General features: G+C 48.1%; 4 protein-coding genes across 7 annotated transcripts; all 4 read left to right on the top strand.

Annotated features, from left to right (window-relative positions):
- The first annotated feature begins 71,880 nt into the window (after positions 1 to 71,880).
- Positions 71,881 to 87,990, top strand: HMGXB4 (HMG-box containing 4). Of its 4 annotated transcripts, XM_054826542.1 has the most exons (11): positions 72,041 to 72,189; positions 74,336 to 74,441; positions 75,016 to 75,134; positions 76,457 to 76,532; positions 77,477 to 78,639; positions 79,856 to 79,937; positions 80,419 to 80,483; positions 80,779 to 80,884; positions 81,439 to 81,608; positions 83,486 to 83,608; positions 85,576 to 87,981. In XM_054826542.1, the coding sequence occupies exons 2-11, from the start codon at positions 74,411 to 74,413 to the stop codon at positions 85,618 to 85,620; spliced, it is 1,980 nt and encodes a 659-aa protein (XP_054682517.1). In that variant the 5' UTR covers positions 72,041 to 72,189; positions 74,336 to 74,410; the 3' UTR covers positions 85,621 to 87,981. The 4 variants fall into 4 exon arrangements, with proteins under 4 accessions (XP_054682499.1, XP_054682517.1, XP_054682527.1 ...); XM_054826524.1 differs by lacking the exon at positions 74,336 to 74,441 and having other exon boundaries at positions 71,881 to 72,189; positions 85,576 to 87,990; XM_054826532.1 differs by lacking the exons at positions 72,041 to 72,189; positions 74,336 to 74,441 and adding an exon at positions 75,515 to 75,541 and having other exon boundaries at positions 75,014 to 75,134.
- Positions 87,991 to 88,260: 270 nt separating this feature from the next.
- TOM1 (target of myb1 membrane trafficking protein) lies at positions 88,261 to 109,723 on the top strand. Its single transcript, XM_054826562.1, has 15 exons — positions 88,261 to 88,627; positions 95,979 to 96,063; positions 97,748 to 97,826; positions 97,972 to 98,121; positions 98,234 to 98,368; positions 98,624 to 98,770; positions 99,798 to 99,914; positions 100,372 to 100,505; positions 101,168 to 101,201; positions 101,746 to 101,851; positions 102,869 to 102,989; positions 105,508 to 105,583; positions 107,747 to 107,806; positions 108,150 to 108,186; positions 108,290 to 109,723. The coding sequence occupies exons 1-15, from the start codon at positions 88,576 to 88,578 to the stop codon at positions 108,436 to 108,438; spliced, it is 1,482 nt and encodes a 493-aa protein (XP_054682537.1). The 5' UTR covers positions 88,261 to 88,575; the 3' UTR covers positions 108,439 to 109,723.
- Positions 109,724 to 120,691: 10,968 nt separating this feature from the next.
- Positions 120,692 to 127,093, top strand: HMOX1 (heme oxygenase 1). The gene is made up of 5 exons (XM_054812053.1): positions 120,692 to 120,848; positions 121,172 to 121,292; positions 123,666 to 124,157; positions 124,766 to 124,874; positions 126,363 to 127,093. The coding sequence occupies exons 1-5, from the start codon at positions 120,817 to 120,819 to the stop codon at positions 126,491 to 126,493; spliced, it is 885 nt and encodes a 294-aa protein (XP_054668028.1). The 5' UTR covers positions 120,692 to 120,816; the 3' UTR covers positions 126,494 to 127,093.
- A 2,134-nt stretch (positions 127,094 to 129,227) lies between these two features.
- On the top strand, positions 129,228 to 139,226 carry MCM5 (minichromosome maintenance complex component 5). The gene is made up of 17 exons (XM_054840533.1): positions 129,228 to 129,309; positions 129,475 to 129,657; positions 130,560 to 130,686; positions 130,788 to 130,916; positions 131,373 to 131,545; positions 132,822 to 132,977; positions 133,078 to 133,244; positions 133,855 to 134,026; positions 134,208 to 134,319; positions 135,035 to 135,178; positions 135,512 to 135,577; positions 136,506 to 136,682; positions 136,788 to 136,900; positions 137,151 to 137,279; positions 137,523 to 137,665; positions 138,269 to 138,396; positions 138,843 to 139,226. Exons 2-17 carry the CDS (start codon positions 129,491 to 129,493, stop codon positions 138,942 to 138,944), a joined length of 2,205 nt encoding a protein of 734 aa, XP_054696508.1. The 5' UTR covers positions 129,228 to 129,309; positions 129,475 to 129,490; the 3' UTR covers positions 138,945 to 139,226.
- Positions 139,227 to 141,494: the final 2,268 nt, after the last annotated feature.

The raw sequence follows: 141,494 nt of genomic DNA, 5'->3' as shown, positions 1-141,494 counted from the left end.
GTGGAGTTTATGATGTAATTATATCTCACACAGCTGAAATTGTCCCCTTATCACCAGACTGATTACACTTAACAAGGCATAAACTCCCTCTCTCGTTCTCTGCCAGGAGTCCAATTTTAAGCTCTAATTGTTTTATAGGCCTTTTGCACTCAGGAGAAAGAAAAAAAAAAGAAAAATTGGTTGCCATTTACATATGTTGTGTAAGGCACATTTCTCACCCTCCCATCCACACAAATGCCTCTTGGGGACTGCCCAAATGACCAACAACCCCACAGCTTCTATGCCTCAGTGCTTTCCTAATGATTGCTAGAAGCCTCAGCTTTTCTCCATCTCAAGTACAAACTATTTCTTAGAGGTGAGCAGCAAAGGCCCCTTTTCCAGGGCAAGAGTTTCTGCTCAGGGTCACGCCAACAGCACACTGGGCTGGTGGCAAGCGGGAGAGCACCGAGCTCTGCTCAGACCTCGGTGTGCAAGGGCTCAGCAAGCACGCTTTGTCCCAAGCTAAGGGAAGGCGTGCGGTGAGTTACTGTGGCTCAGCTAGGACGACCTGAATGATGATACCTGGATCTCTAGGAGAGTGGCCGCGGGATTTCACAAACGGCAGCTGGGTTATGCACTGGGCAGCCCTGACATCTTCTCAGAGCATTTCCCCTTTTCCTGCTTCCCATTTTCCTTCCCAAAAAAAGGGGAGACAAAGTGATAGCCACAGATGCAAGGCACGCTTATTACCATCTTCCTTTGTAACTAACCTTAAAAGAATAAACAAAGTCTGGCCAGCCCTTTGGAAACACCTTGATTAAAGGTGATGACAAGTCATGGAAGAGTGCCATTGCCATGCAGCCTCACCTTCCAGAGGTGTTAAAATACGCTGACTCTTTTTCACTTGCTTATTCAGTTTGGGGCTTGTTTAATTACGGCTTATATGTATTCCAGCAGCACCTATGAGCCAGTCAAGAAGTGAGTTGTTCTCTTGGTAGGTGCTCTACAAATCCAAAGTAGAAGATAATTCATGCTGCACGTGGTTCACCCAGAGCATCCGTAGGTACCACTTCTGCCTACAGATCCCAGCAGAGCAGGCAGGTGAAGGGCAGGGCTAATCAGGGGGAACACACGCACAGGCAGGGAGCAAGCTGGTTGCAGCAAATATCAGATGGGCTTCACAAGTATTATTTTTACTGTATCAATCTGAGCAATAAATCCCAGCAGATTTGTTGTTTTCAGGAGGAGATTCACTAAAAGAAAAGGGGCAACATGAAAAGATGTGGCCAGAGGAAGGGAGGGAAGCGGGCAAAGGAAGGAGGAGCACACAGAGGCAAGTTTCCCAGTGTTTAGGGGCCAGGATCACAGCCTATCAAGCTGCACATGCTCTTTTTTGATAGTAGTATTCTGCTCCCAGCCTGCATCCACCTGTGGCAGGTGGTGTGCAGGTTTCTAGGGTAAGTTTTTGGTCTTTTTGTGCATGTACAGCACCTTGCACAGTACGAGTATGCTACCTGAGCAGAGATACTGCTGCAATACAAGCGAATGGGAGGTGACCCAATACTAAGAAAAACATCTTGTGTAAGGTCTAGGTGGACCATCAGAATGAGAGGGAGAGAGACCTCTTTAGGGAGGACACTGGTGGCATTTTCAGAGTACAGAAGTCCACGCTGATGGTTTTCTCCATCTTGTCTGGCCCTCCTCCCGGTCCTTTGGCTGCTAGAGCTGGCCTAGTCTGCAATATCTTTTTTTTTTTTTTTTTCCTCCTTCATTCCCCAAGCTCACTTGGGCCTAGGGATGTTTAGTGCCCTATTTGCAGTCCAGGCAAATGGCCTTTCATAAAATCCAAGCCAGATGCCCAGCCGGTGAACAAATCACATAGCTCAATTGATTTCTGTGGCACTATGACAATTTATAGCAGCTGAGGCTCTGGTCCTATAAACTGCAGTGAGCTTGGAGGGGAACCTGGAAGGGCTGTGCACACCACAGGTTAAGGATGTGTATTGGTGCGTGGGGAATTGGGAAAGGTTTTGGAGATAAACGCTGTGAAGCAAAGCTGAGGAGCACAAGCAAAGCAGGTGGGCTGCCAAGCGAGGAATACAGAGGAGCACTGTGGGTTAGGGGTGATGGGAAATGATTAAGCACACCAGAGCATGCTGGCTTGCTTTCCTGACACGCTTGCTAAAATTATGACAATGGCGAAAGGAAATGCACCAGATGCAGTTCTGCCCACCTGGTAAGGAGGGCATTTTGTAGAGCAGTTTGTGAATTCTTACAGTGGCAAAGCAAATTCACGAGGGCATAGATGTGGACATGATAGAGCATGAATGCTGGCTGCAGTCCATGCCTGGTGGTACGTGCCCAGTAAGGGGAGCGTCAGGAGGGGTGCTGCAGCAAGCCCATTCAGTTGTTTATTCTGGTTTCATTAATATCTTCATTAAAGATCTGGAACAGTTTGGAGGAATGAGCAGAAAGGATGTGAGAGCCTGCTTTCAAAGGCAGCCAAGGAGGAGAAATAACAAACTGGGAGCTGGAGAAATTGAAACAACAGGAAGAAATTACCCAAATGAAACATTAGGCTTGGGGGAAAAAAATTATCTGAGATCAGGGAGGGAGGATGAAAATAACCCAAACCACAGGTGCTTAATGGGAAAGAGAGACCTGCAGCACTGGAACACTAAGGGTTATAATAGAGGCCAAACTGCATATTACTTTGGCAAGGCAACGAAACACCCTTGTCCATGCACAGAAGCACTGCATACATTATGCAGCAGCAAGCACTGCTCTTCTTTCTCTACGGATGCCACACCTAAACTATTGTTTTCTGTTCTGGGCACTTCAATACCAAAAAGCTATTGATAGAGCAATATACATCGATTACCAGAAGAGAGACATCTAATTACAAGGAAAGGTGGAAAGAGCAAAGTTTGTATCAGTTCATTAAGCAATGACTAAAAATAAGGAGGATAATTGCTGACAAGTAGGCAGATATAAAAGAGGGATAGCAAAATTACTGGAAGGAAGAGAAGCATAACAAGGGATAAAGAAATAAATTAATGTATAAAGTCTCAGAAAACTTTACTAGGCAATGATAGTGTGTTACTTTAATATATTTCCCCAAGGGAAGGCAGTGCACCCTCACAACCTGGGATATTGAAAGGTGCCATAAATCACTAAAAGTCTTTTGTAGGGAGCAGAGAATAGGGAAACTGACAGTTGCTTTTGCCAAGTTTTCCTGATGTTTTGCATACCTTTCTCTAGGCTTGTTGGGTTTTTTGCTTGATGCAGACCATCCACACTTTCTTCAAATGCTTCTCAGAAGGAGGCATGAGCTTATTCTTCTCAGCCCTGCTGCAAGTGGCGTCTTCCAAACCCCAAACCCAGACCCGCCAGGCCTGCCTCTTCTCCACCATCAGCCTTGCAGCTGCTGAACTGCCCTTATTTCAGCAGCATTACAGTTTCCCGACCCATAAACTAGAGGAAGAGAGGAAGGACATCCCATTTTACTCTCAGTAGGGTTAATCTGAAAGTGGAGTGAATGAGAGCAGAAGCTGGCTTTATTCTTCCCTTCATCCTTCCTGATGTCCTCATCATTTTGCTATTACAGGAGGCCAGAAGGACAGAAAAGCCTATATATTTCTTCCACTTCACTTGATATGATCTGCCCCCAAGGGATTCCTCCCCCTTGTATTACCACAATTCCCAGGCCCTTCTTCCTCTGGGCTCTCCTTTTCCATTATTCCTCAATTATTGCATCTGATAAAAAAATCAATTATTCCATTCAGTCTTCCCCAGACAGCTCCAATTCTGAAAGGAAAGGACATGCCTAACCTGTTACCAACCTGTGCTAAGCACTGCAGCTAAAAAGAAATCTCTTAAACGAACCCAGGAATCTGCAGCCACACAACCCTCCTTCCACCTCCCCCCCCCCCCTCAATTTTGCAGGGGATTGCACATTTTTGTAGCAGGTAGATTTATTTTTCCAAGTGCAGTGATCTGAACTGTTGTGCAGTAAATATGAGCTACATTTCGTTTTCTCTTGGTCTTTTCTTTTTTCCCCTCCCCTTTTTTTTCATCTTTGTCTGGAAATTCAGTGATAACAGGGTGCTCTGTCACAGACAGAGGGGGGAACTCAGCATTCACTGAGCATTAACTCTAGCACTCTTAAGGTAGCTCTGATTTACTGCAAAGAGAAACAAATTCAGCCCCATTCTGCTAATAGGACTGTGGGTACAGCACATGATCTAATATCCAAAAGCATTACCAAATAAATGGGACAATCCTCGGGGCCATTTTAAGGACGTGCTGGTGCTTTGATGGCTGGGTCCCATCTTTGATGCTGTCTTTGAAGAATATCTGGGACAATAGCGAGCATATCCCCGGCCAGCATTGCAAATAAGTAGCAAATAATTAGTGTATACCTGCAAAACACAAAATGTACCTCTGTCTGGATTCTATAAAGCACTAATAATTGCTTTGATTGAATCTTAAAGTCTTATTTCACCTTTTTAAAAATGCACAGAAAACTTGGAGCACCTGAAGCTGTAACATACGTCGTCGTGCACAGGCTCTGCAGCCCAGATCCATCTTCCCACAAAGCCTGACCTGCACTCTGTCACTCACCGAGGCAAGCGACTTACGTGACGTGAATCCTTGAGGTCACAGAAGATTATCAGGTCACCCAAGTATTTCAGACACCTCTTTGCTGTGTCATGGAAATAGAGGGACAGAAACCTCTACTTTCTATGAACAAACTGGTTAGTCAGCGTGCCTCGCATGCGAGCATATGCGGCTTGTAATTTTGCACGTGTGTAATTTTCAATGCACACCTGTGCACATGTGTGCATTGACATTGCCAGTGAGGGCCCGTCAAGGGATTGAGAGACCTGCAAGAGGACACCAGTTAGAAGACAAACCACCTCATACTTCAGCGGTAGCCTGGTGTATGCAGCTCGGTCCTGTGTATGACAGTAACAGCTGCTGTGACAGTCAACAAGCACCTCTTCCTGCTTTCCTCATTATACCGCTGGTTTTTAGGCACTGTTTATCTTATATCCCATCACCCTGTTGACCACGGCACCGGCTTGGAGACATCCTGGTTGCAGAGGCAGCTGTACTGTCCCCTCTCCTGGGGACAGCCACCCGCCGCGTCTCAGGCACGGTGTCGCCTGCCGGGGGGGTACAACCGAAACCCTCTCAGGCAGCATGCGCGACGGCTGGCGGGGAGACCTCCGGCCTAGGAGGCGCCGGGGGGGGGGGTTGCTGGTGTTCGCAGGAATGTAGCTGGAATGCGAGATTGGAAGCTTAGCAGAAGGCTCAGGGACAAACATTTGGACTACAAAATGAATCGTTTCAAATTGCCGGGGAGAAAGACTTAAAAGAGCCCCACCTACCCACCACTTTTTATCAGGGGCATGAGTTTCACAAATCAGCAATCATTTGCAAACATAACCTGCAGGGAATATTTCCTTAAGCCACAGCCATCCATAAAGCTTTTGGATTATGAGACATGGATATTTGCAAATGCCATCTTATTTTGAAAGCTGCCAAAACATCGGTGGCAGATGCATTTAGTCAGAAAACCAAGCTTTCAAATAGCTGCCCAGCATCTCCAGCTTCTGCAGCTGGATTTTTCTAAAGATATGGTTCAAACTGTGCAGCCGTAGGCCTGACCTTGTGGACTTTGTATGTCCTCTCACAACGGCCTTTAACTAGAAACATTTATTTTATGAAGAAAAACATTTCACAGAGCTTAAGCAGACAAGCCGCAGTTGAGCAGGCCCACAGAAAGACACATCATTACAATTACATCATCAACAGACCGTGATGGTACCTCGGGAGCCGAGGCTGTGCGCTGTGCTAATGCCGCTTGGTATACAACACAGCCAACCTTTTAGCTTCATTACTTTGGCCGCGTCTTACTGCTGTCCTGGGGATTCTCCCTTACTTATTTATGTTTCTGCCCTTTAGGTCCTGAAGTCACGGCTGCTGCAAGTACCAGAAAGGAAGGAGAGGGAAGAAAGACTAGCAGACCTGTAGAGACTGTGATCTGGAATGAAAAAGAAATTAGTTCCCTCTCAGATAAAAAATGCAAGGGAAATGTGGAAGGCGGGGAGGGGGGAAAGCGATCTGCAACAGATATGCAAAGGGAAGGAGGAAAAATCAGAAAAGAATAAAACTGAAGGAAGCTTGGCAGTGACAGATAATAAATTCATATACAAGCAGGCCATGAAATGCAACATGACAAAAAGCTAGAGGAACTTTGCCTCCGCAGCCAGGCCGTGGCTGTCGCAAAGGCAAAGAGCCGCTGCTAGCAAACGCAGGCTCGTCCTCCTCTCCTCCAGCCTCCCCTGCCAGCGCTGGCAGCGGCACGGGGCTGAGCACTACTGCTGGGACGGGCTGGGGTGAAAACCTTGCGCGGCTAGGCGGTTTTGCTCTGCCCGCGGTAAAAGGAGACCTCTTAGGATGAGAGCACCGGCTAGCTCGGGAGAAAGAAGTTAGCTGCCTGGTTTGCAGCAGCCGGAGCTGAGGAGCAGCAGTTTACAGCTCCTGCAGCAATAGGTCACTTTCTTACTGTCCCTGAGGCGCTGCAGGAGGTAATAGCCCTTTCCAGCCAGGCAACACCCGGAGCTGAGGGGTTATATTCTACTTTTAGCATCTAACAGCCAGAAACGTGTGCCTGAAGTGAACAGAGTTCGGAGGACAGCAGTAAAAAATGATGAAAGGGGCAGACAAGTTGATTTACAAGGGAAAAATAAAGGAGCATATGTTTAGCTTGGCTCAACATTTACTGCTGGGAGATTAGCAGATAACCAAAAGAGGTTTGAAGGATGTAGTCAACAAAGAGGGATCTGGGGGGTGGAGAGGAAGGTTTGTAGGGAGGGGAAGGGACATCATCGCTTGACCAAGGGGCTTGCATTAGTAGTAGCAGGCTGAGAATCTCCACCAGAGATGTCTACAAAGCCAGAGAAGGCAACCACTGGTGCCGCCTGACACACAGATGTGCTGCTGTAGTCCCCATCGGGTGTGGACACGCTGCCATGCTTCCCTGCCCGCGCTGCTTCTGAACAAGGGTGCAACCTCCCAAAAGAGGAAGAGGGTCTTTCCTCCTCTGAACTGACGCTATGGGCAATTCCAGTAAAGCCACTGACTTCACCAGAACTGGGATTCAGCCTGCGTGGTGAAGGCAACTACATAATATAGCAGCAGTAAAATGCATCTCTCTTCTGACTGTGCCAGTACTAGGAACCTCCCAGTTATCATCCCACTGCAGAAATGGCCTGTTCATACTCCTGGACTCCAGGGGAAATTGCCCAGAACATGTTTCAGGAAGAGCATGTGGCATCCTGGGTTACCTCCCCCAGGTGCAAGGTGCTACAGCTGATGCCCTATGTCTACAAACCTGCTCTTACCATATGATAAAGTAGCTTGCCCAGGTGCAAGAACAATGATGCAAAAGCTGTTACCTGGATTTGGTTAGTCTCCTGCATATTCAACTGTTGTGTATGCCAGAGGACATGGAGATGTATTGTGTTTTTTCCCAATCATCTCTATCGCTGGACCTGCTTACTGGCAATGAGCAGCGATTCAGACTGCAGATATTGCTCATTTCAGCTTGCTGCTTGTTGGCAAGAGCAAGCAGGCAAATGCATGCTGGAAACCACTTCCCACAGGTGCTCCTCCATGAGCTGAGGCCCAGCAGGGTGTGGAAGTCACTTCTGTGACACCTCCGCCTTCCTCGGCTTGACGATGTTCCCAGATTTCCGTCCAGCTGAACAACAAACAAAAACTTAACAGCAGGAGAGGGCTGTGATACTCACTTTGAACATGCTTTTCAGTCATATCACAGCTCTCACGGAACAGCAGTGATATTTGTGATTTTACCCATTGAGTTATATATCCTCTCTCCTTTTGAAAACGCACGTGGTTGGTTGAGAACACTGAGCTGGAAACAGGGTGTTATGGATACTGGGGCCAATATATAATAGGTAGAACCTGGGTTAGCCTTCACCCATAGCACCCAGCACCCTGCTCTGGTTTCTGCCACTGCAGACATCCAGCTCTGGATGCAGGAGGACATTTTGGCAGACCCCTCCTGTTGCACATGGAGAAATCTCTAGGCTGCTGTAGCTGGCAACGTGCTTTCCCAGCCCAAGCACCGGGGCACCATTCACTGCTGAGGGAAGTGGAGAGGTTAACCAGAGCAATGTCTGTGAACAGCCATGACTTTGGAAGCAGTTCAGAAGGCCATAAGAGGCAAGAGCTAATGGTTCACTAAAATTATTGGATCTATCCATCTATCCAAAGGGCTATAAGAAGCAAGAACACCTTCCCAGGAAATACAGCATATGTACAGTACAAAGCACATAATGTATATGAGACTCTCAGGAATACTAGCAGCTAGTCCCATACTCAGGAAAAGTATTAGTACTTATTCACTGAACAGGGGCACAGAGGGAGAAAGAATGAGCACCAAAAGATTAGACAAGGTTTTTTCCACATAATATATCCCCAAAACACTGTGCATCAAAGCACTTGAAAAAGTCTCTTCTCCGGATATATGACTGATTCGTTCCTCCAGAGAACAACAGAAAATCCAGAGAACATATACTTCCATGAAAGACAAGGGCATCTCTTCCCAAAACCTCTAGTATCCATCCAGCTCAAGCATAGTCCAAAAGTATTAATCAAGCATACCACTACATGACTGGCCATGGTATATAACCAGATGATATATGGGACTGGTCAGAAGTCTTGCAACACCCTGAGATCAAGTGCTCCTCAGGGGCTGGGAAATGTCTTATTCTGTATCTATGTCATTCCCAGAGCAAATCTGATGTTCAGTCCATCTCTGGACATGTCCCCTATCTTAGTGTGTTGATAACAGCAAGCAAAGTTACAGATTTTGCTGAACTCCGCACTCTTTCTCCCACCTGTGGGAGCCTGGCATGAAAACTCGTTCCTGCACCTTCATTTGGAAGGCTGGATGGTGCAGGGGGAGGACATCTCCTCCTCCCAGGCTGAGCTCCAGCCAGAGCCCCTGGAGAGGCGGTGGCGAGCATCACCAGCAGCCTGGCCCTGTGAAGCTCAGCACGAGCAAATCCCCGCGCTGGGAGAGAGCAAAGCAGCCACTCAGAATCGCCTGCAGACAGCAGGGCTTTGCCTAACATCCAGAGAGCAAACAGAGCTCAGCACGAGGGAACAAGATTTTAAAATAACAGAATGGCCATCTGCCTGCCCGCGTAATCAGTAAGCCTAAGCAGGTCTCTCTTAGCCCAGGCCCTTCACCTGTCTCCCAGTCCTAAGCAAAGGTGTGCCCTGAAAACCGAGCCCATGCTCCATGGTCCCTTAGCCCCTGTACTTTGCCCTGCTGCCTAAAATCCCTGGGTGGGCTCTGCGGGGGGGGCTGGAGCCAGATGCTGAAATGCTGCCGTGCCATGAGCACGCCTGCCTCTGCTTCGCCTCACCTCTCCGGGCAGTGTGGGATCCAAAGGGGCTTGGTGTGATCGCGCTGTAAAACAGCCCCACAGCCAGGTCAACTCACGGCAGCCACCAAAAACCACTTGCAGCTCCAAACCCAGCCCACACAGCTCCCTACCACCCAGCAGCACTAAGCAAAGACGGTTATGTTTTAATCTGATTTGAGGCTTAGAAAGAGCGCTGCGGGGAGAGGGAGCCCTCAGCCGGTGCCTCCCTGGGGCAGGTGATTTGAGAGGTCTGGGTTTCAGTGCTGGGAGCGGTTCTGTCCGGAGCGGTGAGCAGGGGGCAGGTGGACTGCAGAGCACAGCGGGGAGCAGCGTCTTCCCTGTCGCGTTGCAGGGGTCTCGCTGTATCCAAGGCAAAGCCAGGGAGGGGGCCCACAGCATTCACCCTTCAGTGTCTGCACCGAGTTACCTATCCCCAGGTATGAGAAATCTCAGCAGCATCGGAGTCGCAGGGGAACCACGAGGTGAGCAAACCTTTGGCAAGCTCCCCTCCTCCACCAGCTCAGGATCTCCCCAGGGAAGAGCTGAGCCACATTGCTAGAGCTTGTATTTCCCTTCCCATACTGTGCCTACTCACTGGGAACAAAAAAAGGTCAAAACAGGGAAAAGAGGGATCCCACGGCACCAGCCACGCAGGAGGAGGAGAGCTGCTCCCTAAAGCCAGGCAGAAGCAAGGGAATTTGCACTTTCATTTTTAGCAGAAGAGGAGCAGCTGTCTTCCCACCTGTTCCTCTTAAGCATAACTCCTGGATTTCAGTTTCTGAGGCTGTCAGCCTGCTATCAGTTTAAAATGCATTCCCATTGCAACTGCACAAAATACCCAACACTTTAAGTCAGCACTGGTTTAAGGGAGTCATTTTAGCTACATTAATTTATACCTGGAAGGAAAGCAGTCAGCTTCTAAAACATTCATTTTTTTGGAAGTAAGGCTTTGATAATAAGGGAAATTAAACTGATGCAAACTCCCAGAGATGGCTGCACTAAGAGGGGTCAGATCAGTTTTCATCACCTGTGAATCCAGCACATCACATTCTTTTTTCATTTATTTTTTCATAATTATTCCTGTATTTGCCAATTACCAGTAAAACAGCATCATGTGTTCAAACAAACTCACATCTTCCCAGCCTGTCTTTGCATCTTATTAGATCCGGCAGTGAAGTCATCATGCTAAATTTGTGCCTTCCTGTTTATTTCCACCATGCCAGATTGCAAGGAGCTGTAGACTGTGTGTTCCTTATAAATAATGATAGCGCTTTGCATTTATATAACCCTCCATCTGTGGATCAAAGAACTCCACAAAACAAGGTTTGATGTTCACATTTTATTATCATCTTCACTTCTAGCATGGGGAGAGAGGAAGCACAGAGTGAAAAGCCCCCATTTACAAGCCAGCTTCATTGGCTAGAGAACAGCTCCTTTTGAGTGCCCGATTTTATAAGCCCAGGATGATTTTAAAGATCCTAAGGCCACACCTGAGATGAAGGGGAAGCTGTAGGTACCCAGGACCCTCTTGACTCCAGGCTTACCAAAAGCCCAACATGCTGCTGTGGGTTATCCTACCTGGAGAAGATGAGGGGAGTCTACATTGCTTCTGTGGGCAGACACTGGGTCGTGTCCAGCAAAGGTTGTGGATGCCCCATCCCTGGAAGTGTTCAAGGCCAGGGTGGATGGGGATTTGGGCAACCTGGTCTAGTGGAAGGTGTCCCTGCCCATGGCAGGGGGGTTGGAACTAGATGATCTTTGAGGTCCCTTCCAACCCAAACCATTCTACGGTTCTATGATTCTATGAAAGCAGGAGCAAGGTAACTGTGCTAGCCAGGATGCTGGCCTCAGTGGATACGCTGCCTCTCAGAGGGGCTTGGTGAAGTGGGTAACTTCTCAGTTTTGGTCCACTCAGCGTGTGAACCCAGTGAGACATTTTCTGAGAGAACAGAGCAAAGCAGCCAAGGCAGAAGCTCATTAAATGGCTTTACTCCAGGAAGACTTTCAGTTAGAGTAAGCAGTGTATGAGTCTCTATAGAATTAGGTGCTTGAAGCCAAATACCAAGAATGAGGACAGACAGACAGACACAGCACAAACACCCTCCTCAAGAGCAGGCCTGGAGTGACCACTCAGCCAAGTCCATTGAGCGTTTCTGGCTGTCACCTCTGTGACTGCACACACAAAATAATTTCTGAGTCAGCAATCACCCCCTATTCCAATGCTTTTCATCGCTGCCTCGTTGTTTCCTCCCTCCAGTACACACAGCTTAAAGTCACTGTGTCAGGATACAGCACCTCAAGTGCCTGGAAACTGCTCAAGGTACTATTTTTTTGTGACAGTTTAATGCTTACATGTCCTAATGCACAAGGGAGGACCAGGGCAGGAGAGAAGGGGAGTGGAAATGTCCTGCGAAATATCAGCAGCGACTTTTAAGTCTCTGAATGGAATTTCAAGGAGAAAAGAGCAAACCGGCTGGCAGAGGAAACTGCTTTTAGTCTAAGTACTTGCTTTCATGCTGGTTTCTTTAAGTCCTCTTTAAAGAAAGTTTGTGTTGCTCTCTCTCCCTGCACTTTTAGACGTTGCTTTTCCCTTTGAAAACCTGCAACACAGTGATTCTGAGCAGCTCTTCCTTTATCTACTGGCTGGAGATACATGCCAAATAAATACTCTGTATCCCCTGATGTGCTCTTATCCATCAAAGAACAAGCATGGCTCTAGGCAGCATGAAATTGACTCTGCATTTTGTATTGTTTCCTCCTTCTCCCCTTCTTACTGCCTGGCCTCTGAGCAGCCCCACTCTCGTACACATGCACGCTGAGGCACAGACTTTGTCTTCGTGGCATGAAGTCAGCGCGTAAGAGTCAGAGTTTAAATATGGCTGAGGGAAACGCAGAAATTAAGAGCTCGCAGGCAGCTAATCTGTGCGTGGAAGCTCAATGCAATATCCTTAAATAAGGAAAACGGCACTTCTGGGCAATGGCTGTATTAAGTCAAGAATATATTTTAAATTAACTTTGCCAGAATATGTAAAACCACCAGATATGTTACATATGTACCAGCATACTGATCCATATTGTCTCCATATGACCCATTATCCTACACTCCATAGGTGGGATGACAAGTCCCATATGCTCCTAAACCCGCCAATCCCGGCCAGGGGTTTCAAAGGACATGCCCAGTTATTAATTTTCCAGAAAAATTTGGTCCAGCTGTTTTGATTTTTAATGTATTTTTTTAAAACATCAAATATTCTTGCTGTTCAATAAAAAACAATCATTAATCCTCTTTTACCCAGCTAAACCAAAATGCATTTGTGACTGTGTTCTAGTATTCTCCACTTGATAAACACTCATCTTTTTGTGATCTTTTACAAAGGTATTGAATTATTATTCTTTTAAACCAGAGGAAATTTACTTTCCGTGGCCTATCCAGACGTTACTAAGGTCCAGCACTAGACACAAATGTGGGGCCCTTCATCTCTCTCTGCATCGCCCTACCGCTTTCACCACCCTGACACCTCGCACACCAGCCATCTCCAAAAGCGCCCTGATGTCGAGCACACTGGCCTCAGCAGTCCAGAAAAGGGCTGAGGACGCCACGTCAGCACAGGGCAAGCTGCTTTTCTCTCCTCCCCACCAAGCATTTCCCTAAAATGCTTCAATTCCACCTGCAAGGTGGGTGCCAAAAACCCAGTGAGAGAGCACACGCTGCTAGCCTGCGTGACAGACCTTAGCACACTTGGGCGTCACAAATCCTTCTTACTACCCATTATTTTTGTTATTGATTTTGTTCTTATGAACTGAAACCTTGGCTGCAGAAATGCAGGTGTTTGTTAGGTACCGTAATAAACAAAAAATGACAAGAAATACCCTAAAGGCCGTAGCTAAACCACTCTTCAGGAGTGGTTGTGGGACTGGCCAGAAGCCACCCACGCAGGGGGACCCCACAAGCAGCACTAGATGACTATGCAGGCTGCCCGTCCTTCCCCTTCCATGCACCACCATCAGTCCCGGGACATATTCTCTCTGCTTGGAAAATCCCCCTGTCCTAATCCAAGGCAGCAGCCAGGATGAGATGCAATGCCAATGCTGATGGAGGCTGGGCGCCTCCACGCCGCTCTCGGCCACGCGGGGACCATGCCAGCAGCACGAGGGAGCAGCAGCACATCGCACCCCGGGGGCCTCGCCAGATACACTGACAGGAAGGCGACAAAACCTTTATGAAGAACAACAAAGAAAAGGCACACGCACAGAAAGAGGGAGAGGGGAGAACTGGCAAGCAGCTCCCCGAGGACAATGTGATTCTGTAAGTCTCAACAACACCAATCAAGCACCGCAGATTTTAATCTTCGCTGTAATTAACTTTATCCAAATGAGCAGCAGGCTGACTGGCTTTGTTTGGGAGTCTTCTGACAATTTAATGTGTCTTTAAAATGACTTGGCACTCCTAGAGGAAGAGGAGAGAGAGAAGAAGATTGATGCAGTGCCAAGCATTTACTCCGACTAATGAAAAGGAATTGCTAAGGCTGTTTGATCATATATTGTACCCTATTCACTAGGTGCTACTCAAATGGGAGCATTGTTGTAACCACAGCGTTCTCAAAACTGCCAGCACAATAACCTACTTCCCAACACGCGTGTAGCATGTAGCGCAAAGTGAATGGCACAGGTATTTAAAATTACATCTGCAGTGTGTAAAAAGGTAATGTGGCATGAAATCGGTCTCGCTTAGACTGAGGCAATGGAAATGACAGTCCCTGCATTTCCAGGCCGCCTTTGGCTCCGAGACTTGCATGATGCCTTGACGAGCCGTGCGTGTTGACACAGAGGCCGGTGCAAGGAAGGCCTCTGTTCATTCAGCCTTTTTGCCTGAGAAAGGGGTGGTGTTGCATCCCTTGCGCAATGACTTGCTGTGACTGCCTCGGCCATCTCAGAGGCCATCTCAGAGCTTGGGGGGGAGCTGAGAGCTCTGGGATAGGCTGTGAATTGCTGGCTAGGAGATACTTTATGGCAACACTTGGCCATAGGCAGATGGCTTAAATGGTACATACTTCCCTGCAGTTAGTGCTTCATGTTGGCTGGTTCTGACTATGGTCTCATTCCACACCTTATTTAAACCCACAGAATAATTTCTTAGGGGTCTTCAGGGGTACCTAACTCTCCCCTGTGAGTAGCACAGGAACTTCGATGAAATCTAGACCACCCAAATGTGATCAATTTTTTTAAGTTATTTATAAAAACTGCTTTTCTTTCTGCACGTTTCTCTACTGCTGTAGCAGACTTCTTGTGTTCCTGAGAAAAAAGACATGAGGAATACCTGCGGACAGCCATGTTTCTTTATGCTGGGACCTCTGCATGGGGCCAGCAGGCCAGGGTTAGGTTTGTACTGCCATCAGCTGTGTAGGTGCTACCAGCGTGGTGTCATGATGTTGCGTATCTCAACAGCGACATGGGTGGAGCAGTACTGGCAGTTCAGGAAGGACAAGCATGGGGTGGCCAAGAAGAAGTAAGCAGCAGTGCCTTGGTGTGCAATAACAACCTCTCAGCGTAGTTAAGATTTGTTTTGTAACACTCTTCCCAGCCTGTTAAATCACTTATGGCTAATGGATCATACAGTCCATTACTGTCTGATGCCTTCCTTCCCTGGAGACACCACGGTGTTGCCTGCTCTAGTAAAGGGGGCTACATAATGGAAGATGCTGCTTTTTGGATGGGACTTTATGAGGTTAGGATCTCAATGAAGATCCTGCAGTACCTCCTTCAAATATCGACACATCATCCCCAGCATAATGGCCATGCGCCAGCTGCCTGGGCTCTTCTTGCTGTTTCTGATGAACCTGCATATTCTCTGATGATGAAGGTCAGGTCAGCCCCCACGGCATTTGAGCCCAGGCAAGCCCGGTGTCCGTGCATGACCTGACTACAGCAAGCCACTCCCTCAGGGGCAAGTGTTGTGTTGGAAACATAAGCCACTCTTTTTTCAGGGCTGGAGCAAGACTTTCCACAAACGTGGTGCTTTCCTGCAATGGTCCAAAAAGAAGGGAGATAGGGTGACCAGGAGAGTGAAGGGGTCACTGGTACAGCTATACCAGCAAATCACGGTGTGGGAATATCCCTCTGCCAAGGGCCATGGAGCAGCCTGCAGATGCCTAACGCTCTGCCCGCATCCAGAGCAGGGCGGCTGTGTGCAAACTGCCTCTGGGGAATGATGTGTGAAACAATCCAGTCCCCAAACCATGCCCAGCAATCCCATGGGCAAGCGTGAGCTGGCACAGGCCAGCAGTGTGCCTAAGAAGTCTCTAACAGGACAGACAATTTTATTTTGAAGAGTGTTCCTGGGCATTGTTTGGTTTACTACTGTAAATGTAGCCATTCTGTCCCACCCTGCTAAAACCATATTTCCTCGCAAATATATTTAGCGATACTTCTACCTTCTCCCAAAGCTTTAGCAATAAACTAACCAATTCACCACCTGTTATGAGGACTGCTAGACCTGCAAGGATTAACATTTAAAAAAATAATGGCATGTGGCTGAGATGAAATAATGCATATCCAATATGCAAGAAAATAATCCAATATGCAAGAAAAGCCAAAATTGAGGAGGAGAGAGAAGCTACCAGCACTTTAAATGCACCGTGTACTAGGCATTGCTGCATCAATCATGATACAGTTAGATGGGGGGTGCTGCATTCCCATGTTTCACTGCAAATTGCTTAGTAGCAAGAGTGATGCTGAGCACCAGGGGAGAAAAATCTCAACCCCCCCCTGAAGTCAGTGGCAAACCTCTCTGGGTGCATTGTGTCTGGTGTCTCTGCGTGCCCCGTTCGGCTCCTTCCTTCCAGCCAGCTGCCCATAAGACGACTCTCAGCAACCCCTGCACCGGGCTGCTTCAATTACTTGAAGAGAGTTTCTAGGATGCTCGAATTGCTTAGCCCTGGACTAATGACCTTTGAAGCCAAAGGGAACCTGAGAGTCCTGGGCTTTAAGGGGAGAGTATTCCTTTGGAGGGACCAACATACCACTCACTCTTTCTAAATCTGCATTCCTCATTCCTTAATACTGAGCGTCCAAGGGACACGTATGCTCATCTGCACCAAGAGCTTCATAGTGGGAAGTCAGACCTCTTTATTGTTCAATAGCATCTTATTTAGCAGCAAGCTCTGCTGAGTTCAGGGGCTTTATCCCAGGGTAAATCAGTAATTAACAACAACATGAATATAGGGAAATCTCGCTGCATTGCTCCACTCTATTTTACAGTTTATTAAGTTAGCTTTGTTTTGTTGTCAAATCTAAGGATTAACTCTTTTTGTTTTTCTGCTTTGTTGTTTTTGGTTTTTTTGTTTTTGTTTAAAAATAGAGCATTTATTGAGAAATCATTGACTGAACATAGCCTTGTGCTCCCTGTGAGAATCTGATAACAAGATGAATGCCTGGACTGCTTTGAAATAGACAGATCAATATTACAATATGAAAGTGAGAAAATGATTTAGGGGTAGAGGTGGCATGCTTGGTTCTGATCTCACACAGGACATAAATCAGGTATTATACCACTGGAGTCAATGCCAGTGCCCTGGGGTAAATCCATTAACACAGTCCTGAATCAAACCAAATAATTTTCAGGGTTGTGGAAAGTGACGAATGATGGTTCAGTGGGACAAAATAGCAAATGAAATAATGTATGGGGCAATTAGGGACTGTTGAAAGAAAAAGTCCAGCTTACAGTTGCTTAAAATGGAGATGCTCTGGATTTCTGCTGGGGGGAGTGGAGAGAGCGATGGAATGGATTTGTGCATTTATTCATGAAATGAGCTGAAGTGCAACACTACTGTAAGCGCATGCAATACAACCAAAGCTCCATGGGGCAAAAAATGTAAGTTCTATTTCAGCAGAAATCCTCCAATTCACCCCAGTGGTATAAGGAGCAGGTTTCAAAGTCTAGCTAGCCTAAAGAAGTACTTTTGATGCAGCCTATCTTTGGCCTGAGGAGCTAATTCATGTCTGGCAGACTGCCTTGGGCAGCAGCTTCTCTTGTCTCTAAATATCTCTCTCCGTAACAGCCTTAATTGTTCTTCCAGAAGGAAAAGGCTGGTGACCCCTCAATATTACCCAAGACTGCAATTGCTACCAGCCATTGAGCTCGCCCACTGTGGCAGCAGTGACATGCTCCCTGCTTTCCAAAGCACTTGTCCAGTCCATCCTACTTATACTATGGCTTTCTTTTAGCTCCCTTGCAGCAGATTTTTACCTAGCATCACTGCCCTCCCTTGCTTATTATCTTTGTACCGTCTACCATGCAACACGCGCTTCAGTGCCGCAGCATCTGGAAGGCTGTCTGTAAAGACAATCTCCTTCCTTCTGTAGACAAGCAACAGCCGTGCCAGGATTAAACTGTTCATTTAAGAGCGATCAAGTTTACATGTGTTGTGTTTTCTTTTATTTTACTAAAGGAAACACATGAGTGAGTGATTAAAGGAGACACTTGGGTTGGTGCAATTCATTGAGATTGCTGTTGTTTGCTTTGATGAGATTCCAGTCCGCAGCAAATTTCCTCCCCATGATTAGCCTGGTGTGGAATACACAATGCTCACTCCGACGGAATAAGACCTGAGGAGAGCGCAGGCAGCATGTTTATGCACTGATGTGCTTGATTATTTATTGCAGTATCATCTCAGTGGGATAGCACAGGTTAACAGAGGGGTTGCAACTAATGCACGCTGGAGCTACTATCATGTCCTTCATTAGGCATTACAGGATGATCCTGAGTGAGGAAACAATGCCGGCCTTAACCAAACTGATCACCTCTCTGCACCCTACAAACAGCCTGTGGCAATTTTTAACCCTATTTGGTAGCCACAAATTCTCACCAGAGAAAAACTACCAGGGATTAAGTGCAATAATATGTGGCTGCCCACTATGCTTCTCTCCCTCAGTCGGGGTTTTTTTTTTCTGCTGTCACAGTTTCATAATCGTGCAGAGCTTTTGTTGGGGAGGGAGGGGGCACCCAGGGAGAAAGCCCACAGCCCAGGTGAGAGAGAGGACATAGCCCTCCTCTTTGTGTCTTTGTGTCTGCAGACTCGAGTGGCATCTCTTCCCTGTACAAGCATTATTTCCCCATTATCCCCGGGCAACAACAGAAACTCACCTCCTGCAAGACACTAGCATGAACAGTTGTGCTTCTGCTGCAGAATTAAGGATGGGCTCAAATCATCTTAAATGCAGCAAGTTCATGACTTTTACATGCTTTCTGCCTGCGCCACTCATCCAGCTGGTGCTCCAGCTGTGTCTACAGTACATCTGGAGGACCACCTCCAGGTTACTGCTGCGTACAGATCGACTGCTCACACGCAGCCTGCAATCACAGCCCCTCGCATAGCTGGAGGGTGCCTGAGCTCAGACTCCCTCCCTGCCATGCTGTGCAACAGTGTGGGTTACTAGGAAGCCACACAAAGATGTTAGCAGAGTGCCTGGAGGTACATGTGAGACGGCTGGGCGGGCAGGGGACCAGTGCTAGCTGTGCATGGGAAGGGCTGAGCACAGATCTGTGCAGCTGGGCTGGATGGACACGAGCACGGAGCTACCCTTGTGTGGCCTGTTGAGGTTGGTGTGAGCTCAGGGTCTGCTATGGGGCCAGCAGCCCTCAGCTCTCCTCTTGGTGGCTCCCAGCTGGGTCCCAGCTGAACAGTTCAAGTGAATGATGTGGCCAGTAGCTTTCATAGCCTGGTTTACAGTCTATGAAAAAGGTGCTCGAAGCGGCGCTAAACATGCCCAATGTACCCCTCCTGCAGAAAATGTCCTGCCACAGGGTTTGCACCAGCGCCTGTGCTGTCCACCGGTCCATGGGCAGCAGAGACAGAAATGCCCTGGTGGCATCTCCTCAGGATGCTGTGTGCCAGGGACAGTGTCTGATGTGCCTGACAGGGCAGGGGCAGAAGCACAGCCCAGCGGTACTGTGGCTCTCCTGGCCAGCCCTGCAAACTGCAGGAACAATCATCAAAGCAGCACTGGCAGCCTGGTCCAGAAGAGAGGGACGCCTTCCCAGTTTCAGCACTGTGGTCCAGTGGGGCTTAAAAACTGGCAGAAAGAGACCTCACAGTTTCAGTTGCCTCCTAGCCAGCTGGACCTTGCCTAAAGGCTGTCTGCTGGCCTCCATCTGAGAGAAGCATGCAGCATGAGGCCACCATGGGTCATGGGGACAGTCTCTACTGGGCAGCCCTCTTTCACCAGTAACAGGACCTCTGCATGGACCTAGACTAAAAGAAGCAAAGTGGAGGGCAGAGGCAGCCCCTGCACAAAGGAGAGAGGGCAGCCATGCAGTTGACGGCTGTGGTGGCATCACACAATCCATTTAGTCTTCCTGGGAGACCACGAATGAAACCAAAGTTGCTTAAAACTACCTTTGCCAACTGGAAGCCAGTCCTTTAGAAACTGAAGCCTGAGAAATGAGGGGAGAGAAGGGGCCCACAGAAGCTAGTCTAGCAGATTACTAGCCAGCACCAGCTCTCCAGAGAAGAGCAGCACTTTGCTCTTCATCCTTTTCTCCCACTGTCATCCTTTCAGGAAAGGTCTGGGTGAATCTGAGTGTGACCCAGCCTTTTAAGCTCTCCCATGTAACCAGCCAGATGTGTTCAGGATTGCCGTATTCCCCAGGGGTGCCCACACTTTGCCTGATAGAACAGCTCAGCAGTCACTTGCCCAGACCACAATATTTTATTATTTATGCATATAATCTGTTTCAAAAAGTCAGGGTAAGAATCTGCCTGAACTCACAGGGCACAGAATGCAGCTGCTCTCACTGGCAGCCTCAGCCGGTTTTCTCTCTGCTGTCACTTTTGCTGCAGAGCGGTCATTTGGTGAGGGGCACCCACTGTCCCTGGAAACCACACCACTTCCTAGAAAGCAACGGGAGCAACTCCAGTGCTCCAGGAGGTGTGAGAGGCTTGCATTTGACTAGCAGGTCACACAAAAGCCAACTCAGATATTAATGGTTAAATGCAAATTTAGAAAAAAACCCAAACCTGCCAGGGATAACAAAAGCTTCGCCAGCACTAATCCACTGCAGAACAGGCATGCTAAAATGCTGAGTGGTTTATGGACTTCCTTCCTAGACAAAGGGAGAGAAATTTGGATTCAGCATCTTGGATAGCACCACAAGCACCTTCACCCCTTTCTACGCCTCCCAGGAGCATTGCCACTGTGTCTTCATTAGCACAGCGGGAAACCTAACCAAAACTAAGGCACGTGGAAATATCCAAGCCCTGAATGGGGCTTGGTCAAGTCCTAGCAGCAGGGTGGCTGCACTAGCGTAGGCTCCTTACTGAGCTACTCTCACTCTGGTTCTCTGAAAGCAACGCTGGGATGCAGCTGGACCTCTTCTGGTTATGGACCAGATCCATTGGCACCGCCTCCTGCTGCCTGCACCATCCATGCCCGGAGTGCCCCAGGGACCAGGGCTGACCATCACCCTCAGCATCCTCTTTATTTTCCATGGTGGAACTTTTCCTCTAATAACATTACTGTCATAGACTGAATTAGTCTAGTTGCCCTTCTACAAGCACCTGTGTCCTTCTTCCACCTCTGTAGCTAACTTTGCCTACCATGTGCCTGATCCGCCACTGCACCTTTTTGGCCACCACAAAACAGCTTCCAACACAGAGTCGCAGGTCACTAAAAGCTCTACCAAGTGGAAGTCACGCCACTCCTCAGCATTGCAGAAACCCCTGGCTCTCTTGGGAGCACTGGATATTTGGAGCATGGCAGAGCAGCTTTCTGGCTATCCAGATGGTGGTCTGGAGCCAGATACTCCCTTCCTTGTGTATCGTGCTGAGCAGAGACTGGCCACACTGGCCTCGTGGGACTGCTTTATTTGCAAGGAGCCCCTAGTTTTCCTGCCCCAGTGAAATGAGCTTGCAGCCCGTCCCTGTATTTCAAACGCAGGTCACCTCAGAGCAAATATCCTGCACCGGCAACAGCAATTTGGCCCCACCTGCTCTGTGCCAACAGAGCAATCCTTGTGTCCTAAGGGGAGCTTCAGAAGAGCTTTATCCCTGGCAAACAAGGCAGGAGAGATAAGGGAGGAAGGCATTCCCTTTGGAAAGCAGTTTCATATAAATAACCCCTCAGAGTCAAATGTTCTCTTTACGACAGCATGTAACACGGAGGAGGCTGTAGGAGGGTGATCCTGTGTTACAATAACAGCCCTTCCTTTCCTCTCCCGCACCGTCTTCGCTCCCTCTCTCACAGCTTGCTCATCGCCCCAGCCTGGGGATCAGCAGGCAGGAGGGTGTCTGCAAACACGGGCGCTGCTTCGGCCACCTCGCGTGGGTGGGTGCTGTGAGGGGCTGCCACCAGACCACCCCACACACAGCACCTCGGGTAGCTGGGTGCCCTGCTCCACACTTCCCTGGATCAAACTCCTGGCATTCAGCTTTCCAGGGCTGCTATCAGGCCAGGGAGCGCGGGAGCCGCAGGGACAGGTCCTGCAGAGGCACATACCCCATGGGGGGTCCTGGAGGGAGGGCAGTGGGCTGTCCGACACATAGGAATGTGAACAGGGAGCCAAGGAGGATGTATGCTGGGGTGGATCTGTGCTCTCCTTGGTATTACTCAGCAAACTCTTATCCTCAGGGGACAGAGTCGAGGACGGAGTACACTTTGCTGTCTGCGTTTAGTTTTGGCTCTGTCAGAGAGCAATGGGTGAGACAGGCTGGACTGGGCTCAGACCAGTGTTTATGTCTCAGGCACTTGGGAAAAGGCCAGCATTGAAAAGACCCTCTAAAAAAAACCCCAGTCATCACAGGGTTTGGATCTGCTCTTCTTCTGAACTAATTTGCTCACAAGTCCTGGCCTTCAGAAAACTGTACTGGATTCTCCAGTCATCTTGGATATAAGGAAGGGAAAAAAAAGAAACAATAAAACTGTCAATTGTTCTCACTCTTAGATCTATCGTTTAATTTATTTGGCTTTTTTTTCCTATCTTTGTAATTACTGTACAAAGTGTAAGATAACATTCAATCACTGTAAAATAAGATTTAATTATGTCATGATGAGATTCATTAGTTAATATTTGTATAGCACACTGAACATGTAAAGTGGTTAGCAAATGCTAAGTATTAATCTTGCTGTTTCAGAAAACGAGGGAATTCACTTTTGGGGAGCAGAAAAAGCACACTAAACACATGCATTTGGGGTGGATCTTCAGCTGGAATAAATCAGTGCTGGCTCTTTGGCTGGGCCACCTTTGTACATTTGGTAGGAGCCTTGCCCTCCTCTTGGACCATAGTTATACCAACAAGGCCCTCAGTGATGAGGCTCTGATGAAACCACCACAGAGGCAGGACATTTTTCCTGCCATAATGGTCTGTTGTATTATTTAGTGTGTCCAGTGTTGAGATGCCTTAACCTCAGTACCTTCCACCTTCCAGGATCTCCACAGCTCCAAAGATATTGTGCAACTATATGGTCTCAACTCCTAACCCAATGGCTGCGGTAGCTGGAATTTCATTTAATCTGTAGAAGGCTGGAGCATCACAAACCTAATCGTGCCCTTATGGCGAGGCTCATGGATACAAACTCTCAGCTTTTCAAATTTTTCACTAATTCTGCTCACACTGAGGCATATTTTTCAAGAAAGGGCACTTCTCCATAGAGAAAAGGAAAGACAGAAGGTCTAAGAGTTGATGGTCTTTCATTGTGCTCTGAAGCTGTTCCTCACTTATGGCAGTTGCTGCTCAACTGGTAGCAGCTGTCACTTTCTCAATGACTACAGCACCATGCAAAATAAAGCCAACCCTAAGGATGTATTGCAGGCCACCAATTCTGGCACACCAGCAACCTTCTTTCTAGTCACTCTGAGACATATGGAGGGGAAAAACAATTACCTTGCTCTGCCATCATGAACCAGACCATCACTCGACTTCAGCAAGGCTTTTCATGCTGTCTCCCATAACAACCTCATAAGCAAGCTCAGGAAGTATGCATTAGATGAGTTGGCAGTGAGGTGGGTTGAGAACTGGCTGAATGGCAGAGCTCAGAGAGTTGTGATAAGCAGTGCAGAGTCTAGTTGGAAGCCTGTAGGTAGTGGTGGTCCCCAGGGGTCAGTACTGGGTCCAGTCTTGTTCAACGTCTCCATCAATGACCTGGATGAAGGGACAGAGTGTACCCTCAGCACGTTTGCTGATGATACAAAACTGGGAGTGACTGATACACCAGAAGGCTGAGCTGCCATTCAGTGAGACCTGGACAGGCTAGAGAGTTGGGTGGAGAGGAACTTAATGAAGTTCAACAAAGACGAGTGTAGGGTCCTGCACCTAGGGAGGAATAACCCCAGGCACCAGTACAGGTGAGGGGTTGACCTACTGGGAAGCAGCACTGCAGAGAAGGACCTGGGAGTCCTGGTGGACAGCAAGGTATCTGTGAGCCAGCAATGTGTCTTAGTGGCCAAGACAACCAAAGGTATCCTAGAGTGCATTAAGAAGAGTGTGGCCGGCAGGTCAAGGGAGGTTATTCTCCCCCTCTACTCTGCCCTGGTGAGGCCACATCTGGAGTTCTGTGTCTGGTTCTGGGCTCCCCAGTTCAAGAAAGGCAGGGAACTACTGGAGAGAGTCCAGCGGAAGGCTACGAGGAGGATTAGGGGACTGGAGCATCTCTCGTATGAGGAAAGGCTGAGAGAGCTGGGTCTGTTTAGCCTGGCGAAGAGGAGACTGAGAGGGGATCTCGTCAACACTTATAAATATATAAAGGGCCAGTGTCAAGAGGATGGGGCCAGAGTCTTTTTAGTGGTGCCCAGTGACAGGACAAGAGGCAATGGGCACAAACTGGAATACAGGAAGGTCCATCTGAACATGAGGAAAAACTTCTTCACTGTGAGGGTGACTGAGCACTGGAACAGGCTGCCCAGAGAGGTTATGGAGTCTCCTTCTCTGGAGATATTCAAAACCCGCCTGGACGTGATTCTGTGCAACCTGCTGTAGGTGATCCTGCTTTAGCAGGGGGGTTGGACTAGGTGATCTCCAGAGGACCCTTCCAACTCCTACCATTCTGAGATTCTGTGATCACGGCCCCAGGAGAAACGTCTTGCAATGTGCAAGGAAAGCAGTAGGTATGGTACCTGACTTTTTGCTTCAACAGACAGTCCATGGAGAAGCATAGAATATGGTGTGGAGAGTCAGGCATTTCTTTAGTGTTCCCTCCAACAATTTCCCTTTGGCTGCTACATGTGGCCCCTAAGAAGTAATGTTATAATATCCACCAAGGGCCATGCTATGAAAATGTAAAGGGCATGGGGAAAATAAATTTTTGGGAAGCGATATATTAATATGCAATAATGAGCGCCTCATAATGTGTACACTTAAGGGACTAACCTAAGGTTGCACAGCTTTGACTTACAGAAGCGTGTAGAAAAACAAGCACCAATCCAAAATGCTACACGGCTGTGGCACTATTAGCTGGCTAGCTGCCTCCCAACCCATCACCTCTCTGTTGTATGAAATAGCACAGTTCATCTGCTCTGAGAAGCAGCCCAGAGGCTGCAATCTCCTAAACCCGGCTGCCCTGACCTCCTGGCTTAGCTTCAGTGCCTGGGAGGCTGGGACATTGCAGCAACAGGGCCAGCCAGTCCCCTGAAAGGCTCTCTTGAAAGAGCTACCCAAAAGACAACAACCCTTAAGGCAATAAATCCAGCGGGGTTGTCCCTGTCTGTCACAGGGGAACATGGTCAGGTCCTACTTTCATGAGTCCTTCTGAGGTTTATATGATTGAGTCTGCATAGTTTGTCCCCTTAACTCACAGTTCTTCCTTACAGCTCCAAGAAGAGTGCTGTTAAAAGGCATTCACTTATTTTCATCATCCCCATCTCTCAGGCATGCAACGAGGTGCTCTTGCCAGAAAGCCAGTGTTTAACTCTCAGCATCCAGTCCCCCACCTTAGCTGGGTTGCATGGGGGGGTTTACAGAGCTATCACACTGCAGTATCCATACCTGTGTACACCGAGATGTGCCACGTTCTCCAAATTAATCCCCCATCCTTTCAAAATTCACTTATGCCCCCTTTAGGTACAAGCTCATCATGCTCAGGCAGACTAAAAAGGCAGTAAACAGAAGCAGTAGGTATGGTGAGTGCCACACAGCCACCACAGAGCACAGAAGTGCAGCAGCCCTGTGAACCCTGCTATGTAAGGCAACTAATGAGCAAGACTGCATACCGAAGTATTTATTGTTGCTGGAGCACTTTAATTAAGTTGGAACTGTTGGGACAGTAAATACAGAAGTAAAGCAGCAGCTTCCCATGCAGGAACACCTCCCTCCACTGGTAAACTTGCCCTCTCTGGCTGCAAAGAAACTCCCACTGCCCCCCTCCATCACACTTTAAGAGAAGCAAGAAGCCTCAGTCATCCTCGGAGTCATCCTGGAGGAGGAAATCTTCATGGCACACAGGTTTAACGGCACTGTCCAGTGTCTGAGGTGGGAGCAGCCAAGCTGTCCCATTGCCTGTGAGTCCCCACCTCTGCGTGCAACAAGCCCACATCACTCACACAGGACGGGCAGACTGTGGTCGCGGTGCTCAGCCTCCCTGGTGTCATCAATTTTCCTCGCGCCACAGAAGGCAGCGTGCACCTCGAGGTCACCCCCATCATCTCAGCAAAGCTGGGGGTTTGGGGAGGCGCCGCATCTCTGCGGTTCTTCTGATCACTGTGCCAGCTCTTCTCCAGCCAAAACTGTCTGATCATTGGACAAAAGCTCATTTTCCCCAGAATTTTTGACTTGCAGCAAAATACGGCATAAGAAGGTACCAGGACAACATAGCAGGCCATGATTGTCACAGGCTGGTCCCTAAAGCCAAGGGGGTCGGGTTGGTTGTTTTTGTATTTTTTAAGGCACTTGAATGAACAGCTGTATTTTTCAGAACTGCTGAGCTCAGCAGGAACCCTCCGGTTTCCAGCGTTTCTTGGAATCAGCTTCCTTATTATGGGGCTGCCTCAATTTAAGTTGTAATTTCTCTATTTATTTTAATCAACAGCAAGTCGTAAAACAATGCACCAGCAAAATGACGGAGCACCTTCTCCAATGGTGCTTTCCATGAACAAACCGAGTCAGAGTCCAGGCTGCTGGCACAGATGTTCCTAAAGGAAGAGCAAGCCAGGAACCCAGGACTTTCTCCTCTCTGACTTAGCTTGTCATCTCCTGAGCTTCCTCAGCCAACACTTCCACCTAGCGGCTTGCTCCATGCATGTTGGCATGAGGGATGTCCTCGGGTGTAACAGGGGATCTGAACTTTCTGCAGAGGAAAAACGATAATCTTATGGAATAATCAGATTATTTCTTGCTGATGGGGGGGTGTAGATTGTGTTGGGGCAGTTAGTGTTCCCCTCCAAAGTGTAGGGCTGATTATCATGTAATGCTGTGCAGCTGCATACGACTAGCATGCACATTATAAAAGTAATCAGTAGTAAATTACTTCTGAGACATTACTCGGTTGCATGTAAATGATTACTTTGGGTAGTCATTTGGAATAGATGAGTTTTGCAAAGTAAGTTTAAACAATCCTAGCAGGGGATTCTGCTCTCCTTAAGGGGACAAACTGCACTGCCAAATAGCCGACGCAGAGGAGCGCACACACAGAGGTCCATCTGAGCGCTGCCCTGCTCTGCTCCTGGCCCACGTGCTTTCTGGGATAAATTGCTGAAGCTCTTTGCCTCACTTTCCCCAGCTGAACCATGCAGATACTATTCAGGGTGGAGGGGTGGGGGAAGTCTGTGAGCTAACTACCATGTTTCTGGTTTGGATTACTCTTTATACCAGCACAGAATTTCCTTAAGGATAATCTTTGTGCTTGCTCTGTGATGCCTCACCTGGATCTTGGCATTACAGGACAGTGAGGGAGAAGACTGCCCTCAGGTACTCTCTCCCTCTCAGGGCATACCTGAGCAGGTCTGAGACCGCAGGTAACAGACATTGATATTGTTACTTTTAGAGCTAGGGTTTTATTTTTATGACAACATTCGGACATTGCCTTAAGGACTGGTGACAGCCAGCATCACCTAAAAAATGTCTAGAAAACCCCCACGAGGCAGTTACATCTGTTTCCCAGACCCTCTCCCAATCAGCATCAACACTCCCTACATTACTATATGTATTTCAACAGCAGTTAAATTCCCCCATGTGACACCAATCCCCTGGACCACTGTCCCCTCTGCAGAGTAAGAAGGAAGAAAATTAAAGCCTCAAAAAAAAGCACATGCCAGGGAAATACATCTTGTTCTGCACCACAGTTAGGCAGTGAGGGAATAGAGGTGACATTGGACACACATGGCACAGTCAAGAACAGAAGCGAGGCTCCTAAAGTCTCTATCCAATACTTTATTTGTTAGGTTATTCTTTCTCCTTCAAACATCTTGCTCTGGGATAAAGCCTCCAGGCAGCTACAAGACAAAGTTTTACTATTATTCTTTCTTTCAGGGCAGAACAGCTCTGCTTAATACATTTTTAAAGACTATATTCATCTAGGAAGACTATCAATAATTAAGAGAAGAAAACAATATTATTATGGAAATTAAGGCACCTCTGGATCTGTGAGAACATAGTATTTCCTGATGACTTACTGGCATCCCTCCCAGCTCCCAGACAAACAGCACAGAGAGCAAGAGACATTTGTACCCCAGAGGAACCACCCTGCTCAGTCCAGGTCGATGCACAGGGCTGATGCTCTGTAATTAAACACAAGCTGTCAAAGGATTTTTCATAATTTTTCAGTTTTTCTTTGCTATTTGCATTAGCGCGGTAAGAAATCCTTCCTCCCTCCTTGCCCTGTCATCACCAGGCCACTAAAGAGGTGCTGGCAGTGACGGACCAGCAGGAATCAGTCCTGCTCTCACATGGTGGGGCAGCAAGACCTACCAGGGCTCTGCATACCTCAACACACCCTCAACAGGGTTACAAGTGAATATCCTGCTGGACTTCATGTTTTCATAGAATCATAGAATCATAGAATGGTTTGGGTTGGAAGGGACCTCAAAGATCATCTAGTTCCAACCCCCCTGCCATGGGCAGGGACACCCTCCACTAGAACAGGTTGCCCAAAGCCCCATCCATCCTGGCCTTGAACACCTCCAAGGATGTGACTGCCACAACTTCTCTGGGCAACCTGTTCCAGTGCCTCACCAATCTCACACTAAAGAATTTCTTCCTAATTTCTAATGTAAATCTACCCACTTTTAGTTTAAACCCATTACCCCTTGTCCTATCACTACACTCCCTGATAAACAGTCCCTCTCCAGCTTTCCTGTAGGCCCCTTTAGGTACCAGAAGGCCACAATTAGGTCTTCCCAGAGCCTTCTCTTCTCCAGATTGAACAACTCCAACTGTCTCAGCCTGTCTTCACAGGAGAGGTGCTCCAGCCCCCTGATCATCTTCATGGCCCTCCTCTGGACTCACTCCAACAGCTCCATGTCTTTCTTGTACTGGGGACCCCAGAGTTGGACGCAGTACTCCAGGTGGGGTCTCACGAGAGCAGAGTAGAGGGGCAGAATCACCTCCCTTGACCTGCTGGCCACACTGTTTTTGATGCAGCCCAGGATACAGCTGGCTTTCTGGGCTGCAAGCACACATTGCCGGCTCATGTTGAGCTTTTACATCAATCAACACCCCCAAGTCCTTCTCCTCAGGGCTGCTCTCAACACACTCTGCTTTCAACACACTCTGAAAGTGTTAAATGGCCTATGCTGGACCTGAGAAATAGAGGACTGGCCCTTGACTGTGCATTTTACAAGAACCACTTGTACAATTAGGGTCACACGCAGTCACGCATGCAGATACTGTAGCATATGTGAATATTACTCCAACAGGAGTTAACCCTGACCTAAAGAAGTCCCTGCCATAAAATTACCATGGGCAAAATGGGCCCTATCCTTCTGGAGATGCCTGTGCTGCAGGCACCACTGCCTAGCAGACAGACTTCAGCTATTTTGGACACCAATAGCTGCGTAGCCTTGGCAACATGCGAGTTTTCCAGGGCCTGCCTGGAGTGTACTTAGAGCTGACTTCACTTCCATTGAGGGCCAAAGTAGTCCCTGGACATGCTGGGATGTGCTAGTGACAGAAAAAGGCCATTGCTGCTTTGATGCCCGTAAGTGGAGGTTAAATATAGGGAATGGAGCAATGCCATAGGAGGAAATGGCTTGCATCTCCAAATTTCTTAAAATCAGATCATTTTATGTGGACTAAGCAGTACTCATCTAATTTGAGCAGGAACAAGCTGCTCCCTTTCTCAGTGAAAAACCACCAATGAGCCAGCACCCCACTGCCTGCATGGATAGAGGACACCAACGAACACTGCTTCTTCCCTTCTTTCTTTTGCATGTCCTGATTCTCTCTCCTTTAAAGTAGTGCAGGGATGAGAAGTTATCTGCAGTGTGTCTGTGGCAGAGTGGTGACCAGAAATGGAATTACCACTCCTCAGCCAAGCTGCCATTGACAACTGAGCTCAGGTGTTCCTGGCTCAGTCCGGAAGGGAAATAAAATTTCTTGTCTCAGGTGACCTCCATAAAGCCACTGAGCTACCTGAACTCACTTGCCTGTGCCCTTGGAGTCTGCATGGATAAAAGATTTCAGATTTTCATACCAGCTCTGCACCTACAGAAACTTCTCCTGGAGCCTGCTATACACTGGGAGCCACAAATAAGCTTGACAAGTTTTTGGTTGAGCTCTAAGTACGGCTCCTTTCTCTCTAAGTAACACTCATAAGGACAGGTGTGTCAGGTCTTAAGACTTCGCTGCCTTCCAGTGTCTCCAGTAAATACCAGCTCCCTCAGCTCAGGCTGGGAGTTCAGTTACTAAGTGACTCCAGTTTCAGCTCAGGCTTGTTTTCCCGCGGGCAAGAAAGAGTTAATGATGCCACATGCCACCTTCCCTGGGGTGCACTGCTTCATCGTCCCAGTGCTCTGCGCTGTATGCTAGGGTGGGTGCTTTATGGTCAATGAGCGGCTTCAGTGATACTCTCAGTGCCGCTTCATTTATTTGCTATCAGAAAGACCGAGAAACAAATTGTGTGTCAGTGCCTACCTATTCTTTAGGGTTCATCCCAGAGAGGGAAATCAATGACTCAGCCTCTTCTTGAAGCATCTGTGTTAAAACATGGGGAGTGAAGTCTGACACTTTGTGTGTGTGTGTGTGGTTCAGCATTGCCATTCATCTTCGCTCTCCAAATCAACAATTATCTGGAGTCCCCCAGGAGGGAAATGTGCTCCTCTCATAAGCTTGGAGTAATGACTCAGAAGCAGTGGTGTGTAACAGGATCCCCAGTGCTAGGCTTTGCCTGATAACCACATACACTAATAAAATAACCCTGAGTTGGTTCCAGTCCTTAACGTTCCCTTATTACTATTCTGTGGGGTCTGTGTTGGGAAGAGAAACATCACTTGCCTGCAAACTAATATCCAAATGCAAGCCGTGCTTAGCATCTTACATGGGTCCTCATAAATTCGAGCGAGTTCTCTGTCTCTTCCATCTCATTGACCTGACAGGATGATCACTCCTTGCTACTGCGCTGGCTATGTCCCTTGTCAATAGCCCATGAGGAAATATTCTACATTGACATATTTCCTTCCTAATTTCTTAGTCTATAACTTTTTTTTTTTTACCCTTTCTCCCTGCCTAACTCCGACCACTTTTGGAAGCAAAGACCAGTAACCCTTGAGAATTTTTTCTGTAAACACCAGATCTCTTTTTTCTCAGAAGGCCAGAGAAAAAGTCAAAGGAGATCAGCGTAAGGGGTCCATGAAGAACCTTGCAATAAAAATTTCTTGGCTTTGGATGAGACTGTGTAGTGCACCCAAAGGCACAGATCAAAAGACGATGCTGAAATACATACCTAAAAAGAATCAGCTATTAAAATATGGGTTACATCTAACCTGGCTTGACATGGGCACTCCCTTCCAGTACCTTCATGCTCTGTGTGCATGTACTGACTCTTGTTTGTGCTTACATGAATGGGGAGAGTAGGAGCTTGTGTATTTGCTCTGTGATGTTATTGATATTATTGATTATGAACTCTTTCCTATCCATAAATCTGCTTGCCTCCTTACAGAAGTTATAGCTATTTGTGCCAATTTTTAGTTATATATTAAAAGATGTCTGTCTCTCACCCAGGGGACCTTGACATCAGTTAAAATCACAGCCTACACGTACAAGAACAGCTCCAGAGCATGAAAGCCACAGCACTCATCTTGTGGTCCAATGCGCTGTGGATTCTTGTGCCTACATGCATATGCATTTGTTTTAGTCAGACCCTGCCTGGGTATGATAACAGCAGCAGAAGCCCAGACAAAGACAACGGTTAAGAAGCAGGCAGAAGCAGAGAAAAGATTGTGGACAAGGGGGGGGGAAAGAAGGGAAAACAGAAAAAAGACGAAGAATATATTAACATTTACCTCCTTGCATGTACAGACCACAAAGCTCCCTACCAAGAAACAGTCACCCTTACTTTTCCTGCCAGGAGACTCAGCATTGAAAGGAGAACCGCTTGTTCAGGGTTGCTGCCCAGGCAGGAGGCAGAGCTGCCAGACACACCATCACCTCTCGGGCCCCAGCAGCTCAGTGCTCCAGCAGCCCAGCCACCGCAACGGGGAAGTCCTTATCTTCTGCCACCCACAACAGAGGTGTGCTCCCCATGGGGCACAGCTCCACCAGAGATCCCATCTCTGGTCCCAAAAGCCCACACTGTGGAAGCCAGGACCATGCTATGGAGCAAAAGAAAGGCATTGTGTAGTGGTGCTGGGAGGTAAGGGGGACCTGTGCTTATGGAAACAGGGCAAGTGGTCAAAGTCCAACTTTCCTGATGATGTTTAACAATACCAGGGAGGCTGGGGTCACCTTCTGAGTATGGCAAGTGACGGGGAGTGAGAGAAGACAGCCTTGTCCTGCCCTGTGCTGCTTTGGCTACAGCTCTCTGTATTATGAAGGTTAATTTTCCATAACTCATGGACCAGCAGGGAATTTCCACAGGACTGACAGAAAGCTTGTGTTGAGCTAATATTTTAAAAGGGTAAAGGAGATGACCCAGGTAATTATAGGCCTGTCAGGCTGACATCGATCCCAGGTAAAATAATGGAGCAGCTAATAGGGGGAATATAATTCATGCCCATCAGCAGGGGTTTATGGAAAACAGACCCTGTCAAATGAACTTAATATCTTTCTTTGCCTTGATTACAAGTTTAGTTGATGAAGTCAATGGTGTTGATGAAAAAAACACTAAGATTTTCCAAAGCATTCCACTTGGTAGCACACACCAGCTGGATTTAAATCCTAGAACAATACAAAGCCAACACAGTATGTAGTAAATGGATTAAAGTGACTGATGACTCTGAAAATATGGTTGAACACGGAAAACTGTCATCCTGCAGTTGTCTTATGGGTTGAGTCCCACAAGGTTAGGTGAGTGGCGTGATGGTATTCTACACTTATACCTGTGATCTACTAGAATCTGTTACTAAAATTTGTCATACTAAGATTGGAAGGGTGGAAAATTGTAAGGAGAGGTCACTGATACAAACAACTTTGTAATTTCTTGGTGAACTTGGCAGAAACAAGTATGGCAGAACTTGTTCAGTTCAGTTTCAGTTCAGTCATGTGTGAAGTAAACATATCTAGGAACAGAAAATATAGGTGGTACCTACAGACAGGGAACAGGCAGGAATGTCTTCAAAAATGAGTTATGGACCCAAATTAGTCAAGCACAAATATCCAGGGTGATACTGTCACCAAAATATCTGATAAAACACCTGCTCAGGGCCACCTCTGAGGGCAGTGAGGAGATAATTTCACCTTTTCTTTGAAAGTGGTGCAACCACACCAGGAACCCAGACTGCTCAGCTCAAAAAACAGATTGAGGAGCTGGAGATGGTCCGGAGAAGATCTGGGAGAACAGTCCCGGGATTTGCAAACCTGCTTTCCAAGGCATGACTCCAAGAGCCAAACTGCTCAGTTTACCAGTGTAATGGCTGCGGGGGTGATCTGACCACCAGCTTTTGGCATCCAACAGAGAGGAAGGCATCAATAGCAAAAGTACCACTGATTTCAGTGGAGTACCTACTTTCTGAGTGATACGTGCCTCTGAAGCTGGTCCTTGATGCATAACTCTACTCCCAGTATTTATCTCCTGTGTCTGTTGGAAAGGGACATTTACTTGTCCGCTGTGTCAGGACATTGCAACAACTAAGATAAAAGTTGAAAAGCAATGTCTCAGTGCCAACTCACTATATAGTTATGTATTTTATTATTGTGTCCACTCAGCACTGAGCTGACTGCAAAGTTTCCCTTTTGCCCCAAATGGCTTCTTTTGCCTCAAAGGCACCAGGTAGGGCTCAAGATAGCTGGAGATGCTCTCACCAAACCTTCCTGCTGGGAATACTAAAATGCACCATGGACTGCATAAGTACACACCCTTTACTGTGGTTTAAGCCATGATACCAAGTTGACATGTACAGATGGCTGTACATTATTAATTGATTGTTAATAGTAATAAATGTCTCCATAGTGTGGACTTGTAATCTTATAAATAAAATTCCTAGCATCTGCATTGACGGTAGGCAGCATGGGGAAATGTTCTGGAGAGAGGTGAGCTTCCAGCCCCTGTGGAACGCAAGCTGCCACCCTGCATCTTAGCCGAGCAACTATTTATTTTGTGTTTCAATTAGCAAAGAGCTCATCAGATCCTTTAGGAAAAAAAGTTAAAAATAAGACTGACCTCTAAGCCCACTCTAGGGGCTGGATTTTCTTATTTGCTTAACATTTCCCAGGTCCAGAAATAGAAAAGGTGGGTGACTAATAGACTTAAGATCTCCAAGGTGAGATGAAGCTAGTGACTGAAGAATATGCATTAGCTGGCATCAGCACAGCCAGAAAAAGGAGAAATCCACTTAGAGCTGCTTCTCCTGTAAGATAAGCCCCAGGTTCACAGAGTGAGATGCCTCCTCCCTGCTGCAGCAGTGAATTAAGTTTGTCATTTGTTATTGTGTCTTGCCAGCGCGCAAAATAGAAGCCCTGGGCTGTAATCTCCACTCATCTGAGTCTGCACAGTAATTGCTGGCAGCCATGGAAACCAAACTTCCCACAGTCATTTATAAACTTGACCCTCCTTGCTTCCTTATTGCTGTATTCAGCCGAGCCCTTGATGGGGGTAAGTGAAGAGAGAGGAAATCGTAAACTGCATTTGCAAACTAACGTTTGATGGCAGAGCAGAGAGAACTGGCCAAAAGCCCATCGTGTGAGTAGGAGCCTTTCCAACGCCACCGCTAAGCTTTGCAGCAGGCTCCTGGTGAAGAAGATGGAGCAGTGCCATCAGCTGTGATAAGCCCCAGTTAATGACTAACAAGCCTTTATCTGCATCACATGGGATGTGAAGATGGCCTCCTTGCCTCCAAATCCCACCACCAGCTTCCTGGGGACCCTTGGCCATGCCACCTGACTTGCCCTCTCCCTGAGATCCCCCAGTTATAAAATGAGGATAGCCTTTTTCACAGCGTCATGATGAAGGTGAAACTATGAAGGCCTCCGAGTAGCTCTAAGATTTGGGCCACAGAAGGCCAAAGAACTCATGGTGTTATTTTCCTCAAGAGTACAATAAAAATTCTAAAAATATTTCCAGCCCCACTGAGGCTGGGGGAGCATGCCTAGTTTACATCAATTGGAGAATTCAATCCCTCTGTTAAGTCCTAAAAAGAGAGCCAGGAAAAGCAGTGTCCGAGGGAACCCTCCCACCATGCCTGCCTCTGCCCCCCAAGCACCTCCTGGGGCTGTTTCTAGCAGTGAGACTGAGTCTTTTCATCCCCATCTGGTCACAGTCCACTATGAGAAGTGCAGGAGCAATGCAGGGCTTTGCAGGCAGTGAAAGCAGCACAGGTAACTTCCAAGCTTGCTCATGGCCAGCTCAGGAAGATCTGCAGCCAAACCCTGACACAGGATACCCCAAATTCAGTGCCTCCATGCCTTCATTGCTCTGCTGTGGACACTTGGCCACCACTGTGCCTTGGACTGAGACTGCCAACCTGATCCACATCAACCACCAGATACTCACCACATGTACAACCTTTAAATGTCTGAAGCCAGGCGAGACCTCTGGTATGACTGTTAATTTCACAACTTTGTGGCCATTCAAAGACCTGATTGTTTTATAATCACTATGAAATACCTACTGCACCAACAAAAAGCAAAGAATTAGTTGTGTGGAGTTTTGAAAGTTGCTAAATTTTGTCTAGTTCAGTTATACAAGCATGCTAACCTCTCACGCTTCAGGAACAGTAATGACTGAAGACTGACAGGAGTTTCATCACTACTGAAAAACACAACATCATTGACCATTGGGACCACCAGATTACACTACCTGACAAAGAACTCACCTAATACATCTCATTCTTACAATCCACTTGTAAGGGTTTCTTTTTTTTTTTCCCCCCAGTATTTTTTCTATATTAATATTATTGGATCTAAAGACCAGTTCAAAAGAATGAGTATTTCTTCTTAACATGCTGCACCAGGTTATTATATCCTGTCAAGACCTGTTAAGCCAGGCTGAGTTATGTTAAAAAGTGACACATCGGTAACAGGTCAGGCATTCAAAGATGGTCCTTTCTGGCAAGGTGAACTAAGGAGATGGAAGCTAATTAAGATATGCTAAGCTGGGTCAATTTTTCTCAAAGACAGACCTCCATAATTATTTGGACCTTATTTAAAAGGAAAATAATATGCTTTGGTATCATTATTTACCCAAGAGCTGTGTGCTAGCTGTAAAGTTTGGCTTTAGTGGTTAAATTCTCTTGTGTTCAGATTTGTTTTGAGCCAAGGTTTTCAGCTTGAGCCTAATGAGAAGTGTTACACCTCTGGGAAGGATTTAGTCTCTTTCTTCCTCTTTAAGTACTGCCTGATGCAACACACTACTCCTGGTCACAGGAAAGAACAGCAGCTGCACAACACTCCCTTTCCCCAAATCCATGTAGCCATTTCATCAATGTCTCCCCACAATCTCCTCATTTAAATTTCCCTTCTCTCTCCATTACTAAAAAGCCTCCATGGGGCTTGTAGGAGCTTTTGCACTTCTGTACTGTACATCACACACTGGAAATGTTGCAGGAGGGGAGTTCAAGCAGCAACATTTGCTGTGCCCAGTTGCTTCTGCTCAAATATGGCCTATTAAAACCAGTTGAGTATCAACCTTTCCCATCTGTCATGGTTTAACCCCAGCCAGCAACTAAGCACCACACAGCCACTCACTCCCCCCTCTCCCCAGTGGGATGGGGGAAAGAATCAGAAGAGTAAAAGTGAGAAAACCTGTGGGTTGAGATAAAGACAGTTTAATAGGTAAAGCAAAAGCCACACATACAAGCAAAGCAAAACAAGGAACTCATTCTCCACTTCCCATGGGCAGGCAGGTGTTCAGCCATCCCCAGGAAAGCAGGGCTCTGTCACGCGTAACGGTTACTTGGGAAGACAAACGCCATCACTCCAAATGTCTCCCCCTTCCTTCTTCTTCCCCCAGTTTTATATGCTGAACATGATGCCATATGGTATGGAATATCCCTTTGGTCAGTTGGGGTCAGCTGTCCCGGCTGTGTCCCCTCCCAACTCCTTGTGCACCTCCAGCCATCCCACTGGTGGGGTGGTGTGAGAAGCAGAAAAGGCCTTGGCTCTGTGTAGGCACTGCTCAGCAGTAACTAAAACATCTCTCTGTTATCAACCCTGTTTTCAGCACAAATCCAAAACAGCCCCATACTAGCTACTATGAAGAAAATTAATTCTAACCCAGCCAGAACCAGCACACCATTTGTGTTTTCCTCTGTAGAACTTGCTAGCGGGTAGTTACTAAACTTAGTCAAGAGAAATGATGCACAGGGGCATCTGGAAAAAATAACATGTGATCACATAATCAATGAGTGTACCATAATGAACTGGCATGAAGGGTCAGGATTAAGCTCAGAGGAAGATCTTTAATTCTTGTATTTTCAGCATTCGGGGTGTTTGGCTTAACATGCTGAGCATGTCTTTGGCATGCTTTGTTTTATAGAGGGGCAGAGATCTTATCAGGCAAGTCCACTACCCCTGAAGCTCTTGGCAGTCTAGAGTCCACACATGAGCTAACCTGCTTTAAAGCTGCACACGTGCAAGTGCACCAGAAGGACTTCCCCACTGCCTGGATAGGCACCACCACCAGTGATTTACCCTAACGAATTTACCTGGGCTTCAGGTGCAACACTGACTGGAACAGAATAAACCTACAGCTCTCTCAGCACCCACTTAATTCAGTTGCTGTGATTCTGTGTATTGACTTGACCTAAATTATTTAACAAGGGAAGTTTATTAGAAGTAGCAGCACATATGCTTGCCCTGTTCTTATTCTTCCCCAGGCATCTGCTTATTGCCACAGTTTGTTGGGGGGTGGGGGTGAAGGAAAGCTGCTGCTTTTTTGGGTTTGGGGTATTTTTTTTTCAGGCTGACATATTTCCTGATAACTACAAAGGTATTTTACGGGTGAGGTGGAAAAAGACCCACTGAAACGTCCCATTGGCCGCAGGGCCAGCTGGCAGGGTGGGACCTCGGCAGGATTGACCCCACTCTTTCCCCCCTTCCCAGCCAGGCCCATGAAAGTGCTGTCTTGCTGCTGGCCGTGCCGGGGCACAGGATGGGTGGCACCACAGCGTGGGAGCTACGGCTGCACCGGTGCTCTGGGGCACAGCAGCTGGGTGCAGGTGGGAGGGGGGCTGCTGGAACTGAAGGGCAGCAATATCTCCTCCAGACAGGAAGAGGGGAGCTGAGGGTCAGCACTAGTGTTGTAGGGTCTCAGCCCTGATGATCTGGAGGAACACCATCAGGCACAGACCCTCACAACCACAGGCAGCAAGTGCGAGATTTGCAATCCTGAAATTTGCCCCCAAAACCTCTTCTAGTGGTCCTTTCACACATCCCAAACCACCACTCCCTTCCCCCAGAGTGCTAGCCAAGGTAGGATCCTTGTCCACTGGGCTTAGCATAGCATTTGTTAGCTTTATTGCAACTCTGAAGGATTAGACGTTTTACAGCCAGTCTTTATGTTGTCAGCTGCTTTATCTAAACACGGTGCCTGGGATTTGACTTTTAAAAGCTGTTTCTGGGGGCGCACAGCGCTCTGGTGGCAATGCCTCCATGAGGGTTTGTACTTTTGCTGCTTCTGGAGCCCATCTGTTCCCCTCAGTGTAGCGGGGCTGGGCTGGGCTCCACTGCTCTTCACCCCAAAGGATCAAGAGAAATGAGGGAAGATATGATGACTCGTGTGGACCTGTTCGTCAGCAGGAGGTAGGAAAGATGCAAGTGGGAAACTGCTAGGTATGCTTACTCCAAAATCTAACTGTGTACAGGAAAATGGGCAGGCAGAGTATGGATTGTTATGTCCTGTAGGACTAACAGGACTAACAGCCCTGGTGCTAACCAAACACAGAATTACAGAAAACAGGGCTGGAAGGGCTCAACAACGCCTTGTCCACTCCATTTCCACAAGGCACGGTCTACTGTTTGTCTAGTCAGCTCTTCAAAGCCTCCCACGATGGAGATGTCACTGCCTTCCCAAACAACCTACTCCACTGCTTTATCTGCCATTACTATCAGGAAGTTTTGTCCTAATGCCAAACCTAAATCTCTCTACAACATAAGGCCATTTTTTTCTTTCCCTCACCACAGCATGCGGGGGGGGGGGGGAAGTGTATTCCTGTTGTCCTTACTGTGGCTCTTTATGTGTTTAGAGATCATTGTCATGTCTGCCTTCAGCCACCTCTTCTCTCGATTAAGCCCAGTTCTTTCATTCTTTCCTCACCCGTCGTGTTTTCCAGCCTCTCTGCTCTCTATCTGACTGTCACCAGTTGGTTCAGACTTCTCTTGAAGTGTGGTGGAACCATGTCCAAAAGAGGACCCAGCAATCTTCCAACTGGTGGTTGTCCTTGAACCATATACTATTTTCCAGGGCCACTTTTCCCATTAGCCGCTTCAAATCCTGCTTTCCAGACTTGTGTAGAGACCCTTCCAGCTCACTCTCATCTGTAGATTTTATAATTCCCTAGCCCGTCCACCAAGCTGGTAATGAAAACATGGTATTATACAAGACCCAGAGTACCCACTCAATAAATCGTTACAGTCTGACAGCAAATCATTGAAAACTTATCTTTAGATCTGTTTATCCCTTTTTAGCTAGGCTATTTTCTAGTTTGTGTGGCTCGATGGCTATAGTAGACAGACATCCTGCCGTTGCTGCAGTTTGTACAGTCGAAGCAGTAGCAGTGGAGCAGCATGAGAGTAACCCTTTCCAAGGGGATTACTCTAGGTGCACCCTCCAAAGAGGTGGATTTTTCCCTTACAGGAGCTCTTGGCACAGGAACATGGCTATAGATGGTTGAGCTCCACTTCTGGTAACCGCAGTAAATGAAAGACCAGACTCCACAGTGTATTTAAGAAGGGAAAGCTTTCTGGAGCCATTAAGTTACTAACGTCCATGTACGCAAGACCTGAAAGAAAGGTGCTGAATTGATGGATGTACTTGTCATATTTATGGTTTGTAGCAGAGTGATGAATGTGCTTTGTGGTTTATAATGCGATGCTCATTTAACTCTCCTTTTTAAGATCAGGTTGATTTATAGAAGCCAGCATTACTATTGCGTTTCAGTGGGGTGACAGGGGTAATATTACAGCGCAGAGGTTTGTCAATTAGTCTTGTATGACAAAGCCAGGCTCCAAATGGAGGCCTCTGATTGGGAAGATTTAACCCTGGCAAAAACAAATCTCTGGTGCTGGACTGACCCACTGATTTATATTCTTATCCAGCATTTTGTGGAAACCCTAATTTACAGGGCTAAAACTTCAGCTGTCTCATTGAGTCAATCCACAAAGGTGTGCTCCAGCACACAGCGCATCCCTGGCTGCTGCTGGCCGGTGTAACAGATGTCAGGTATCGCAACCCAGCTGTAAACGGCACACTCCAGAACAGTTCCTGCCCTACTTTTCCAATTATGACTAATGGTTTGGAGTACATTTGTTTTTATTACCTATGGAGAAGCACTTGATTTTCTGAAGTCAGGGGTTCAGCATGCACCAGAAAGGGAGGGATGCAAAATCTCTAATCATGTAAGTCAGTGCAGGCATATAGTATTAATGAGAGCTTTGATTTACCAGACTTAGCACACATCAGCATCTGGGGTTTCAACCTCTGTTCAGCCATGGACTCTCTTCTGACTTTTTTAGCAAGTGTCTTCCTCCATCAGCTGCATCTTTCCCCTCTTTTTAAAGCTAACAGAGTACTTACCTCACACAAATAATTAGCAATTAGACAGCACTCTAAAACCACCAGGCAGATATGTGTTTTAAGCTTTTTCATGCCGGTAGGGAAAATGGCAGAAAAAGCAGCCTACATGTAGCACAAAATAACACGATACTATTTCTGGTAGAATTTTCCATATTCATTTAGCTCAAAATGCTTTGCAAGGTAACTGGAAATGCAGTTAGTTATCAAGCTAAATATAGCAAAACATCAGAGGTGGAGGCAAGAAATTTAGAAAAGTGAAAATGCGTGCAGACAGAGAAGCCATGATGGCCCATTTAAATCAGCCGACACACCAAGTTATTCTTCATTCACTTCCTCGGACTCTTTGGACGATGTTTATTGCTGTCGCTTTTACGATGGCTTCCCCTTGGGAGTCCATCCCACACTCGATTTAGTCCCTGGGACAGAGACATTTTTAGTGGCTGGACATCATGAGAAACAAAAAGCTGGGTGCACAACTGCTCAGTGCTGGATGGGCACCCAGAGGTCGGGCTGCAGGAGTGCGTGGTTGGGGGCAGCTGTGTTTTGGGAGGGGAGGGAGCAGACCTGGCTGGAGATGCTGTCAGGGATGGGGATGGAGAGGCACCCGCTGATGGAGGGGTCCTGGGGGCACAGCTGGTACGGGGCTGGTGGCATAAAGATGTGGTCAGGTTTGGGAAGGAACCTCATCTGTTGGCTCAAACAAAACCAAACCCTCATTATTTGGGATGTTTTTGAAGGCTGGTGAGAGCACCCCAAGATAGCCCTGGAAAAATGCCTCCCTGTCAGTGGAAAATGCTCACAATAAACCATCTGTTAGCGGTGATGTGGCAGTCAGGCTCTGTCACAAGAAAGGCCACAGACAGCCTACACATTGCTCTGATGTGGGTCTCCTGCTGGTTAGTTCTCACTGCTATTTTTAGGCCGAGGCACTTTATGCCTTCAACTTTCCCCTTTTTCTATTTTTTTTTTTCACCATCAAATGGCCATGAACTCTCTCACAGTAGGCAGAAATCTGTCCCCTTCAGCAGTAATAGATCCATCAAGAACAGGCTGAGGTAACTGAATGCAGAAATGCATATTTGAGATGCTGTTCATTTTAATAAACCACACTGCATGAATGGAATAGATATTGAATTTAACACATACTGGCATGAAATAATTCTTACTAAGTGGTGTCTGGAGTCAGTTTTCAATCTAATTTCCCCTTTGTAGATTTTGTTATAAATAGATTTTATAAAGATCAGCAAATTAATTTTTTTAGCATGTAGCAGGTTTTCCCTATGATGAAGAGGACAAGTCTGGTTAAGCATCCACCTGTACATTTCAGGGACTGAGATTGTTTGTTGGCCCCGATAAGCTGAAACTCATCTGAATGCACCTCATCAGAGAAAAAATTGAATTTTTCAGAGGTCCAGCAGGTTTTTGGAAAGCTAAGGCTTGTGTCAAGGTTAATTAGGAGATAACTTTGGAACAGCACCAAGGTAGCTGGCCTGACAACGAAGACAGAGCCATCAGGCTGGCCCTCACCCAGCCCTGCGAGGAAGGCTCGGCAGCTGGGGAGGCTCCTTCACATGCCCCGTGATGCGAGCTGATGGGAGGGATGGCTTGGCTAAGGTGAAAGGCAGCTGTCTCCACTACTCCCCTCAAAATGGGGATCCAGCAGGAAGGTAAGAGCCACACACAGACATGGTTTCTTTCTCCAGATCTTGTTGTTCTTGTCTTTTTATTATTCTTCTTCAAGCCATGAAGTTTACAGTTCCAAAGCCAAGAGGAACATCATGACAGCGACAGGCAGTGGGAACAGAGGTGGTGGTCATCCTCATCACCAGCCTTTGGAGAGGACAGGAGAGATGCTGCCCTCAGGCACGCAGACTGTGCACAGAGCAGATGAATATGTTTGGTGGATATTTCCTATTAAAACAAATACGGGGAGGACAATATAATATGTTGCAGTCATTAAAAAGAGAATCATGCTGATTTCCCCAAAGGTTTTGCTACAGGGATTCAGCCCAAAGCAGCTTGCACCATATGCCGCATGGCCATCATCCAGTACACTATCGTTTTTGCCCCCTCAGGCAGGAGAGACCTGCCTGAGAAAACTCCCCTTCCTGGCTGCTGGTTTCACAATGAAATCTGAGCCAGCCTTTCCCTCCTCGACAACGTGCTGAATCCAGCCCAGCCTCTTAGCAGCTACTGCTGCTGGTATTTGATGGGTGGTTGGGCTCGGTCCAGTTCCTTGTTGGGGGAAAAACCAAGCATGCCTCACCAGAAGGGTCCACAGCTTTTGGCAGAGCCCCCAAGATGTGATAGCATGGGGAGCACCCCATCATTCCCTGAAGGTCCAGGCTACTGCAGGGACACATCACTCCACTCACCTCCCTGGTTCTGTCAGTGGTTTTCTTAATAGTGCTTGTGTGTAGTGATCATGCAGCTGGGAACCTCATATCTGCCCACCTTCAGCAAGCAGCTGATTTAAAGATTCCTGCTGCCACCACCACGAGACTTTGTGTAAGATACACTCTCTGTGAAGCATGTGCCCAGGATCAGTCTTGAACCTAGGAGCCCAAACTCAGGAGTTCACTTGAAGAGCTGGGTCCAGACAAATATTACACTGTAGCCCAGACCAAAACCCTCATTCAGAAGGTTGGGATTGACAGGGGAGAGAGCCAAGCACACTCCAGCCCTGTCCACTAGCAGATACCTCCAGCTGATTCTTCCAGTGAAGAATATGGACACATTGGGCTGAATCTACGGGTCATAGGACTTGGAGCACACTTAACCTTTCAGTCAAGGCATAGCCTTGGCAGGTCTAACCAGACTTGAGTGGAAAAAGGACTCTCCACTGCTCCAAATTCTTGCAGCTCCAAACCAACCACATAGCTGTGGTGAGTAGCAGAGACCAAGCTGCAGGCATGTTATCAAATAACTGCTGTACACACTTTATTGTCCACTCGATGCCAGTCCTTGTCAGCATCAATATCCCAATTTCTCTTGCTACAAACAAAGGTTAAGTGAGTCCAATTACTCTAGTAAGGTAATATCAATAATGCTACTAATTACAGCAATTGCATTATGGATCATTAGTTAGTGATTATGACTTTGTCAAGTGCTTGGCAATTTTATGCAAGAATCACTCACGATGTGTCATGGAAAAGAAATATCATTTTGGCATTGCTAGTTTCCAGTCTGTATAAATGATCTTAAAAGTTCGGGTGAAGACTGCCAGAAGCTTCTTAGGAAAAGAGATGTCTGCCTACTATTTGCAGTTCCACAGCACAAAAGAGCAAGAGGGTGATGATAAGAGATGGGTGGAGGGCTCCTACCATATGCAAATAAAAATTCATTATTTTGAGTCCTGAAGAGTTTAAGAAAACAGGATCCCATACAAATAAAATGGCCCCAGTTTGTGTGAGGTGTTGACATGTTTTTCTAATAAGAGGCATTATTATCCTTACAGCCTCCCTGGAGAGTCTTGGCATGTCTTATTTTATTTGAATAAATAATTAATTTAATTTAATTAAGATTATCCAACAGCCTGGAGACAGATTTTACTAATTCAAGATTCATGGGGGGGGTCTAACTATGTAGATGATAACCATGGAGACCAATTTTTTTCTTTAAATTAAATTGGAGGTGGTTGAAAGCTCTCTCTGTCCTGTAAATTTTGTTCTGCCTGTAGCTCTGCTGTCAGAGCAGTGGTGACCAAAGGCACTATGTTCCAAAAGACAAGCGCTGGGGACCTTCTCTGTGACCCCTTCCTTGGTCACAAACAAGTGATCTCCAAGTGTCTAGACTGCATTGAGGAACTTTTTAGTGATTAAACAGCTTTTTCAGGGCTTTTCCCAAGACCTGGTCCTAACCCACATTTTCAACCCCTTGCTTAGGTGAGTACTAAAATCATTCCAACACAACTTTCATAATAAAAGGAAAATTGAATTTAAAGCCAGAGAAGAGACCATTAAGATTCACTAATCTCACTCACGCGCATGATAGACCGTAAATTTCACCCTCCACTTCTTTTACCAATATGCAGTAGGATTAAAATCCTCTTCTAGAAAAGGTCCTTGTCTGGAAGATGATGAGCTTTCTCAGCTCATCATCCCATTTACAATTTCAAGGACTCTTTAGCATTTTGAAGGATCATATGAAGATCTGGAAACCTTATGAAGCTAGAGCAAACAGCTGGAGACTAGATTCATTCACAGACAACCTCGGGGTGCTGGAATATTCCTGGAACATGTAAGCATCTTGTCTGTGCAAGTCTTGACCTCTATATTGTGCTCTTCACTGGCTCTCTGGATGTGCTGCAGGAGTCGAACTGGCAAAATAACCAAGGTGGAAGTCCAACGCACGAGAATGCCATAACTGACCATCATTCATCATATTTTCAGAAAAGGGGAAAAACCTCTCTTGACACTTCCAGCCTTAACAGTGAAATTCATGGCTGAATATTTGCAAAGCTGTGTGGCTGGGCAAGTGGTGCAAAAGCAAGTAAAATCAAGGGACCTCAAAGAGCATGAGATGGTAAATCTGAGATGAACACGACTGTAGAAAAATAGTACCCAGAAAATGCAAACTCCCAGACCAATTTCTGCAATTTTCTGTCAAAACAAATCTCAATAGACACGAGCACTCTCTTCGCCATGAAGCTGCAATACAAGCAATGATATATTTGCACTGCTTCTGTCAGGGTTAGAGCAAGCCAAAGCAGTAGGAGGAAAATCCAGCTTCTCACACATGTTGTATATACCACAATGAAAACTGAGAAGACAAGGGCAAGACTTCATTTACCCCCACATAACCCCTCAGACTTAGGAAGATGGCTCAGGCAGAGCTGAAAGTGATGTTTGGTCCATAGTTATGTGAGATATTTAACAGACAAAGCAGATGCTTAGTAAGATTTTAAATGACTCATTGGAGGAAACCTTAAGAAAGAGACAATATACACAAGCACATTAAACAGGACAGCATCATGTTTTTTCCTATTCCCTTTTCAATGTACAAGTAAGCAACCAAAGAGAAAAAAAAATCCTTAAACTATTGTAATAATGCAGCTCCTGTCCACATCATAAGAATACCAGCTGGAAAAAGATAATTCACCTCCATTTTCATTTGACAAGATCAGATTAATTGTGATGGTGTGCAGCTTTGGGTCACAAGAGTAAAATCTGCACTGTTTGTTCTCTGCGGTCAGCATTGATTTACCCTCACTTGAACTGAGAGGTTATTTAAGCAGTAATTTCAGCTTCCTGCAACTCAGAAGCAATAAATGGATTCTCTCGTGCATTTGAGATATTTTTACAAAGCACATTCATGGGCAGACAACTGTTGATTATACTCCAAAGGCATCTGAAATAATAATTACGATAACAAAATGTCACAAGAAAAGCATGCCTTCTAATGGCTTTCTAGCATGCCTGCTACTTGTTTCTCTTTTATCTCCCTGATGCGCTCATAAATATCTACCTTCCTCCTCTTCCTTCTTAGGGCTCCAGGAAGAGAGGTGGCAGTGTGGGAAGAAGGGAGTGAGATACAGGCAGCGAGGCCACTTGTGACATCCCTGGTGACTGGGGCAACTGGCCCTTGTCATTCGTTAGTATGTGTTGAGCAGCTTCATGGCAATGGGAAGTGCTGTTGTAGAAAGGCATTGGGAATTCATTCCTTTTTCCCCATGGGACCATTTGCCCTGTCCTGAAGACCCTGCGTTCAGTAGTATATGGCTCGGTCGTGCTTCAAGTGGACCAAGAAGCTCAGTCCAGACTTGAAGTCAGTGTTTTCCCCTACCTTCAAGGGTACAGCAGGGACCACAGCCTAGTCCTATGCATCAGCGTGCCCAAGTCAATGATGGAGACCACTGTCACCCTGTCAGTTCCTTTGTTGTTCATGCAGCCTGACTTCTACCAGTCCCATTGCCAGGGGACATGGGAGGGTTCATCTACATGGTCCATGAGAGTGCACCAAGGAGACATCAGCACCAACAACTCCTATCCAAGCAATAGGGATGTGGTTGGACTTGGTAGTGTTAAGGTAACGGCTGGACTCGATGATCTTAAGGGACTTTTCCAACCTAAATGATTCTATGATTCTATAATACAGCCCGAGGCACAAGGAGCAGCCCTTGTGCAGGCAGGCACAGACCCTTGCTAGCTGGGCTGCACCGCTTCCACGACCTAACCCCCTGGAGACACTTGGTGCTACGTGGATGTAGGGAGCTCAAGTAAATGCTGGCTCTGAGAGAAGAAAAGAGACTTTTCACTCCACTGCACCCTGCATGCACACCTCATTACCACTGTCAGGTACAAGACAACAGTGTCTGACCACTGCACAAGTGTAGAACCACCTTCCATCTACTCCTCATAGTCCAAAAGTTATGCCCTTCACCAGGAAAGTCAAAATGTCCCTCATGGAGCTGAGATAGGGCTGTGAAAAGTCACAGAGTTGCCACTCTGTCCTTAGCATTGGGACTATGCGCCACACTGCTAAAAGAGAAGATGCAGCTGTTTGATTCCTGCTTCCTCTGTGCATCCATTCCTGAGCGAGGCATCCCTTGCTAATACTGTGCTAGGACTAGTTCCCTGGCTGAATAAAACACTGCAGGCTGCAGAGCTGTCATTTTGGCACCACTCACCAGCACTAAATTCAATTTTGAAAAGGAGAAAACAAAAGGGAAGAACATATCTGTTGGTTCTTGGCATTAATCAGTGAAAATGACTTCACTTCAGTGGCACCAAATGAATGTAAAAGTAATTGAAATGCAATGGCCAGCAGGCTGACCACCTCAGACTCAATAGCAGTATAGCCTTTGTGCCAATTTAAGAATTATTTGGATTTTTCTCGGGGGGGGTTTCATATGTATAATTACATTTGCATATAGGACCCCCATAATATGCCAAGCTGACCAACCTAAAGACCATAGTCCTCTTTTTATACAAAACAGATTCAACCCAGGGAACAGATACTGCTCTCTCAGGGCGTCTCATCCTGATCATCAGAGATGCAGCTACTCTAGATTGTTGTATAGTTACTGACCAGCACTGGTACCAGTGCTAGAGTAGTTTGAGCAAAGATATTTATCCCCGTGTCTGTATTTTAGCACCTCTGACCTTTAATCAGAAACAACCAGCCTGTGCTTCTTGAGCCAAAACTCCCAAGCAATTCAAGTGCAGCTCAAATGCAGGATCTGTCCCACAACGGAGGAATGCCAGTGCAGGATCTGCAGGTAATCCACATTCCCAGCTGTGATAGGAAGTGGATCAAACCACCACAGCCCCATGTCTGAGTTAGACCGGTCCCCTCTCACCACGGAGAAATAGGACTCCTGGCCAGCCTCTGTCAATCCCTGCCTGTAAACCTCTCCTAGCATTTCTCTCAGGCTTGGCTTCAGGAAGTATGTGTTGTCTGCTGACTCTTGGCCAGAGAAAGATGTTGACATGATTTTGTAGGGTCAGGAAAATTGGACACATATATATCATAGATAGTATTAAGTGGTTATTAGTATTCCTAAAGAAGGAGGTCTCTTGGAGGCAAGGGAACTGACCCGTCACCTGTCCCGCCTGGATCTTGGCCACAATGACCAAACTGCTCGTACATGAGATGCTAGTGTTTCTTTCCATGACTGAAGAGTCCACAGGGCACAGATCCCAAACACAGAGGCTCATGGATTGCAGGGGTTTTGCTGTCTGTCATCACGTAGCCCAGCCTGTGACGAGCAGCAGTGCCGACCTCACGCGGGTCGCTGGTTCCTCTCCTTCGCACACGAGCGGATGCAGCCTTTGGGGATTTGAACCAGCACGGCTCACTGGTTCACACAAAGCCAGACCGGGCCAAGTCACCTCTTCTCAGAACAGAATGCTGTGTGTAAAATCAGGAAACAAGGACCCAAGCAAGGGCTGACCGACATGACTACTGAGGCTCTCGTTTCATAAAAACTTACCAACGAGTGCGACTGGCACTTGGTCACCTCCAGTCTCCTCTGAATCTGAGCCATAAGAGTGTTTTGGTTTTCATTCTTAATTCCCCAAACTCAGCCTATCTTGCAGTGAGTCTGCTTTTGAGATTTCTTGCTTGGCAGAATGAGAAACCTGACTTGTTAAAACGTCCAGACAGGGAGGGCTAACTGCACTGAGCATCTCCTGTATCTGTAATTCAGGCACAGAACAGAGGGTGCAACCGCAGGGCACAACAGAGCATGCTGATTACTCTGTCAGGAACAACTTAAGCTGGCAAATTTTAAGCTCTTATTTCTGATCATGAAATGCCTGCAAACACATCAAGATTTTAGCACCTGCACTCATTATTCAGAATTATTTGATGAGCGTTTTGTGCAAACATGTTTAACCGCACGTGGATCATCCACAAATCATTTGGTGTGACCTTCATTCAAGAGTTCGACATTCACAGGCTGCCAAGAGACCTGTCAACCACACCGCTCTTTTCAGCCTTGATTTCTTCAGGCTGAAAGGGGAACCGTTCCCAGAAAGAAGGATCAGAGGAGAAGACAAGTGTAAAAGATCACGGGACATTTTGCTTTTCCAGGGCATAAAGTATGCCCTCAGACTGTGAAGGCAGGGTTCAAATTTAGAAATATTTTCATCCTTTCCTGACTAAAGGATCAAGAAAGGCATCAATCTGATCAAAGGACTGTTTGGAAAACTTTGCCTGCCATTTTCTCCTCATGGTCTCAAAAAGTAATCACACTTGCATACATGAGGGTGATCCTCTGCAGTCAAATACGTCTGTCTCCCTGCCTTTCACATCAACTAATTGCTTTGCCACTGGGGGTCTGGCTAGAGTTATTTAAAGGCCTGCAGTGCCGCGCAGTGCCGCGCAGTCCCCTTTGTGACACAGCTCCCACAGAGGCACCCACTCTCCTCCTCTCTATTTGCCTGTTTCAATTTTGCTCTTTTTCTCCTGGAACCAGAAAAGGAGGAAAGGGGAAAGAACCTCCTGTGACAGACACCAGTGATATTGCTTGATAAAAGGTGCTCCTACACCACAGTGATGGGTGAGAGGAACCTAGAGAAAATCAAATCTGACTGACAGCATCAGTGCTGTATCTCTCACCTGGGGTACTGGCATTATAGTGCTAAAGGTCCCATCTCTAACACAATAATATTTCATATACCTGCCAAGCACGCTGATTTGAATGTATTCATCTCCCACTTTCTGTCACCACCTATCATGGTTCATCACAGTCACTGTTGCATTATTAATATCCTTCCTCTGTGTGTATGTGTATGTTTGTAGCCCAGATGGAAAAGAGATCCACCTGATCAACAGCAGTCTCAGTGAAGGGCGCCGTCTGGGGATTTGGAAAAAAATCATAAGAAGTCTGCCCTGCTATGTCAGTTTGAGGAACAGTCCACCGCTAGTTAAAGCATCCTCTCCAGCTGGCCATGCACAATACAGGTGAAGGACTTGGTGACAGGGAAGAGAATAAGGGTTTACACATTTAAATGGCACTTATCAGGAAGCTATCCTGATAAGATTAGCCTGTGAAGAGTGTGCAGTTGAATGCAGATTCTACCCCAAAACTCTGCAGAAAACCAGACAGAGAATACCTTTGCCTCGCCAAAGTGGTCATTATGCAACATTTTATTGAGCTGAAAGCATTGTCAATAGGATGACCTTATCCCATGATTTCTGACTGGTAAGGTGGGAAAACTTATGTCTGGTGGCAGAGTAGAGCAATAGTGAACCGCAGCTATTAGTCATAGCTGCTGTGGGGAAAAAAAGACTAGCCAGAAGACCATTGGTATGAAAAGAAATGTTAGGGGCACTGACACGTAATCCTTACTTCAGAAAATACTGGAAAAGAGTATTGAGAGCCCTGTGTTTCCCTTAACACTGGAAATGGCTGATGGCTTTCCAGGACACAGCGATGTGACCACTGATGTTTCCAGTGAAGACTCCAGTGCTAATAAATTTCTCTAATCCATGTTTTGCTGGAGGACAAGCTCTCTTTCAAACAACCATATGTTCCATCACCTTCTTCCTTTGAAGACAGAATTGTAAACAAAACTGAATCCCAGCCCCCAAAAGTGAAAGCCCAGCCCACATTTTATTCTGCATGAGTTATCTATGGCACACTAGAAGGCTGTAATTTTATCTTTAGGGCCCAGCTGTCAAAATGGCAAGTTCTTCATCCTTGGCAGAATCACCCTGGGACTCACGTCACAGCAGATTTGCAGCTTTACCTGTCCTTTGTTCACTATTTTCCGAAGCAGATGGAGTTTCATGGCCAATGAATAATGAAACCATCTCTTTCCAAAGAACAAAACATGATGGTTGCTACCTTGCTTAAGAAAAGACAAGGCCAAGATAAATGTGAGAGCTGAGTCCGTGCTTCCGCCCTGAGCCCAGATCCCAGTTACTCTGGAGAGCACTCAAGAGCCATGTGCTGGGCTTGACGTGTATTTATTTCTTTGAAAGCAAGCTCATCTTGTCAGTCTGACAATAATGTTTGATTCTTACGAGCACTTCACAAACCAGCACGGACATCATTAATGTCCCTCCCGTCCATGTCTTGCGGTATTCCATCCTGTGCCCATCCTGCTACCTTGACCGACTCCTTGGCTGCAGAAATGCTGCTCCGCTGCCTCTGCAGCCATCCTCAGCTCCGGCCGCACACTGCAGCGTGAGGTTGGCAGTGGTGGAACTGAGCGCTGGTGTCCCTACTGTTGTTGCAGCACCCTGTTCCTGCTGCATCAGAGGAAAGGCAAGAGAAGAGTCACGGGATAAATAATAGCACCCAAGCTAACTGTGGGCTCTGGAAGATAAGCTCTGCCTAGTGGAGCTGTATCAGGTTAAAGAAGGGCTGTCTCTTGCAACCCCCTCACCCCTCTGCTGCAGCAGACAGCCCTGAGGCACAGGGTGCACCGATTCAGGGCTTAGGGCAGCTGTGAAAGTGAGTTTTTGTTAAGATCCCATCCTGGGAATGAAAGAAGCTGAGTTGAGGCTCATGGTCCCTTCAAATGCCTCCACAGCGATGCAGAAAACCCTGGCAGGAGAGTGGTGCACAGGAGTGGGCATGTTTAAACTCACCCCAGCTGCCTGCCGTGCTGACAAGGAGATTTCCATCATGCCTCAGGAGCAGGATTTCTGAGGTTTTGCCCCAAATCATGTGATTCAACACCTGTCCTTTTTGTCTTGCCTCAGGTAGCCACAAATGTTGTAAAGGGTTGTGAAATTAGTCTGGCCTCTTTAAAACTTGACCACAGCCTTTGCCTCCATGACCTGGGGGAGAGGGACAATAAATTCTATGGACAAACTACGTGCAGCATTTTTAAAAGAAAAAAGATTTCTTTTTATCAGCTCTAAAGCTGCTGCCCTTTAATTTCAGTAAGTGACCCCTTGTTCCCATGTTGCGGGACAGAGTTAAAAAAAAAAAAGAAAGAAAGAAAGGAAAGAGCAATCAATTTCACTTTCCATCTTTAATCACTGTGAATGTCTCAGACAAGTCTCCCTCTAACTAGTCATCATTTCTGGCTAAAGAGTCCCTGCGATCTCTCATCATCTATAAATTCAATGACACCTCTATCTTCATTGACCTTCTCTGGACCTTTCAATATCTCCTACATTTTTCTTCACTTGACAAACAACGATTTCTGAACCACCATCAGCTCGATCCTTCCTGTCCTTCTCTGGAAGGGAGCCTGCTGCATTATTCAGCCAGTCCTTGACTATTGCTTCCTTTCTGCTTACTTATAAGTAGATAGTGGACTCACTGTTTTCAAAGCAGTCCTTTATTTTAGGCAGATTGTCAGTGCGAGAACAAGTTGATAAAATCTCTACATAAACCCCAGAAGAAAGCTTTCAAAGTGAGTTATCCCCTCATTCCTGCTACTAACATACATGCAGAGCTGGAACCTGATATTGCTGTTGACAAGCCTGAAGAGAACAACAGGAGCAGTTTTCATTGTTATGGCATCAACTTGCTTTGGAAGCTGCTCATAGTTTAACTCTTTCGAGCTTATTTGCCCTTAAAAGAAGCTGTAGTTTTTGGGTCAGGCATAATATGGGTCATAGAAAACACAGTATCTATTGCCAGCAGAAATTGTGAGTGCATTGCTCTGTGTTTTCTCATGCCTCATTGTCCCTCTTTATAAAACAGTCCATGATGCTGTTGACCTGCTTTGAAAAAATATTGATGTTTGCTAACGAAGAGCTGTAGGAAAGAGCTGGCTGTTATCTCACTGGCTTTCCCTTAGCTTTGGACCAAGGGGCATAAGGAAGAGCCACATCTCCAGAACATTACATCTCCCCATCCTCTTGGGACATGAAAGCAAGGACATGTTCTCCCCCTAGCCCTACACCCTGCTGTCTTACAGCATGTAGCCCAAAGCATTGCCCAGGCCACTGGTCTGTCCGAGAAGAACACGTGAGCCTTTGTAAGCCTGCTCTTCTCTCTCGTCTCCCCAGGCTTCGTTCAGCAACAAAACATTTCATGTTGAAGACACTGAAAGCGTCAGCACTGGCTGTGGAGATGGCAACTTCCGAAACAAATCGGCGTCATTCGTATACCACAGCTGCTTTTGCAGGCTGTCTGCAAACTCGCTCAGTGCTGCAACACTAGACTTGCTCTTTCTTTTGAAATTTGCTGCAGAGCCCTGGCAGCAAGGCATTTTATTTTTTCCATGAAACCCGAGATGCTGAAAAGCAGCTAGAGGCTTCTGCCAATCCTTCCCTTTCATCTCCTTGCTAAGGCTTCCTGATTCCCACAATACTACCGCACTAACACTCAGACTACCCCAGCTTAACTAGTTTCTCCTGACAGCCCTCCGTGGGACAGGTCTCTGATAGTGCAGGGATGAGATGAGAAGAGAAAGTTTTTTTGCTATGCCTGACACTTGGAAAAGTGGCTGAAAGCGATGATTATCAGGTGGTGTGCTAGCAAAGCCCAGGAAGAGTGACCTCCTTGAAATCCAGTGCCATATCCTGTTCATGCTGTGAACCACTGACCTTGAGTAGAAAATAATCTGCTATTGAGCATTATGATGGAGTACATGCAACATGGGCACCTCTGCTGGAATTTGCCTGTCTTTGTTTTACTATTTATATCTGTAATCGTCCTGGAGAGAGAAATTAATTACAGCCTGTCTCCCTATCCAGAGATTCTGTTCATATTACAAACCCCTGAAAGCGCAACTCAAGCAGTTTCTGATTATCAGTGAAAGCCTCAAACTGGAATACAAGCTTCTTAATTAATCTCTCCCTCTCTCCCTCTTTTCAAGTGATGATTTCATGATGTTTATGAAAAAAAAGGAGAAGACGAAGAAAGCAGCAGTGAGAGATCGAGAGCAGAAAATAATTTTCTTCCATTTAAAAGATAATTGCAGGGGAGAAGCTGGAGGTAGATGCTGGCAGGAGATTTCAGGCATCATGTGTGGCATTTCTCCTTCTCCAGGACAATGATGGAAGCTGGACAATAAAAACTGAGCATCCCATTTGCATTGTCCTTCACTTCCCCAAGGCTCTCAGGGTGTTTTAGTCCATTTTTCACTTGCTGAAAAATCAGACATTTTGATCCAGATTTTCTAAGGAAATGGGATTCACACAACTACGCTCTTTGTGCAGAGGTGCTAATGCACATGTGTATGTCCATCCAGTTGTCTGCCTTTCCTTCCCTCACTCCCTGGAGCTCACTGTACACTTTTAGCTGAATTTCACTGGCATTACAGGCATAAATGAAAAGATATTCATGAAAAAAAAAAAAAAAAAAAAGGAGGGTGTCCGGGTAGAGGACAGAGTCCCTGTGTTCCAAATGATGGAAAGTCTGCAGGCTGAACTCACAGCTTATTAGACTCAAGACAGCCCACATGGATGAGAAGCCTTATAAATGCCCCAACCACAGGAAAAGTTTCAATTACACTGACAATTGACCGTGAGACAAAAATGTATTGAAACCAGGCCTCATTAGTTCCACTCATAATTGACTATTCACTTCTTTCCTCCTGTGTCTCTTGCAGACTCCCAGCAGGTTTTCACCACCTCTTGGGCCATCAGCAGTGTCCTCTCTGGGCACTGACTCCCCCCCCTCTTCTCTGTCCTTAACAGGGAATGGGGATGGGGAAGGAGAGAATTGCCACTTGTGCCCCCACCACGTCCACTTGCCCCTCTGGCTGCTTAGGCAGAGCAGAGGCTTTGTTTTCCCTGTTTCTCTTGTAATGATATAAAAGGACAAAACTATCCTTTGCTCCCACCTTCCTCTAAACTGCCCTTAAGGGAGAGGGTAATTATTTTCTTTGTGACTATTACTTCACAGGTGACTTCCCTCTTACTAGATTACTGCTGATCTGCTAACCTGCTGCCATTCACAAGGACGAGACCTTGTCAAGGCCCAAGGACAGCGATGGAGATCATCAAGGGCCATTTATGGACTGCACAGCCAGCATGGGGGCAGGGGACCATCACCACCAAAACTCAAGCACACACAGCTGGGGATGCTGGCAAAGGCAGCAGTCCTTGAACCCCACCTGACCATCAAGGTTGTGGTGGTGAGGCAACACAGCAAAGGCAGGGACTCCCTGTGTCAGAGCAGTGCCAACAGCCAGGGGAACCTGCTAAAGGCTGCTGGGGTGGCTTAGTAGGTTGGTTTAAACTGTTATCGCTGTCTCTTGCTGGAGGGTTCACCACTTGACTGCTTGCTTTGGAGGGGAAGTATGCGATGGAGTGCCTCCTAAGGAGTTCCTCTACAAAGCCCCTGCTCCGCACTCAGATAAGCAGCTTGTATCTGAAGGGAGTGTTTATTTCTAAGTTAATTCCTCTCCCTTAAAGGTTAGGGAGGGATTTGAGCAGTTCATTCTCAGAAGAAAGCGAAGAGGATTCTACCCCCATTGCGATACATGTGGGGACCCTGAGGGAGGCTGGGCGCTTACTATCATGCACCTGCCTGATATTAAGTCAGCCAGAGCTGTGCAGCTACAGCCAAGGGAAGTTCATCGTTCAGTTTTGGAAGGGAGGGCCGAGCTCGCTGTTAATTAAAGCAGGAAGTGTAATTGTTTCTGTTAAGATAGTGTAGATAGGACCCCACATGAGATCATGGCCTCACTGCAAGGTGGATTAGGAAGAAAACAAACAAGCATGTTGGGAAGACCACTTGGGAAAAGCAAAGATTGCTCACTATCAGCATTTCCTAGCAGACTGTCTGCAGAGTAGATCAAGAGACCCACAAGCACATCAGAAGAAACCAGATGCATCAGTATTATAAGCCATGTCCTCAGCTGGTAGAAAACCCATTGGATCTGCACTTGTTACGTTGCTTTCCCATGGAAACGAGGCTAATAAAAAAGGCCAATAAAACCATCAAGTTCCCATTCCCTTGACTTCACACGAGTGACTTCTGAACAGGCTGATTGTGAACCAGCCAGGTTGGACAAAGGAGGTCAGAGACTGTTATGTCCCAATAAGTCAGTGAACAAAAGCTGTCTGAGTGGTGGAGAGAGACTCTTGAATAGCACAGCGGAAAAACAGCTTTCAAGAGTGAGCTCAGCTCTCACAGTGATGAGACGATCCATAAGGAAGACACACTTGAGGACACCCCAACCATAAGACCTTGAGGTGGAACTTATCACTCCACAAAGAACAAACGCCAAGGACACTGTGCTGTGTTGGTGCTCGCACCTCCTGGTGCCTTTCCTCCTGCCCGATCCCTTCTGTGTCCTGTCTCCTGGAGACCTCTCTTTTGAGCATGGGGCCAAAGTCTCAGCACGTATCCATCTGTGCCACTCTGCTGAACCAAGAGGAAAAACTGCATAAAAGAAGGTGAAAGAAAGGAGAAGAGGAAGAGTAGGAGGCAGCTACTTAGGAAAACTAGATGAGATCCAGAAGGCCCAGTCGGCAGTTGCTGAAAAGGAATGAGCATCGCATCACACCGCACCACAGTGAAACTGTACTCAGCTTTCCTCACAGACTTTTTTGACAGATGTGTTCAATATGCCGTGTCTCACTTCATTTGGCTCCCCTCTCATCTGTTACCAAGGGATTTTGATTCATGCAAGCACGAGCAGATGCACACCCTTTGGTGTCTGATGGTGTTTTTCACCCAGCCCCAGGAGTCTGAGGCTGGACAGACCTTTGAGAACAGACATCAAAAGAAGGAGGGCATACCACAGTTTCTTAGCTGACCAACTGATCTGAGTCATTCCAGGACTAATTGTCTTAACCCAAATAACACCAGGCAGGGAAGGCAAAGCTGGCTTCTATAAAAAGCAAATACTGTGGTGAATGCTCCAGCAGCAATGTTACTGGGTGAGACAAGGAAGGCTGCCCAAGCATAGCAGAAAACATAATGGGATGAAATCATTCATGTATCACTTATCCTCTTTGAGTTGACATGGAAGAACAATCCATCTTTCTTCTCTGATCCCACCTTGACCTGGCAAATAGAAGGAAGAAAGCATCTTCTTTTAAGCAGTGTGGTCTGATAAGGACTAGAGCAATGCAATAAACATGGAGCCACACAGTGAGCTTTTTAGAGCCTGCTTTTCAGAGCAGAACGGCACTTGGAGGCAAACCTCATGGAGTTCCACAGACCTAACAATGCAGCTATTTGAATGCAATGCGTGATGTTGTCTGTAACCTGCAGCGGCTGACTGGTGTGGTATGTGTTGTGTTTGAATGCATTGCATTGCACTAATTGACTCAATTTCTCTCTGACAGGTGGTCAAACAAAGTAAAATCCAGCTTTATATATGATTACTATCCAAAATGCTGTCATGAGCTGGTTTATGCATTAAATTGGGTTGAAGTGGACACAACTCAGCCCTATGATCAAAGCTTTTGGAGTTCAAAACTTTATTTAACCATGTTTCCTAGCAAGGTCTCACTTTCACCTTGATAATAAACTGTTATACTGAGGCCCTCGAGGAGCAGCAATTAGGTTTGAAATCATAGACAATGATTTTTTTCTTTTTGGTACATATTGTACACTGAAAAGTCTTCAACTTGCCATACATGTTGTTCCTTCACATTTCAACACTCACTACTCCCGTGTCACTCCTCACCCGCTGTGCAGTGTTGCTCTTTGTTTCCCACAACCAGCCTGGTGCCCTGTTTCACTGCGGCTTACACCTGCCATCTCTCACCATGCACGAGAAAGATTTCCCTTCCTTCCTGCAACGCTGTTACACATGCCAGCGTTGTCTGCTTGACTGTGTGAATTTGGAAAGACTGTCACAGGAGCTGAGGTACACAGAACCTCAGAAAATTTGTCTGTGCGCTCTCACCCCATTAGGGCATTTTAACTGATGTGCAAGATGGCAGATCCTCGAAGTTATTAATCCTCTGACACCCACTCAAATGGGTGGTATTTCAGCAGCTAAAAACTAATAAGGACCAGAAACATTGTCCTTTTGCACTCTCATAAAGGCTTTTGTATGCTTACTCATGATGTGGGCTACCAGGCTCGGTCCTAGACTCTCACCTGTTATAAATCAATTTCCTGCTGGTTTGCACAACCAAAGACCTGCGCCAATGAATCAACAGCTTGTTTTTCTTAATCTGAGCTCTCAGTTAGAACGAGGAGTCTACACAGACCCCTGCCTGCATCTTTTGTAAAGCTTTGAAATATTAAATCAAAAGTCCTTCTAAAGTCAACGCTTCCCTTGTCTCTTATTTTTCCTTTGGGCAGAGCAGGAACATAATACAGCGTAGTCCCGCAGCGGGAAGAGTTTGTGGCTAGCAGCTGGATAAGCCTCCAGTAGCAGCAAATTAAGGGGTCCAGGGCCTGAAGCAGAGACAACTCATTTGGCTTTTGAACACAGTCCAGCTTTGTTTTATCAACAACGATTTTTACTAAGATCAGATCTGAAGCAGCGCAGGCATTGACAAAGTAGTTCAGCTACTGGTTTGATCCCGAGGCACTGACACAGGCAAAACTGGTGACGCATCTCGGAGATAACAGCCCGCGAGTTTACCCTCAGGACTGGCCTTTCCCCACCATCCACACTGTGAGCCTTCAGATGGGACTCACGTGGGTGCTCCGTGTATGCCAGGTGAGTTACCATGCCGTAGGGGGAACATGCAGAGGCTGTTTGTGGGGCTGAGGGTGGTGCCAGTCCTCCCCCAAGCTGCTCCTGCACAGCAGCATAGACCTCGGCAATTTCCACAGCTGTGGGAGGTGAGGACGTGGTGCCAACCTGCTGTTGCTCAGGTGAAAGCACGTTGGAGGCCTCCAAGTGGTGGGAGGCATGGGCAAAGCTGGGGTGAGAAACATGAGCTATCATGGGAGTCCTCACAGTTCTGAAATGATGGTCCACACGAGGGGAACCTCACCTTTTAACCCTGGAAACACCGGGGATGCCCCAGAGCCAGCGGGATCAGTGCGGTGCCAAAAGCGATAGGGGCTTCTTTTTGCTCTTGGCATTGTCATGAGATGTGAGATTCTCCTGGACCAGCACTCTCTGGAGCCAGAAAGCTGGCAGACAGGTATTGCGCAAACTTCTCATGCCTCTCTCCACCTAGAGCCACTATCAGATATGCCAGAGCTTTCTGTTTCTGCGTTACACTTCTCCTTTTGTGGCTTGATCCACGCAGCTCAGTTCTCAGCGACCTCATCCCCTGTTTTATTCAAACCTGGTGGTATCTACACAGCAGTGACAGTACTCCTAATTTTGTTCCGCTCCCAGCTATTTTTATCCTGAGCAGAGATTGCCACAAACCATTGTCAGTCCTTTCCTCCCTTTCCTTTCCCTTGCAAGAACAGGTTATGTTGCAACAGCAAAACATTCCACCTCAATTTGAAGATCAACGTCTTGTCATAAAGGGAATAACTGTGGTCACAAGGCAACTCCCAAGGCCCCGGTTCAGTAGTCTGTCTCTGATCAGCAAAGCATTTAAGTACATTTACCTGTAGGCTGATGATTATATCCCTTAGACTTTCCAGAGCCGTGCTTTTCTGCCTCTGGTTTATGGACCCCTAGAGGCTCATGAACTACTTCTAAGGGGGCCTGAAAGGTACTTAGGAAGAGCAAGCTTCTCACCAAGAGGCTTGTTTGCTATGGAGAAAGTCCAGGCTCCTGCTCAGGGAATGAAGAGACTGAGGACCTGCCTGAGAGCAGAACAGGTCTGACTGAGCCAGGCCATGGCCTTTAACAAGCTGGGATGCAATCTCACCCAAAGGGCTGAGATCCCAGCATCTCTAGGTATGTCTTCATGGTATCTTGCAAACCGATGTTAGTTTGTTCTGGAGCCTATCTGACAGGATGCAATCAGCTCCAGACCCAGCATGGAGCAGCAGTGGTGTGCACAGGGCTGAGTCCGAGCTAAGGCACCATGCTGAGGGATGGGCATTAGCACAAGCCTCCAGTTTGGCGCTTGTGTCAGCTGGTTTGGAGCAAAAGCAGAACACACTGATGTCTGCCTGCAAAATGTCTTATGGACACCTCCTTCGATTGACAGCTGTGGAAAGCTTGGTGTTTCTTATCTTCTCCACCATATGGACAGAAATTACATGAGCTGCTCATTTTTGCAGGGACAAAGCTGTATCAGATCCTTTTCTCACAATGCTGATCATGAAAAGGCACCTGATTTCAGCCCTGAGGGCACCGTACCCACTTCGGCTCTTGCTTCATCCTCCCATTCAACCCCAGCAAAATAAAGAAGCCTGCAAGTGGTGAGCTAACCTGGGCCCATCCAATCTTGCTAAGTAAATGTCCCATGTCTGCCCTTTATCGATCCATCTATAAATGTGCATATGAAAGTAGGTAATTCGTGCTGAGATTTACTAAAAATATGTCTAACTCACCATGTGTTTTAACCGGCCATTAAAATTACTTTCAGAAATCTATTATGTGCATTATCATTTTTATTTTTAGTGCAAAGGGGATTTTTTTTTCCCAGTCAGTCAAGTTACTGTCTACTTTTATAGAATAAATTGCTATAAATTAAGTTAGCAGCAGTATAAACAGAGGTAATAGATCCCTGTCTCTGTAGTGGCAGCTGACAGCATTATGGAAATGTAGGATGTCTATTTCTGAGTTTATTCTGATGCTGATGAGTTTGCACTGATGTTTGTCTCTCTCATTTCTCATTTTATCACCTCTAATGCAGTGATTTTCCCCCCACAAGCTTCTCCTTCCTGAGGTTTGATTTAGTAAAATAAATCCTAAAGGCCATTTTAAAAATGAGCTATAGGAAAATGCTTAGAGTTGGCATAGTGGGTAACACTTACCCTTTTGTTTGAATAACAAAACTTTGTTTTGAAATAATAAAAGTTGCTGCAATTGAATGCATTCGGTCCAATAAAAGTATAATCCATTTTCCTCTTGAAATATGCTCATAATAAAAGAGAGCATGTATTTTTGCTTTAAGTCCATTTCAAACATCCAACCCCTGCTGGAGGAGAGCATGGAGAAAGTTAAATAGGAGGGAGAATGAGGAAGGGAAAGTTTGCAGCCCTAAATGTGTGAGTGTCTGGGTGTGCAAATACTTAAGATGTTCTTTTTTTTTCCACTTACTACCTTTTCACAACTCTGGCCATGTAAAGAGGGCTTTAAAATGGGTAGAATAGCACCACTTTGGGGGATTCCTTCCACCACCAAATTGTAATAGGGACACTTGTGGGAATATGAATTAAGCCCTTAATCCTGTGAAAGTTTCCAGATGCACCAACCCCTGGTATCAATAAAAATAATAAATAAATCAGTAATTTCACAGGTTACATAGGCAGTGACCTTGGAAGAGTCTCTATCCAGCAACGTGTTTGACGACCCTGAGTTTAGAAGCCTCCATTTGCCTTTTGCTGAGCACAGCAGCATTTTTTGATTTTGTGAGTTTGGTAAAGATGGTTTTGAAATCTATGACAAGAGCCATGTCCTTTCCAGTAGGTTTGAACACAGCTGTCTTGATCCATTTCCAGACCTAAAACTCTATTGAAATGAGCTCATCCAGGAGGAATAAAAGTGTGGGTTGTTTTTTGGTTTTTTTCTGTTAAAAGAAGCAAGCCTGAAGAATCACAATAACCTTTTCCTGTTCCCCCTCTGCTTGTCATGGAAGCAGGCAGGGAAGGAGCTATTGGACCCACAGAGATCAGGTCCTGAATACCAAAGGAAATTTTCTCCTGGTTTTGACACTGACATCTGAATGGTTCCTGGAGACTGCTCAAGTTTGGTGAGTTTTTTTGGGAAAGCAGGCAAAAAGCAATACTGACACAGCCAACCAGGCTGCTCTCCTGTCTGTGCACCCATCCATCAGGCTGCTATGGAGCCTCAGCTTTTAATGGTTGTAGCTGGGAAATTGCCTGGGAATTATTCCTTTTTATGGGAAATTCCAGAATTGGGAAACTTGAGGATTGTTCCAGACCAAAATTATTCTGAATTTTTTAATCCCTAGGAGTACTTCTCTCCTCTCAGCATTTTGCTAACGTAAAAATGACCACAACAGTGGAACAACAGCAAACAGTGCCATTAACAAGATTCCTATTAGCCAGTTTCAGCCCTGAGCCATGGAGTCAACCTCTGCTGGTTCCAGAGACAGTCTCTGCTCTTAGCCAAAACCAAGTTAGTTACCTTGCATTACCTTGGCAGCACATACCATACCATAAGAACGCAGGCATTAGTGTTTATATATACCAGTGTCTGCAAGTGAGGACAACTCTGGAGAAAAACAAGGAATCTGAAGAAAAGAACAGAGAATAATTCCTTAAAACACAGCCTTCGTGGAGGCACCAAATGGAGAACATAAATCTCTTGCTGAGGAAGAGGCAAGTACTCTCTCAGTAGGTATAGCTGCCTTTGCATACCCTGCAAAGCTGGGAACTGTGGCTAGAAGGAGCACCCCAGAGCATGCAGCTGTGACCAGCGTTCAGGGCAAGAGGAGACCAGAAATGACTCTGCTGCCATCTGGTGATTTTTGTAGCCATTTGAGCTTAAGGAAAGACGCCGTAAATCTTGGCAGGTAGCACTAAGCTTAGCAGCACAGAATAATACGTATATAAACTGTAAACTTAGCTGTGGTAAAGTGAAAAATTCAGTGCTGGATGTCTGCAGAACTTAATGAACATAACATTGTGTAGATCCACGCTCAGCCCAAAAGATATCACTGAGACATTATTGCTGGCAATGACTGGAGCAGGAACATTTAAGAAATGCTGCAGTTGACATTTATGTGATCATTTGTCTCCCAGGAGCGTTTCTTGACAAGTTCTCAGAATCCAAATTTGACTTCTGTTCTGGAATATGGCAGGGCTCTGCTTTCCAGAATGGCAGTGTTTAAATAAAAATGCATTTGCAACTACAGTAATTATACTAGACTTAACACAGAAATTTCTACCCTCGTGTAGAGCTGTGCTCCTGGACTCCAAGAAACACAAAAGCAGGGATTTACCTCCTCCTTTTGTATTATGGAAGAAAGCTTGCTTTTACCACTCTTTTTACTCTCCACTAAACTCTCCTTTCTTCTTGTTTCATGAAAAAAAAGTGATTAGTGGTCACATCTTCTCCTGTACCATACCTTATATGGTGTACATTTCCCATCGCTTCTCTTCTTCATCTCTTCACTAATGTTTCAACCTTACTTTATATGGGAGTTTTTCCATGCATAGACTTATCCTGGTGGTCTGACTGAACTGCCCTGTCCTCCTCCTTCAGAGGTGATATAAATTGAAGTGAAAACTCCCACTGAAGGCATAGCATCAATTTGTATAATAGCACTGCAATATCCCACATCCTATACTTGGTGCATTTTGCTTCTCTTTAACCACTAATTTTGTCCATCCACAGAAACTATTCATTTGCTGAATGTGCTGAAAATATGCAAACGCACTTAATGGAAAAGGAAGAACGTTTGTTGCTTTTCTCCTTGTTTGATCTTAGATGCTGTCCTCATCCTCCTACCTATCAGACCTTGTAATTTACCCGTGCTATTTCCAGGACAAATGTATCTAAAGAGTCCTAAATTTCAGCTCGGTAATAGGATTCTAAATCCAAATATAGAATGATCCAAATAAATATATAGAGGTTTTAGCCCAGCCTCACTCATTTTACTAGAACACTGCTGTGGGAGTGTTTTGAGCTGTGCTAATTTGCAAATTTCTTGGTAATAATCATCTTTTCTTCAGGTTCCTTCAACTGTAAACTAATGCATTTCAAGGAGGAAAATGTGAAGAAAACAGCAACAACTGAAATAGACTCAGTGGGGGAGGTTTTCAGATTTGCTTTTTATTTGGTCATTTATTTCTTCAGAAAAAGCAAGCAGCTCAACTAAAAAAGAAAACTCCCTGCTTATGAAATCTAGCAGACAATACAATGGTCTCTCAAGTGATGTGGTAAAAGCTTCCATTACCTGAGACATTTAACCGTGAATTGAATTTAGGACCATAAAACATCCCATTCTTTCTGTGCTCCAAGTGCAGCACCGATACTCAATAGCCTTACCAAGCTAGTACTGTTAAAAAGAGAAATGAGTTATGACTGGGATGTACACCGATACAATCTCTCTACTTCTCTCTGTGTAAGTACACTAAGTGTTGTATCTCCACAGAAATGAACAGCAGCATTTTTTTTCTTGTTTATATCTCACCCAGTCTAAGCTCACCCGGCTTAATTACAAAACATCAAATTCTTCCCCAGCTTTCTCACCAAAATGAATGTGGGGCACACAGACCTGTGTGCCTTATTTGGGACCAACACTTCTTGGGAGAATGATTTATCCTCCCTTGTATACTGTACAACTCATCGGTACACAGCCCAGGTACATGACGAGGATTTGAGGACCGCTGGGAGGCTGGTCAAAACTGCTTCTCAGACTGTCGCAGCTCCAGCACCCCCAGACAATGTTGAAAACCCTCAACTTCCATCTGGACAGCAATTAAAGGAAGAAAAGAAATTTCAGAATATATTTGCATGATTGCAGTGATCTATGAGCTGAAGGAGCTTCCACTCTGATTCACCTTGGAGCATCTCTTCATGACTGCAGACTTCCCAGTTAAATAGTTCTCTTGTGCCGTGTTGCAATGCCACAGGTCCTTATTTTTAGGTTCTCCTGTTAGCCAGCAAAGTGAGCTTGAGCTAATATTTATTTCAGCCTGTAGCACAGTGAGAGGTGAGGCTTTTTTAGGCAAGTTTATTAACTTCTTTAAGCAAGTTGATTAACAAACACTAGTGCAACCACACACACACACAAAAAAAAATCACTATATCCCTGACCAATTATATTTACCCCAAGGCCAAGGACTAGCTGCTTTTAGGTAACTGGGGAAAGGCGGGTTGATGGCTCCATGTAGTGCAGTTTATCTTTCCTTTGAGTGATGATTCCCAGAAAGTCTCAGCAGTCCAAGGTCTTTCCACCATCATGCGCGCCCCTGCACACATAAGCCAAATGACCAGGATAAACGTCCTCTCTGTAATAAATGCTATGACCATCTTCCTTGGTTTTACTTCTGTAATTTCATCCTGTATTCCATTTGCAAATGCTACAAGTCTTGTGATCTATCTGGTGTGATATTGCAGTGAATTTTTATTTAAGACAGTCTAAACTAGTACCCACGTAAATGTAAATCCAGTATCATCCAGAACCATATGTTCAGCATCCACCTTGGTACTTGCTCTGGTACAGAGGTGTCTCAGAGAATGTACACTGCCACACAGAGTACGCAGACCATCAGACTTCATAAGACATTTCTGAGCCAGGAGTTTTTTGAGGTATTTGAGAACAGGCAGAGAGAGGACAGGAAAGGCAATGGTGAAGACATCAGAGGTAGCAGAGGCGCAGAACTAAACTTGAGATGTGAAACATAAGCCAAGCTGTTACCACAGCTTCCCTTGCCTCCATGAGCCCACCTTCATCACAAATAACCCAAGCTGGACTCCAAGCAAGAATATGATAGTGAAGGGTGTGATTTATTTTTTATAATTTTTAGCAGAATTACTGGAGTAATTGCTTTCCACCCAAAAGAGGACAGTAGATAGTACTGTACTGCCCCTTGGAAAAAATGCGTCAGAAGGGAAAAATGAAAAGCTTTAGGGGTGATTCCTTACCAGTGAATACAGATGCACACCTGTCTGGCACCTTGACTATCAGGAGAAGAAGTAGTGCAGGGAAGGAAAGAGAGAAAGAAAAGTAAGATGGTGCAGCCCTGCAGTAGCTAGGGCATGTTGGAGAAACAAAGCAAGAGGAAGCTTAGTTCCAGGCTGCACGTGATCAGCACCCCAAAACCTCCAGCGTGATGGTGGTGGCCCACCCTGCAGTGCGATATCACAGAGTGCTACCTACCTGAGACAACAGTTCCTCCTCCACATTACACGTGCTGCAGTCCCAGGGTAAACCTAGAGTTGAGCAGGCTCCAGCCTCGTCCCCAAAAGGCAAGGAATAAGCTGTATATGATCCTTGTTTGCCATATTCCCCTGTGACTACAGGGGGAAGTATGTGCAGACTGACTCTTGCTGTTATATTAACATGTTATGCCTTACATGCAACCAGACCCACACAATTGTTTTCCACATCCTCTTCTTTATGCATATTTTATCTTTTCATATATTAATGCCACTGTAAAATTTATTAACCTGTAAAATTCATTAACCTGTGACGATAGAGTGTGAAGGGAGAGGAAGGATCAGAAAGTTGTATCCAAAGGTTTCAAGACAGTACTCAACTCTTCTATCCTCACAAAAACACAAGTATTTCTTCCAGAAAGAGGGAAGTATTAGAGTCACTGTATAAGACCCTGGTGATACCTCTGAGCAAACTGTGTCCATTACCAGTGACCCAGCTCCAGGGAAGAATTCAGTGTGAGCAAGCACTGAGCAAGTCTGCCTGTGTAGGGAGAGGCAGGAGGAGGCCATCAGCTAGGAGGGAACTAGGAGAGCATGCCTTGTTTAGCCTAGCAAAATGAGAACTGAGAGGAGGTATGATGGCTCTCTGTAAATACATCAGAGCAAAAACAGCAACAAGAGACAATAATTATATTAGCTAAGAGAAAACGTTGGCACAGGAACAAATGGATGCATACTACCCATGAATACATTTAGGCTGGTAATCAGGAGATGGTTTCTAACCACCAGGCAAAGGAGATTCTGGAACAGCCACACAGTGAGGGTTAAGGGGGGATGGGATTTGATTGCTTTTAATATAAAGATCGGTCAGTTTACAATAGGGATTGAATAACAGTGGGCTTGCCATAGCAGGGAACAGCACTTGATGACCCAGATCATCTTGACTACTCTGGTGACCCTGGAAGCATTGCAAATTACCAGCCATGTAAGCGGATGCAACACATAAAATGCCCTGCAACACCACCCCTTCTCCCAACACATACCAACACCAGTGCATCTTCTTCTTTATTGTCTTTGCCATGCCTCCAAACTTTGGGAGTCTGGAGTCTTTTCCACATGTCAGCACTTGCCCCTATCTTAGCAGCAGCTCCACAGATCATGGCACACCACAGTCATGAGGTTGGCATTAGCCCAGGTGGCATCCCAAGAGTTTTGCAGGTAGCACTGTCCTGTTGCCAGCCCCTCTGCACACTCCACTGCCACTTTGCAGCTGTTCAGGGCACTTCCCAAAAGTTCTGATCTCCAGCTATGACATCCGTAGCCAGAAGCGCATATGCAGGCTTGGTCCACAGAAATGGCTGTGACCCATCTACATTATATGAAGATAAATTTTAGCAACATAGTAATTTCTGGTACCTAGTGCAGGACAGATGCTGAAGCTGTGGTTGTATCATAAACAGAAAACTGTAGGAATGACACAGTCCAGAGTTACTGGCTTTTTGTACAGGTGAAGGATCATGCCACTCTGAAAGAGCAGAGCAGGTCAGTCTGGCCTGTACAGAAAGGAACTGCAATGGAGAGAGTCAAGGTGTGAAAGGAGGAAATTAAATAAATCACCAGATGCAAGGAAAAAAGGAAAATGTAAAACAAGAATGCAGACAGGGCTGAATGCCTGATGTTTTATGGGACCAGGGTTGTGAGGAGTTATGGTCAGCAGAGACCAGCAAGGTCCCCAGGGAGCAGGCATTGAGGAAGAGCTGAAAGCAGTGGCATAGGCCTTGTATATCTCCGTGAAACTCAGATTAAACCAACTCTGCCTCCCTGGTAGCTGGTGAGGAGGAGGAGATCAAAATCAGTGAAAAAAGGCAAATCCGATGCTGACTGATTGTCTGCATTTAGCCTTTCCTCTATGCCTATCACCCCAGTGCCATCTGTTTTCCCTTTGCCGAACCACACCCAGGAACATACTCTTCCTCTCTGGACTCCAGTAATCCTGCTGTAACACACAGTATTGTTTCCCCACCAGATGGATGAGGACACTGTCCTCCCACCTTGCCTTACCTCTCTCAGCATGGGAATATAGAGGGTGCAGCGCTAGGAGCAGGGGGAGAAGGTGCACGTCCGCTGCGAGAGACACTGTGGCTCTGGGGAACATTCAGGCTGTTGTATTGACGTTACAAACGAATGCACGAACCCTTGTGGCTTCCTTAATGACTATATTCCCAGCTGAAGAGGCAAGAAAACAAATGCATCCTGCAAAAAAACAAAGACAAATGGGAAGTAATTTAGGTAAATTCCCAATGCTGAAACAAGGCACACAACAAATCGTTTGAAGTTTTGCTTCTCTAAGGAAGTTCTTGTATTCAAAACAGGACTCACTAGCCTTGTTTATAAATAAGGCTAAGGAAATTATATGGCTGAGGTAATTGGTACACAAGGTCCATTTTGCCTAAAGTCCACTGTAACATTGTAGTTAATTCCTCCATATTCATAGCCATAAGCTTTTTAAAATATATTTATTTTTCATAGAACCTATCCAAATGTAACAAGCTGTGCTTCCTTTTTAAGGGCAGCTTGGTAGCTAGGAACATACAAGTGGTGTAGTGTGCACGGAGAAGAGCAGCGCTGCCTGTGCAAAACAAAGCAGGCTTTTCATGAATAGGTGGGGGTTAGAGGTTTTAATCCAAGTCCCATTCCAGTTAATGTCAAGTCATCTTGGAATCCAGGAAAAAAAAAAAAAAAACAACCAGAAAAATGGGGCAGTGAAGAGAGATTTGTGAGCTGCAAATTGTGACAGGGAGAACTGATAATTGTTCACACAGCTGAGTGTTGTATTTAATTCTGTACATAACTTGGCTGTGGGCTTGTGCTCATGGTACTAGTCATTCCTCTTATACTCATTGCACTTGAGAGCCCATTGAACTAAGTTCTGAAAAACAATGAAACAAAAGGAGGGCTATTGAATCTAGAAACTTGCACCTTAGTGCAGGCAGGAGAAAACAGGCAGACAAGGATCAATGGTGAATATAATGTGCGGAAAGCAAGACCGTATTGGGTGGCTTCATGGGCGGTAACCCTTAGCACACTACTAATCTAGCATTAAGAATAAGAAAGTACACACGTGCTAAAACATTCTGCACTGGCAAAAGCATGTTATACAATATGTATCTCACTGCCAGGAAGACACCTGAGGGAACATACCACGTACCCTTTTGCAGTTTCTCTCCCTGGCGTGTCAGCAACAGCATGCAAGATGCTCTGAACAAAGAAATAAGCAATATTCTCACAATAGTCTGAGACTGACTGACTGAAGCTGCACTTCAGGCCTTAAAAACTATGGGGACTGTTTGATTTCCTGATTCCCTCACTACGACCTCTTGTATTCAAAAGTACAAAGAAACAATTCTGTCAGGTGTTAAGGATTTGAAGGGGTTGTGACTCTCTTAAATTTGCTATCAGCATCCTGACATTTTCCCCACCTGACCTGTATAATCTAGGTGTACACTCTAAAGGGATCCCTGGATTTTCTAGAAAAGAGAAAGGCTAAGCTGCTTGAAAGCACCCAATAAATGCCAGTGGTTTGTGCTGGTTGGTTCCCTTTATTAGCTCTGGAGAATGGGAATGATTGAAATGAGTTTTTCTGAGCATTTCTGTGCTGATGAAAAGTGCAGTAGGCAGGACTACATGTTGTTGTTGTTACTATTACAATTACTATTATTATTACTATTATGATTGTTCTGTGGGAGGAAAGGAGCATGGATAGATCTCACCAGGGGAAGTCTGAGTGATTGGTGCTTCAGTGGCTTTATGGGCAAGTATCTTGCTATATGTTCATTTTTACAAATTCACCTGCAAATTCATTCTCCCTCCTCCACACACAATCACTGACACAATCTAATACCTACGAACCATCCGGCACTAAAAACATTAAACTGCAGGTGGGCTAGAATCCTTTCTCATTCTAGGGTGCAGAGTATCAAACATACCATTCCTACACATTTACTAGCTATCATTATCAAATACCAGGCTAATTTAGGCTTTCAATTTTCAAAGCAATTTGTATCCCTGTTCCTTCAGGCTAGGCTGCACCTAGCCTCTCCCTACCATGATAATGGCTTATTCTGACTTGCTCCCATTCTGCCTTCACCTGACCCATAGGCTAAGTGTTCCCAGGAGTTAACTGAAGTTTCCACATGGTCAGTAATACCCAGCAAGGAAGCTGAAGACTGTAAAAATCCTGGTGACAGGAGACATGTTTTTGTTGTACTATGCATTGCTGAACGGGGTATGGATCTATCAGTGGGACTCCTAGAAACATCACTAATCGGAGGTAAAGAGCTCATCTTGGTGAGTTCAACTCTGGCAAGGTCCTGGTCAAAAATCAGCAGAGGCACCTGTCCACCTGGGTAACGCATTGGAGGGCAAGGAGTGATTTTAGAGTTTCACCACCAGCAGGCACACACACATGTACATGCACAACAACATCTACATGGGCCTTGTGCTCAGGCTAAGGGCTGGTGGGTTTTACTCTGATGTGTTACAGCTGCTGCATTTGCAGACATGGATCTGTGCATAGAGGCTGTACCCCCTACTTTGGGTCAAACGATGCATTCACACAGCGTAACAGACACAGGCCTCTATCCTCTTCTAATTCCTCTAGGTCCTACTGTACCGCAAATAATTGTTGTCATCATTACACACTTGTTAGGACACAAAAGCAGGACCAGAAGGCGGATCTGTAAGTGCTGGGGAACCAGCACCTCTGTGATGGGTCAGGTTTAACCTCAGGCATGGCTGGGAACTGTAGTCTGCAGAGAGCATGTGACTGTGAGCAGCATCTGACAAAGAGTCTGTTGAGTCTCTGCCAGCAGCTAAATAAAAAGAAAACCCCTGCATCAGTGGAGATGATGAGATTTAAGGTAAGAGTTAAATGAAGTTTGTTGAACAAAGACCTCCTGAGTGGTCAGAGTGAAAAAAGGCTAACCTGGTGGGAAAAGACTTGTTTTTTCTGACCAGGCTGTTTCACCTCTATCTTGAATCCTTCGCAGTCATGAATGAGCCCTTTAGAAGATGCTGGGGGTAATTTGCCCTTCTCGTGCCTCCCACCTTTGGACAATCAATCGGAAAGGGCATGAGGGTTGTATGATGCCTCCACAGGCAGTAGCCCTGAGCGTGCTGTTCAGACATGCTCATCTCGGCTCCGGCTGGTCCTGACTCTCCACCCGTGCAGCACATTCACTCAATTCCTCAGGCAATCAGATAGGCTTACAGGAGATATGGCTGTTCATGCGCACGCATGACTAACCTCATGGCAGCGCTGGCTCTGTCACTGCTTAATAACAGGATTTCACCCGTTCCTATTGACCCACCGTGGCAGGCACAAGCAGCCAACACCTAACCCACGCTGCAAGCCCAGCCAGCTCAGGGATAGAGGAAGCTGTGCCGCCACAGCAGAGCACAGCACACCCCGAGAGGAGGTCGTGCCCACCACCGGCGGAAGGCGGGCACACGCTCCACACGACGCGCTCAGGGGCAGAGCCGCGGCCGCACCGAAGTGCCCTACGTGTGGCCCACTCGTGGCTCCCACACCTCCGAGGAGGCACACGGCACCTGGAGAACCACGCTGGGCTGCCTGGGGGCACGGTGGGTGACCCGGCCCCCACTCTGGCCTCAGCCCCGGGCGCTTGCACAGGCGGGGCACCGGGCGGGAGAGGAGTCCCCAGGCCAGGTCCCGGAGCCAAGCCGCTGGGCAGGCCCCGGCGCACCGAATACCGAATCCCTCCCGCAGTAGGAGCGGCGGGCCGTGGCGGGGAAGGGCGAACCCGTGGCGGCTGCCGCCCCAAGGCCGTGCCGCCCGGTGCGGGGTGGCGGCACCCCACGGCGCGCCCCGCCCCGCCATCGATACACTCGGCAATCCCGCACTGCGCCTTCTCCCCCGCCCCGCGGGGGCCACGTTGGACATGCTCGGCGCTCGGCTGGCTGCCCCTGGTCCCGGCGCCGGGCGGGTGTCCCTTGTCTCCCTCGCCAAGATGGCGGCCGCGGGTGGCGGCGGCGCGGCGGGAAGCGGTGGTGCAGAGTGAGGCGGCCGCGGCGTCTCCGCTCTGCGGCTGCGTCTCGACACCGGCGGACCGGCAGCCCTCGTCGCCGCTGGGCGGCCCTGCCGCCGGGGCACGTTCGGGCCTGCTGCAGGGGTGGAGCCGCGGGCCGGAGTGAGGCCGGAACCCGCTCGGGTGAGAGGGCGCGCGGGCAGGAGCGGAGCGGCCGAGCGCGCTTCAAACGGTGGCGGCGGGAGGGGCACGGGCGGCGGCGGGGCCCGGGTCTTGAGGGCGTTGGCGCGCATGCGCCGGGCTGGGGCGCGGGACGGGCCCGGTCCCGGGTCTGCGCAGGGGACGGTACCGACGTTTGTCCCCTCCGCTGCCCTCAGAGTTCCTGGAGGGACCCGCCTGCTCCCAGGTCGCTGGGAACGCCGGCGGGAAATGGGGCGAGGGATCCCGGCCCGAGCTGCCGCCCCTCCGCTTCCACCCCCCGCGGTCTGTCGGCAGTGGGGTGCGCAGCCTCCCTTTGGGGGACCGAAGTGCGGAGGTCCCCGTGGAGTCCGGGGGGCTTCGCCTTGATCCCGCAAGCGTGTGCGTTAAGGAATGGGAGACGCGAAGAGAGGGCTGAGCCTGTGCAATTCCTTCTGTAAGCAAAGAATTTGCAGCAGGGAAACCTAATGAGGTTTTATAGGACGAGACAAGCTAAGGATGTGTTTTGTGTTTGCAGGGTTAGAGATCTAGGTTGTAAGCCCCTTTGGGCATTATCTACCAACCTTTATACCTGTCAAGCAGATAAGATTTAAAAAGAGACTAAAAGATACACATGTAGCTATAAACAAATCTTAGTTTCTCTAAGTCATCCATTCATGAATGACTGTCTTCAGCTTTGTTTTGCTGAGCGGTATCTAGATTAGGCCCTTCCCCTCTTGAGTACAATGCTTTAGTATCCTGTGTGTTCCCACTGAAGTCCATATGACACCTGAACATCATGAAATGTTGACAAGACCTGGTTCAAGATCGCGAGCCCGCAAGTGGCAAGATGCTGTTTTTCATTGCAAAGTGCACAATTCTAGTGTGTGTACATCTGCCATGCTCGTGTGTGTGTGCGTAAATTCTGCCTACAAATTGCTGTGCTTGCTACCAACAATGTATAGTGGGCAGAATACTGACTTAAAGCATTTTGTGGCAGATGTTTTCCCAAAACCTGAAGAAATAGCATGTATTCCTACAAATTTAGACAGAAACATCTCCTGCGTACGTGCAAGCTTGATTTAGTTGGGACTTTGTTGTTTCACTTAAGTAACCACTATAGGATGAACATGTTGTACATTCTCAGCCTCAGCCAATTATTTATAAAATTGAGGTACATGCAAGGATGCACAAGCACAAGTTTTCTGCTCTCAAGGTATTCAAATGTAACTTCAGTGTGGCAAGATTGCTGTGACAGCTAGAAGGAACAAGCTGCATGGCCAAATGCTTACACATGTGTGCACATACACACAAACACACCAGATCAGTTAGGTGCAATTGGTTTAATCACTTACGAGCACAAGGTCGATCTTTTCATGTTAAGCTGGTTGCTGACTGAAGAACAAAAGCTGTTTACTCTGAGAACCAGAGTGCAGCTATTCCATAAGGGCACTGTCCTGCTATATGCCAGCAACTGCAGAACAGAATGACTCAGAGGAGGCCTGAAACCTGGGGGCTGACAGGGGTTGGGATGCTGTGGAAGTCCTAGCAAAAAAGAGTGCTTTCTTCCGTTCCCTCTCCCAGGCTGGTATTCAGAATGGCTGCAGTGGTAGTGTTGGGAAACACATCAAAAGGATGCACACCTTCACTACAAATGTGCAATCCTTTAGTTAAAAAGATTTGAAGTAATTCTTTTGTACTACAATGATTCCTGCCTGGTTCCTTCTTTTCCTTCACTTCATCTGAGATTCAAGGGTTTGGAATCTCTTGAAACATCCCATTCTTTGCTACAGTGGCTCCTGACAAAAAGTGGCTTTGACAAAAGTTTGGGTGCAGTCCTGTGTGTCATGAAAATCAAACTCAGCTGTCTTCTCACCCTCTTTCTATTTTTGTAAATACTTCAATGATTTGGAGATTTTACAGTGAAGAGGTGGTCTCTTACATCTTTAAAATAATAGAAGAGCAACCTCCAATTCAATTTTTAAAAAAAAAATCTGTCAAGCCTGAAGGGTGAGCATGAGCTGACCAGAAGGTAGACTCCTTTCCTTTCCCACTGTCTTCCAGAGAATCTTCACTTGATTCAGAGGAAGTTTCCCATTTTACATCGTGATTCTTCTTTATGGGAGGGTTATTTTCATTCTCTGTTTCTCAGACCTTTTCCTGTAGATGGGAACGGGGGAAGGAGCCCAGACGTGGCAACACATTCTCAGGCTCCTGCAGGACCACCATGGCTTATGATGACTCCAAGAACAAAGAAGGTATGACTGCTTCATAATCTCAGAGGGAGTTGCCAAAAAAAAAACCAAACAAAAGGGTACCCTCTGCAGCCCTTGCCAGGCCATGCAGTCAGAGTGGGAAAAGAAGCTAGAATGCTGTGGAGCCCTTAAATTTAACCTGGCTGAGTTGCTGGAGAATCCCAAGCCCTTGACTTCCAGGTGTAAAGTACTGGGATTAGAAACTGAGAGAAATGGATGATATACTCTGCCATTGCAGCCTTTCTTCTCCCTGCCTGGTCAATGGAACTGGAGAGCAGGGATACGGATGTGTTTAGTCATGGTAACATTTCTAGGTCCAGTTGTCTTTAGGAAGAAATATACAAGGGTTAGAAATGAAATCTTGAGTGATTGTGTTATAGCATTAGAACACTGAGCCCCATCCCTGTGGTCCGAGAGTACAGATTGTTATCTTTCAGGCCCCTGTGTTTGTTGGGTTTTGTGCATCACTTTGTGCCAATGTTTGCTGTTATATTATTTTGTGCATAGTCCACATGTCTGTCATTCCTTAATGTGGTATTTCATTTCTTCCTTTTTTCCCATTTCACATAAATCTTAGAGTTCCTAGAGAGCGACCGAAGTATTGATGACGTGGGGCTGGCAACTGGCAGATTACAGCGAGAGAAAAAGCGCTCTTACAAGGATCTGCTGGAAGAGGAAGACGAGATAGCAACTCAGGTCAGGAAGCCCTCAGAGGAAAGGCTAAAGGTGTAAGGATATGTGTAAACCTAGCAGTGGAATGGGATGGATGGGTTTCTTGTCCTTTTTTGTGTAGAAATGCATGTAGAAGACAGCAAGAGCAGCTAATGATGTCCCGTATTGTTCAGTAACTTTCCTGGGGAAAAGGAGGGGGTCAATCCCAATTACAACTGACCTCAGAAAATAGGGCAGTAAGGTGCTGTTGCAATCTTGATGTAGAACCTTGCAAGTCATAAGATAGTATGAATAACATTTTACACACACAAAAAAAATATTTTTAGAATTTATGGTGGTATAAATAGCCAGCAAAGGATGAAGATAATGTTAACTGATGCACTGTTGTCTTCCTGATTCTGCAGACAGCCTGAAACGATAGCTCTTGAGAGGTATGAACTTGCCCTATTCACCTCTTTGGGGCCTTAACTCTGAAATCACATAGTGACAACTTAAGTTTCTTCAAAACTTTCCTCTTTGAGCTAAAATTTCTGCTGTTAGCTCAAAGGTGACTATCCTGTGATTGTTTTAATTTTATTTTTTTAAATCTGGAAAATAAGTTATAGTTTAAAATATTCTACCATGCAGATGGAATTCTGTAGAGGAGCTTCATTTTCGGACCACAGATTGGTCAAGAGACAAATAATAATTGGGTGACATGACATATTAAGGTCAATTTTTTGGCCCATCATTTTGTCACCTCTCTGTACCTCCTTCTACTTCTTTTATCTTCTTCAGCATATTAAACATGAAGTGCTCGCATTCATTTTCAAGGCTTGACAGTCTATGCATGCTTAGTTATTTCTTAGCTTTGTTAAGAGGTAGATGTCTGTCTTTTATCAACTCATCAGCTGATCTCCAAGTGCTGGCTTTCATTGCCCATTTCTTAACACTTTCAAATGGCTTTTTCAAGTTTTCTTGTGTATTGCTCCTCTCACTTGGGGGGAGCTCCCTATAGAGATCTGTCTTTCAATTTCCTTGTAGCCCTGTTGTGCTTCAATGCCTACAGAAAGTTTGATGCCAGTTAGGTGGCTGATGTGCTGAAACCAATCCTGACTAATACCATTTTTTGTATTCTCCCACCTATCTGAACCATGCTTTTTGCCTCTTACCATAAACCTACACTGTGGGCTTTTGGGGACAGAGTATGTTGCCTTTGCTTGTTTTAGCACCTAGAATAATGATCCTGGTTCATACCTAGGGTTCCTTGATGTTATAGTAGTACAAATTATTATCTATGGCAGTAGTCCATGTGAATCTCATATTATTTCCCTCGTTTGTCAGCAACTTTTTTCTTCTTATTCTAGGACAGTGAGCTTTTTCCGGGGACAGAACCTCACAAAAAGAAGAGAAAGCACTCCTCCGATGAGTTCTGCTACAGAGGTAAGATAGTAGTCAGGCAGGGAAAGGGGCTAACAGATCATGACTTTGAGGAAAGGATGCTGTTAAACCAATGTTATCAAGCTTTGTGGTTAGCACTTTATGGGGTATATCAACCTATCTTAGGACAAGTAATCAGAAACCTGATGCTGATCAGCACCAGACACCAAAAGATCAGGGAATGATATTTTCAGAGTCTAGCTTAACAAGTTGCCATTGTTGGGCATAGAGATCTTCCACCCTCCCCTTCATTGACAAGCTGTAGTTTTCTAACTCATGCCTTCCCTTTTGGGATTTGCATTTCTTTTTTCCCTGTTGTAATTTTACTTATAGATAGTATTACTTTCCTGAATTTATAAAAATAGAATGCATCAGGGTGAAAAATAAATGCTTTTGGGTTCAGTTTAAATGCAGAAACATTATTCTTACAATTAATAAGCTGGCCAGAAAATGACAATTCTGTTCATAAAAGCTTAACAGGCTTAAGATTTTGGCTCAATGAAAAGAGAAAGCCAAGCTTAAATGTCATCAAAATCTGTTTTCAGAATGAAAAAGCTTGTATTTTCAGCTCATTGGTCTCACCTTAGCTAGAATGGCATGAAAACCTTGCACTTGAGATGTAATTTCAGGCTCAATAAGATACATTTTCATCAAAATATGTTATTTCACAATGGAATATAGAGTTTGACAAAACTTCCAAGAACTTTCCTACTCTGTCTTCCTGCCTTAAATTATTTGACCGACTCAGGTGTTACAGCTCCTGAATTGTATCAGTAAGGTCATGCTGAGCTGCCTACAAACTTCAGAGATCTTCTGTTTAAGCCAGGATGTAAATCTATTAGCTGTAATCATAAGCCTTGCAGGATTCCCATTTCACTTCTTTGGGCTAGTGTAATGCTGTCTTTAAGGGAATCCTCTTGATGTACATTTCTCTTGATCTACTTCAGGTGTTTCGCCTTTGGATCTACCATCAAAGAAGAAGAAAAAAGCAGTTTCTAGCCCCTCCTCAGCTGATACAACCATGGATTTACTCAAGGCTATCACCTCACCTTTGGCCACAAGCTCAAAGTCTTCAAAGAAGACCTCTGAAAAATCATCTTACTCTTCCTCTGGCCATTCCGAAAGCAAAAAGGAGCACCACAAGAAGAAGCTGAGTGGGAGCAGTGGGGAGCATTCTGTGGACGATGGCAGCTTCCACAAATCTAAAAAAATGAAACCTCTGTATGTGAACACAGAGACACTTACTCTTCGTGAACCTGATGGCTTGAAGATGAAGCTCATCCTTTCACCAAAAGAGAAAAGCAGTGCAGCAGATGATGATTCTTTCTCCTATTCTTCAGCACCAGCAGCTGCAAAGAAATCTTCAAAGAAATCGGCTCGAGATGAGCAAGGCTCATTCCTTTTGGGTCATGAACTGCAGAGCTTCCTAAAGTCATCCCGGAAGAAGCACAGACCACCTCCGGACTCACATCCACCTTCTGAGAGTTTTGGTGCTGACACCTCCCTTTATTCAGAGGGCCATGGGAACGAGTATGAGATTTCAGGTATGGAGGCACAACCAGAATCTGGTTCCTCTTCTGGTGGAGAGTTGGAGGCTGGAGAGCTAGTAATAGATGACTCCTACCGAGAAATCAAGAAGAAAAAGAAGTCAAAAAAAAGTAAGAAAAAAAAAGACAAGGAGAAACACAGAGAGAAGAAGCACTCTAAGTCTAAAAGGAGTTCTGGGCATGCCTCTGTGGCAGTAACAGAAGTAACAGTGTCACCACCACCTCCTCCCAGTACCCCCTATGTTCTTCCTCCACCTCCTCCTGCTGTTTTTCACTCAGATGGTCAAGGTGAGAAGAGGAGGAAGAAGGAAGACAAGGATAAGGACAAAGCTGAGAAATGGGAAAAGGAAAGAGAAAAGGAAAAAGAAAGAGAAAAGGAAAAAGAAAAAGAAAAGGAAAGAGAAAGAGAAAAGGAAAAAGAAAGAGAAAGAGAAAAGGAAAAGGAAAAAGAAAAGGAAAAAGAAAAGGAAAAAGAAAAAGAAAAGGAAAGAGAAAAGGAAAAGGAAAAAGAAAAAGAAAGAGAAAAAGAAAAGGAAAGAGAAAAGGAAAGAGAAAGAGAAAAAGTAAGGAAAAATTGGAGGGAAGATAGAAATTGGGTGATGGTTAATGGTGAATTAGGCACCCCAATACAAATGCATGTTAAATTGAAACAGAAGGATAACTAGTACCAGTATCGGTGGTTTCACTGAAGCATGTTTGGAAAAATGTGTCAGCCACTGTGATTTCTGTTTGTAGTAAAAGGAATATGTATCATTCTGGTTTTGTGGCACAGGCAATCTTTAGCCAGTAGAGGTTCTTTGGAAAGGTTATACTTAATTTGCTTGATACAGGTTATGTACCAAGCATAACTGCATAATTTTTTAAGGTAACTGGTTCTACCTATTGCCAGACAGACTTTTGGACTAGTGATCTAGTCTGTCATCACAGTTTCTGTAAAAAGGAATCGAGCTGTAACCTGAAAAGTGAAGATATTTACCCATTTACTCCTGTATTCAATTCTAATTCTTATAGACTACCTCATTTCCAGTTTTGTCCTGTACCCATAAATTCAGTTTTCCATGGTTAGTGTATAAAAATATGAGTAGGAGAAATGGTAGCTAGCATATGAATGAGTTTACAGGTGATATAACTGCATAAGCATATAAATGGGGAAGAGCATTTTCTACATGTTCAGAGAGACAGGAATTGCTTTGTGTCAGGAAAAGGGCAGGCGTAGCCCAAATTTGTTCAGCCGTTATTCTGTTCTATTTGGTAAGTTTTCTCTGATCATGGCTCGGCAACTGCTTATGCCTCTGCTGTCCATGTACTTATACTTTCTATTTTCCTGCCCATTTGAAGTTTTGTAAGGATGCAAGGAATGGGACGAAACATGATGAGGACTGAATTGTTTTGACAGATCTATGATAGGTACTGTGAATAGTATGACATCTATTTTTATTATTATTATTATTATTATTATTTTAGGTTTTAAAACTGAGATATATTAACAGAGTTCTATGTTGATCCTGGATTTAGAATAGCAGGTGGTTGTAACTTATGAATGAAATGCATTGATAGAGTTGTTGCAAGATAAGCTTTGTACTAATACTGGTTCTGGCTGGTTCCTGTGCTTTCGTAAACACTAAATTCAGCCTGAACATGTAAAACACTGCTTTTTTACGTTCCTGATCTAAGCACCTCATATTTCTTTAAGTCTTCAATAAATGGCAAATTCTTATTAAATTTGAGTGGGTTTCATTATAATTAAAAATCTTTGTTTCCTTTTCTTCTTCTGACTAGCCAAAGAAGAAAAACATGTCTGCCTATCAAGTGTTCTGTAAGGAATATCGTACAACTATTGTGTCTGAGCACCCTGGAATAGGTGAGAGAATAATCTAACCTCTTGATTATACACCAGCTGGATTAATTAGCAGAACATACCGTCTCTGTTTCATACCAATCTCTTAATTTTGATAGAATGCAAAGAATCTGCCAATTTTCTTTGAAGAGGCGGCAAAGGGGACAAGAGTGGATTTCATTATTTGATTACATTGCCTTTTAACCAAGCTGTGAATTTGGATAAAGAAATTGCTAGCTCTTTCTTTCTCTAAAGAGTTATCTTCATTGTGCCACTTTCCTGTATATTCATGTGTGACCGTATATTCCTGGTAACAGCTTTTTTTCATTTTAAACAGTAATGGGAATGCACACTGGCAGTCATTTTCAGGACAGTGTGGAGAGTTCCATTTGTGGAATGGGTTGCTTCCTAAAGGTGTATGCATGGACCAGTAAATTTCCTATGTTCTCTCCATGATTTTATGATTTTGTTTGTTTTAAACATTTTTCTTCTTTCCTTCTGCCAGATTTTGGAGAGCTAAGTAAAAAACTGGCAGAAGTGTGGAAGCAGCTACCTGAGAAGGATAAACTGGTGAGTGCATGTGAGATGTTTTTGTAAAATGATTTCTGTAAACTAGGTGCTTAGGTCAGAACATGCTGGCAGCATTGCCACCATACCTTGAAAAATGCTACTTTATGTCCCCAAAGTATGGAAAGATGGAAAGTATGGAAACCTTGCCCTTGCGATTGTAAAAGCATCCATTTTCTTCTCATGGTATTGCTTCACCAGTTAGCTACATAACATCATTCTGCCTCCAGGTCCTGGCACCAGGTAACAGAATTACCTAATGTTATGAATCTCTCTTTTTATACCATGGTAACTGCAGATCTGGAAACAGAAAGCTCAGTATCTCCAACACAAGCAGAATAAAGCAGAGGCCACCACTGTGAAGAGAAAGGCATCATCTTCAGATGGTGCACCAAAAATAAAAGGTAATTGTTACACTTTATTTGCTCTAGTCTTCTTTCTTGGACAGGGAAGATAGTGTTGCCTGTGGAATAAGGAGTAAAGGTCCTTTCCTGCTTCACACCCCTACGTGCTTTCTCACAAGTCTTGACATTTAACTTGTATTACTAAAAAACAATCTTTCTGTGAAAGTAAGAATGACATCAGCAGTTTTTAAAAAATATTTCCTTGTCTAATTTGTAGAATGGTATCGTTTTTAGCAGTTTAGGGATTGTAAACCAAGAGGAGGCAGCAGGGAAATTCTAGTGGAATTCGCTTGCTGCAGGAGGAAAAAGGGTTGTTCTTGGCTTGGTATCTCTGGTTACCAAATATCCCAAACCAAATCTCCCAAATTGCATTCAGCCGAGTTAGATGCTTTGCACACTTAAGAAAGTTTTCACTCCAAAGACCACACAGGACCAGGCCCACAGAACTGTTTAAGCATCTCTTGCCTTTGAGATTTGAACTTTACTAAGTAAATAGACTTGGAAGTAAAAGAATGAAAGAGGAGAATATGGAATTTTAATTTGTGTGTTTCCAGCTTCTCCAACAGGAGTCATTTCCCCTCATAAGAAATCCCCCACCAGCACTATGGTGGTGTCTTCCTCACCAGCCAAAGTCCCTGAGACAGATCCTATTGATGTAGCTGCACACTTACAGTTGCTGGGTGAATCTCTGAGCCTCATTGGACACAGACTGCAGGAAACAGAGGTGAGTTCAGCAATGTCATGGTGATGTCATGTAATCTTTGCACAAGATTAGGGGACATTGTTACTTTATTTTACTTAAAAGTTTAGTCAATGCTTTTCTGTTCAGAAGAGAAATTAGAGATGTTGTGTCGTGTTTCTTTGATGCATTGCTCTCTGTTTTCAGTGAACTAAGCAGCCTTGTTTCTCAGTAAACAGTAGGCATCAGACAGGTCCTTTGCAGCTCTAGGTCCATGAAGGCAATTCTTAGTTCAATGAACTCTTCAGTCTTTTCTTACTATATGTTCACCTTGGATCTGGTACTTCCTTGCTATCTCTGCCAATCTCTGGTCCAGTTTCTGTTGCTGTCTCAAGCCTTCTTAGAGAATGATCAGAGAAGGCCTTTACCAAGATGTTTTTGCATGTCCTGTTGTTTCCTGGCAGTATCATATTGTCAGTGCTCTGGGTAGGGGCTACTACTGTTTCAACTTGCCTGGTAAGTTGTAACACCAAGCTGTGTGCTGCGGTCGACACGCTGGAGGGAAGGGATGCCATCCAGAGGGACCTTGACAGGCTTCAGAGGTGGGCCTGTGTGAACTGCATGAAGTTCAACAAGGCCAAGTGCAAGGTCCTGCACGTGGGTCGGGTCAGTCCCAAGCACAACTACAGGCTGGGCAGAGAATGGACTGAGAGCAGCCTGAGGAGAAGGACTTGGGGGTGTTGATTGATGTAAGAGCTCAACATGAGCCGGCAATGTGAGCTTGCAGCCCAGAAAGCCAGCTGTATCCTGGGCTGCATCAAAAGAGGTGTGACCAGCAGGTCAAGGGAGGTGATTCTGCCCCTCTACTCTGCTCTCGTGAGACCCCACCTGGAGTACTGCGTCCAGCTCTGGGGTCCCCAGTACAAGAAGGACATGGAGCTGTTGGAGCGAGTCCAGAGGAGGGCCATGAAGATGATCAGGGGGCTGGAGCACCTCTCCTGTGAAGACAGGCTGAGACAGTTGGAGTTGTTCAATCTGGAGAAGAGAAGGCTCTGGGAAGACCTAATTGTGGCCTTCTGGTACCTAAAGGGGCCTACAGGAAAGCTGGAGAGGGACTGTTTATCAGGGAGTGTAGTGATAGGACAAGGGGTAATGGGTTTAAACTAAAAGTGGGTAGATTTACATTAGAAATTAGGAAGAAATTCTTTAGTGTGAGGTTGGTGAGGCACTGGAACAGGTTGCCCAGAGAAGTTGTGGCAGTCACATCCTTGGAGGTGTTCAAGGCCAGGATGGATGGGGCTTTGGGCAACCTGTTCTAGTGGAGGGTGTCCCTGCCCATGGCAGGGGGGTTGGAACTAGATGATCTTTGAGGTCCCTTCCAACCCAAACTATTCTGTGTTTCTATGCTAATGTACAAGATGTCATGTTTTAATGGTTTCCTACTTTTAGATGATAGTGATTGTATGAGGGTGCACGTGCATACACACAGACACACGCGCACATACACACTACCTATTTACTTTCAGAACTCAGCCCAGCCTGTAAGGAGAACACATATTTGGCTCAAATAATATCATTGAATTTTATGGCTAATGTGATCATCTCATCCCACTACACTTGCACAAATAAATAAATAAATGTGCTGGCATTTTGTTTCTGGTATGTCCGATTAAGGTCATTCTTCAGAGGAACAATCGCAGTAAAATCTCCCCTTCAGTTGCCTACTGAATTCTTGAATTTTTTGAGCCTGAAGTCTCTCTGTGAAGCGCATGGCATAGTTTTGTTACTGTGTAAATAATGGAAGTGGACTAGAGGAGCTCAAGAGTGAAGATACTGTATCTGCATGAGAATTAATACAGTTGTGAAAGAACCATAATTTCCACTAGTCATCCCTATCCATTTTTTTCTTTCATTACTTCCAGGGAATGGTGGCTGTTTCAGGAAGTTTGTCAGTACTTCTAGATTCAATCATCTGTGCTTTGGGCCCGTTAGCATGTCTGACCACACAACTTCCAGAGTTGAATGGCTGCCCTAAGCACGTTTTGGTGAGTTCCTTGTGGTCATTTCCATTCTAGCACCGTTAATTTCAGTGGGGTCGAGATGGAGTTTTTTGATTAGTCAGTCTTATGATGTGATTATAATTCCAGTGCAATAAGAAAATTGTCTTGGTCATACACTTTTGTAGAGGAATATTTATTGAAGTTCTTTAAGATATTACTGTTTTATGGTATTGTGCAACTTCTTTTCTCCCAGTGGCAGCTGACCTCATATTTGTATCATTGATTGCAGTGTGTGTAGGTCCTGTTTTAGTGACTGAATCAATCCATCTGAATCAAATAAAAGCACCTTTACACATATCAGTATTTTTGATGGATCTGATTTTCCATAAAAATAAAAAGCACCTTCTAGCTGCTCTGCATCACACAATCTGTTTTTCCTTTAGTAGCATAAAAAATAACTTGTGATCTCAGAATTCCCAATGTGATTGAGAAGGGCCTTTTACGTGTGGCTGTAACCTTCCCCAAGGAAAGAAAAATAGTCTCTGTTTTAAGGAACAGCATAACTACAGGTTCTTTTCCACTTGTAATCTACACTTTCTATCGAGCTCTGATTTAGCAACAGCTTCTAGTATCTATGTAGCATGATGTGGACATAGATTAAGATGGCAGCAGCATAAAAGGAATTGGGAGTCATACCTCCAATGGGAGACGTGAGAAGCAGAGAAAGAGCAGACATGAAAAATGAATATATATTCTGCAAAAGTTAAGAGATTAAAAACAAATCTGGCAGACAGACCAACAAAAATGGGATATGAATTGGCATGTTATAATAGGGCAGCTCAAACATTGATTCATTCTGAGAAAGGACTATTCACAACAACAAAGTTGACAGCTTAGGCTGTGAGCTCCCACAAACTGGCTGTCTACACAAAAGCTGAGTCAGCAGGGTGTTCCCATCCTAAGCCATGGAAAAACATCCTATGCTTTTTTTCCTTCTTGCTTGCCAAGTGCATTCAGAGTAATGACACCGCATGACTAAATGGTGCGTATATTGGAAACTTGATCAGCTTATTGTTATAAGGAGCAATGGAGCTTTAGGTGGATTGAGGCACTTACCCTTCACTTCTGAAAACTGGTATTCGGACTTGATAATAAATTATTCTGATTTTTACCATCATGTACACAACGACAGTGGTGTTTTAAGACATGGATAAAATTGTCAGTGGTCATGTAGCATGTAGGATGCAATTTATCTTTTCAGTCAGTAGGTGGCATTGTTAAATGTTAGAATCACAGCTGGTGGAGATCCAGCTCCTCTGTTTTAGCAATTAAAATGTGGTTTTCTTAAGGCGTTCTTCGATCATCCAGCCACAGGCTTGATCTTACTGAAATACTGCATTTGAAGAACATACACATAATATACTGCTGGGTCTTGTTTTCTGATGTGCACAAGAAGGACTCTTACTCTCAGAATTCTGTTACGATTCACAAGGAAAACTGGAGGGTACTTCTTTTTCCCATCTGACACCCTATTAGTGGGTTTGCTTGAGGGTTTTTCTCTTTACTTTTAAACTACAGCATTTCATAAAGGACTTGTGAGTGTAAAGTAAAGTAATTTTTTTTTATATGCTACAACTTTGATCACTTTGCTCAAGTCCTTCATCACTAGTCTTTCCTGTGGTTGATGTGATATGATCAATGTGGCTTGTTGTTTCAAATGTAAAGATAGAGTATGGGGTTCATAAGGAGGAGGTCTCTTGAGGAAGGCCTCAAGAATTGTCATTGTTTCCAGGTGCTTACAGATACTAAGGCTACCTTTATGTTTGGTTAACTTACATTTCGAAAAATAGGAAAATAAGCCTAGCAGTGGTGGTGATGACTAGGCAGATTTGGTTGTCTCATCATATGGTAACTTGTAAGACAAGTGAACATGCTTAGTACCCTCGTCTGTCATTTTTTAAGGATTTTGAGTCATTACCTGACACTAAAAAATATTGAATTTCTTTTCCCAGTCAAACACACTAGACAACATCGCCTACATCATGCCTGGACTTTGATGGGAAAGGATTGTGGGATTTACTCGACCTCTGCATAACTGACTTGTGTACATATGCACTACGCCGGCACTCCCAAAGGGCTCCGTGTGTAGGGTTTTAAAGTTTTATATCTGTATAGTATATACATAGGATTGTAACTATTTGACTTCTATTTTATGAAAAGTTGTGCAGTTAAGCTGAGAAAAAAAAACCCTTTTGTGTTGGTGGGTGTAATGTCCTCCAATCTGAAAGTATTTTGTGTGAAGAATTCAGAAAGCTTTTGAGATACTCGCCTTAAATTCACATCCTTTACTGGGGGAAGCAGCCAGAGAATGGATTTCTCGATATAAAGAAAAAAACATCACCATGAGAGGGGTCATGGAGACAGGTGGCCCAGAGAAGTTGTTGACTCTCCATCCTTGATGACATTCAAAAACTGAATGAGCAGCCTGCTCTCGTTGGACTTTCTTTAAGCAGGGGGATGGACCAGATGACCTCCTGATATCCCTTCCAGCCTAAAGTATTCTGATACTCTGTGGGCAGGTAGAGATGATAATATATTTTGGACCAAGGAAAAGAACTGAGCTCTTCATCAGCCCTATTTCTAACTGTTTTTCAGTTCAAGATCTACTGCTTGAGGGGAAAGCCAGATAGCTGATCAAAGATACAGAGGTCTTTGCCTCTTGGTCACTTTTTCCAGCCCGCCCTCTTCAGTCAGTAATAACTGAAAGTTGTCAGCATCATCTGGCTGGTCTGGTAGCTGGCATGTGAAGTCAAGAGGAAGATGACAACGAATTTTCTTGTGGACTTGCACCCAAATTGTCATTAGCACGATATATCAACCAACTGCATTGGCTTGAGAGAATGAACCTCCTGCTGATTCTTCCAGGGCATGGTCAGCCTACCTTGATGGAGAGGAGCGCGGATGCAGATGGAAAAAACTTGGATTGCTTCTGCCCATCTTGCATCTGTTTTGTGAACAGACAACTTTGGTTTCTGAGATCGCTGATCCCCCATCCCTTTCACCAGCAGTATTGAAAGAGCCACGGTGCTGCTGTGAGGCAGTGATTAATGACCCGTTGGAAGCAGTTACGGCTGAGTAAGACACACGTGGGTTGATCGGACTGATTCCCCTACCTTTCTAGCCACATACTTGGTGTTTGGTTTTCTGCTCCTCTAAAGGAGAAGAGCCGCAGGAGAGCACTTGATTCTCATATAGGCTTCTGTGTGTCTGTATGTATGTGTATGTGGTGTTCATGTCATATGTATTTAACGTTTACCTATATCTGTAACAGATTTTAATTTATCCTGTATATTTCTCTGTTTGTGTATGTGTGTATATATATATACATAATTTAAAAGCAAAAATCCCTCCCTCCACCAACAGTGTGTGGAAAACATGAATCAAGTTTGCCTCACCCCACTTCCTGCAGGAATCACCTATATGTATACCAGTAGTAAGCACTGGTAGTAAGCACTGGCATTGTATGGGGAAACACGAGGAGGATTTTAAGTGTTTGTAGAAACAGGCGATCTTGTGAGGGTAGGTAGAACAACTGAAATATAATTTGACTCTGCCTTTCCAGCCTTATAAGATAAAAGTTTTAAAATGACAGAAGTGCACTTTTTTACTTCCAGTCTGAAATCCAGCTTCTGTTTTTCAGGGCAGTTGAAAGTGAGCTGTCCCTCATTGTGGCTGAGCCCCAAATCATACTTAAATTAAATCCTCAGGTGTGCAGGAGGGTTTTTCTCCCCATTCCTCTTTACCACGTATTCCCTAGCTGTGCCTGTACAAGGCAGTCTGTCTCTTACGGAGCTTTTCTCAGTGCAGCGTTAGGTTTTCTCACTTAGTAGAGGCAGCGGAACGTTTTCAGACCACCGTACCAGTTCTCAACGCAAGCCTCAGACCAGAGCATACATGTTTTAACAATATATGACTAATCCCAGTGAGCCTGGAACTGGGAAGGGCCCAGGAGGGAGGCATCTCGATCCCACTTCAGATCCCGGCCCTTACTGGGCTGTTGAGAGCGGTACAAAATCACCGGCTCTTTCCAGCCCTTTACAATCGAGAGCGCCGTGGTGAAGGGGCAGATCTGCTCTCCGAGGAACAGAAGGGGATCAGCTTCAGCTTTGTTGTCTGTACAACGGAAAACTCTTGAAGAGTTTGAAAAACACACACAACCCTGGTGTACTGTATTTTTATTTAAAATTTGTACACTTTGTATAATCTGTATCTTGTGGTATTTGGTACTAGAGGGAAAACTTTGGCAAGACTTAGCAGTTTTTTATATTTTTGTTATTTCCTTGCTGTTTGATCCAGATTACATTACAATTATACAAAGAAACTTTTTTTGTACTGTACTTACAATATAATTTTTTTTTTCTTTTTAACATCTGGAGTAGTGTCATTCATTTCCGGCATGCACTGTGTTTTCTGCAGCTGCTGTTCCTACTAGTAGTTAGCGTTTCTCAGCAGAACACGTCCCAGCTCTCGACTCGTGCTGGCCAGCGTAGCGAGTGTCACAGGTCACCCCCCAACACCGCTCAAAGGCTCCTGACCGTCTGGGGACCTTTCTGAAGGGACACGTAACATCGAGCGCCGCAGGTACGATCAGGGCATTTCTCTTCCCTATCGCCTCACTTCAGGTTCGTGGCGTTAACGCGCGAGAGCAGCACGCGGGGCTCGAGGCGAGCGCGTTACACGGAGCGTCAAGGCGTGGCGGCGTTAGATCGCGATTTGAGCTGGTTATTGACACATCCCCGTGTCCAGGGGCCGAGTGTTGGTCCATCGCTGCCGGCGAGCGGCGGTGTGGGACCGGTGGGGCCCCACGGCGGGGCCGGGCCGGGTCGAGCGCCCCTCCCGGGCGGCGGCCGCTGGCGTCACAACAGGGCCCGGGCGGGGGCCCGCCCCGGCCTGGTGCGCGGGTCACGTGAGCGGCGGCGGCGGCGGCGTCAGCTGATCGCGGCGCGGCGGCGATGGACTTTCTGCTGGGGAACCCCTTCAGCTCCCCCGTGGGGCAGCGCATCGGTGAGTCTCGCGCCCCCGCGCCCCTCCCCGCCCGCTCGCCCGCCCTCCCCCGCGCCCCCGGGGGCGCTCGCCCGCCCGCCCGCTGGCAGGACCCCTTCCTCCGGGAAGCGACGGCCCCCGCCTCCGTGGCGGGACGGATAGGGCGTCGACCAATGGGGGGAAGAGCTCTGCTCTGACTGATGGGTGTTGCGGACCAATAGCGGACGCGTAGCTCGAGGCGGTGCCGCCGGTGGTCCCGCCAGCCAATCCGGGCGCGAGGGGGTCTTGAGGTGGCGACGCGAAGTTTCCTCACTTAAAGGGGCCACAGGCAGGTGGTCCTAGCCACGCCCCCCGGTGGAGCCGAGGTCCGTGATTGGCTCGGGGCCATTCCCGCCCGCACCTCTTTGGGGGCTTCGCGGGAGGGGCGGGGTCCTACGGGGGGGGGGGAAGAGCACAGCGGGAGTTGCTGATTGGCTGGGCTCCAGCCGCAGCGGCCTATTGCATTCCGGGCGGGAAGGGGCTACGCTCTCCCTGAGGTGATAAGGGGTCCGCGGGCTGCCATCACTGAGCAGCGGGCTGCGGGGGAACCGGGCCTTTGGGCTGGCCGGGCCCTGGGGAGTTGCGGCTCATCTAGTCAGGTCAGTGCTCCCTGCCTGAGAGACGAGCACCCTGTGCACCCTGTGCACCCTGTGGGTGGCTGTCTGCCTGCCTGCCCTGAACTTCCCAGCACAGAGGTCTGGGACAAGCAGGGCTGTGCCCTGTCCTCCCCACCCCCCACACCACAGGCCTTCTCACAGGGCTGAGTACTAGCTCCAGCAGTGAAATCAATGGCAGGAACGTGGAGTCCATTCTGTGACCTTGCAGGCTTGCGGACAGGCAGTCTCTGTTAGTCCCTGTGCTCAGGTCAACTAGATGAACACAAGAGGACGTAATCTGAGAAAGTGGAGCAAAGATATGATATGGTTAGAAAGAACAATACCATCAACAGCTACGCTAATTTCAAAACAGATGCAGTTCTTAAAATACTTAGAATAAAGATTCTTTTCTTCCCATGTGTATTGTCTAATCGCCTTCAAATTGTGCTTGAAGGTTGATGTTGCCCATTTAAATTCTGCAGCTTGTACAAGGGCCATGTGTAAGTTTATGCACTTGCTCAGTCTTGCTTTTTGTCACTTGTGCAGATCTTTGTTCTTTGCTGTGAACATCTAGTTCTTGATTCAGTAGTGTTTGGTGTGCTTGCATGGGTGAATAGGCTACTGTGGCTGGGGTGGGAAGGGAGCAAGCAGCTGCTTTAGGTAATACTTTTATAAGCGCTGCTTATTTTAGAGGCTGCCCAAAGCACTGTTGGAATGATGTGAGTCGGGAGCACTGCCATGTGCTGCTCTAGTGTTGGGTGAGACAGCTGAGATGCACTACAGCAAGGTGGGGGAAGGATCACCAGGGAAGGTGTTCTGTAACAAAAACCTCCAGATGATCTTTGGAGTCTCCTCAGATGAATGTCACATGTTTCATCACATTTTCCAGGAGAAGCCATCTCCTTTCCATAATGAATGTTCTTTGATTCCCTCAGTGAGTGCATCAGATACGTTTTTGTGTTTGGGTAGAGGCGATCTGAAGTTATCTTTAGATGTCACAGATCACTTCTTGCCCTCCAGATCTTGTGATCAGTATAGTAGCCAGATTGTAAGTGGGTTCCCTCTGTGCTTTGCTTTGATTAAAGCAGGGATTTTCAAGCAACAAACCAACAGCAAAGAAGAGGAAAAAAGTATTTGAAGAGTGTTGTCAAACAGGAATTTAGAGTCCTTAGTACCAGAGGTGTGACAGTAGAGAGAGCTTAATGGCAGGGGTTGATTTGGGTTATGAGAGTCCAAAGGGGTGGAGGAATTGCAGCACATAAGGAACTCAGTGTGAAGGACTTGAAAGGGCTGGTGGCTGAAAATATGAATGTTTTCTCCTTTTGAACATTGCCTATCAACATCCTGAGGACATGGATAAATGCTGTCTTCCCTGTTTGAGATGCGAACATGACTTACTCAAACTCGTTCAGTAAGTCCGTGGCAGCTACACATTGAACCCATGAGCCTGATCATCAAACCTGCCTAGCACTGCTGCTTTGGGCTGTCTGCAGAAAGCTAGTACTTGTAAATTACTTGAGCAAAGTCATGTATGCCTGATACAACTTATAAAGTCTAAAATAGCTTCAGGTGAAGGCTATCAAATAAAAAAAAAATCCTTTGTGGCACACTGCAGCAGCATTCTCAAATTCCTTAATTAATTTTAATCTAGTTAAGTCCCATTTATTTTGCTGACAAGGAAACCGATGCTCAGATAATCTCCATGATCTGTCACAGAATGAGTCAGTTGCAGAGGAGTAGGTTTTCTGGCTTCTTACTCCCAGTCCTGAGATTTAGTCACAAAAGTTCCCTCTGTCCTGTTTTTGGACCATGATGTCTCTTTCCAAGATGAATACAGACTTGTTTGTTTGGTTTTTTTGATATTCGTTTTTTGTTGTGTGTGTTTGTTGCTTGGGTTTTTTTAAAACACAGTACTTCTGATCAGTGAGAAAATTTCCAAGGAATGCTGAAGCATCTTAGTTTGGATTCCCCCTCCCCCCAAAAAGGGAAATCCACTGCACTTCCATCTAGGAGCTAAAAGAAACTTCAAAATGGGAAATCTAATTTCAAGGAGGTGCTCTCAGTGAGAGAATGGAGAGGAAACCACCAGTGCTCTCTCCTGACCCTGGAAATCTGGAATAACTAGTAATTATAGCAATACTGAAAGGGTCATAGACGGGTTATTTCAGTGAGTGAGGGCGGGCAAAGGAGGGAAGTAACGGTGTAGCTTGGAGACAAAGAGGATTTTTTATGGCTGGGGGTTGGTTGAAGCATGAGAACCAGGAAAAGTTGAGACTGTAAAGAGGGAGCAGGTAAGAGAGGCCTGTGGGTGAGGAAGAGGGACAGATACCACACAATATGCCAGAAAAATCCCCACAGCCATTTGGATCCCACCTTGCAGGTGTCCCTGAACCCCTCTGGGAGCTGGGACGTTGGGAGCTGGTGGGCAGCAGATACCAGCTGTTGAAGGCAGATAGGTCTGTGCGGGTAGTGCCTCTCAACAAGGCATTGCCTTGTCTTCTGTGCTCACTCTGTCTGGAGGAGAAGGGGCAAAAGCAGCAGGTGAAGAGATGTTTGATCCTTAAGAGTTTGAACTGATTCGCAGCAAAGGAGCAGGAGGAGGAGTTCAGAGACCCAAATACCTACAGCACTGTGTCAGCACAAGTCTGTGTCCATCACCATCCTTGAATTAGGTTTGGAGCCATATCTCTGTTCTCTCTAGAAAGTGAGTTATCCCCACCATCTTTGAAGGAGCAATACAGCTGAATAGTGGAGTCCTGCCTGAGCTGGTGCTGAAGTTTCCTCACGGGAAGCAAAAGCATGAGGCTTAGCAAGGAGACTGCACAGGATGCTGACTGGGGCCAGGGGGGTCGTGAATTGAAGGGAGGTTGGGAGAAATTTTGGACTGTTGCGTTGCGTTCTGCTGGAACAAAATGCCAGTGCCATCAAACACCTGTTGAAATGAGTGAGAAGGTGCTTGATGCTTTGCTGAGGAATTTAAAGCCAGCAAGACTGAGCACTGTAGGGAATGCTGGTGAAAGGCTTGACTTGGAGGAGGGGCACACAGTCTCTGATGAGCTGTGGCAGAGCAGCTGTTGGTTTCTGAATGGTGCCTGGATGGTTAGGAGTGCTTCAGATCTGTGACAGGGAGCAAAGGGCTGGGTGGGATCACCAGCCCTGTGGTGGGCTCTCCCCTGCCACAAGGGTAGAGACAATAAACTTGAAAAGAAGCAAAGCCATGGAATTCACTTATGACATGAAGCAGCACGCAGCTCCATTGTGTCAGTTATGCTGCACTCAGAATTGTTTCTTATCTGATGATTCCAGATAACTTTTATAACCTAGTTGCAGTCAGCAGGAGCATATCAAATGCCAGGCCGTAAAAGAGTCAATGCTCTGGTTCAACCCGTACCACAGTCCTCAGCCATTCTGGGTCAATCCAAGCAATTTGTGAGGCAGCAGACCGGAATCAGACAAACCCCAACGCTGACACACCCGGGGAGCTGGACTGGCTGCCAAAACAATGCGGCTTTGAAGCGGCCCCGTCAAGGGCCTCCTGTATATTCAACAGCCAGTTGGTTTCGGGCTTGGAGGGAGATGGCATTCATATGCTTGCCGATAACCTCCGCCGGGGGGCGGGGGGGGAATTCTCTGCGGCAGATCAGGCTTGGCTCGTTAGCATGCAGAAGTAGAAGCTGCCTGATGAGCCCAGCCAGGCAGAGCACTGGGCGGGCAGCCGTGCCCTGCCTCCTGTGCTCACTGTTTTTAGGCGGTTGTTGATGTCCCTAGCCATCCTGGGCTCAGATTTCGTGAGGTGCAGACAGCTCGTGTGCTAATTACGGCTCATGAAACGGGGCCAGCCACCCTGATCCTTCATGTGACTAATGAACAGACTTTGTTTTCTTCCCTTCTGCAGGCTTTAGTAAAAGGGTAAAGTTCAGGATTTCAGAGAAAACTCCAATATATCTTACTAGGCTTGGGCAGTCCCTTAGTGCTTGGAAGCAAGCAAGGGGAATTAAAAGGGCATTAGCTCTAGCTCTCCCAAGGCCAGCTAGGCCAGGTCTTAATCTGTACTGGTTAAATTCAAGTGCTTTGTCCTTGGACGTGCCTCGTGGTCACGTTCCTGTTTTCCGTATGCCCTAATACTGCTCTTCCAGCTTTGTATTTTTTGAGCCTATGTTGCATTTATGGCAGGTTTGCTGCTTCCCTGCAGCTTTTAGTTGACCAGCATGTGAACAGGGGTGATGGTAGCAGGATGACCACAGCGTTGTGGGGTAATGGCAGGGCAGTGTTTGTCACTTCTGAGGAAGCCCCATTTCCCTGTAAGTGGCCAGCCAGGTGAAGGAGCACACACGGTTTGTTTGCATTCCTGTCTCAAAAGCAAACCTGCTGCCCGACCTTGGCAGGACTGCTGCATTTGGAGGAAAATGGCTGGTGGTGGGGAGCAGGTTAAAGAGTGCCACCAAACATAGGGAAGTGAGGGAAGGGTATTTGCACACTCAGTTCATGTTTGTGTACAATGAAAATGAGGATGAGTAGGGTTGGGGAGACTTGAACAGCAAGGGCTTGATGGTTAAAGGCAGTTTTGTTTCATCCTTGGTTTCTTCTGTAGCTCAGAGCTTCCTAGCAGCCTCAGTGCTGTTCCCGAGTTGTGGCTTTTTTCCTTCCATGTGCAGTGTTTTTCTTCAGGGGTGAGAAGAGTGGATGTGGACTTCCTTTCAGTAGAGCAACCCCTGTGTGATTGAATTGTGTGCTTCATTGCCAGAGGCAGCAAACACTACAGAGAAACTTCTGGCTAGGCTGGGGTTCAAACCACAGTGTGTCATGAGCAGGGGGTGCTGGAGGAGAGCACAAGTGAAAGATGACTTTGTGACCATGTGTGCCAAATCCATCAGACTGACCAGAGCTGCAATCTGCCTGCCAGCAAGACTGACTGTGTGGTGTCCCAGAGCAGGAGGGAGCTGAGTCCTGATCCCAAAGAAGCCCTGACAGAAAACATTTTCCCCCGTGTACTACCACAGCTTCACCCATTCATTGATATATGCCTTGGTGCACTGGACATGCTCCCCTGTAGTCCACTGCCTTGGTTATATTCTCTGTCACATCACCCAAAGCAATGCTATTTCCTGTGCCTCACTGAGGAACCTTAGATCTGCAAGAGACCAGGATTCCTATGTAAAATTAATACTCAGTGTGACAAAAGTTTATCTGAATCAAGGGACCTTCAGGATATCATAGGAGCAGCCAGACCTTCAGAAAGGTTGAAGATCATCAAGACCGTTCTGCCGCTCTCCTTCCCTTGTTTGCCCTCGTCCACTTGGCTGTGGCCACAATGTAATCAGCATAATCACAGTGTGAACAATACATTCTGCAGTCAACAGAAAAGGTGGTGGCTGGATTGCGATAAGATGCGGATAGGTAGCTTCACGCTGTGGTGTGTAATCTGTGGGACACGTGTAAAAGGATGCATTGCAGAATGCTGTGAACAGCTCTCTGCTGGACCCTTAAAACCGGGATATTTCAAAATGTGACGGATGTGCTTACCCAGGCAGGAGTTAAAAAATCTTCTTTTTCCTGTGTTATGGCCTTATCCCATTACCACTTCATGAATGGGCATTTCATTTCACTCCCACAGAGGGACTGTTAGCTGCTGGGTCAAAACCAGGAAAAGGCAGCTCTGCATGGGGAGGCCCTCTCCAAAGGGGTAGAGGACCCACAGCAGCGAGGTCCAACTCCAGATTTCACAGGGATAACAGTTTTGAAAATGCAGGCACTACCTTGTTGGGTCGAAACCCTCCTGAAGAGCACCTCATAGGTACTAAACCGGTCTAGCTAGTTTTAATTCTCTTGCCCCAGCGCTAAGTCAGGCATTTTATAGGATAGGAGAGCTGGGAAGGATGTTCCCTCCCTCTGCTTGCCATCTGTTGCTTCTCTGTGTTTCGCCGTGGTCTGGAGAGTGCCTGGGTCCTACCTGTCCCGCTGGCGGTTCTCTTTCCCCCAGCCACTGGTGGTGTCCCTGAAGGCATCAGTCAGCTCAGCTGGGACCCAGACATGGCTGATTACAGGGTGGAGACGCTGGTGCGTTCAGTAATAACTGCTCATTTCCCAAATCTCTGCCTCAAATAACATCAAGGCTAACTGAGGAATCCTAATTACAGGGGACACAGTCAAAGTTGAAACAATATTGCTTCCACTTCAGCCTGCAGTCCACTTCTGTCCATACTCCCCACAGGCCAGAAGTTTAGGGTAGAAGTGTAAACATTAAACGAGAGACCTGCTTTGGCTGTTTATGTTTGCTTGTTTGTTTTTGTAGGGCCCATGTAAAAAGAAGAGAGTTGATTCTTTTGTCTCCTTAATTTGGTGCAAATTGTGTGAGAGCCATTGCCATTAGATCCCTGTCAGTGTGAGCAGACCAAACTCACTGTTTCTGGCCCTGCAGCAGCAAAGCAAACAAGCCCCCTTTTCTCCAGTTGTGGAGCTGAAGTCATGCTGGACCCCCTCCCTTCATGATGTATAGAACACCAGAGATCACACAGTGTGTGTTTGTGCGTTGGTAGCATGAGTCACATGGGCAAAGTTGAGCACCCACTCGTCCCATTGCCGGCCAGCCATGTGCTTTGCGGTGCTGACACCTAGTGGGGAGCACTTGGTGACCCGGATTTTGCAGATGGATTCGCCTCCTTACATGTGGTGGAAGCCAGGGAGAAGGTGGCTAGGCTCTGGGGTGTCCTGACTGTGTCTTGGTTTCTGTTTTCCAGAGAGAGCTACTGATGGGTCCCTGCGGAGCGAGGACTGGGCTCTCAACATGGAGATCTGTGACATCATTAATGAGACTGAAGAAGGGTAAGGGAGCTGGCAAGGGTACACATCCAACAACAGGTCCCAGCACGTCCTGTAACAGTACATCCCTAGTCTACAGCGGTAGCGTGCACTGGTGGAGGTAATAAGCTAGGCTTCCCAACAGTCCCTTCGACAAGACTCTGCTAGGAGATGTAGAGACACAGCAAAGCTGTCAGAGTATCTGTTATATGCTTCCCTGTCATCTTCGTGAGCACTGGGAACCATTCTAACAGGCCTTCAGGGTCCCCAGAGAACCCTCGATTCAAGCCAGGCTGCCTCCCATCTCCCAAAGTCATATTTGTAATTCTTCCAGTCCGGTTTATTCCTCCTTCATATCCCTCTCTGTCCTCTGGAAATGTAAAAATCTGCAGGCTGGTGACTGAGGAGAGAGGAAAATTGCAGGCTGCAATTCAGTCCTCTAACTGTACAACTCCTGCTGGGGTTCGTTTCTCAGGTATTTTCATGTGTGGTCACTCAGACATGCACCAAGTGGGTGGGAGAGCCCTTGTCTCCCTCTCCCTGCGGGGAGATGTTCAGAAATCTGCCAGACTTGTTAACTCGGGACCTGGGGATTTTCCAGTGAATTCAAGGCACTGCTCCTTCTCACAGTGGAGATGTCAAGAGCAGCATGTAAAAAAGAAGGTGCTACATGGAATAAAAAATGTAGGTTTCACTCCTGCTGTCCCACCCCACAGTGATGCTGGCAGAGGATGAGTAAGCCCAGTTTTCAGCTTCACAGTTGTATGAAAACAAAGTCAAACATCTCTACTCACAGATCTGTCACCACTTCTCTTCCACGTTATCCCCATGGTGCAAATACACCTGTCTCTGCCCACAGTTCTCAGTCCTGAGCTGTGGCCACTTGGTGTTTCAGTTGTGGGTACCTGATAACACAGCTGTACCCTCCTGGCATGGCAGGCTGTCCCATTGCCCTGCTAATGCCATTGCAGCCATGCTGCCACATGGGCCAATCCACTCCTGCCCTCCTCATTGCCTCGGTGTCTCCACCCCACTCTTCTCCAGCACTGCTGCCCTTCCAGCCCAGCCTCTCTTCCTGTGCTCTGCCAGAGCATGTTGGTTCATTTGTGCCCTCTCACAAGACCACTGGGCTGAGACTGCACTGCACTGCAGTGCTTCTCCCCTCTGAAAATGGTTAAGGAGAACCTGCTGTGCTGCTGCTGTCTTGCCCACCTGCAATATAGGCAAGATTTTGCCACTGCATCTCCCCTGCTGTTTTTTAGCCTCCTTTCCTCCACAGAAATGTTAAACAGCTTCTCTCTGAGCAACACAGGGATTGCTGCAACTCGCTCTCTCCTTTCTGTTTCTAACTTACGCAAAGCTTTTTTGTGATCTCCTCCTTTTCAGTCTCTCTGCCATGGGATTTTGTTCTACCCTGAAGTAGTGCATTTCTAGCATTTGTTGTGTCCTGTACACCCTGGATTGTTGCAGACCAGCACAGAGGCCTCCAGTTTTAGTAACAGCACTCATTAGCAGGATCCTGCTCTTCTTAGAGAACCACAAGCAAAAGCTGCTTTACCCGTCATTGCTTCAAGCTGCCCTGAAAACATCGTGGGGAAGGTCATCTGCTGAGTATGAGGAATCCAGAGCTGGTGGCTGTTTTGCTTTGCCTTTCTGTAGGTGGGTCTCAACCTTCTGATGGTCTTTCTTTATCTGATTTCTCCTGCAGGCCGAAAGATGCCTTCCGAGCCATTAAGAAGAGAATTGTGGGGAATAAGAACTTCCATGAAGTTATGCTGGCTTTGACGGTGAGTGGTCAGGGCTCTTTCTCAGCTCTGTGATACCTTGCTATAAAGCTGAGTCCTTGACTGAAAAGACATGGGCACCTAAAGCCAACAAGGTGAACACACATAGACAGAAAAGGCTATAGCTAATGCTTCGTTGCCTTTGAAGGTCCTGGAGACATGTGTCAAAAACTGCGGCCATCGCTTCCATGTCCTTGTGTCCAGCCAGGACTTTGTAGAAGGTGTCCTGGTGAGAACAATCCTGCCGAAGAACAATCCACCTGCCATAGTGCATGACAAGGTGCTGACCCTCATCCAGGTAAGCCAAGAAGCATGAGCACCTGCGCCAGTTCAGAGAGTGTTTGTCTTTAGGTGTTTGTACAGAAGACTACTGTAAATGATGATGGGCTGTACTCTCTCCTTCTCCCCAGTCCTGGGCGGATGCCTTCCGCAGCTCACCGGACTTGACTGGTGTCGTCGCTGTCTATGAAGACCTGAGACGGAAGGGCCTGGAGTTCCCCATGACTGATCTGGACATGCTGTCACCCATCCACACACCACAGAGGGTATGGGAGCATTGCTGAAGAGAAGGGTGTTGGGCAGCTGCCATTCTGGCGCTATGAGGCATCTTCAGGAACTCTGGCTTGCATTTAGAGGGCTTTTGGGGAGTGAGAAGCTCCAAGACAGCCTCTTTGCTGAAAGAGCTATTGGAAGCAGATGGGGAGTTGCCATCAACATTCTTCTCCTAATTTCACTGTCCTGTCAGCTGTGAGTGTCTAACATCTCCTTCTCTCTGTCGCTTTTCCCACCTCTGTCTGTAGACTGTGTATGGCTCTGACTCCCAGTCTGGACAGAATTCACCTGCAGTCAACTCCCCTCAGCAGATAGAATCCATCCTCCACCCTGTCACCCTGCCCCCTGGGAGAGGAACATCCAGCGACGCACCCATCGCACCCACACCAGAGCAGGTGAGTTGGACATGGGCCCCTGTGGTGCTGCTGACTCTCCCTGCATTTGAGGCCTGTTTCACAAACACTGTTCTGGGACTGCTGTCCTGCTCCTTCTCCAGCCTCTGTCCTCAAGGAGCCATTCCTTTAAAGCATAGTCCCTCGAGAGCTCCCCAGAGCTTCATTGTGGTCACAGTGATGAGCTGGGATACCACAGGCACAGAGTGGTTATGTTTCCCTAAGACAGGGCTGTTTGCAGGTAGAGGAAATACCTCCCAGCTAGGGGGAAGTGGGGAACTGAGACACAGAGGTTTTGAGTGAGGTCTTGGTAGTGCAGTACAGCAAAAGCTGGCTCAGCAGATGCCTCCATATCATCTTTGTTTATCTTGCCTCACTGCTGACTTTATATGAATTAACTCTGTCTGGCTATGTGGTTTGCAAAGGCCAGGGCTTCTCACTTGTTTCCCCATCCTCTTTTCTCCTTCCTCACCGTGACTTCATATGACACCATGTTCAGCACCAAACCTCCAGCTGTTGGTAGGTTGCATCCCCTTGCAGAACAGACAGTAGAAACTGTTCTCAGGAGGCTCCTTAGCAGCTTGTGAAACCACAGGGATAAAGCTTCAACTGCACACTTAGCTGAGGCTCACCTTTTGAATGGGAATTCATTTTTTCCCCCTCTTACTCTGCTTTGGAAATGAAATTATTTGAGTGGCTGCCACACAGGAGCTGCTAGCTGGGGACAGATTTGAATCATATCAGCAGCCTGTGCTGGCTATTAAAAATCAAGGCTCGGCTAGTGGCCAAAGATCCCAGGTGAGGGCCTGGCATCTGTTACCAGCAAATGAACTTGATGGTAAGTAATGGCACTTCCTTCTGCTGGGAGCTCCTGAGAGTTAAACTGAGTGGTGACAAATGAGCTCCCCAGTGGCCGTTCCCTTCGGCTCTGTAAGCATGCACACACATGCAGTGCACTGCAGTTCAGAGCCTCCTCAGCTATCTCCCCAGTCTTCTCAGGAGGAGCTGTCACTTCCCCTCCCTTTTGCAGATTGGGAAGCTGCGCAGTGAGCTAGAAGTGGTGAATGGGAACATGAAGGTCATGTCGGAGATGTTGACAGAGCTGGTGCCATCCCAGGCTGAGCCTTCTGACCTGGAGCTGCTGCAAGTAAGGAACACTAGCGGGGCGGAGGGCTGTCACAGCAGCTCGATGTAGCAATGACTTGATGTACTAGGGCATGACGCATGCCAGGCGTGGGGAACAACTGCACTGGGCAGTTTAGAGTGGGCCTTATCCAGGGAGCGATGGGATAAGGAAGACACAGGGAAGGTGGAGCTTCAACGGCCAAGGGAAGTTGCACTATTGAGGGTGGGATCATCTCACATGGGGACCTGTAGTCCCCAAGGACCTTTCTTCCTGGATGATGTGTTACACAAGAGATGCACAATTATTGTCTGTAAAGCTCAGACTAAATTTAGCTCTCGTACCAATATCTATTGCCCATCAACCCTTGCTGATAGACCCCAGTAGGCTCTGGGGTCTGTCTGTCCCAGTCAGACTTCCAAATCTGTGAGTGCTCAGCCTTAGCCTGACCTTTGTGGTAACTTCCCCTTGCTGTGAGCAGGAGCTGAATCGGACATGCAGAGCCATGCAGCAGCGTGTGCTGGAGCTGATTCCCCGTGTCCTCCATGAGCAACTCACCGAGGAGCTACTCCTCATCAATGACAACCTCAACAATGTGTTTCTGCGCCACGAAAGGTACCCCTCTCCTCCCTTCTCTACCCTGCTCTTCCACAAGAGTCTGCTGCCCCTTGAAGGCCTTCTGTCCCACCCTTTTGATCTGCCCATGAGTATAATACTCGAGATGTATCAGCCTGTATCATCCATCATTGAGAACAAAGATAGTTCTCGGCTTTTGCTGATTTATTTCTGTCCCTTCAAAGCTGCTGTGTAAGTTACTGATGGGACATAAAGATATCCCTGTGGCATAACCCAGAAGAGGAAGAAGGAAACCACATGGAAACAGCTGGTTTTCTAGCGCTGAGGCAGACAGGGACAGAAAAGACTTGCCCAGGTGGGGTGAGCACCCCCTTTTTTTTCTTCCATTTCTTCAAACCCATCTCATAAGCTAGGATGAAGTCTGGAGAATTTAGTTTCTGTGTCTGTATGGAGAGCTGAGTTTGAACCATTTTGGTTAGAAGTAGCTCTGGAGGATCCTCACACCACCTCTCAGGAGACATCAACTCTGTGGGCCTTGTTGTGGTGTCTTTGGTCTTGAGGGGTAATTGAGCCCTGAGCCATAGTCCCTTTTTTCTAGTATATAGGAAAGGGCAGACTGTGCCAAGCCTTATAAGAAATCTCTTGGACTGTGGGTGAATAAGCACATACTGCTGAAATGCATCCTGTCATCCTTCTTGCAGGTTTGAGCGTCTTCGGACAGGACAGCCTGTTAAGGTAACTCGGAGCCACTGCCCTTCTGTGCAGCTCAGTTTGCATCTTGCAGGCCCTGTGGTGTCCTGCAGAGTTGGAGAGAGATTTAGCCAGCCCCACTCAGAAGCTGTAGGCTTTGCTCTCCCAGCCCAGCTGCACCAGGCCATGCTGGTGTGCAGGACACTCCAGTTCCCACTGCTAGCCTCTCCCTCCCTGCCAGTGGCACCCTTCCTCTCACCCAAAGAGCAAGAGCAGACCACCAACAGTTACAGTTTTCCAGTATTGAATGCTGAGAGGACCAATTCCCAAAGGAGCACTACCCTGTCCTCTAAACCAGCATGTACTCTACTTACTGGTATCCAGCAGAGCTGGGAGGCTGGCTACCAAGGCATATTCTGCTCTGGGACACTATTCCCAGCCAGTTCTCTGATCGCTGTGCCCCTTCTCACAAGCTATCTTTCAATGGGTACAGAAGGGTTTCCCTCTCCAGTGTTAATGAGCTAGGATTGCGGGGTCAGGGTGTCCGAGCTTCAGAAACACTCCACCATCTTCCTTTTTTTCTCCAAAGGCACCAAATGAGGCAGAGAACAGCTTGATTGACCTGGGACCCAGTACTCCTGCAGTGAGAGAGCCTGAAGTCACCAACAACCTCTCCTCTCAGCTGGCTGGAATGAGTACGTTGCCATACAATGTTCCCCTCAGTCCTTCTCCTATGCTGCTCTGGGAATCCTTTCATGCCCTTGAATCACCTCCCGAAATTATTTAGCCACATTCATAAAGTAACCTAGAGAAATAGGGTGTATTGTCAACTAATAAATTCATGAAGAACCCTGTATACGCCCCAGGGCACACAATTATATGTCTCCGTATCCACACCTCACATTGTACAGGAGGTGGACATGACTTAAGAAGGACCTCAGCATTAGGCTGTGGCCTTCCAGCAGGGCAGGGGAGAAGGTTGCTCCCCCTCTGATGCCAGCAGCAGCATAGCTGCCTCTCTTGCTGTGTGGTGTCAGGCTGACCGCTGAGGTCTGCGAGAAGAAAAGCTACTGAGCTGTGCTGCAAAGGCAGCCATGAGCATCTTGGGCTTAGGACCCAGGATTTGACAAGTTGTCTAGTCAGAAAGCCTGAGAGATCCTGAGGGGTCTTCAGGACATAACAACAGCCTACATAGCACTGCCTGAAGCTCTCGTTCGCTGTGAGCACATTCAGTACAGCTTGGATGCATCTACAGAAAATTGGCAAGACTGTTTTAACAGACAAGCTAGTTGAGATATTTTTCAGGTCAGGGTTTTTCCGATGATGCCTGAGTCATGAAAATCCACTTATTTGTCTCAGAGGTGCTTGCCCAGAAGCACAGGTTATCCACTTCCGTAGGTTATGGAGCAATTCCCTCTGAGTTGTCCTAAATGGTCAGGAACATCCAGCTTCAGCATCAGTGCAGTAAATTGATGCTGCTGCTGCCTGAGACTAAGCTAAAAATATCTGCTGGGCAGGCAAAGAAACCGCTTCTGTCACTTCACCCATGACACTGAACACCCACATAGACTACAGCTGAGGGACAGGATAGATGAGTGGCCCTAGAGCAGCTTAGCCTGTTCTGATGCTAGCTTTCCACCTACCACCTCCAAGCCCATGGCCCTCTGTTTACTGCTCTGTGCTGCCTGCTCACATTCCTCTCTCTTCCACAGACCTGGGCTCAAGCAGCGTGAGCGCGGGGCTGCGCTCCCTCGACACCTCTGGCAAGCTGGAAGAAGAGTTTGACATGTTTGCCCTGACCCGCGGCAGCTCGCTGGCTGAGCAGCGCAGAGAGTGAGTATAGCAGCCCACTCTGTCCTGTCCTGCCTTCTTGCAAGGGGCGGGGGGGACAACTCAGGGCAACTGGGGCTGTGTCCCCAACCTGTAGCAGTTCCTAGGAGACAGTAGGATGCAATAGAAAAGCACTCTTCTGACACACAGTGTTTGTAGGATGATCTCTCTGTTCCCAGTCCTCTTTCCTGCTGCCATCGTCTCCCCTTCACAGTGTCCTCCTGGGCACGGGGAGAAGGAAGCGTTGTTCCCTGTGTGTGGGACTGCAGTGTCGCGTGTGCTGGGGAGACTCAGTGTCTGGAGATGAAGGTGTGGAGTGGGACTGGCTGAGTTTTCTTGTCTGTCTCTGAACTCATGTGCCCTGACTGGGGTGATGTTGAATTTGGGAATTGCTAAATATTGATGCAGCCTAATGGACAAGAGTATTGAACTGGAGTGCAGGAAGTACACAGTCAGTTGTGGTTTGCAAGGCAGGGCACTGCTCTGTGCCTCAGTTTCCTTCCTGGTAAATGGGACTGATGTTTCTTCCTCCATAGCGTGTTTGAGACCTCCTAGTGTAAAGCACTAAGAGTTGGGTCTCCATAGTACTGGCTGAACTGAAGAGATGTCTTCTCTACTGCAATGAGTGGATTTCTGAATCCTTGTTCTGGGAGGAGCTGACAAGAGCTGTGCTGACTGGATCCCTTCAGCTGATCTCACACTGTTTTGCCTGTCAGAGTAATCCACTGCTCTCCATCGATTACCAAGCAGTAGAGCCCACAGGCTCACGGCTGCCTTCAGCCCTCAAGGACCTGTCCTCCCAATTTCCATCCACTGGAGTGCCTTGTTCTGCAGCTGGGCAGTAGCAAGTTAAGGTCTCTTAAGGATGTCTCCTTTCGTTCCTCTACATCAGACTCCTCCTGGTAAAAGTGGTGGGGAAACTTGTGGCCTACACACAACTTCATGTGTTTTGTTCATGGATTTCCCCACCACTTTTACTGTGGGGCGTGCTGCCTGAGGACAGAGACAGTCCAGGACAAAAGCATTGGTGCCACAGCACCCAGTCTGGGGCTGAAATCCGAGCCACTGGTATGTGCTCAGTGCTGGAGGCTGAGGGAGATCTGGGCAGGGCTGGAATCGTATCCTATCCACTGTGGTACAATCCTTAACAGACTGAGGCTTGTGATCTCTGCATAAGTAACGAGACATCTTCTATTTATTCCTCACTGCCCTCCATCTGCCTGCACTTGCACTCCTGCCACATAGCTTCTACTCTCACTGGCTCAGGCTTCGCATTTCACTCACCAGCTTCAGCTCTCAGCGTCTCCCTCTGTCTGAACAGACTCATTGCCCTGCTGCTAACGGACGGACGTGCTGGCAGGAGACACAGGCAGGGCCGCTCGGGTTTGTTCCTGACGCCCCCATGCTTCATGTGTGTCTCGGTGAAGCAGTGCTTGAAACACCTCAAGCCTTTCCTGCCATTCTTCCTCATCAGTGGCATGATAGCAGCGTTGTACTTCATCCTTGATGCCATTGTCCACAGCGGCCCCTTCACTGATGACCACTTCTTCGAGAAGTTTGAGCGCCGGTGGCCCAAGCCCCTGGCCCCCAACAAAAACAGCTCCACTTGATGGTCTGCTGGATCTGCGACAAAGTGCCTGCAAACAGCTGGAGAGGAGATTTGTGGAGAGTTTCTGGGAGAGGCTTCATTCTCCCGGCATGGACGGACTGTTTTCCCCACTCTGCATGGCTCAAATGGTGACATGTGGCATTAGCATGTGTGGTAGCAGCCTAGAGGGGACATAGAAATGGGATGAGGGAAATTGTGGCGGGGATGTGTCTGTGTGTAGAAAGAGGTTGCTGTAATGGTGCATTTGGAGACCTTGAAGCAACACTATGCTCTTCTGATCATCCAGTCTCACTGGTTTAGTGATTGGACTTGGCAGTGCTAGGTTAACAGTTGGGCTTGATGATCTTAAAGGTCTTTTCTGACCAAAACAACTCTATGATTCTATTCTATAGACCAGTGAGTCTCTGCCACCATCAGTTCTTGAGTGGTATTAGTTAAAGATATGTTTTTGAGCCATGTTTGTGTCTGCGAAGGTAGGTGAGTGTGTAGGGGCTTGTTGCTCGCATCCTTTCTAAAGTAGTTGTAATCTTCTGGTCAGTCCGTGTTAGTTATCTCTCTTCTGTAGTCAGCCCCAGAGAAGATGAGTGTCATGGTTGATGCACCTGGCTCTGTAAGTCAATGGTTTACTCTGTTGCATGGTTGTTTCCATGTGATGCCTTGTCATCTTCCTGTCGTGTGGCAGGGCTCTCCCGTGGGATCCCACAGTGATGTTGCAGCGAGTAGATTAGTCTGTTTGTGGTGGGCTACACCTGTAGTAGGGATTTTGCACATCTTTCTAGCAGCTTTTGGGAGCAGAATGATGAGAGATGAAAAGTTGTGCAGTCAGAAGCCTTGAATATATGTTTACGAGTTCCTGCTCTTCACTCTCAGGCATCTCATCAGCCTGTGTGTTATCTAACTTCATGCTTTCAGGGTAAAGTACGAAGATCCCCAAGCCTCCAAAGGACTCGCTGGTGCCCTGGATGCCCGGCAGCAGAACACAGGAACAGTAAGTGGCCACAGAGCTTTAATAGTGCATCACCAGGAGTGAGAGTATCCTCCTTGCTCACCAACGCAATAAATGTGCTGTCTGTTTGTCAAAAATCAGGTGTTTAACATGACTGATGATAACTCCCAGTCTCTGCCAACCCGCATTTCCTACCTGGACTCTGCCTCATTCTTTAAACCCCAGAGGTGGGGAACTATGGAAAGTCTGGGGTTGACTCAGTCAGTAACACGATAGCCTCCTTATATCTGCAGGGAAACTTCCATCTGGAAATGTATGTTTTATTCCTCTTCAGCAGGTTCCCAAGTCCAGTTGCCTTTTCTCTGCCATCAGAGAAGTAGGCCACCAGTACTAGTGTGTTCTTTCCCTCACCCTAAACCCGCTCTCTCCCCTCTCCCTCACCCTCTGCGACAGCAGCTTTCAGTGCAGACTCTCTCTCGACCAGGGGGAGTCTGGTGCCTCCAATGATGGAGCCCAACTAACTAAGTGGATGATGCGGCAAGGAATGGTGAGATCATGGAGCACCAGCAGGGAGGAAGGAGGCTGAGGCTGCTGAACTAGAGGTGGCGCTGGCACAGCACGTGAGGATGCACAGCAGACATCAGCAGAGACTGCAAACTGAAATGGAGCAACCCTGGTCTGGTCCAGTAGTGGAGAACAGGGCTGGGAAGGAAGCAAGCAGAGTGTCAGTCCTTCCTCAAGTAAACATGTCTATAGGAAAAAATCCTAGGAGCTCTGAGACAAAGAGAGCATGTGCCACTCTTTGAGCTAGAGGATGGCCTGTTTTGGGGTAGGTGTCTGGGGCAGAGGCACTAGCCGGTGCCATAGGGAAGGCTGCCACCATTCATTCCCCTGCAGCCTCTCCTGTTCAACGTGAGCTGCCTCATTTGTAGGAAAACACATTCCAGCTTTTACACAGTTCCAGGCCTCATCCTCTAGCTAAAGAGTTTGAGCCTTCAGGCTGTTGAATTTGGTCTTTGGCAGCAGGAATTCCTGCAATTGCATCCTCTCAGGCACACTAAGGCTTTGACGCACCACCAGGTCTGAAGCTTGTTAGCCTGTCTTCCTGAAATGGGCACTGCCCAGACTGATGTCTGCTCTAGGAAGTTTCCCTACATGCTGTCCAGTTGGTTTGAATGCACTTCTACCCCCAAAGAGTTCCACTCTGGGTAGACAAAGCCAGTTCGCTTTGAAACTTCCCCAGCCTCACACATCCTCTTCCATCCCCATTCATCCACCTGCCAGCTTTGGTAACTATCTGCACTTGCTCCCCGGTTTGGGGAAATCTACCTGTCCTTGGTAAGAAGGCATTGCTCTTTTTCTTGGTCGTGCTGTTTTCCTGAGAGCAAGGGAGCTATACATATTAGGAGACTAATAAATAAGTTCCCACAAATACTCTCTTGCACTTCTGCTTGTGGAGCCTCTAGCAAGGGCTGCTCCTTGCTTGGCTTTGTTCAGGAGCCTGCGACTGGACAAAAGGATCTGGGGTTTTGAATCAGACTTGGTTTCCTTCAAGGTTATCTCTCTTCACTAGGAAGGTATCTCTTTGCTGCTTAAATTGGCCAGGGACATGAAGTCTTCTGAGCTAGCCTTGTCCCTGCTGGAAGTAAAATTTAATTATAGAGGACCTTCTCTTTGATGGGTCTGTTTCTGTAGTTTGGTGTGATGTCAAATCCTGCTGTGCTCCATGATCCTACCAGGGAATTACTTTTTGACATGTGTCTTTCCCCCTTAATGTGGTCCCATAGCTGGCACGTCCGATATCTTCAGCATTGCAGACTTTGACATCAGACTGTCACTGGTTTGTAGAAGGGAGGGGGTTTGGAGAAAAGCACGTCTGTTGTTCTCTGGCTGCCTACCACAAGCAGAAAGCCTGGTCCAGTACTCATACCCTGAAGCCAACCACCAAACCCCAGATGCTTTTAATGGCATGTATGCTGGAAACTGCGTGTCTGGGTGTGGATGGGGCAGAGGAAGCAGGTGAGTGGTGGCATTGGTAGCTGGGAGAGCTTTGCAGTCGCACTGGCTGGATTTGGAAGGTCCTGAGCTGACTGAATGGTGGAGGGAGAGGGTTAGATTTTGGGTTGGGCTTTCTTTTTGCAGAGTGGGTTTCCTGGAACATCCTCTCTTTTCTTGACCTCATCGCTCTCTTTCCTTCTGTCCCAGATGCCGGTTCCCCAAGCCAATTTCATGGAAGACATAGAAAAGTGGCTCTCCACTGATGTGGTAAGTGAGGGGCTGCTTTCTTGGAGCCAGCAGTCCTGCCAGACTTGTCTGCAAGGCTGGATTTTAGGCAGTGTACAACAGTGCTAAATGTGTGGCAACAGGCTGCCCAGAGGGAGCAGGGGAGGAAAAGCCAAGGATACAGGGTTTGGGATACCTCAGCAGTATACTTAGCCTTCTGGGAGGTATAGCTAATGAACTGAGGCTCAGGGCCCGTCTAACATGTCTGTACTGTGGAAGCGAGGGGAGCACTATCCTGTCTCCCTCCATGCAGACAAAGAATCACATCTGTGGAGGTGCCTTTGTCTACCTTGCTTCTAACCGTGCTATTCTCCTCCTTCCCTAGGGAGAGTCAGAGGATGCAAAAGGTGTCACTAGCGAAGGTAAGACTTGCCAGCCAACCCCTTTCTCAGCTGTTCCTGGCAGCACCTTGGCTTTTCCACAAACCTCCCTCCTTGCTAATGCTCTGCTCTTCTCTTGCCCCAGAGTTTGACAAGTTTCTGGAAGAGCGAGCAAAAGTTGCAGACCGGCTACCCACTTTGTCCAGCTCCTCAGCAGGGACATCCATCTCCCCTCCTGCTGCCAGCCATCATCAGAAGCAAGCAAAGGAAGATGATGCTATGTTTGCCTTGTGAATGCTAAGGACTGGTGTGCTGTGGAGCAAGAGGCTGTGTGTGCTGTTTTGCTTGCCTCTGACCAGGGGCCAGCAGGGGAAGGACTCTGTCCCCTTCCTCCACTCTCTTCCTGTTTTCCCTTTGAGTTATTTTTATTTTTAAGCTGCTTTCAGATTTCAGATAATCTTTGTTGTGTTTAGGGATGCCATACAATAGACTTGTGAAGGGGGTTTTCAAAGCTGCTAGAGAACGTGGGAGTTCAGTGGGCTTTTTTTTTTTTTTTTTTTGTATAATGTGGGCAAAGTAGAAGCTTCCCATCCTCCTCTCCAGTGAGGTAGTCCGAGATCTTGCCCAAGAAACAGAAGAGGTTGCAGTCTGCTGCTGAAATCATTCCTGCTTGCCTCTTTCCTTGCCCCATCCCTAGAATGGATCTCCAGCCCTCTGCCTGCCACCGTTAGACTGGAAAGCATGGGGATGCAAAGCGTTCCAGGTAGCAGAGGAGGAACACTAATGGTAGATGGACCCTGTTCCTCTAGTCTCTCTTGCACAAGTGCTTGTGGTATGCAACACCTTACCACTCACAACCCCTTCTCTTCCTCTTCATTTCTTCCCCCTCCCCATCAGTTTATCTAGAATCCAGCCCACAGCCCGAATATTTCCGTTGCATGACAGCCAGTTACCAAAGCCCTTGGCTGCACTCAGGGCTTGAGCTGCGACCAGTACCCCAGGCTGAAGGGGCAGTCTGCTATGGGGTAGGATGTGCCTTTGGCAAACTCTTTGCAGTTAATTTAATTCTCCCATTATTATACCTTTCTGCCCTCTTTCCCCAATGCAATCCCACCTCCCTCTCTCACTTCCACTGATGCCATCCACTGCATTGTGCCGCGGTGTGGGGAGTCTGTCTGAGCTTCTGATCAGGCAAATGCTAGAGAGTCCTCAGGGCAGCTGTGTGTGCTGGGGGCAAAGAGCTGTGTTCCCTAAAGCAGGAGGCCCTTACATAGGCACCGCTATGCCAGCAAGAACATGCTGTTGCTGGGGTAGCTTGTTCAGCTGGTGAGCACAGAGGTGAAGCAACACATTAGTCATCTTGTGCCAGCAAAGCAGCCCCGCAGCAGCCAGCAGCTCCTTTGCACATGGGGGAAAAAACTCTTCTGAGCAAACCACACACGCTGCCCAATTGTAAAAGGCGGCCAGGGAGGAGGGTGCCAAGCCCGGGGCTCCTGCTCGTGGGATTTCTTGTTGAGCGTGGGCAAGTTGCCTTTTTTTATTGCACATTAAAGGAGCAAAATCTTGAGCCTCCCTTGAAGATATGTGTGTGCTGTCAGTGCTGTTGTGGGGAGGTGAGGGCCCTGTGGGGGAGAAGAGGGATGCAACCGTACAGCCACATTTGTTCTCCATAAAAAGGCAAGGGCACTGTGGTGCTGGGATGAGGCATGGCATGGGGGCTGAGGGTGCTGTGAGCAGAGGCAGGTGCTCGCTGCTTTTTAGCACAGTCTCCTGGGGAGGTGACCACAGCCCATCTCAAAATAGCAAGAGGGTGAGCTACCTCCTCTCCTTTCCCCCTCTGCCGTGTGACCAGATCCGAATACCCACTTCAGAGCCCATAAATCACTTAAAGACATACAAGAAATACAGTTGCTACAAAAGGGCTCTCTGGTATCCACAGGGTGTCCTCAGTTGTCCCCATGCCACCCCCTGGTGTCCAGCTGAGTGGGAGCTGGGGGAAGGAGGCTGAACAGATTGGAAGTGTCATCTGAGCCCTAGACTTGTAGGGAAGGAGTTAAATCAGCTGCAGTTACCCAAACCTCAGCACCTCCCTCTCCCCGTGCTTGCACTGCAGTCTCAGCTGTACCAAGCTCAGGCAGAGACTTGAGGATAAGAGCTCTGAGCAAAGCTGGTCTGCAGCTGGTGGCAGCGGGGCTGGAAAAAGCAGGGTGCTGGGTTTCCTCCTCTATAAACACTTGTGGGATGGGAGGAGGCTTTGTGTCTTCAGCTTTCCAAGACAAACAGCACATACTGTCCTTGGACAGGTTGTCCCTTGGAAAAATTAATTGCCATTTCCAATTCCATTGTATTCCCAATGCCTCTGGGAGGAACCAGGGGAGCCTCTCCTCTTTCTGAACCAGGTGATATTATATATTTAATATAACACTCTTTGAGCAGCAGTCCTCAAAACGGGGTGTGCATGCTATCTTCTGGAGGTGGGATGACCCCATGAGTGGCTCTGCTGGAGCTGCCTGAAGCTAAACAGTTGTGGCTTCATCTCTGAGCTACTCTCCCTCCCGCAGCCAGTTCTGCAGCAGGACTTCACCGTGCCACAGGACCCCATGCTCCTCACCTAAGAAGGGCTCAGGTGGAACGAAGTGTGCAAAGCACTTTCTCTCTGAAGAGCGCAGCCCAAGAGCTGCGGGTTTCTGCCTTACCAACTGCGTGAGTGTTTCATGCGGCAAAGACAGGTAAATGCTGCGGAGTGACACAGCTGCAAACCTCTATCACAAGTCCATTTTTGCCACACTCACAGCTTCCTGAAATATTTTTTAATCTCCAAAGCATCCTTGTCCCAGCAGATGCTAGAAGAGAAACCTGGGTGGAGAGGCTGGATTTGCCCACACAGAGCTGGCTCTGGCCTCTGCTGTCACCCCTGCAGCAATCCAAGAGCCCAACTTGGCTCCCTGGAGAGCACCTCCCCTCCACCCCACCCAGAGCACGCAGAGCTTGCAACAAAGGCTCTGTGCTGGGAGCGTGGCCTGCAGGAGGACACGTGAAATCAAGGGACCGTGAGGGACCATGAGTTATGGGCCAGCACAGCATCCCCCCAGTGCTGCAGACCTGCAAGAGCAGATCCCTCCTGTGAGACAGGATGCTGAGCTGAGATGCGAGGGTGTGAAAGCCCCTGCAGTTTTTCTCCTGCAAGTCTCAACAGAAAAACAGAACAAGGAGGAAAGGCAACAGGGGCAAATGCTGAGCTTCTCCTGGAGCACCTGCAGGAGAGGAAGCAAGGGCAGAGACACGATGGAGCCCAGGCTGGTGGGTTTTGCAATTGTGGGGCCAGAAGGGCCTCCAGAGCAAGGGGCCTGATGCCCAAACCCTCTTGCCAGCGCCTGGATGTGGGCTGCCCAGCTCTGCTGAGGAGGGAGGGCTTCTGGTGCCCAGCCAGCATTTGTGAAGGACACCAGCCTGTTCATACCGGTGATGGTTTGAACACTGGTTCATGCCTCAGCAAGCTCTTAAAGCTCTCGGTGCCTCCATCTCCCTCGGTGCGTTGCCTGCAGCTTCCCCTGAAAGAGAAACGAAGCCATCCCCAAATGTATACCCCGAGCACGGGGAGTTCAAGCTCCTCTTTGCTGCCCCTGGGATGCCCTGAGCCCACCTCAGGTAAGGACCTCTTCTCCACCCTCACCTTGTTTTCTTTCTCCCCAGAGAGCCGGCACAGGAGCTGGCAAAGCCAAGAGGGCACCATCCCCGAGGAAGACTTGAGCACGGGGCAATTGGCTCACCGTTATTTTCATTGCGGCCTGAACAGGTGGGAATGGTTTTTGTTGGCTGCCAAATGGGGTCAGTTTGAAGCGATGACCAACAGGTGAAAATTCAGAATGCTGCTCGTGGCCTTCCGGGCGAGCCTGTCCCCTCCCCACCATGCAGCCAGCCGTGGTCACGGAGTTCTTCACTGTGGGCCACCCAGCGCAGAGATTTATCCTGCAGGGATGAAGTATCTTTTTCTCAAGCAACTGAAAATATGAAGAATGGGGACGAGAATATGGAATCTTTCCATCCCCGAATTAGTACTGTCGTACTTGTTATAGATTATACCAGTCGTAACTTGAAGAATTTTGCCAGGTTTCTTTTGAGGAGGAACATGGAAAAAAAACTTGCCAGGTCTGCAAGGGATCATTTTAAGTAGAGGTCAGGTACTTTGCATTGGCAAAAACTGCTTCATGATTGCGAAAAAATAAAGTGACACCACTCTAAAGAATTCCTTTAAATGCCTTTCCCTTTTTAAAAGTGTTTCCTAACGTTGCTGTTTTAAAAAGACGTGACGCTGCCTGCTCGCTTCTGACCACCAGATGGCTGTGGTCCCTCACACACTCAGCCGCAGCTCCACCAACTGCAGAGGACAACCTCTCGCTTCACAGTGACCGGCTTAGCAGGCTATGCAACCACTGGAAACAAAACAAAACGAAGTTTTTCCTTATTCTAAGTATCACGCCACAACCGTTAGCCCAGCGGGGACTCACACAGAGACCACTCCAGAGCACACGTTCAGGCGTTGCAACTGCACGGGGCCGGGAAGGAGCGCTCGCACTGTGTCTAAGCAGCCATTAATAACCAGACTGGGAACAGGATCCTGACCTGGACGGATATTTTGCATGACCCAGAACAGTTGTTTCTATGTAAGCTGAAGAAAGGCATAACCTCCATGTACTGGGTCAGAGTTGCCCTGCATCTCTAAAAACCAAATACATGCTAAAAGTTCATGAGAATTTCCATGATATTTGGGTTGTGTGGTTCTTGGCATACCAGCATCGCATTCGTAGAGGCAAAAAAAATACATGCTCCTCTTTTAGCTACTACAAACCTCCAAATAGTATATGATTTTTTTTTTATGAGCAGTTAACAAAAATATTTCCTGATTTCCCACCACATCATCTCACAAATCAGCACAGAAGTGTCCATTGCTAGTACACTGGAAAGGCTGTTCTCCATCCCACAGGACTTTCATGTTGCTCTGTCATGTCAAAACTTCCTCAAAGCTTAGTTTGGATAACAAAATTCCCCCTTCCTTCAAAAAATGAGAATCAAACCACTTCCCCTTCCCTGCAGATGACTGTTAATTGCACTGCTTAGGGCAGATGGAGATGCTGGGAAGGGATGTAGGGTGGGGACCCAGTGGGCAGCAGAGAGAGGTGTTGTGAGGAAGGAAAACATTTCTGTAGGTTATTCATTTATATCTGTGTGAGGGCATAAGCAAATGGAAGCACAAGAAGAGAAGACAGAGATAAAATAAATGGATGTAGGATAGGAAGGTGCAAACATATGAGAGGAAAAGCGGGTGCCCCAATGCTCAGGAGCAAGGTGGCTGGTGCTCATGGAGAGGAGGTGCAACACGAGGAGTTGTACTGGCAGCCAGTCTGTTTATTTTCTGTTTCTCCTGAAGATATTTCACAAACCATGCGGACAGAGGTGACTTCTTGCACCAGGGGTGATGCCAAGGTGGTTGGTGGCCCTCAGATTTCTTTTTTGTCGACGTGCCTGCTCTCCCATGGCTCATACAACACCCCGAGCATCCCGCCCGGCGCCCGGCAGGTCTGCCGCATGTTGGATGAACAAGTGTCCCTGTTGCTTTTTGTCAGTGACCAGCAAAACCTGAGCGAGGGAACAGGGACTCAGGGGCACAGGCTCACAAGGAAAAGCTTCCTCTTTCCTGTCTGCCTTCGTCCTTGCAAAATCTTGTGTGTGTGAGGGTGCACAGGAACCACAGCGGGTTCGGAATGCGTGAGTGGGCAGATTCGCTTCCCCCTCCCGGTGGGGTTGCCAGCGGTCAGAGGGATGGAGATGGGTGAGGGGGGACAGGATCGTTCCCATGGGTAGGAGAAGTTCACTGCAGCACTGTCCCCGGCAGTGTTTCTGCGGGGCTGGACCTTGGTCCTTGCCGGGAGCCCCTGGCCAGGGGCACGGAGGTGTGTTGCTCTGCAACAAGGGAGGCTGGGGGCTCAGCCCTGGCAAGGAGATCCCCAGGGAGATGGGCTCTGCAGCAGGGCTTTTCTCGGGGGGAATCAGTAATTCCCTCCTGGCCGAGAAAAGCCACACGTGCCAGTCTTCAGGCGCTGTGTTTTTCTGACCAATCTCAGCAGAAAAGTGTGGATCAGGCACAAGGTGAATCTGATGGCGGGGTGAGGTGAGGACATGGCTTTCCTGCAGCTTTAGGGGAGGTTCTTTCTCCAGTACAGAGCAGAAAGAAAATCTGTGTTTAGAAAAATTGCTGGGAGGCACTTTCAGTGGTATTTTTAGCTCCTTGACCAAAAAAAAAAAAAAAAAAAAGCCTTAAATACCAGGCCGGTCTCAGTGGGAGGTAGGTGCCAATTCCTCTGAACTCCTTTGCACAATTTTAGTCCAAATAGAAAAAAAAAGGGGGGAGGGGGCAGCAAAAAAGCCAAGGTGCCCCTCTGCCCATCCCCACTGCCTCCAGGCAGGGAACCATTTTGTGCAGCGATTCACACCATCCAGCACTCGCTCCAGCAGAGCAATAAGGGGGTGGCCCACCCCATGCCAAACACCTTTGGTCCCTCTTGCATCTGCCAGACTGCACCCAGCAGCTGAACACTTTTAATTCAAATCCCACATTGCACAGGTGCTCTTGTTAATGATTATTTAACTCAAGAGCCACAGCCACGGTCCCGATGTCCTGCCGCGCTAGGCGAAGGGGATCTCGGCCATTCAGAGCCGACAGCCCCAGCGGAGGGACGGGTTCCCTGGTGCCCAGGATGCTAGGGAAGATCTCCCCAAAAAGATGGATGTTCTTGCTGTTTTACACTAGCAGCTGTGGTCTGTAAGCACGGCGGTGCACAGGGCTCTCCAACGCTGAGCCCACCCTGCCCCTAAATGAAGGTATTTAAAGAAATAATCTGCCTGCGATAACCCCTCCTTTCTTATTCCTTCTTGTAGCATGTAGTGGCATGCTTTCAAAACAAAGCTCTTCCAAATAACAGCTCAGTCAGGTAAATTCAGTCTTCCTTCCCTGGAGCAATCTTTTGTAAAGAGTGAAGAAAAAGGGAGGGGGAAGGGGGACACACACACACAAGCTATGCCACAGACACCCTGTATGGCCTTGGGTAAGTCACTTAAATCTGGCATGCCCCCACGCCAGCCTCTAAAACAGACTCCTTCCCCCACCCTGTATCTCCTGGGTTCGGTGTTTTCTACCAGCACGGGTGAAGCCGGGTGCCCACCCAGCACCCCAGAGAGCAGTGTTCCCAGGCCTCGATTCCCCCCCCCATACAGAGCGGGGACTGTCCCCGTCCCAGGGCAGATGGCCACTGCATCCTCCACGTCCCCACATCAGTGAGGTGGGCAGCTTTCCCAGCCTGGCACACCAGCTTTTCTGACCTTTCCCACCCCCCCCAGCACCCACCACCACTCCCCGCCCCAGTGCAGCTGCAGAGCGCTGGGAAGCGCAGCCGAGGGGGAGAATTTTGCCGCTGCCAGCGATGCCGCACGTCCCACCAGGACTCCCCACTCTTGCATCAGCCCCAAAACCCCGCAGCCTGCCTCCCGCTGATGCTGACTTGCCCTTTTCCCAGCATGGGCATCTTGCTGAGTCAGGGTCAGGCCGGGCGGCCCCATATTGCTGAGTAAAGGTTTTGGGCTGTGGTGGATGGGCTCTTTTGCTGAGTCACGGTGGAGCAGGGTCCACGTGAAGCATGTTTATTAAGGGGCGGTTTCCTGTGCGCCGCCCTGAGATTGCAGCTGCTGCTCTTGGCCCCGGTCCTGCTTCTCGGGACAATCGGAGAAATGTCCACAAACAGCCCCAGCTGCCCAGGGCCCGTCGGCTGCGTAGCCCCACGCAGGAGGAGGACACGTGTCTCCCGTACCCCACGGGCAGGGAAACACACAGGGGTGGTTTGGAAACTGTGCAGGGGGATGCCTGGGTCTCACTCTCTTTGCAAAACTTGGTTTCCGGCTCCTTCTCCTCCCGTCCCCTGAGAAAGGGGTGTGAGCTGTGGCACAAAGTCCTCCTTGTTGCATACATGTCATTTTCAAATCCAGATATCCACAGTTTGTCCTGTCTCGCAGTCAGGGCACGCTTTGTTTTACACGTAGCACTGAAACAAAGGAGGCGGCACAGACTGAAAGATTTGTACAAATGGGATTTTTATTTGCTAACTTTGCCCTGCTCCCTTCCACACCTCCCTTTTGCTCCCAAAGCAAACCCTGACCAGCACCACAACTCTAAGGAGCATGGTGGGCTCTATGCACCCTCCCCCAAAATTTCAGCCCAGCGTACCCATAACCTGGAGACCTGCTTCACGCTTTCGGTTGCTGCCTGTCCCCAGGTCTCTGGTCACAAAGCAGGCACGTGCCTTGCAGGGTGCTTGCTCTGTTCTCCCTCCTCTGTTCCCAGCCAGCCCAGAGCTCTCTCCTTGCTTGCAGCCATGTGCTGGAGACACATATGCGCTGCAGCACTCATATATCCATACAGCTATAAAAATATGTATAATAATCTGCATTTCCTATTTTTGTCGTGCTGGTTCTGTTATGCCTGAGACATCTGCCTGCACCTCCTCCTCCCACCATGCCGGTCTCTGGGCTTCCCACGTGTGGGGTTTGCCCACATGTCCGTCTAACAGTACCAGTCCAGAGGACAGCTGCAGCGCCTGTGCTCCTCATGGAGATTTCCAGTGCATTGCACTCCTGACCTCCCTTCTTCCACCTGTATCTTTGATCTAGACATGGATTGTTCGATGCTGACGGCAGCGAGCACAGTCAGTTCTGCCAGGGCTGGGCCCGGCCAGGCTGGGTAATGTCCCTTTGGTAAACACAAATTAACCCACAGACTATCTCTGTATGTTCCAGCACTGACTCCCTTCTTCAGCAAATCATTTGAAGTGGTTATCACAACTTCGTTTTGTTTTTTTTTCCCCTGCCATTACACAGCAAGTCCTGGTTACTGAGTCAGCTTTCTGGGTGCAAGCCAGGCAGCTGCATTTTGCTGTGTCACGGTCCGAGAGCGCCCACTAACCCCTCCGAGCCGGCCAAGGCTGGTTTTCACCGGGTGGTGCCTTCCCCGCTGAGCTCAGCCGAGCCGCTGGGAGCTGCGTGCCGGAGCCCAGCACGGAACAGCAGCGCTTCCCACATGGGTTCAGGAGAGCTGAGTTCTCACTCCATGACTGCCTGTGTAACTAGACATTTCTGACCATAAATCCATTGGCAGAACAGGCTGTTAAGTGTATAAAGAGAAGTAAATCCCCCACTTCCCTATCCCTGATGAAAGCACCGACCCCTCAATCACTTTCTGTTGTTGTTAACCATTCATCCACCCGGTCTCTTGACTAAGCATTTTCTCAGGGACTGGGCTGTGCAGATGGAGGCTTTTAAGCAACTATTACAAATATCTTGCCTGAGGCTCCTTGATTCATCTTTGCTAGAAATCTCCTGGGCAGTTTCACTGGTGCTGGTGCACATCGCCCTCACAGCGAGTAGCTCTGGCAGCACCCAGCCGCTGCTCACCGGAAGAGGAGGAGATGACAGAACTACTGGCTGGCACGGTGGAGACCACGGGTCTGACACTCTGATGAGGTCCGAGCAAAATCTCCTAGTGACCTGGATGTGGGCTGGCCTCTGCTTTCCTGCGGCCCACTGTGCCCAGCGTGAGTTGCTCTGGGAGTTTGTGCTTTCTGCTAAAAGCGCGGACCTCCTTCCCTGCGCATCGCTATCAAGTGTCAACTTCCCAAATTCTCTTCTAGGAAGAGACGGTCCCTTGCAGATCTCTGCCAGCACACTCGGTGTCATTAACCTCCCCACACTGCATAGCAACAGCACAGCAGAAGCAATACAAATCCTCGCTGCAGAGCACTGGATGGGGCCAGAAATGCCCCAGGCCAGCGACTGCAAAGATGATGACAACCCACTTTCAGTTCTCCTTCCATCTTGCTGCGAGGCATTAGGGCCTTTCCAGAGAGCTGGGCCCAGTTTCACAGCCGCTCCATCCCAAGTAACCCTGATCAGCTACAGACCAGACGGCATAAATCAGTTATGGGGCGCAGCTTGCTTGCCTGCACCCGTGGAAAAGCTCACAGTGGAGGTGAGCTGCAGTAGGGACCTTATCTCTTGTGACCAGCCCAGGAGAAGGTCAAGCCCCAAGATCCATAAGGAGGTACATTGGCTCCATGTCCTGGGGCAGTGTGATTACGAGCCAGAACTTCTTCCTGGGAAGAAGTATCCTACCTGGAATAGCAGTGACATGACTAGACATCCTCTTTCTCGTATCCCCAGTCTCACATCTGCATTTACCTCAACTCTGGATGAAAAGGAAGGAGGAGGACCTTTTGGATACATCCTTTTGAGTGCCCCCAAGCGTGCAGCCTCTTGGAAGAAGGCAGGCAGGGGACAAAAGCACTGGCCTGAAAGCAACCAAAAAGTCCTTGGGGAAGAACTGGGTGCATTACCAGAGCTGCACAACAGAGGTGAAAGGAGGGATAGGGCTTCAGGATTTGAGGATTTTTTAATATTATTCATATTCATAAAATGAATAATATTATGCATTTTCATATTCTCATAGATTTCCTAGTTCCCCCGACCAGAACTACAGGTTCAATCTGTGCTCCAGCTTCACGTGACAGACCAGGACTCACTGAAAAGGACAGAAAACTTCACGTAGGCTTTAAGGAGCAATGCCAGAGGGAAATGCTCATTTTGTAGCCATCCCTGTGGCAAAATTGCGTCAATGACTTCAGGACAGACTGGCCATGCAGCCCTGTGCTCCCAGGGCTCCACACAGGAGCCCTCTCTCAGGGCGTGTTTGGGGCTTTGTCACACTTGCTTCAAAGATTCAGACATCCCGATACATTTATTTTACCTTAGAGAAAAACAAGCAAGCCAGCAGCAAGTTGTCTGCAATGGCCTGGGGGGTAAATGTGGAACGTGACAGCTTTTGCTAGCATGCACTGTTGCTTTAAAAGACAAAAGCAAGACAGGAAAAGTCTGGCTGAGTCAGGGTGGAAGCGCTGAGTAATCCTTCCCGAGTGCCGCACCACATGCCAGATGTCTGCCCGAGTCAAAAAACAAGCATGGAAGCATATTTCCTCCAGGACAGCTTTCTAACCTAGAGCACCAAACCCAGCTGCGGCCAGGTGTGGGTGCAGTCACAGGGAAACGCGCGGGGCGCACGGCTTGGACGGCAGCACCCACCAGCAAAGCCCCGGAGTGGACTCACTAGAGGGGACAGACAGACAGAAGATGCTGAAATCCTTCCCCCCTCTTCCCCAGGCTCTGCCTTGCTACCACCCTGCACGTGGCTGCGGCATGGGGCTTTCTCACCCCCACAGCGGCAGGGGAGTGGTGGGTTTTAGTGCCCTGCTCTTTGGGTTGAGCACAAAATGTGTGCTTTTCTGAAGTACAGCTGGCCGATGCATTGTCCGTCCTGGCTAGCCCTGCTTCCAGCACAGCTACAGTTGGAAAAGAAGGGCCCTACTTCGTCTCTTGGCTGCCTCATTGACCACTTCACCAGACAAAACAGCGGAACAGCCAAGCTACTAGCAGAAGCACCTTGTCCAACTCTCTTTTCCCAAATCAGAGAAATTATTTGCTTTTGAAAGTCTCCGCAGACTTCCTCAGCTTCCCCCAAGTCTTGTATCACATCTTTTTGGTCCACCCACTACCCCAGCCTTCTGGGTACCTAGGAGATGGAGTGCTATTCTCCTAAATTGCCCTGCACGCAGCTGCGGCAACAGCGGCAGTCAGTTCCACACAAATCAGTATTTTTTCCACGCAAAAGGGAGCGTGGAAAGGATTTCTCCGTGCATAAGCGCAGGCACACCTGTGCTGGCCCTGTGCAAAGTGATGACAGGGTTTATTCACCAGTGCCCAGTGCTGTGCAAGGGCAGTTCTGGCCCTTGCAGACCAGATCTGGTGCATGCCTGTGCCACAGCAGCCCGATTACCCCCGGTGCCCAGGACTGGTACGCACCCCAGAGTCCCTGCTGTGCTCCCTGCTGTGAAGGGGATATGCTCCTAACCTGTGGTGCTGAGCTCCCCATCCCATGGCCAGCAACGTCACCTGAGAGACTCTCTGAAGATGTGCAGTCACGGGAAATGAGACCTTTATATACCTGAGTCGTGCTAGGGCAGGCGAGGATGGGTCTTGTCTTAGCTTCCCAGGCAGGGTGCAGCCGGGACACAGACTGGGGTGTAGGGAGAGGAGGCTGCCCACCCTGCCCCAGCACTAGCCCTGTAAATCCACCCCTCCTTGTCCAACCCCGCTGCCCCCAGCACAGTGAGCACCTCTGGAAGCGCTTGGGCTCTGCCTGCCGCGGGCACTGCGCTGAAAGGGTTACGGAGCCAGGCACCCTTGAAGGAGAAGTTGCTGGACATCCTCTGTTTGTGCTTAGTAAGTCAAGATAAATCAGGTGACTTCCTTCGGGTCCCTTGGGATGAAGGCGAGGAGTGGGTGACAGCCAGGCTGGGAAGGGAAGTGCAGTTGTGTTGCAAGAAGTTTGTAATCACACTGAGGTCAGCGGTTTGGCTGCTCACGTGGCCTGGCAGTATAAAGCTGGATGCCGGAGCCCGGCTACCCAGCTCAGAGCCTTCACTGTCCTGGGAGCAGCAGGGAAGGAGGAAAGCACAAGCAAGAAAAAAAACCCACAAAACAACAGGGAATCAGAGGAGTGAAACGAAGTGGAGAAACATGGAAACTTCCCAGACACACAGCTCTGAAAGGTGAGAGCAGGACGGGAACGAGAGGGAAATTTTTCACCAGAAGAGTATTGCGTTTCTTCCCTTGCTTTTAGGCATGCTCTTCCTGTTTCTGTTCTGTAGGGAACGGCATGCTTCTGCTTTCACCTCTGGATGGAGTCTGTCAGTCCTCCCCGTTCAGGACAGTGTTTGGGCTGCTGGTGCTCCCTTGTTCCCATCCGTGGCTCTTGGGAATGCTCTGCTCCTTTTCCTGCTGTCCCAGGCTCCCCCTTTCTTCCTAGACAGCTAAGATCCATTTGCCAGCAGAGAGGGACAGCACTGACATCTGTTTTGCTGCTCTTCCCCAGCATGTCCAAGGACCTGTCAGAGCTCATGAAGGAAGCCACCAAGGAAGTGCACGAGCAGGCGGAGAACACGCCGTTCATGAAGAATTTCCAGAAGGGGCAGGTGTCACTCCATGAGTTTAAGGTACTTCGCAGCAGCATTGCTTGGGGATGGGATTTCCTTGCCAGGAAATACACTGTTAGATCAGACGGGCTGCACAGGGACTGAAGCGGGAGGGGGAAGAGGGACGGCACAAGGAAGGAGGTCCTTTGCAGTACAGCTGTCTGGTAGCAGCATCGCCTGTGCAAAACATGCTCTTGATCAAACTCCAGCACCCTGAGACTCCCCTAAGATCTTAGCGGCTCCTCTTGCAGGAGGCAGGGCAGGACTGTGCATATCAGAATGGGCAATCAAGCTGAAACAGGATAAAAAGACAAAGAGCTTGAAGGGATTAATGCAATTGCTTTTTCTCTTCCTTCAAAAATGCCTGCATGTTAATTATAGGCAATGATAGTTAATGGAGGTGCCACTGTGCAGATGAACAACACTAAGCAGCTATAGCTGGAAATAATGATGGAATAGCAACAAAGTGAGGCTGTGAGATCATCTCCGGCACTGAACTTTGCAATATTTGTCACTTGGATTATACCAGAGCTGAGCTCATAAACAATAGTAACCCAAAGGCAGACTGAGTTGGAGCAAGCCATGTCTGCTGCTAACAGGTAGAAGCCTGTTGCTTTTTTTAAGATAAAAGAGAATCATTTGCAGGTATTAGTCTGTACCTAACCTGGCTAGATACATGATTCCTGAGATCTGAGCCACATGACAAAGCCATGAGCAAAAACAAAGCACACACCTGGGCCAGAAATTCCTGGGAGGTTATAGGATGTGATGCATGGGCTCGCAAATAACACCTAGTGATCCAACCTGTGGTTTAATTACTTTGTTGTTGAATTGTTCCTTGGCAAATAAATCCACAAGAGTAGGAAAAAGACTACTTATTTCTGACAGGTTGTATTCACAATACTTAGTCAAGCATAAATTTAATCTCAGGTGCTGACTCCCTGCTGTTAGAAATGTGGCATTGGTCAGGCAGTGAACTTTGAGACAGGCTGGCAATAACGCAGAAAGTCAGGCCTTCAGGAATACAGCTCAGTTTCTTAGAAGATATTTATGTGCTGTCAGGGGGAGTGAGACGTGACATGGCTTTTAAAAGGTAACGGTAGTTTTCAAAAGCCGTGTTTCCCATTAAACCACTACCTGCCTCTGAAAACAACCAGTCAAGTTACATTTTCTGAATTTGTTAGGCAGTGTATTTTGTTTCTTTTCCAGTAACCTGGATAACAGGTTATTGTTTAAAAACCTTTATTTTTGTTTACTCTCTTGGCAAACCTATATATCTGCCCTGACACGTGACTCCCCGGAATCTGAGTATTTGTTTCCACAAACGAGCCACTGCCCGCGTGCTTATCAAAGTCCTGTTTGCTGGCACAACGGGGAAAAGTTGAAACGGCAACTCTTCTACTGCAGAACTGATTGCTTTGTGGGAGAGTAAACTGCTTTCTCTCCTGTCATCAGCGTAACGCTTTCCCCCGCCCCCCCCCCCCCCCCAAACCTGACTCACCTGTACTACAATACCTTCATGTTTTACCCTTTGCTGCTGATAAGGGATTCCAGTGGAAGGAAGAGGTGGTGTAGGTGTAAATATGTATACAGCCTCTGAAAACAGAATGCCTGGGGAAGGAAAGAACACAGCTAGATTGTCTTACGCCACGTGGAACAGCTGGCAGATAGAAGACAGTATCGTGTAAGCTGGGAAAAACAACAATAACAATGGTTTCAGAACAGAGAGGGGAACACGCAGCCTCGCAGTGCTCCTTCACAAAGGCATCCTTCAGAGGCAGGCTGTGCTTCCAGCCCCCTTTTATCTTGTCTCCTCGGGGCAACCAAGGAGGCAACCCCACTTGCAAGTCTGAACGAGGAGAGCGGTGGGGCCTCAGTTCCCACGATGGTGGGATACCAACAGGATGAATATATTGAAAAATAAATGGGGTGCGTCATCATCTCATAAGGTCCCATAAAGAGAAGCCACATCTTGAAGCATTCAGATTTGAACAATGCACCAGCAAATATACCTTTGGGAATACCCTCTCTATTGACCAAGGGAATGGAGGGAATAGACCAGGCAGGATTTAACAGGGCTGTAGTCTCCATTACATGAAGCTGCAAGAACTTTAACTTGAAGGAGAAGGCAGCAGCTTTTAAGGGCAGGTACAACCAATACGCTGCAAAAGGGCTTAGGTCTTACCTGATGCTGCCTCAAGCAGAAGGGGAAAGGCTAAACAGTGTCTCACTGCACCTTGCAACTCTGTTTTCCACATGGGAAACTTGCTACATCACAGATGTGCATGATTCATACAAGTATGCGCATGAGTAAATTTTCTTTAGTAAGATTTGTCCCCAAAACGTGAAGACAGACAGATGCACCTGTACCTCATCCTCTTCCTTCTGTTTCAGTTGGTTACAGCATCCCTGTACTTCATCTACTCTGCTCTGGAAGAAGAGATTGAACGTAACAAGAACAACCCAGTTTATGCCCCTGTGTATTTTCCGGCGGAGCTGCACCGGAAAGCTGCCCTGGAGAAAGACTTGGAGTACTTCTACGGCAGCAACTGGAGGAAAGAGATCCCATGTCCTGAGGCTACTCAGAAATACGTTGAGAGGCTCCACAACGTAGGCAAGAACCACCCAGAGCTCCTGGTGGCCCATGCCTACACTCGGTATCTGGGAGACCTGTCTGGGGGGCAGGTGCTGAAGAAAATTGCCCAAAAGGCCCTCCAGCTGCCCAGCACTGGAGAAGGGCTGGCTTTCTTCACATTTGATGGAGTCTCCAACGCCACCAAGTTCAAGCAGCTCTATCGCTCCCGCATGAATGCCCTCGAGATGGATCTTGCCACTAAGAAAAGAGTCTTGGAGGAGGCCAAGAAAGCATTCCTGCTAAATATACAGGTGATTAACAACCAGCCAGCCCTGCCTGCCCACACCCTCTCTGAAACAAGATAATAGCTAGAGGGGAAAGGCAGAGCCGGTATTTCTGCTCTGGAGCTTATGGGAAGTTGTGGATTAGGGCAAGCTAGCGAGAGTTGCATGGCTACACTTGTCCAACCTGGGAACCTAGCGAAAGGCTGGTCTCTGAAAAGCTGTTCTCCCCCCCTTGGGTTTGAACTCAGTCTCTTCTGTGTGCCATTATTCAGATATGAATAAGTGCTTATACTGGGAGTGGGGATCACCATCTATCTGTCCTACCCCTGTAGTAGAGTCCCACAGGTCCTCTGTGGATGCTGACTAGATGCACAGGTACCTTGCTTTCCTTCCCATCGGAAGATGGGCAATAGGCCGCTCCTGAGCTGGAAGCTTCAGGGAGAACCTGTGAAGTGAACAAGGGGTTTGAAAGACATGCTCTCGGTCCCACAGGCAGATTATGTTCTATGCAAAAAGTGCCAGGAGACTTGGACTGAAGGCTTGTGTCTTCCTCTGGTTCCTAAAGTACCTGGGGCAGGGGTCCAGTGACAGAAGAAGAGGAGGCCACATAACGAGACGCTGTTCCCTATTCTCAGGTGTTTGAGGCGCTGCAGGAGCTGGTGTCTAAGGGCCAGGAGAACGGTCACCCCGTGCAGCCAAAGGCAGAGCTTCGTACAAGGAACATTAACAAATCATATGAGCACGGTAAGACACTTCTAAGGGCAGGTGCTTAACATTGCCCCTTCTGGTTTTGTTCTCCTCCCTTCCTCTGTTCTTGTTTGTAAAAGCCACTGAGTAATGAGCATGAGGTGGTTGCCCTGTTTCTTATCCAGCCATCGGTAGGTAGTGCGAGGAGGGGCACTGGTGCGTGCAAAGCTTCTTCTAGACATGACAGCAAGGATGACACATTTGGGCTCTCCAGAAATAGTGTCAATGAGGGAGCTTTACAAAAAGAGACTCCCCTCTCCTTCTCTTAGGTTTTAACAAGGGAAAGGTTCATTCGCCACATGAAAACTGGCCTTCAGTTTACAGAAGCAAAGGCTGCGATTTTGGGCCCAGCAGATCAGCCGTGGCGCTGACGGAACGTTCCTCCAGACACGCAGCCCTATCCAACAGCCTTATCCTTTTGGACTAAATCTTCCTCTGGTCATTTTCCTGCCTTCCAGAAGTATTTACTGAAAGCACTCCTGAAAACGTGCTGGGTTTATAATGAGCATTGTTCTGGATGGTGAAATGTAACGAGGTAGGAAGCGGGGATGTACAGGCTGCCCATCAGCTCTGCAAAGCTGAAGAAGCTCCATCTGCTGGCAAGCACCCATCCCAAACCCGAGCAGCGGCTGCAAGCAAAGCAATCCCCTTTTGTGGAGCCAGATTTGTGACTGAGTTAGGAGCAGGCTCAGATGTTTACAGAGGAGAGTGGTTTCCCTGATAATGTCTGGTTCAAATAAAAAAAAAAAGCCCTTATTACCTACCCACTATAAAACTAAAAGGGAGATTTTTTCGGTGCGTACTGGATTGAACCACAGTTTTCCTCTTAGCAAAGAATGAGAAGCAAATCTCGTCTTGCACATCTCTAGCCAATGAAGCTTAGAGCGACTTCTTTGGGAAAGGCAGTAGAAGTTCTCTGTGAAACTTTGCTGCTCCTTTCCCAACACACTCATAAAAGTAAGATTTTCAGAAAAGTTTGGTGTTGGATAAGGAATCCCATCCTGAAGTTTGTACTGGGAAAATTATTTGTCTGGCGTGCCAAGGACTACCTGTTTAAGGTCATTCAATGCCTAACCAGTTAAATCAATAAGACGTAGGAGACAAACTGCCTTTTAAAATTGTGGCTTAAGTATTTGGCTGTCTTCTGCGCGCATCAGGGCTTTGATGGAGCTGGGCAGTGCATTGACTAAGCCTGTAAGGAGACAAGGGAAGAGGCAGATACTCAAGTACAGGCAGAGGGGTTGTGAGTCTTTCTGAGTCCCAGGTCAAGTCTGCTGCTTCCCTTCTTCACTCACGGGGGAGAGCAGAACCTGCTGCTGCTGTTTCCCCCACCCCAGCCGGGCTCTGAGCTTCCTCCTTCTCCCCTTGACAACTCCAGCAGGGTCTGCTCCAGCACCGGGGAGAGCAAGCGTGGCACAGCGGCAGCTTTACGCCTCAACTTGTTCTCATCCGCTTATTTTTTTTTCCTTTTCCTATCTGATCTAGGTCCTGGGAAAGAAAGTGAGAGGACTAACAGGAGACACACAGACACAATTCTCACCACTCCCCTGGTGCGGTGGATCCTGGCGCTCAGCTTCCTAGCCACGACAGTCGCCGTGGGCTTATTTGCCATGTGAAGAAGCAGGATCTTCACCTTCTCTTTGTGCCTCCCCTCACCCTGAACTAATCCACTTTCCCCAGTCTTTCTGAGAGAAATCCCCCCCCCCCCGACTGGGTACTGTGATCTTGGCTCTGCCACTAATATTAGGAGACTTTTCTCCCCAGAAATCAAAGATAGTGCTGCAAGGGGGTTCGGGCAAAGTATCTCCCATGCTTGGTGCGAGCTCTTCTCAGAGACTAACTTTATCACCAAAAACAAAGGGTAGAAAAGGCTAAAAACAATGGCCGAGAATTGTCGTTGCTTTACAGAGTGCCTGCAAAAATCCTACAGGATCAGAAATGTAGCTTTGACATCTGCCTCTCAGAAATACAAAGCTTCCTGGAGCTCTGGTCAATTTTTTTATAGTGCTAGATAATACTGTGATCACTTTTTCTGTGGAGCCACACAGCTCCTGTGGGTTATAGACTGTTTTGTATGACACTAGTAGGTCTTTGTTAATTCTTTTTCCAATAATTTTTGTTTTTTTTAAAAAAGCAGAAGACAGTTGTTGAAGATACATGTCATTCTCTTGTCTGGTTACATAATTTATACACATAATAAACTTCAATGTAAAGTCTTCGGGCCTGGTGTTTCCTATTATTAAAACCTTACCTGAGTAGAAGGGAGGTGTCTTTCTTCCTCCCAGCTCTATGTCTTTTGGAGCTGCTGCCTCCAGCGACATTACAAGAGACGCAAGCGGGAGCTATCACCAGAGCCAGACTCTGCTCCCACTCGGTGCTAACAATAACCTGCTACAAGCTGGGGCAGGTTCCTTCAGCTCCTACGTGCTGGTCCCTGTTTCTAGAAATACCACAAAATTCCGTGAGCGTACAAAGTATCTTTAAGGGGTGGAAGCTGGTTGCTATTCCAGCAAAAGCAAGAGGTGACGGGACCCTCAGCCGGTTTAAACCGAGACAGCTGTCCCTGACTGCCACCCGCTGAGGGCTCCATTACCAGGCTGCCTTTGCGAGAACTTCAGTGTGAATCAGAAAAGCACGTACCTTTTCACCACCCCAAAAACTAAACACACGCTAGTCTTTGATCCTATGAGGCAGCTGGATGGCAGACATGGAGCAGGCAACCGCACGGACTCACCGAGGTGACAAACCAACCCACCGCACTGTCAGGACGCGGCATGGCCGAAGGCGCTCCGGACACGGGGTGCTGCTGCTCTCCCTGCTTCGTGCTGAGGCGGATCCGGAGGTCTGGCTTTAGGGCCTACGGCCATAAGAGTGGCTGGCCGCATCTGCTCCAGAGGGTCATCTAGCACAGGAATTGCTGCAGGAGAGGCTGTGGTTCGGGTACCAACACGGCCACTATCAGAGTCCTCTCCTCTCTTTCTACCGGAAAGCCTCTGTGATCAACGTGTCCGCATGATGCCGCCTGTTCTGGCTGTGACCTCAATCCCAAAGAGACGCTCTCCTACCGATCCGTTCTAACGGCCTGCGCTGAACCTGCTCAGAGAGCAACGATCCAGAGGCAGGTCCTGCTGAGAACAAGCAGTGGGAAAGGGGCTGTCATTATTCTCAGGCTATTATCCATCCTCTATCCCTTCCAAAATCCCCTTTAATACTTCTCTACTTGGGCCTATTTGCTGACCCCTGTTAGCAAAAACAGTTAATTCTTTAAAAGGATAGTCAGATGTTTGACAAGCAGGGATATGAGGCTTGATAGTTATTCAAACACAAGAACTTATTCATTCAAATTCATCTTAAGTTCTACCTATTCAGTCCCTCTAACCCACCCCAATTATGTTCATTCAACCATGCTGAATAACTATACATCCCAAATATGCAAATAAATGCCCATGAGCTCAGAAATGCACTCTACCACACTCAGCCCATCTCCACTGCCCAAAGAGATCATAACTGTGACCTCAAAGCTAGGAAGTCTGAACTCAGACTGACATCATCCCCTCCCTGCTCATGGCAGAAGGGGTACAGTGCTTTGAGTATCCCACAGCCATTGCACTATCACGCTGAAGGACACCAGGCTGACCCTAAAGGTGAAGACTAAAGCTTTGCTTTGTACTAGATCTATGATCTTTATATCTGGTTTCTCTGCAACACAGCCTTCATTTTCCAGCTGCTGCTTTAAAAACCTCCCTTGCACCACGCTATGCTTCCCAGCTCTGTTTCCACTTACAGTGCACATTACCACGTTTTTGAAGAGCCAAACTGCTTGCGCAATGACCCACCAGCCTTCCCCCCAAATTCTCCACTAACCAGGAGAAAAGCACCCTGGAGAGCACGCACCCTGCGGCGGCACCAGCCTGCTCGCCCCGGCCCCTCCTGCTCACAGGGACCCCCTACTCGGGCCCTGCCACACCACTAAGCGCTGCAACAACAAACTCCAGCTACCCCCAAGGAGCATACAGCACTAATTTATTTTATTCCAGTAATTAACGTCTCCGCCGCCTGAGGGCAATTAACGCGCTCCCCCCCCCCGCCCGCAATGGTTTCACCCGGTCCCCCCTCCGCGCACCGCCACAATGGTCCCGCCCGACCGCCATTTCGCCTCCCCCCGCCCTTCTCTCTCAGATTTCGCGCCAAATTGCGCCCGGCCGGCAGAGGGCGGAGCGCCGCGACCAATCAGCGGCAGAGGCGGTTCAGCGCGCTTCCTCTTGGGGCGGGGCGGGAGGACGGCCGGGGTCCAATCCGCGACGGCGCGCTGCGGCCGGGCCAATCGGAGTGAGCGGTGGCGGAGTCGGCGCGCCCAGCGCAGCAGTTTGGTTTCCGCCGCGCGCCGGTTTTGCCGCGAAAAAGTTGGTGGCGGCTTCCCGCGGGCAGCGAGGTGCGGAGCGGGGCGGGATCGCGCGTGGGGCCGCAGGGGGGCATCCCGTGGGGCATCCCGTGTGGAGGAGGAGGAGGAGGACGAGGGCAGTTTGGGGGCGGGGGGCGCAGTGCAGCCGGGGGGAGGGGGAGGAGGTTGGTGCTGACCGCGGTCTCGGGCCCGCAGGGGAGCAGCAGTCGCCATGTCCGGCTTCGACGACCCCGGGATTTACTACAGCGACAGTTTTGGGGGCGATGCGTCGGTGGACGAGGGGCAGGTTCGGAAGTCCCAGCTGCAGAAGCGGTTCAAGGAGTTTCTGCGGCAGTTCCGGGTGGGCACGGACCGGACGGGCTTCACCTTCAAATACAGGTGCCGCTGTGACCCCTTTTCTCCCTCGGTGGCCTTACCCACTCCTCTTTGCACATCCAATCTGTTGTTAGCCTTCCTCCTGCCATGCACGCCCCAGGTATGCAATCGCACATGTCAGCTTTGCTCTTCCCGTAGACTGTAAAGAGCTCTTTGTTAGTATAAGAAATGCTGTTGCTCCCATTTAACCCTAGAGGAAAACTGAGGTCCCGTGTTCGCCTGAATTTTTAGGCAGCTGTCTAGTGGCAGAGGTAGCAATAGAGGGATCTGCACTGCCAAGCTTGCACCTAGTTCTGAAATTCAAGGTCTGTCTTCAAGATCTAGTGCTTTCTGGTCTGGAGTTTTGTGTGTATCCATTAAAATCAGTACAGCACTGTCCACGTGTGCCTTCTGGGGCTGCGAAGGTCCCTCGGCCATCTCTTTGCCTATGCAGCTTGGAGACAACTGTGAGAGGGCATACAGATGTATCATGTGAGGGCTGGGATGATCTTTCCTTTCATCTCTGAATTTCATGCACCCTGGCCTTTTTAAGGAGAACATTGCCTGTTATGCTATAACTTTCTTTTTTAAAATCGTATTTTAGGTATAATTGGTATTCTGCATAGAGTTTTTCTAATTGCCTGTCTGGCTGTGTAACTCTAGTAAACAATTTGTGCCATACTGTACGCTGTCACTGTAAGCACTGGTGTCTCTGGTCTTATGTCACATTTGAAAGTAGTTTACGGTGAAAGATTTGCTCAGATTCTCCAACATTTCTCTTGGCACTCTCCCGATTTTCCCCGTTTACTTTCCAAACGAAGGACTTCCTGCAGAACCTGCCTTCTCTGCTCGCTGCTTGTCGTAAGGTCGCTGTGGGTGACTGGTGCTTTCTGCCCTGCAAACCTTTACCACTTACTGCCTTCCAGGGATGAGCTTAAACGGCACTATAACCTGAGTCAGTACTGGGTGGAGGTGGAGATGGAAGACCTGGCCAGCTTTGATGAAGATCTCGCTGACTATCTGTACAAGCAACCAGCAGAGCACCTGCAGCTGGTAAGGATGGGGGAGGCTGGCAACCTGGCGCGCTGATGTTGAGAGCAGCCCTGATGATATACTGTAATGTACCCATAATAGCCTAGTTCTTCCTTTTGTAGTTGGAAGAAGCTGCAAAAGAAGTTGCAGATGAGGTCACCCGTCCTCGTCCTTCAGGGGAGGAAACTCTCCAAGACATCCAGGTGATGCTGAGATCGGATGCGAACGCAGCCAACATCCGCAGCCTGAAGGTGAGGTGAATTGGCTGCCGCGCTGAGCAGCGAGCAGCAGGGCTTGCTTGTGTGTGGGTGTGATTGCAGAGGAGCTTTTGGTACTTGATCACGTACTTCAGGACACAGGTTGTACGCTAATTTACAAGCAGGGGTACTCTGCAACTTAAATCTGACTACAAAGACTGCTATTACTGGTTCCTGCTGCAGGGACATTACTGCTGTTGGTGATGTTCTGCATGGAGTGTTTTTTCCTTTTCTCTCTTCCTTTGAAATCAGCATGGCTTAAGTCATGCAACATTCCTGTACTACTGTAGAGCAAAAGAGTGACATTGTGCAGGCTGCTTTGTTCTGGTACCTTAGTCTCATGAATGTGGGAAGCGTAGCTAAGTCGAGCTGTGTTTCTTCAAATTCTTAGTTTCCCATCCATCCTCCAGCGACAGCTTTCTTACCTTCCCTTCACCTTTTCCCTTTCAGTCTGACCAGATGTCCCACCTTGTGAAGATCCCTGGGATCGTAATTGCGGCAACCCCCGTGAGAGCCAAAGCCACCAGAATAGCCATCCAGTGCCGCAGCTGCCGCAACACCATCAGCAACATTGCGGTGCGCCCGGGCCTGGAGGGTTACGCTCTCCCCAGGAAATGCAACACGTAAGGACTGACACGGAGATGCGTGCGGCAGGCTGGTGGGGAAAAAAAAGGCTGCATCCCCCTCCTCCTGCTCCCCCTCCGTCCCCTGCGTGCTGCATAATGTCAGGTCCCTGTTGCACAAGGCAGAAGCATCTGCACTGCTCTCTGCCTCCTCCCTTCGTGTTGCCCTTGTGGCTGGCAGGTCTGAGCTCCATCTGTCTGCGTCACGCTGGTCGTGGTGCTGCGTGACCAGTGCTGCAAGCGGTGTTGAGCGGCCGTGTCCGAGGAGTTCGTTATATCTGCAGGGCGCTTTGCCTGTTGTACCTAAAGGTTCATTCCTGCCTCCGGCCATCCCATAATGCTGTGTTAAGCTGCTGTCTTAACTTCCTATTAAGTTCTTATCTTTCTCGAACGAACTTGTCGTTCTATGTTCTCCCTCCCCAGGGGGCTGTTTTGCGTTACCTTCTGTAGGGATGCTTTGCTACTAACTTTCAAATCCCGCTTTACAGCTCTTGATGCCCATGCGAACCGTGAGCGTTAGGCTGCCGCTGTGCTGCAGCTCTCGTGCCGATTGATTGATCACGGTAGATTGTGCCTGCCAGTATTTATTTTCTGCACCTTATCTCTAATGCAGCTTGAGGGGTCTTTGGGATAGGGATCGTTCTTGCACGTGGTCTGTACAGCACCTTGCTCCTTGACTGCACAAGCGCATCTGCGCTCTCATGTTATCCTCCCTGACAGTCCTGCGTGGAGTCGGGTGTCGGTAGTGATGTACTGAGACGGCAGCAGGATGTGGAGGTGCTCCTTGTCTCGGAGAGCTTGTAGTCTAGCGAGGCAGATACATCTTGAGAGACCGGAGGTTGATGGCAGCCTTGTCACATTGCTAATTGCTTTCTCACCAGAAACCACTTAACATTTGCTTCGTGCCCGAGGTTATAAAGAAAAATGCCCTGCCGTGTCGCTGAGTCTATACTGTTATCTTCTGTGTAATTAATGAATTGCCTTCCTCCCTGCTTTCAGCTAGCAGGGAAGAGGGGGGGAGGCAGGGAGAGTACTCAGGCAAGTATCGCCCTGTCTTTGGCTTGTTCTTGTGCCCGCTTTTGGCAGCTGTCGAAGACAAGACAGAGGGCTTGGTGAGGCTTTGGTTTGGCCCCGTGTGACTGCCCTTCTCACCTGCTGGGCACCGCTCGGAGGGGTGGCTGCTCTGGTTTCTGTCACCGCCGTCCCCTCTACAGGGGGGCTCCCAGGGGTGGCTCCTGAGTGCCAGCAGCCTTCCCTGATTGATCTCTCTGCACAGAGAACAAGCTGGCCGCCCAAAGTGCCCACTGGACCCCTATTTCATCATGCCAGATAAGTGCAAGTGTGTGGACTTCCAGGTCCTGAAGCTGCAGGAGTCCCCGGATGCTGTGCCGCACGGGGAGATGCCCCGGCACTTGCAGCTGTACTGCGACAGGTACCAGCATGGTCTCCCCACCTTTGCCCCGCAGGGCTAGCAGGTGTTGCTGGTGCCATCCCTTCCCCCGCTACCCCGGCTTTCCCCTTCCTCCTCTTAGGTACCTGTGTGACAAAGTTGTCCCAGGGAACAGAGTCACTATCATGGGCATTTACTCCATCAAGAAGTCTGCCCAGAGCAAGAACAGAACCCGTGACAACGTGGGCGTAGGCATCCGAAGCGCTTACATCCGTGTGGTGGGCATCCAGGTGGATGTGGAGGGTTCAGGTGAGGTCTACTTTTGGTGTCCATCCGGTCTGTGTTGGTAGCCTGGTGTTGGGAGAGCCCCCTTCCTGAACAAGGTGGTCCCTCAGCAAGGACTGTGTGAAATCACAGCCTAGGTCCTGCTCTGCTGGTTATATAGCAGAAGGTTCAAGCCGGTCCAGGGGTCTAACTTGCCCTGGATGATCTGTAGTCATGTCCTGAATGACTTTTTCTCAGTGATATTAAATGAGGAGGTTTCAGCCCAAGTTCTCCAGAGTATTTAAGTGCTTTTATCTTATTGATCTTAGTGGCAATCTGCTAAACCATCCCTGAGGACCTGGGCTGAAGTCAATGGTTAAAAGTGAGCTATGTATTTAAAACACAGTCCTGACTGTAATTCTCCCTCTGAGTCCTCCAGAGCTGCTTTGCCCAAGATCCTTGCTTTTTCCTGCCAGGCTCTAAGGACACAGCCTGCCTTGCTGGGATAGCAAATGCCTTCCCTCTCCACCCTTCCCACCTGGTGGTGTGACTTTCAGGAAGGGCTTTTGGTGGTAGCGGGTGTGGGGGAGTAGTGTCATTTACTTTAAAGCATCCTTTTTTTTGCTGTTGCATCATTCTCCTCATCCCTGTACAGGACACAGCTTTGCTGGCTCAGTCACCCCTCAAGAAGAGGAGGAACTTCGTCGCCTTGCTGCCATGCCCAACATCTATGAGACCATCGCCAAGAGCATTGCACCCTCCATCTACGGCAGCACCGACATCAAGAAGGCCATTGCCTGCCTCTTATTCGGAGGCTCTCGCAAGAGGTGGGGAAAAGTCAGCCTGGTGGAGAGAAGGTGGTGGCAGGGGAGTCATTCACGGAGCAAAGCCCTCATACAGTCTTCTGGTGGTGCTACCATCTGCCTGCCAGTTGTCAGCAATGTCTGGTTATCAAAATGAAGGCTCACCATCACTCCTCCATCTCTTTTTCCCACCCTGTCACTCCAGGCTCCCAGATGGACTGACCCGCAGAGGAGACATCAACTTACTGATGCTGGGTGACCCCGGCACGGCCAAATCCCAGCTGCTGAAGTTCGTTGAGAAGTGTTCACCTATTGGGGTAGGTGGTTTGAAGCGACCGCTTGTAGTGCAGCTCATTTCTTCCTTCAGCTCCCAGCTATGCTGGCTGGTGGAGGTGCGAACTGCCATTTCTGGTGCTAGCCTGGAAGAGATGGGGTGCAGGATGGGGGATGAGGGGGGGAAGGGGAAGCAGGTAATGCCTTTTGTTATGATGTGAGCCAGGCTATTTGCAGACATCCAAAGACGTGAGTGGTGCTGTTTATTTTTGAGACATGATCAGCAGAGAGGCTGGCTGGTCAGGGCAAATGAACTTGACTGCTTCTCAGGCACGGACCTTCAGGCTGAACCCAGGCATGAAATTATATTTTCAGCCGTGTTTTCTTGTAGTCCCCGTTAAAGTCAGCCTCTGACTGCATTGTTCCCTCAGGAGGAAAACAAAACTAATGCAGCAGCCCACCAAACAATGAATCACTCCGTGTTCTGTACTTAATACCTGTATTTGTATGTCTGCAAGCCCTCCCGTGCGTCACAACTGCTCAGTCCAAGGCCTGGGACTATGCAATAGTCTTGCTCTGTACCCAGCAGGTCTGATTTTGGCGTGTGCTGGGGAAATTTTCCTGGAGGGCTTTGCGTTTCTTCCAGCAGCTCTGGGTTTTGCAGTGCAGGGGGTGCTTTGTCCTTCAGCTGGAGCAGCGGGCTCCTGGGTCCCACGGCGACTTATGTGCTGTCCCCTTCCTTGTCCCGCACACTGCTAGGTATACACCTCGGGGAAAGGCAGCAGCGCTGCCGGCTTGACGGCCTCGGTGATCCGCGACCCATCCTCCAGGAGTTTCTTCATGGAGGGAGGAGCCATGGTGCTGGCGGACGGGGGAGTGGTGTGCATCGATGAGTTCGACAAGGTACCCGCGGGGCTGCCCGCACGGGAGTGGGGAAAGAGCCCTTGGGCTGCCGGCTGCTCCCGGGAGAGCCCAGAGCTGCAGGAGAAAGGGTGGCTCCCCTGAAGCTGCCCTGCTTTCTTTCGGGGAAGGTCAGGGGATGGGGCTGCAGGGAAAATCTGGTTATGTTCTGCACTCTTGAGCAGAGGTCCTTGCAGAGCTTTACCTCGGGGGTCAGCATCGGTGGGTGTGTGTGTAGCTGAGGTTTGGTGGAACTTTGGTGAAATAATTAATTAACGTATGTATTTATTTATTTATTTTTCACTCCACCTCATTTCTCCCACCTTGGATGAGAAGATGCGGGAGGATGACCGTGTGGCCATCCATGAGGCCATGGAGCAGCAGACCATCTCCATTGCTAAGGTGAGCTGTGGGTGTGTGTCGCCCTGGGGCAGGAGCCTGAATTGTCCCTGAGAGCCCAGCAACCAGCAGTCACACATCCTTTGCCAGAATTGCCCATTTTAAAGTGGCTTGTCCAAGCAGTGGTTTTGATGGTTACTGGTTTTTCTGATCTGAGACTGGTCAGCCCTGCCTGTAGGCTTTGGGTTGTCTTCCCTCAGGCAGCCTGAACTTCAACAGGACTGAAATGAACTCCCTCTGCTCTGCCTGTCCTCTGCTCCTCTAGATTTAGTATTTCTGCTGATATCCCTGTGTCGCAGCATGATGTCATTTCTTTTTCTTCCTTCCCACTGCTCTCCACACCCTCAGAAGATCTACAGAAACTGCCTGACAAGGCAGTGCCAAGTCTTCTCTCAAATCAGAGTTTCTCTTCATTTCCACTGCTCAGCCTTTTTTTTTTTTTTGTAGCACCTCTGCTCCCTCCTGCTTGCTCTGGCTCACCCCTTAGCTGTTCAGTCCCTGGTAACAGAACGCCCACCACTTTTCCTTGCTGGTTGCTCTTGCCCTACTACCTGCAAACCCACACTTTGCCCCCAGGGCTGCCCAGGGGAACTTGGCCCCAGCCACCCAGTTTCTATCTCAGGTTGCAGATTTAGTGATAGGGTCTTGCATGTCCTTGCCCTTGATGTGAGGTTTTAAATGAAGTTACTTAGTGCTCAAGTCTCAGCTGAAGCCAGTCATCCTCTAGAAGGACGTGTGAGTCCAGCCCCATGTACCTCCTGTGCTGACCCCTCTCCAATATGGAACCATTACAGAGCAATTGGGTGCTACTTAAGGGGTTTTATTTAAATGCAAACTGCTTTTGGACCTTGTACTATGAGTTAATAGCCTTCTAGCCTTGCTGTGACGTGGACGTAGTCTTGACCCCATCCATTTCTCCTGCCCACCACAGGCAGGAATTACAACCACGCTCAACTCCCGCTGCTCAGTGCTGGCAGCTGCCAACTCTGTCTTTGGGCGCTGGGACGAGACCAAGGGTGAGGAGAACATTGATTTTATGCCCACCATCCTGTCCCGATTTGACATGATCTTCATCGTCAAGGATGAGCACAATGAGGAGCGAGACATGGTAGGCTGGGGCACGTGGGTGCAGCTGGGACTCGTGGTGCCCAATTTTTTTTGTGGGGGGAGGCAGTGGGGTTTCCAGCTGCCTGATTTCCCTCTGCTGTCCTAGACGCTGGCCAAGCATGTGATGTCCTTACACGTGAGCGCCTTGACGCAGACCCAGGCCGTGGAGGGCGAGATTGAGCTGAACAAGCTGAAGAAGCTCATCTCCTTCTGTCGGACGTGAGTGAGGGGCATGACATTTTGGCAGTGCCCGGGCTGCACGGTGGGAGGCAGTGGTGAGAAATGAACCACGCAGCCGGTGTTTGCAAGCGCTCTGTCTGGGTCACCTTTTTTTTAACTCCTGCCTTGAAAAAAGGGAAGCGAGAGCAACTCACAATGGTGCAGCAGCGTGACCCAAGGATGTGAGTGGTGCCCGGGGCCTCCCCTGCCCAGGGGACCCTCCTCCAGCTCCTGTTCCCCCCCCTTGCAGGAAGTGTGGCCCTCGGCTCTCGGCGGCAGCGGCGGAGAAGCTGAAGAACCGCTACATCCTGATGCGGAGCGGCACTCGCCAGCACGAGCAGGAGAGTGACCGCCGCTCCAGCATCCCCATCACTGTCCGGTGAGCAACCCTGCCCTCCTCGCCCCACCGAAACCTTCAGGGTTGGGGTTGCATCGCTAGGAGTCACCTGGGGTAGCCCAGGAAGGGGCTTAGTGGGGTGCTGGGGTTTGGGGGAGCCCTCTGTGAACAGGGCAACACTGGAGGTGGCTGGAGTTGGGTAGGTGGGGGTGTCTGGGGTTGGGGGGAAGGAGAAGACCCCTTGGAGTTGCAGTAGAAAGCAAGGAACATCGCCTTTGGCCGCAGGCAGCTGGAGGCCATCATACGCATTGCCGAATCCCTGGGGAAGATGAAGCTTCAGCCCTTTGCCACCGAGGCGGACGTTGAAGAGGCCTTGCGGCTCTTCCAGGTGTCCACACTTGATGCAGCCATGTCGGGCAGCCTGTCAGGTGAGGGGGAGATGCTCGGTGCTGGGGACAGGAGGGATGTGCTGGGCCTGGCTGCTCAGGGCAAGGAGAGACAAGCTTCCCTCTCAGGACCAGGCTGGCAGGGCCAGGGGGTGCTACCAGGCACCCCCCGGGCAGGTGCTGGACCTTCTTTCTGAGCTAAGGCAAAGCAACGCCTGTGGCAGCAAGGGGCTGTCATAGCGACGGGGCTGTGGCTCACAGGGAGGGCAACAACAAATGACACTGAGGATCTCCACCAGTGCTGGGCCAGGGAGGGGTGGTCTGGCCCCTTGTGGGTCCCAAGGGCAGACCCCAGTCCTGGAGGTGGTTCCCCAACCAGTTTGTCCTCTAGCGTCTTTCCCTGTGGGGTTGAAGGCAATGTTTCCTTGGGAGGCAGCGTGGCACAGAGGGTTTGAAGGAAGCTCCAGCAGTCAGGGCCGTGTTCAGCTGTGTCATTGGAGCTCACCTTTGATGGTGGGTTTGCTCATGGGTTCCCTGAAGTCTCTGAGACATGCCAGGTGTGGTGGGAGACATAGAAGACGGGCACTCTGGCTTTGAGAGTGACGTCTGGGCAGCACAGAAAGCTCACGCAGCCTCTCCCTCCAGGGGCAGAAGGCTTCACGACACAGGAGGACCAAGAGATGCTGTCCCGCATTGAGAAGCAGCTCAAGCGCCGCTTTGCCATCGGCTCTCAGGTGTCGGAGCACAGCATTGTCCAGGACTTCATGCGCCAGGTGGGCCAGGGACCTCATGGAGGGTTGGGCTGTGAAACCAGGCACCCCAGGCTGCTGCTCGGGGAGTGAAACCCATTCCCCAAGAGGTGGCTGGAGAGCCTTTTGGTCATACCTGCTTTTGAAGTTGTTTGTGGGGAGTGGGGTGCAATGTGATTGCAGAGTTTAAGGGGAATGAGGCAAGAACTCATTTGCAAAAGCACTGAGGTTTGGGGTTGTTCAGGTGGGTTGGGTTCTACCCTTGAAACCAGAACAGTTTGATTTGTGAGACTGGCTGTAGTCAGATGTGAAATAATAAAAGGGCAAAGGAGTGTCAGCACCTGGTGCCACCGGGCTCCCTCCCTCCGGAGAGGCACAGCCAGGCTTTAGCACTGGTTGTAGGTTCCTGCTGGGCTCTGGTGAGGTTTTCCCTGTTGGCTTATCTTCCCCCCCCACCTCCCCTTTTCCAGAAATACCCAGAACACGCCATCTACAAGGTGCTGCAGCTGATGATGCGGCGGGGGGAGATCCAGCACCGCATGCAACGCAAAGTCCTCTACCGCATCAAGTGACCTCCCTGTCCTATGTGTGGGGGGGAGCCGCTGCTGCCTGATCCCTGCCCACGTGCAGGCGGAGCGCCCTGTGGGGTCCGAGCCTGCTCCTGGAAGAACCTTTTCCTTGGGGAGCCAAACATCCCAGGGCCTCCTCCTTGAACCAGGGTTTGGGGTGGTCAGCATTCCCCTTGGGTGCTCTGTCACTGTGTCACATCAATGTTTCTATGAACTCCAAAAGCTTTTAGTTTGTATTAAAATAAAAACTGATATTGGTAGCCCAGGGTCTTTGGCTGCCCAGAGGGACAGAGTGGATGTATTCCCTTCCCTGGGAGGTTGTGCAGGATTTTGGTTGGGAAGGCATCTCTCCTGCTTGCCCTGTTACCCGCTGCTCAGCGCCCACCCTGGCGCCTCGCCTCGAGGCAGGATGCAGTCCCGGGGCAGCACCAGCAGCCCTGAAGGCAGAAACTCATTTCTCACTCGGGGTTTGATGTGTCTGTTAAGGCATAAATCCTGTTGGTGCAGGCTGCCAGGTCAGGCTCAGCTGTGCGAGAGGCATCTTACCTGGTCGCTGCGTGCAGGCTGCCGCCGTCTTCCCTGTCTGCCAGCAGCAGCGAGGGAAATGACCTGCCCTTCCCTGCTTCAAAGCTGCTCTTTGCTCATCCCTCCTTCCCCCCTCCAAGGGCTGCAGCAGGCAAATGCTGTACCCTGCAGCGTAAAGGGCTGTGTGAAAGCCTTGCTGCAGGCATGGGCAGAACCCCTTCCTTGCCCCGATGGGGATGTGGGGTGATGTCCATGAGCTGTGCGCCTTCCTCAAAGTAGCCTCTGCCACCTCTTTCATCTGCCAAGGGCTGTAGGGAGGGTTGTCCCACTCGCCAGGAGCCTCTCCTGGGCTCTGCCCCAGGGTGGGCTTGTGCAGCCGCTTGCCCTTCTGCGTTTGCTGCACGACCTTGCACTTCTCAAACTGCAGGTTTTTGTCACTTCTCGCAAAGTAGTAAGCATCCTCCCGAAGACGTAAGGTGCGGGTAGGTCCCTGCCCTCAGCAGCTTGGGGCCAGCTCGGACGTGCGAGAGCACCTGGGGGGGACTCTGAAGACAGGGCAGCGTTGGGCATGGCAGGCGAGCGAAGCCGCTGCGTGTGCCTGAGAGGCTGCTGCCGTGTGTGCGAGTGACCTGCAGGCTGACGAACACCCCAGGAGAGGCTTCCTTAGCAAAAGAACCGCTCGGGGCCAGCAGAGGGTACCAGAGCCTTGAGGATGCCGGGCTGCGGCGCTGCGCGCAGTGCTGCCTCCGAGGAGGAGGGCGAAACCGAGGGGTTCCTTTGGGATGGAGTAGGGGGGCGTAGGGTGCACCCAGCCTGGCAGCTGTCACAAAAGGGCTGGGCTCCCCTGCAGTATCCCTGTTTCCTTCTGTTTGAGTGTTTTGAGAGGTGCACTGGGCGCTCTGGACATGGCTGGAGCTGATTACGGGGTGAGGAGTCCCTCTGCAGGGGATGGGGTGGTGGTGACCCTGACAAGACAGGCTACATTTTGGAGAAACAGCCCCCTGCTCTTCATTCTCCAGTTTTTCAGATAGGCCGAACCTTTGTGGAGGGCTGGAGGAGAGAGGAGGCTGGCCCAAAGGCTCCCTGCAGGGATGGGTCTCCAGGAAGCTCTCACCAGTGATTTTATTACCTCCTGGGGCTTCTTGGAGCAAGCAATACTGGGGTAAAGGCGAGCACTCTTCTTTTCCCTTTAAAAAAAGAGATGCCTCCTCTCCCCACACTGCTCCCTGGCTGGGAAGGCAGCTTCCCTGAGCTGCTGCTCCATGGAGAGGATCAGCTCCATGGAGGAGGAATAAGTGGAAGTGAGAATAACAGGACAAGATCTGCACCTGGAGACTGAAGTTCCCAAAACTGCCAGTGTCTGTCTGAAAGCATCCCACCCCCGTTGCAGGCTCCCATGCCCCTGGTCAAGGACTCGATATTTTAGCATCAGGAGGTGGCCCATTAGAGCAGGGTCAACGTGGCCCTGAAGCAGCAGCGTGGTGTTTCCTTGCCACGTGCCATAACCCATGCAGCACTGTAGCGATGGGTCCTACAGGTCTCTCAGCCCCTGACACCCTTCCCCAGTACTCTGTCCTTGCTTTGGAGATACTGGCAGTACCTGTCTTATCTGTGGTCCTTCTTCCAGAGGTGCAGCAAGAGCAAAGCAAGCAGAGAGGTGAGTACGGGACGGGTACCCGCAGCCTGCTGTTAATGCTGCCTCTGGAGGAGGCTGTGAGCCTCCATTCCCAGGCTTGGAAAAAGCATCCAGTGATGGAGAAGGGCTGAGTGGGGAGTGTCCTGGGAAGGGGACTGGTGGGGAGAGCACAGGGTTCTGTTTCCATCACTCTTCTTGTTTTCTTCCTTCTCTCCCTCCACCTGCAGACCTCCACCCAGCCTTTCCCTGTGATCTTCGCTCTGTGCTGGAGCAGTAGCGCGTGGCAGGATTTTGGCTGCTGACTGCCAGTGGTGGTCATGTGGCGCTCACGGGTTTTAAAAGAGCAAACATCTCAAGGTACATCAAGCTATGCTGGGTGTTGGCAGGTGTGG

Source organism: Grus americana, chromosome 1 (assembly GCF_028858705.1).
Source record: "Grus americana isolate bGruAme1 chromosome 1, bGruAme1.mat, whole genome shotgun sequence".
In the NCBI taxonomy this organism is placed as follows: Eukaryota; Metazoa; Chordata; class Aves; order Gruiformes; family Gruidae; genus Grus; species Grus americana.
Note: the sequence above shows the minus strand (reverse complement) of the source record. Positions and strands in the feature narration are given on the sequence as shown.

Bases quoted from the DNA above. Each gene is read 5' to 3' on its own strand.
- HMGXB4 (XM_054826542.1), top strand. From the start codon at position 74,411: ATGGCTTATGATGACTCCAAGAACAAAGAAG. The intron at 75,135-76,456 runs GTCAGGAAGCCC...TTCTTATTCTAG, and splicing joins AAGACGAGATAGCAACTCAG to GACAGTGAGCTTTTTCCGGG. The intron at 80,484-80,778 runs GTGAGTGCATGT...TGGTAACTGCAG, and splicing joins TACCTGAGAAGGATAAACTG to ATCTGGAAACAGAAAGCTCA.
- TOM1 (XM_054826562.1), top strand. From the start codon at position 88,576: ATGGACTTTCTGCTGGGGAACCCCTTCAGCTCCCCCGTGGGGCAGCGC. The intron at 96,064-97,747 runs GTAAGGGAGCTG...TTTCTCCTGCAG, and splicing joins ATTAATGAGACTGAAGAAGG to GCCGAAAGATGCCTTCCGAG. The intron at 102,990-105,507 runs GTGAGTATAGCA...TCATGCTTTCAG, and splicing joins CTGGCTGAGCAGCGCAGAGA to GGTAAAGTACGAAGATCCCC.
- HMOX1 (XM_054812053.1), top strand. From the start codon at position 120,817: ATGGAAACTTCCCAGACACACAGCTCTGAAAG. The intron at 120,849-121,171 runs GTGAGAGCAGGA...GCTCTTCCCCAG, and splicing joins CAGACACACAGCTCTGAAAG to CATGTCCAAGGACCTGTCAG. The intron at 124,875-126,362 runs GTAAGACACTTC...TATCTGATCTAG, and splicing joins TAACAAATCATATGAGCACG to GTCCTGGGAAAGAAAGTGAG.
- MCM5 (XM_054840533.1), top strand. From the start codon at position 129,491: ATGTCCGGCTTCGACGACCCCGGGATTTACTACAGCGACAGTTTTGGG. The intron at 134,027-134,207 runs GTGGGGAAAAGT...CTGTCACTCCAG, and splicing joins TTCGGAGGCTCTCGCAAGAG to GCTCCCAGATGGACTGACCC. The intron at 137,666-138,268 runs GTGAGGGGGAGA...CTCTCCCTCCAG, and splicing joins CATGTCGGGCAGCCTGTCAG to GGGCAGAAGGCTTCACGACA.